The sequence below is a fragment of the Dermochelys coriacea genome, chromosome 27, assembly GCF_009764565.3.
Source record: "Dermochelys coriacea isolate rDerCor1 chromosome 27, rDerCor1.pri.v4, whole genome shotgun sequence".
NCBI classification, from domain to species: Eukaryota; Metazoa; Chordata; order Testudines; family Dermochelyidae; genus Dermochelys; species Dermochelys coriacea.
Window position 1 is genome coordinate 9,455,201 of NC_050094.1, and position 143,413 is coordinate 9,598,613.

At 49.7% G+C, this 143,413-nt stretch overlaps 1 protein-coding gene and 1 non-coding gene across 2 annotated transcripts; both read right to left on the reverse strand.

The window, feature by feature from the left end:
* Positions 1-59,486: 59,486 nt before the first annotated feature.
* On the reverse strand, positions 59,487-96,235 carry NGFR (nerve growth factor receptor). The gene is made up of 6 exons (XM_038386002.2): positions 95,956-96,235; positions 86,935-87,076; positions 73,502-73,861; positions 64,697-64,931; positions 62,813-62,973; positions 59,487-62,417 (listed from the first exon to the last, which is right to left on the reverse strand). The coding sequence occupies exons 1-6, from the start codon at positions 96,010-96,012 to the stop codon at positions 62,116-62,118; spliced, it is 1,257 nt and encodes a 418-aa protein (XP_038241930.1). The 5' UTR covers positions 96,013-96,235; the 3' UTR covers positions 59,487-62,115.
* On the reverse strand, positions 92,369-92,479 carry LOC119849200. The gene has a single exon (XR_005290433.1). It is a non-coding gene; the product is annotated as a U5 spliceosomal RNA (small nuclear RNA).
* Positions 96,236-143,413: the final 47,178 nt, after the last annotated feature.

Consider the following 143,413-nt stretch of genomic DNA (forward strand, 5'->3'; position numbering starts at 1 on the left):
AAGCACACCACTGAACCTTTAGTGTGAGGTAGCAGGATCTGCATGGCAGCAAGCTAGGGCACTGTCAATCAAATCGCTGTTTAGATAAACCCTGTGATAGCAGTTGGGAGAGGCGGAATCCTACCAGGGACCAAGGCAAGACTGTTCTCTCTACTGTGTTTTCAAGGTTTTGGGATCATAGGACATACCAGATCAGACAATGGTCCATCTAATGCATTTGTCTGTCTCCTAGAGCAGACGGTATCACATGCTTCGGAGAGAAATATTAAATCCCTCAACAAGGGCTTTACCCAGTACGATATTTAATATAAGACCCTAAGGTTTGCCCAATTGGTCTATCTAGTCTGGAACCACGCCTCTTGCTGCTATTATTGTTAAATCTTCATGTTTTATTAGCAACCCAAGGCCCCAAATGGGAACAGGGGCCCATTGTGCTGGGTGCTGTGCAAACACCAAAAGAGATAATCTCTTCCCCAAATAGAAAAGGAGTACTTGTGGCACCTTAGAGACTAACAAATTTATTAGAGCATAAGCTTTCGTGAGCTACAGCTCACTTCATCGGATGCATCCAAAGAAGTGAGCTGTAGCTCACGAAAGCTTATGCTCTAATAAATTTGTTAGTCTCTAAGGTGCCACAAGTACTCCTTTTCTTTTTGCGAATACAGACTAACACGGCTGCTACTCTGAAATCTTCCCCAAATGGCTATACTGGTCCCCACACCATTGATCTGTTCCCCTGACTGTAGTCAATACACAATGCTTCAGAGGAGCTGAGACACTCGAACCAAACCATGATGTAACAGTCCAGTTGTGAGGCACCTAGCCGATTTCTGTCCAATCCCTCTTGTGATCGGTGTAGATCCTGAAACCAAAGACTTGATTATCCTCATTTTAGGGTGTGTAACTGCACATGAACTAAGTGATCTCCAGATCCATCTGTTGTCTCTTGTCTTATACTTGGACTGTAAGAGGTCTGGGGCAGGAGCCATCTTTTGGTTCTCTGTTCGTGCAGTACCGAACATAGTGCAGGGGCCTGGTCCATAACGAGGGCTCTTAGTTGCTATGGTAATACAAGTAATAAATAATGATGGAGCTTCCACATTCTTCCCTTGGACAACTGCCTGTTCAGCGGTCTAGCAGACCTCACTGTTTGGGATCTTTGTTCTGATATTCACCCTCGATTTCCCCCTGCTCAGTTTCAGCCGAATGACACCTGGCTGGGTCCTATAAGCTGATCGTGGGTGGGGGGTATCAAAGGCCAGGGCAGGCTAAACCTCCCCTGACCTAGGCCGTGGCCCCGTGCATGTTCCGCCCAGAGGCCCCGCCTTCCCGCCCCCTCTACCCTGAAGTCGGTGGGGGCTCAGCTCCAGCTAGCGGCCTGGGGCAGCCCAGGGCAATGCTGGAGGGGCTGGCCCGGCACTGGGGGGGGCCAGCTGGAGCAGGCAGGCCGGGGCTCCTCCAGCTGTGGGGGAGGGCTCCAGTGGGCAGGGCCTCAGGCAGAAGGGGTGGGGCCCGCAGGCTAGCCTCCCCAACGCGAACGAGGGGGTTCACCTGCTGCCCATGAAGCTGATGATGCAGGGGGATGTTTTGTTTCATGTGATAACTATTTATTTTGGCAGGGGGGTATTGTTGAGTCTTCTCTTATGCTGTTATTTCCCTGCCTCCCGCCATCCCTGAAAAAAGGGGGAAAAAAAGAGAGAAAAGAAAAACTTCAAAACAAAAAAGATCAGAGGACTGTGGGCTGCGGGTGTGGCTTTCCCAAGGAGTGTGGCATGAGTGAAGTCAGGCAAAGGGCTGGTAGTGCCCAGGCCCATGGAAGAAGCGGGTCCAGCCTGCTGCAGGCTAGCATGGCCTTTCCGCACTCAGACCCCAACAGCAGGCTGGGCTGGGTCCAACACGGGGGCAGCTTGGCCCTGGCTGAGCACCAGGCTTGGAGCTCTGTGGACTTTGGGACAGGTTGGTTTTCCGTTCCGGGGATCATGTTGCCCATAGAAAGGGCTGTGTCTTGAACTCGCACCTTGGAGGGAGCAGGATGGATTTTTCCGTCAGCGTTACTGGCATTTTGTGCCAAGGGCTTTGTTGCTGTGGCAGGGGAGAGTGGGGCAGGTGCTTGGTGCATAGCAAAGAACTGGACGCATCCTTGTTTCCCAGGGATTAATTGCTTGGCGTGTGCGTCATTCAGCAGCCTTGCTGGCTGGTGTCCTCATTCGCCGTCCTGTCCTGTTATTTAGGTAACAGTAACGCCTATAAGCCTTAATAAAGATGTGTGGGGTGGCCTTCTACAACACACGAAGCAAGAGGCGCTCCCGCAGGAAGGTGAGAGCTAAAGGGAGGGAGCAGCAACACAGAGAGGGGAAGTGACTTGCCTGAGGTCGCCCTGCAGGTTGGTGCCAGGGCTGGGAACAGCACCCAGGGCTCCTCACTCCCAGTCCCGCTCTAAGCCCTGTGCACTAGCGTATGGTTGAAATTTTCAGAAGCGACTAAGTCACACTTTCTGAAGCGACCTAGCCACTTAGGAGCCTAAATCTCAATGAAAGTCAAATGGCCTTAGACTCCCAAGTGGCTAAATCACTTCTGCAAATAGGACTTAGGCTCCAAAGACCCAGATCATCGGGAATTAGGCACCTAAATAACTTTGATCTGTGCCTAAGTTACTAAGGCACTTCTGATAACTTTTCTTCTGCTTCTTAGGAGGAAGCTCTCTCTCTTCCTCCTGCCTCACCATGAAAGTGGGCTACCTATCTCCCATACATAGGCACCATCTTCATGAGTTGCTGGGGGTGGGGGTGCTGGACCCCTGCTCTGCCCCAGGCCCCACCCCCACTCCAGACCTTCCCCCCAAATCCCCACTCCACCTCTTTCCACCCCCTCTGCCCCGTCCCTCCCAGCACCTCCTGCATGCTGCTGAACAGCTGATCGCCGGCCAGTGGGAGGCACTGGGAGCAGGGGCGGGGGGCTGCCGGTGGGTGCTGAGCACCTGCTATTCTTTTTTCTGTGGGTGCTCTAGCGCCTATCCTTCCATATAAGGAGGGTGCTGCTTGCCAGAATGTTAGCAGCAACTTACGAGGTTTGCATGGTATTTTCCATAAAAGCAAGCCCCTAAGTCATGGCTCCATGTGGGTCACTTCCCATAGTGACCCATGCAGAGCATTTGAGTCAGCTGAGAACTCTATCTCTGAGACCCGGGCAGACCTCCTGTGCCCCCACACAGACAGGCAGAGCACAGCTAGACAAGTTTAGATATGCACATTTTGACAGACACACCTATGCTGAGCCATGCACCATGTATGGTGGCACTTTAGTTTCTTTACTGATCTAAGGTGGTGTCTGAAGTGTAAGTAGCTCACGAGTCGGAGAAAAAACCGCAGTGTAGGAAATGCTGGCTTTTAAGTGCACGGGGCTGTACGTGGCTACTCGGAAAAACGCATAGAAATGTGCATCAGGTGACATGTATCCTCAGGCATAGCCGGAAGAAATATGCATTAAAATGCCGAGTCCCTGTCAAGAGCGTAGATACATACACAGCTAAACTTCACACAGGCCAGGAGTTGCTGAGACGCAGATGTACAACGGTACAGTATTTCACACCTAAAACCCCCTCTAGCCAGTGGTCTCCAATGTGCTTTACAAATGCTAATGAAGCCTTAAAACACCCCTTTTACTCAGTAGCTATTGTCCTCTTGACTTGGGTAAATAGGGAAGGTCAGGCACAGCAAGTTAAGCAACTTGTCCAATGTCACGGGGCAAGTGGCAATGCTGGGAACAGAGCCTGGCTCCCAGACCTTTCTTTTACCCATTAGATGTGCTCCTTCTTTGATATGGGAGCCTGACACGCTCATAGGTATATCCAGTGTGGTGCATGGATGCCCACGTTCTGGCACAAGCAGATACGAGTGCCCCTTTGCACATCTAAGCCATGGAATGCTAGTGGGGTCGATGTGGCGCAGCCCCAGGGAGGTGAGGCAAAGAATCGGAGTCGCTGCTTGTTTGCGTTCCCTGAAGCTGGAGTATTACTGTATGAATAAACAGAGAACGTAGGTGCTGGAAGTAGGGGGACTGCTGCCTCCCCTGGTTTGAAGTGGGTTCCATCATATGCAGGGTTTACAGTTTGGGTTAATAAATCTCAGCAGTCCACCCCCACTATCCAAATTGTTCCAGAACCCTTGTACGAGAACCATGTGCGGAGAGAGCACAAAGGCAAATATTCAGTAAATATTTTCCCCTCGAGCTCCTGAATGCTGGGGAGTTGTGCAATTCTGAACAGCTCCTCCAAAAGGAAACATTTTAATTCCATGCAGTTCATGCAAAGGTTAGCTAGACAAATGTTACTCTTGCCATGAAGCCAGGACCCCACTACACCTTCCCTCCCAAAAACTCCACTCACCGCCCAGGGTTGGGGCTAGTTTATTCCCTCTGACGTTTGGTAAATCTGACTGCATACATCATTCCCCTGACACCTGCACTTCCACCTTCACACTTACTGCTTTGTTGTGTCTTTTGCTGAGAAGTCAGGTCCAGGAAGTGGAACAGCTGGGATGGGTGGGTTGAAAGCACATTTCACCCCCTGATCCTCATCCCAGCTCTGCTGCCTGTGGGTGGATATGGCTTTAAGACAGCTATGTTTGATGAGTGACTCTCACCCAGCCTCTGCCCTCTCTGGTAGGTGTTGCGTGGGCAGTAGAGGCGCTTAGTTTCAGAACTGTTTATTCAAGGGTTTCTGGGGAATCCTTTCCTTTGTTTCCCTTTTTGGCTGACTTGACTTTTAAATCTTCTTGCTGCAAATGAAGGGGACCGGGTGGGGTATGAGAGACTGGGGAAACAAGCCTCGGCTTAATAGGCAAAGACATTTCAGAGTTATAAGCCGCTCGGATTTCCCATGTTTAGCTGCAATTAGCTGCCTCTTGCCTATATGTCATGCAGATTTTTATATTTGTTTGTGTTGTTCTGAAAGTGGAATTCTCATTCTGCCTGGAAACGGGACCAGCCTGGGGCTGCTGAACTTTGCCCCAGTGGTCCGGGCCCGGTAGCAGGTGTGTGTGTGTGTGTGTGTGTGTGTGTGTGTGTGTGTGTGCGCACATTCTTGGCTCTGTGCTGCATGGGTTTTTGTTGACAAAGCCACCAAGCTTTAGGCTCAGTGGGGAATAATCCAGATGGGGTCACTCTTGGAAAACCCCACTGCAGAAAAGCTACGATGGGGGTTTCCTGGATATGCTGAGAGCCAGTCCCACAGCTGATGGGAAGCAGCCCAGGTCCATTGCAACCACTGGAGTAATGCTAATCTACACCAGCTGAGGATCTGGCCCTTTAGTGGATACAACGGTAGGGCAGATGACTTGAGGAAGATTGCTTAAGGGTGTCTTGCCACCACTGACACCTCGTTTTTTGTGAACGGCACCAAAACCTGCTCATGAATCTAGGAAAACGATTTACTTTGACACTTCATAGAATCATAGTACTGGAAGGGACCTCGAGAGGTCATCTAGTCCAGTCCCCTGCACTCATGGCAAGACTAAGTATTATCTAGACCGTCCCTGACAGGGGTTTGTCTAACCTGCTCTTAAAAATCTCCAATGATGGAGATTCCACAACCTCCCTAGGCAATTTATTCCAGTGCTTCACCACCCTGACAGGAATTTTTTCCTAATGTCCAACCTAAACCTCCCTTGCTGAAATTTAAGACCATTGCTTCTTGTCCTGGCCTCAGAGGTTAAGAATAACAAATTTTGTCCCTCTTCCTTGTAACAACCTTTTATGTACATGAAAACTGTTATGTCCCCTCTCAGTCTTGACAAAAGACAATTGTGTTTTTCCATTTTGACTGAAACCGTTTGGTGAAATTGACACATGCTCGTGAACCGTTTTGGTCAATGTGAATTTCCATTGTTTTGTCAAAAAAAAAAAAATCGTTTCGGCCAAAAAATCTTCGTCTAGTTCTGTCTTAGTAGTAGTGAGATGAATCGCAGAAAATAAAAATGGAAACCATCCAACAACACTGTAAACATTGGACCATCCAATCCATTTCCTTGTGAATTCAGGATTGTTCCCCGCAGTTGGTAACTGATTGATTGAAAGGAAAAGCAAGGATAAACTGGAGATGGGGAACAACTACCTAGTAATGAGATCACAGACTGAGGAATAGTCTCCCAAGGGAAGCAACGGAAGCTGCATTTCTTGAGACAAATAGCTGCAGAACATACCATGGTGGTTGGAAGCAATCCTCCATTTACCTGGTAATGGAGAAGTTGTTCAGATAGAAGATGCCTATTTCTGATGTCTGTAATTCAAGGAGCTTCTAGGATTCTAACTTCTATGGGTATACTTGCACTGCAATTGGACACCTGCGACTGGCCTGTGCCAGCTGACTTGGGCTTACTGGACTCGGGCTAAGGGGCTGTTTAATTGCCATGTAGACGTTCAGGATCAGGCTGCAGCTGGAGCTCTGGGATCCTCCCACCTCTCAGGGTCCTACAGCTTGGGCTGCAGCCCCAGCCCAAATGCTACATCACAATTAAACAGCCCCAGCCTAGCAAGCCCAAGTCAGTTGGTATGGGCTAGCTGTGGGTTTTTAATGATGGTGTAGACGTACCCTAGGAAAAGGAGGAGTTGGCTCATTAGCTCAACAGGTGGGGATGCTTAGGAGACCGATGAACAAGTTGGTGACCAGTAGAGGTCTTCAAGGCCGAAAGCCCCCTTAGCTAATTTACCTACTTAATCTAAGGGGATCAGTGATTCACAGCTGTTAACCCTCCCCTAGTCACGTCTGAAAATGCAGACCTACTAGCACATTTGGGGGCCATCAAATTTTGGGTGCACAACCTGAGATTCCTTAAAGGGAGCTGATTTTCAGAAAGTGACCGCCATAGGCTCTTAGATGTGAAAGCCAGACAGGGACCATTATATCGTAGTCATATCATATTATAGTCAGATCTGCATTACACCAGCCAGAGGACCTCAGCCAGTGATCTTTGCATCAAGCCCGTAACTTCCGGTTGAGCTGGAGCACATCTTTTAGAAAGAGACCCAGTCCTGATTTAAAGACATGGAATGATGGAGACTCCACCTTGTTCCAATGGCTACTTGCCCTCCCTGTTAAAAATGTGTGCCTTTATTTCTAACTTGAATTTTTCAAGCTTCAGGTTCCCAGCCAGTGGATCTCATTATGCCTTTTTCTGCTAGATTAAAGAACATCCATTGGGAGAAATTTAAAATGGCTCAAACTGCCTCACCAACAGTCATGTCCCCCTCCTCACAAAAAATCAATAGTTGCTTTTGAAAAAGCAGGCCATAATTTATAAGTAGGCCTCCATCTCTTTGTTTCAGAGTAGCAGCCGTATTAGTCTGTTTTCACAAAAAGAAAAGGAGTACTTGTGGCACCTTAGAGACTAACACATTTATTTGAGCATAAGCTGTAGCTCTCAAAAGCTTATGCTCAAATAAATTTGTTAGTCTCTAAGGTGCCACTAGTACTCCTTATCTCTTTGTTTGTCACTCTTAAGCTCCTGGAATGGGCTCAATGCTGGGTCATGTCAGTTATCACCTTTGACCAGAGACAGGAAAGAACAGTTTGTAAAACTGAGCCACATAGTGGCTTCTGAGGTTTTAGAGAATTAAAACAACAAATTGCCCGTTTCTGTGAAACATATACTTTGCTGGAGCCCCCAGAGGAATCCTAGCTCCCAAACCAAAAATCCGAAAGAGCTGTGGGAGAAAAATCAATCATTTTTTAAAAAATACTAACCTCGATACTTTTCCTTCCGCAAATCCCTTTTTGGCTCAGATTTTAACATTTCCTTTTCCAAGTGACAACGAGATGGAAATAAACAGCTGTCTTTTTTCCCTCTCCACTAAGTGCAGCTCTCAAGGACAGGGCATTGTGCTGGAAACCAAACTCTCCTCTAGTCATTTTAATAGAGAGAAATACTATGCTGGTTGCTTAACTAAAGACCTTTTCCAACACAGCAAATGGGTTTTTTTAACTTAATTGGATTTGCTCTCTATATTTCTACACTTTTATGTTTCTTATTTTGTTTTTATAGGAAACATCTGTCCAAGTGGGAACCTGCCTTTGCTTAAGAGCCCCTCTAAGAAATTCTGCTCCTAGATTATTGGGAGCTCCCAGCAGATCCAGGTTTGTCTTCCATTTTTCTATGCCACAGAGGTAAATTAATCCCCACCAGGTACAGGATTAGAGCAACTGAGGGACTGAAACATTAGTGGGGGATTGGTGTTGAGGCAGCGGGTCTGGGAGCTAAGGGAGTAATTGCTGGGACCAATTGGCATATGATGGAACCTGCATCCTGAATTTCTTCTGGGTACTAGTTCCTAGGATGAAATCCTGGCCCCACTGAAGTTAATAACAAAGCTCCCAATTATTTCAATGGAAGCCAAAATTCACCCTGATGGGTTTCATGTGGTTAAGGACTGGAAGCTGTCTATTGACACTTTTGCTGTAACTAACTAGATAAGCCATTGTCAAACAGCTGAAGAAAGCAGGTGCCCATCATCTTATTGTATCTGCAAATGAGTCTCCAAAGGAATGGTTTAGAAGCTCCTGTTGCTTGAGTCATTTAATTTAGATGGGAGAAAGCACTGGGGAATAGATTGCAGGGGTAAGGAACAATCCAGGAACAGATGGGGAATGGGCTAATAATAATAATAATTAGTTACATACAAGTAATCTACACAATTAGCATCTATAATTAATCTCGACTTGATTAAGTACAGTAGGATCTGAGATTTTCAAAGCCAGGCAGGAGACTGAGCTGCGTAGTTCCCCTTGAATATATGAACTCTCCTAGCTGACTTTGAAAGTCTCAGACTGTCTTTTCCATCTTTCACTTCTGCAAAACCAGCGCTCAAGTATTTTGTACCCATGATGACGATAACATACGTAAACTGGACATCTGCCATTTCCTCCCTCTGAGGATCTTCCAGCCCTTTGCAAACAATAAATTAAGCATCTTGCATGGTTACAAGTGGGGGAAAGCTGAGCCCAGAGAGGTGCAGTAACTTGCTCTAGGGTCATGCAGCAAATCTGTGGCTTGAACGCAGGTCTCCTGATTATGCTTTAACCACAACATGATCCTTTCTCATTCTCCTGGCAGCTCAAGAGTATCCTCTGGTGTTTTTTCAGGATGTGCTGGGCGCTATGCAAACATCAGATAGCCCCTGCCACCAGAGACATTATAGTAGAGGTTAAAGACAAGGAGAGTAACACAAGCAAATGTGTAGGGATGGGCTCACTTGCCCTTTTTAGCAAGGTCCTTATGCTTGTGAAACCACTAATGGCACAGGCTAAGATTTTTAAAAGTGATCAGTTTTGTGACCTCGGGTTTTGGGTGCCTAACTTGAGCCACCTTAAAGGGGACCTCATTTTCAGGCTGCGGGTCCTGAGCGCTTGCTAACAATCGGGTCCCTCGCTGTGCCTCAGCTTTCTCATCTGCAAAATGGGGATAATGAACCTTGCCCAGCTTTGTAACGTGCTCCAAGATCTACTGATGACAAGCACTAGATAAGAGCTAAATATTGTTGTTTGTTTATTTTATTATTTGAAGGCCTGTCAAGTTGGACACTCCCAATCACTAGTCTTGGCTACAGCAGTTTCCTCGCCAATCAAAACCAGCAAATCAGCTTCCTAAGGGGGAGATAGAATTTTGTAGGGTGTTTTATCTGCACATAAAACCAGCTGTGTGCTGCACCATTTCCACCTGGAACTTTGAAAACATCAGAACAAAGCGGTGGCATATCAGCTGTCCCTCCCCTAGCCAGTAGGCAGCCTGTTAAAAGATGATGAATGGCAGGACGCTGCCCACATTTCCATGCAGGAGCTCTAACTGCCTGCTGGGTTTCTGCCTTACTGTTGTACGATGTTACACGAACATTTTAATTTGTATCGTGAAACATGGCTGACAAATGGACAGGTCTGTCTGTGCAAAGAGGATTGGCTACCGATGATTTACAACAAGGCTTATGCACGCCAGCTCAGGGGCGTTTCAACATGACGGCCTAATGGTTATTAATTCGGCTGGAATTTACTGCAATGCCTTTAATCCTGATGGACTCGTTGGGTATTTAATATAAATATTCTAAGTGCTTCTGTGGGATTTTCTCCTAGAACTTGGCATTTAGCTAAAAGGCCCTTGTACGGCAGCTACTGTTTCATGGGAGTCTTCTCTGCATTTTCTCTTGTTGGACAATCGTTGGGCCAGATTCTGTGCTGCGTCTCCAGAGAGACGGAACCCACAGAAGGCACAATCTAGGCAGGGCCAAGGTGGCTTTATGCCACCTTTGCTGCCCAGATACCAGGCTGCTGCAGGGGCCAAAATGGTCCCTGGCATAATTTAGAGCAGCCCCCAACTGCTCCAACTTATGACAGCCTTTTCTGGGAGGCAATACAGCTCAGAATATCCTTAGCATTGAGGACTACGGTTACTGCCCCTCCTGCCCCAGTGTAGCTTCTACTCCTGGACTTGTGAGGATGGCAGTGAAAAGTCAATTACGTCAGCTCTGCTGAGTTCTTCCTGATCACGTAATGCTCTTTGTGGTTCCTGTCCACTGCTGGATCGGTGCATGAGGGTAGAAGTGGGGGTCTGGAATGGGTCTCATTGACTATTAGGGTGCAAGAAGTCCGGGAGGGGTGTCTGAATTTTGAACATAGACCACTCCACCTAAATTAGCTCTGGGGATCTGGGAAATCTGTCCCCTGCTTCGTTTGGCCTAGTTCACAGCTGTGTGTGATTTTACTAAAGGTTTTAATTTCCTCTCCTTTTTGTGCTCTGAAAGCCTTTTTTTTGCCCCCCCCCCCCCCCAAGAGTCACTGAATCTCTCATATTCCGGGTTAGCTCTGACCTTGTCTAATCGATCCCTGATCCAAGCCTTTTCCTCACACAGGTTGATTTGCGTGTGTGTGTGTGTGTGTGTGTGTGTGTGTGTGTGTGTGCGCGCGCGCGCGCGCATGCGTGCGTGCACGCTCCCTGGCAAGGTGAAGCTCAGCCATGTGTTTCTGTTTAGAGGAAGTTGGCCTGACAGTTCCAGCCCTCCTCCTCGGTGGGAAATGCTGGGTTCCAAAGCTCTGGAAATGTGTGAAGGCTGCAATTTGACTCCCTTGGCTTCCACTTCCCGGCAGAAAAAGAACCGCTGGTGCCAAAATTCAACCCTCCCGGGGAGGCTGGAAATATTTAGGACTCCATCCAAGGATCAATAAAATAAAGAACAGGCCAGGATTGTTGGGCTCCTTCAAACAATAAATTCCCAGCCCTGGGGATGCAGCGGCAGTGAGGAAGGCTGGTCCAGAAGGCCAATGTCGCCATGATTCTTGGGACGTCACGGTCGTGCTGGAGAATTCAGACCCCAATTCCTTGGAAAGCCCGTTGCTGCAGAAGGGGAGAGACGCGATGTTCAGTTAATGCCAGGTGAGTATGTGTTCCCTATGGACATCCAAGGGCAGCAGTCCTAGTCCCCAGTTCCTACTGAAAGGGGGTAATTAGGTTAACCCCAGGTGTGGGATAGTTGTGGCTTTCTCAAGTGGCTTTTTTGTTCGCTCATTATTTAGCAGTATTAATGGAATGCCTGGGAGTCCCAGTCATGGGCCAGGCCCCTACTGTTCTAGGTGTTGTACAAAAACAAATAGTGCTTGTCCCAAGGGTTTACAATCGAAGTATAGCTGGAGGCATCATCCCAAGGATGGGATCCTTGCATGGGCTCAGAGAGCGAAACCCCTTCCAAGGAAAGAGAGGACGATGCTGCAAGTAGCGTCTCCTTTCTGTATGGGGAATAATTCCCCTCTCTTTGCCCTCCCGCTGCAACTGTGGTGTTAGTGGATTGAGCTGGGAGTAGGGAGACCTGGGTCCTAGCTCTGCCACGGACTCGCTGTGTGACCTTGGGCAAGTTCCTTAATCTCTCTGTGCCTTCATTGCTCCAGCTGCGTACTGGGGATGCTTGCTCTAGAGTTGGCATCTTGGCTTGGTCCATCTGCCTGGCATTCTAGACTTGCCAGGAGCTGTCAGCATTTGCTGGGAAGTAGCAATCAGAGCTGATGCCCTTTCCTTGGTTCTTCTGATTTGCCATCATTCTGTTGTCTAATGTTATATTCACAGGATGATTAGATAGTGGATTAAAACATTCACACTCTTGCTGGAAGATTGCCATGTAGCACAACTTTATTTCTTAGAATTCAAATGGTAGCACCCAAGAAACCTAAAACAGAGAGAGAGAGAAAACAGGCTGCTCCCTAAGACGGTGAAGGCACAACTCACCCCACCTTGCTTTAAATCCGTTTTTTCCAAACTGAATTAGATGACCCAGTTCACGTGGCTTTTGTCAGAGCCCTGCAAGCAGGACCAGGAAATTCCTCACATGCATTAATCGTGTGTCACTGTTCACCAGTTTCCCAATATGCCACCTTTAGGAATTCATCTCTACCCAAATTGGGGGGTCATGAGGTCTCCGAGTAGCCCCGTGCCTTCAGTCATTCACTGAAGGAATTGGTCTGAGCTGGAATAACCCACGTTGGAATTTGATGGATGAGAGAAACAAATGGATGATGATGATGATACATTGGAAACAAAGGACTCTTTGAAGCTCTTGTGGCTTGCCAATTAATGTCCTGGTCTTCCCCTTTGACAGATAGAGAAGGGTGACCAAGTTATCTTTCTTCTAAGCTAGCAGCTTTATTCTTTTTCTCTGCACAATCTGGAGTTCCTTAGCCAAAAGTGAATCCAGATGCCAGGCAATTTCATCCATTTATCCTGTAGAATCACAGCTCTTTCTCTGTCACCAAACTTGAGCACTGTCCAACAACCCGTCCCCCAACCCCCGGCTGCTCTCTATCATTCCCCTGCATCTGTTTGTCTTCCACCCCCCTCGGTTTACAGGTTGCGTGTGTGTGTGTGTTTGCACCAGCCCCCTTTGAAGTTGCTTGGTTGTGCGTTTGGCCTCCCCTTCCCTTTTCTCTCCACACCCCTTGCCTGCCCCTGGAGTGTGCATTTCTGGCTGAACCCTGCCTCTCCGTCTGCGTTGGCTGAAATGAAGAAAATGGGTCACCATCTGTGACCTCCTTTATGAGCCAAAGTGTTGGAGTTTGGCTCCTGTTACAGCTGGTCTAATGCAATCGCTTCCTCTCTGTCCAACAGAGACACCCTGGGAACGAGGAGGAGAAACAGGCTTTTCCCCAAACCTTTGAGGATATGGAGTCTGAAAGGGTCTGGAGATTATAATCCAGAATTTGCATAATTTGCCATTGTCCTTCCTCCAGCTAGGAGATCTGCGCACAAGGAGAAATTGACGGGAGTGGGAGGTGAGGCCTTTTCAGTGTTTATTTCTGAGGCCTTGTCTGCACTGGTGTTTTAGCTGAGGCTCAGCTGCTGCACTGGAGCAAACCCCTAGCATAGGCCCAGTTTGCACTAGTGAAAATTCTGCGGGACCACTGTAAACTGTCTGCGCTAGGGCTTCGCATTGGTGTGTCTTAAATCTCGCTGTAGGCGAGGCCTCCGGGCATGTCTGCACTGGAGCTGGAAGGTGTCAATTGCAGCTCAGGTAGACCCTACCCCTGCCAGTTGGGATTGGAGCTAGTGCGCTAAAAAATAGCAGCCTAGCCATGGCTAGCGGTCCCAAGTACGGACCTAGGATCTTGGACAGGATTGTCCTGAGGACGACTCACCCCTCCTGCCATTGCAGCCACGTAGCTATTTTTAGCACACTAGCTCCATCCCAGCTAGCATGGGTATGTCTACCTGAGCTGGAACTTAAAAAGAAAAGGAGTACTTGTGGCACCTTAGAGACTAACAAATTTATTAGCATAATTAGCATAAGCTTTCGTGAGCTACAGCTCACTTCAGAACTTGTACCTTCTAGCTCCCGTGTACACATACCTTAAGTGACATGGTCTCAGACACAAACAAGACCTACTTTGATCGAATTACCTCTGGACCCCAGGGCAAAACCCACCTCTGATGATAGAAGCTACGGAGAATGAGGAGGGAGATTAAGAGGAAGCAGAGGAAAGAGACATCCCTGAGAAATCCTTTAAAGGGCCATCTGCCATCAAAACTGTGTTGCTCCTTTGGCTGGCTTTCTGTGTGCACAACTGTTAAACAGTTGCCGAGCCTCTCCCCAGAGGTGGCTGCACATTCTGAAGTTTACAGCCTTGTAAAGGCATTTGGGGGTCCCCTCTGGATGAAAGGCCCACGGTTAAATGCCAGCTCATTATCACTAATGTTGTTGTTGTTAAGTTCAAGTGAAACACTTAAGGCTGAGCGTCCTCTAATGATGGGATAATTAGGGAGGCGGCTCTGTTGCTGTAGGTTTACAAGGCTGTAATGAAGCTCTCACAGGGATGGACTCTTGCTTCAGGTGGGGTGAGGGAATTGGGTTCTTGCCGAGGAAATGGTGAACGGGAGCTGTCTATTATTATTGTTGTTGTTATTATGCTGCCGATGTAACAATTGGCATCATTAATAAGAATCCAGCTTCTTCTCCAACCCACCCCCTTCCCAGCAGCTCAGGAGGTATCACCTTGGTTTCGTGGCCAACCGGGAGATGCGTGGAAGAGAATTCATCTAAGGGCCACTTCCGCTCTCCCTGCTGTGGCTGCTGCCTTTTCAAGTAGTTCAGTGGCTTGCTGAGGCACTGGGAAGAGGGTGGCCTTGGGGCGTAGCAGAGCGGAGGTGGGGCTGGGGCAACCGGGATAGGCTTTGCGGAGGAGGAGTGAGGATGGGAGAGCGGAGGAAAGAGCAAGTGCGGAGCAAGAATCAGGGTTCAGCATAGCCCTTCTGCACCCCCACCAACATTTAAATAAGTGGCCACTGGAGTGGCACATGTCGCTAGAGCATCCGCTGCGTCGAGCCTGCTGTCAAAGCTCCCTGACGCCAGCCAGTCTTCTGCTGACGCAGCGCTGCCAGCCAGTCTGCCGTGGAGCTCTGGAAACCTCTGACTGTCTCTGCTATCCACCAGACGTTCTGATTCCAGGCCACTTTGTTTCCAGCATTTGGTCCTGATGTCAGTGAGAGCTTCAAGCCTCGCTCCCTGCTGGCAGGAAACTCACTGGCACATCCACTCCAGCATGTGCCTGCGGTGCCAAGAATAATATATGTCTGTGCTAAAGGCCTGGGTCTCATCTGAAGACCCCCAAGTCTCATGACAGATAAAGGACTGTGGGAGGAAGGAGGCTTAGAATTACTGTTAAGCCTTAGATGGGAATATGAAAGAAGCATATGTGGGAAAAAGACAGGACTGTCTGTCTCATGGGGCAGGATCCACAGGCAGTGAAAGTTTGAGATATCTATCTGAGGTACTCAAATGGCCCTCATCTGAGCGCCTCACAATCATTAATGCATTTATCTTTGCACAATCTCTATGAGACAGCCCAGTTATCCCCATTTTAGAGATGGGGAAACCTAGGCACAGAGAAGCTAAATGACTTGCCCACGGGCACCCAGGAAGTCTGTGGTAGAGCAGGGAATGGAATCTGGGTTTCCCTAGTTCTAGGCTGGTGCTCCTAATCACTGGATCATCCTTCCCCTCTTTAACCTGCTAAGGGAATGTGCCTTTGGGCCTAACACAAATGGCCATAGATGCATGTTTGTGCCACACTGAAAAGGGAAGCTGTGGGGTAGTATAAAGGAAATTGAATGTGATGTCAAAATACATTGTACAGATTGTATCAATCACGGCTGATTGAAAGAGGGATCAGATGTTTACATGGATAACTAGAAGAGTCGGAGTTAGAACCATTACACTAACAAAAAGATGTAGGGAAAGAGAGAAACCTCAGGGTTTGGATTTTAAAGCCATCTCTAAACCACTCTCTCAATCCTAATCTAAAATTAGGGGGAGGCCTTCATGGGGGGGCAGATTATTCCACATTTGTCTACTGCATGATTCTTACACCTGCCTCTGAGCTGGCATCTGCTGGTGGCCACTGTCAGAGAGAGTGCCTGGATCTCATCCACCCTGGCAACTCCTCTGTACATCTTAAATTCACTAACAACCTCAATTTTAAACAAGATGTCATACATTGCCTCTATTCCCAGAATTGCCTCCAGTTTGCCAGGGTCTAGGGACCCTGGTGCTGAGTGTAGATACCAGCATGTCATGGAGTGCACAAGGCGAATGACTGAGTTTTCCAAAAAAGATTAGCGACTGTGAGTGCTCCAATTTTGAGGGCCCAACTTCAGCCACCTTTAAAGGGGTGAGTGCTCAGGGCCTTCTGAAAACCAGGCCTCTTTAAGATGACCTCAGAGGGGTCCCAACATCATGAGTCAATTTTGACCATGGTTTATGACTCCCTGTCTCAGACAGGGTAATGCATGGGAATGCAGCACGGATTAGTGAGGATATTGCGAGCTGCACTTCCCCTATACCTGGAGAGACCCGAATCCCTTCTTACGGTTCTTTTCCTGCTTATGAAGCAGTGTGATCTCATGGTTGCTGGGTGTCAGCTGTCACTGGCTGTCTTGCAAGATGCCAAAATTCTATCCCCATCCCCAACTTTGATGTCTTGTCTTTATCAGCCTGGCGCTTTCCCCTTGGTTTGCAGCCTCCCACATGGAGGAACGGCTTGCTGTAGCCATGTTACTGGATCAAGGCTGTCAGTTAGCCTGAGCCCTGCTGCTGGTGTGATGACAGTAGTAGGCCTTTCAAAACACGGGTGGTCTCGCTGGAATTGTTGCTGGCTATCAAACAGGGTCCGCTTGTCCGAGCTGGTCTCATTAGAGCTCCCAGCTGGCTTCCTACAAACCACAGATCTGTCCTGAACCCTTTAAAAATCCCTTCAGATGGGAACCGGGGAGGATCTGTGTGAGGGGAGGCTGGGCTCATGCGACAATCTGCCAGGCAATCAACCTGGGAAATCGGAGACATTTCCAACAGGAAATGGAAAAATTCAGGCAGGTGTCAGTTCTGGAAGGAAAATGCAAAATCTTTAATGCTGCACAGTGCTGTCCGGCCAGGATCCATATAATAACGTATGGATGCCTCTTTCCCATACCATCCATCTACTGAAGGAGGCCATTTGGGCTACTGCAAGGGCACCGGACTGGGAACCAGGAGAGCTGGGTGCTATTCCCAGCTCTGCCACTGACCTGCTGCATGACCCTGGGCAAGTCACTTCCCCTCTCTGTGCCTCTGTTTCCCCTCACAACCTTTGTTGTGACTCTTCAAGTTTTATAAGCCCTTCGGGACAGGGCTGGTCTCTCGCTATGTCTTTGCACCATGCCTGGTCCAATGGAGCCCTGACCGCTGCAGAGGTTTGAAGGTGCTATTGTAATACAAATAATACTAAATACTCGCTGCAGTGCCTCCTTTATACAGCACTAGTCTGTTAAGCTCTAGCTACTATTCCACATGCAACCCCCTCGCCCTGCTAGTGTGCATACACTGATGCCCCGTCTTGTGCAGGCACACCCTCTTTTTTGGGGAGGGGAGAAAGGCTTCAGGCATTGAAGATTAGCTTGGGATCCTGCTTCAATTCCTGGCTGTGCCACAGACTTCCTTTTTAACCTTGGTCACGTCATTTAATCTTTCTCTACCTGGGGTCGCCATCTGTAAGCTGGGGATATACTGGCTGTGTCTCATTAGATTGTAAGCTCTTGGGAGGCAGGAACTGTGTGTCTGGGCAATGCCTAGCATAATGAGGCCCTGTAGGTGGAAATAGTGATGTACATAGCATGTGATAGGGCATGCACACCCCACACTGGCCAGGAACAGGGTAATGATCAGCTCTAGCTGCAGTAAGTGTCTGTTTTGGGTGGAGGGGTTAAATTGGGAGGGGGCTGGTGAAGAGCCCAGCTCAGCTGGGAGCTGGCTGGCTGAGAGGGAGAGCAGACCGTCAGCTCCCTTCTTGTGAGAGGAGCTGGGAGCAGGCACTGACTCCAGACTGTGGCCTGCCAGAGCCTCCCGGAGGAAAGACGGGGTATCATGGGGCTGTTGGTTTGATTTGCTCCCAGTGACTTTGTCTGTTGTTGTTGAGTAAGGACGGCAGCAGCCAGATAACCACCAGCTGGCTTTTACACCCAACCAGGAACACAGCAGAGAGTTTTGCTCCTGGACTCGCAACAACCATCACGCAGCCATGTCTGTAAAGGGCCTTGGTATCCATGTACACCCGACACTTGTGCATCTCAGCCCACACACCTGCCGTCCTCCTTCCTCCAGCATCTCCCTCCCACACTGATGCACATGGCCCACTTCCATTTCACCCAGGCTGCATCAGAGCCCTCTACCCCCACATTCAGACTCTGGGATGGAGACTTTATAGGGTCTTGTACACAGCTTTCTCCTTCTGCATGTCGTCCTGGGCTATTTCGCAATGATTTCTTGCTTTCATTTGTTCACTGGCTCCAGTGATTGTGTTTACTAAATGTATTCTAATGTAATCACCTTTCACCCCCCGACTAGACGCCTATTGATCCAGTATAGATCCCAACGAAAGGCTGTTACGAAAACAAAAGCTCCCAGGCTCTGTCAGTGCCGTCAACAGCTTCACTGGAGAGAATGGGATCTGGGAATGGAGACTTCTGGGACGGCAGCTAGCAGCAGAGGGCACTCTTGCCAATCTTTAGTGTTATGTTCATAGCATACACCCAGAGAAGTTGGATAAAAATCTAAAATACTCTTGCTGGAAGCCTGCAATGTAACAGGACTGTCGTTCTTGGAATTCATGATGATAACGCTCAAGAACCCCAAAACAGAGCAAGACAAAGCAGGCTGCTCCCTAATGCTCAACTCAGCCCACCTTACTCTAGGCTGGCTCTCTGCAGACTGACTGCACAGGCAGGATCCAGATCACACAACCCTTAGCGTTCCAGCAAGACCAGGAAATATGATGTCTTGTAATTTTAAGACAGTTATCAGTGTACCACAACTAGCTGCTCAGTTGGAAAGGAATCACAAAGGCTGAAGTATGGGAGATGGAAATGCCTTCTTTTTGCCAGCTTGATCACTGTGGGAGAGCAGCCCCGAGGGCCGAGAGTACAGAGGATGGCCATACTCCTTGGGGTCAATACAAGACGTGCTCAGATGGATTAATAAAATGTCTAATCATCCGAGTAACCAAGGAAAGGTGGTCTTATTCTCAGAGCCTGTGACTCTGGAGATCTGGGCTCAATTCCCAGCTCTGCCACATACTCCCTGTGTCACTCTGGGCAAGTCACTTAATCCCCCCATGCCTCAGTTTCCCCCCATCTGTAATACAAGGGTGATAACACCAAAGGGTGATGGTATCAAAGGAAACATTCAGCAGTGGTTGTGAAGGGCTCAGATGCTGCAGTGACAGGTGTGGTATAAGTATCGAGAGAGAGATATCACTGAAAGAACCATGCTACAGAAGGGTACTGCAGAATGTGTGAAAGTGGACCAAAGGAAAAGACTGTGGGTGGAGTAACTCCTTAGCCAGGTCAGTGAAGAAGCAACTCGGGGGCTGTTGGAAGGCAGGGCCTGCCAGTTCCTAACATATACCGTATGTTACTTGCACCCTCCGGTGTCCAGCTCCACTTGGGTGGGAGGGCTATTTTGGCACCATAAAACACTGCTTTGACAGCTGTTTCCTGCTGGAGCTGCAGTTGGCAAGGGAGAGGGGATCAGTTTTCAATGGGAGACACCTCGCAAATTTTTAGACTGGAGAGCTCCATTGGTCCAGTGGAAGGAGCTTCCGGAAAACACAGCAGGGGTCAGGGGCCAAGTGGAGCTACTGGACAACGGGACAGCACTCAGGATGCTGAAGTGTCTTTTATTGCCTGGAGAGTGGGTCACTGCTCCACGCTGACATGGGCATGTGCAGGGGAGATTTATCAATGGGGTAATTTTTGATTCTCGGGGTCCTGGGAAGACCTAGTATTGCTAATACGCCTCATGCAAGCAAGTGCCCCGGCTGCCTGATCCACCGCCCCTCCTGGTCCCACACATTCACCAACGACACACGCACTGCTGCTCTGGCCCCGGCAATCTGCATACTCCTGACAACACGCATGGCGCTGACCTTTCCAAAGCAACCTGGCAGATCACCTAGGTGGATATGCCGCTGAGCCAGCCTGCCAGATCTGGAATTACTTTGTACTCCTTAAATAGCCATTCAGATGCACAGGTTCGGGTTGGGCCCTGTAGATCAGCATCTAACTAGGCATGCCCGGTTGGCTCATGTAGGGGATGGGAAACACAAGAAGGCTGGCCCCACTCTTGGGAGCAGGGTATGGGTACAGTGGGGCACCAGTCGAAGGGATAAGAAAGGTGGCGACTTTCTCCAGCTAAACTTGTGCGATAGTGGAAGTGAATTGCACAGCCAGGCCCCTCTATGGACAGTGTGGCCTCCCCACGCCCTCCGGCGATTGTGCATTGCAGAGTTGGACTATTTGGATAAAGTGCTGCAATAACGGGCAGGAAGTAGCTGTCAATCGCTTTTTATTTAACATCCACTCTCCTTCTCTCCCCAGCTTCTCTAAAGACTGGCCGTCCCAGAGGCAATGGAGAGAACCAACAGGAGAAAGAAGGCTCCTGGAATATGCTGCACGGCTGCCAAACATCAACGTGTGTGACCATAAAATGCAGCCCCAGGAAGCAGAATGCGATAATCTTGAACCTGAAATTGTGAGCTGGGGAGGTGAGAGGTAAGAGCCGAGATGTACCAGCTGCTTCTCCCCAGGTGTCGTCCTCATGGCACTGGGAAAGGGCACTCTCTTGGGGTGCTAAGAATGAGGTCATGTCCAGGCTCCCGACTGTCTGCGGGGCAAGTAGTGGGGGGATTCTTCCCAGAGGCACTCGTATCCTAATTCCCTCCCCCTTCTCCCTCCCCTGCCCCCCCATGCAAAGCCTCACTCAGCCTCTTGCCTCACAGCTGGGCTGCAGCCCTTGGAGATGGGAGCACATAAAACCCCTTTCCAGAACGAATCTGAGGGGCTTTAATCTCTTGGCTCTTCTGAGCTGCATCAAGCACTTGACACATTTAAACCCTGTGACTCTCAGCCCTGCTCCGGTCTCCTCTCTTTAGCAGTACCGAATGGAACAAAGGGTGGATGTTAAAGGAAGGCCAAATAGGACCACTGAGCAACCTGGCGCTTACAAGGGATGGTGTATGGAGAGCACAGTGATGCTTCAGCAGAGGAAGGAGATTGGAGAAATCTCTCTTTCTCTGGTCTAAGAATCTGTCTCCCTCTGCTGCTGTTTTGAGTGACTTGTTGGTTGAGCCCAGCTGCAGAAGAGCTTGTGATGAGCCATCTCCGCTCTCCCTGGCCCAAAAGATGCTGTCGTAGTGACTTGGTGCCTCTAGAGACTGAGAGGTTCACAGGAGAACTTAACCTTACATGAAAAGCATCAACGCATGTGAAAAAATATGCAGGGCTGCTAAACTGCAGAGTGAACTAACAGCTCCCTGGAGATCCGTGTGAGCTGAACCCTAAAGGGCAGCTGGCCAGGGATTTATCCCCACAACTACTTAAAAATCAAACATTTTCTATTTTTGGGGAGGGGGGGAAAGCTCTTCTGGGTGAAGTTTAATGCTGATGAATGTGAGACGGCTGGTGGGAATCATACCAGGCGGAGATTAGAAAGGGGCCATGTCACGGTTTTGCTTTCTTCTGCTCCCCTCCTGCCGTGCAGCTCAGATGATGCACCTCACTGCTGCCTGGCAGCATTCTAGGCTGTTGTTTCAATCCTTCGCCCTTCGGCAACCTGGTTAATGCCCCTCTGTCCTGACCCGCAGCAACTGCGTTCTGTCTTGGGCTGGGCAGAAGAATGCAGCGATGCCGTCAAAGTGGCAGGGAACGGGGCGGGGGGGGGGGTTTAAGCGGTGGCATTCCTGCTTGGACTAGAACGAGAAGCAGCAAGCGTGGAGAGAAAGGAGAGGCAGTGAGTGATAAATCCAAGAGAGGATCAAAGACCCGGACGAGAGATTTTAGTTGCAGAGGGGAACGAATTGGATTTTAGTGACACGAAAGAAGTGACAGGACTTCACGAGGGACAGACTATGCGGGGAGAAGGCGAGAGCTGGATGTCGACAGTGAGTTGTCAGTGGTGACAGAGAAGGGCACCTTGGGATGAGGAGAAGAGTTTTCAAGTTTGAAGCGAGGGTGGCAGCATGTCTGGCATGCCAGGCTGGCGAGAAAGTGGCAGGTGGGTGATGGAGAGGTTGGTGCTGTAGATAACACTCTGGGAACAAGATCTAAATGGAAAGAGCTGTAGGTAGAGTTGGCAGGAACTGGAGGTGCAAAGGTCTATCAGGAGAAGCGTGAATGGAGGGAAGGGGTTGATCTTAAAGTGAAGGACCTTGGCAGAGTTCGAGCAAGAGCAGAGGGAGCGAATGCTGTGGGTTAGAGGCACAGAGGAAGCAAGAGGCCAGACTGTACATCAACAGGAGAAATTGATTCAGTGTCAGTTTCCACACTATTTCAGCTATTTCCATTCGGTACTGCTAAAGGGACTCGATTCCAGCCTTCCTGACCCTGTACCCCTGCTATCCCTCTCTCCCCACCCCCATCCTTGCAGCCAGCCTCTTTTCTGACCTGCAGTGACCCTGGTCAAGGCAGGTCGAAACATTTTCCATCAACCCTTTTAATTTTTTTTAACGGGAAATTGGATTTTCGACTGAATGGAAAATGGTTGCAGAAAGTGCCTGCTTTACTTGAGAGAAATCCAAATGTTTTTTGTTGGGAAACTGAAAATTAGCATCTGAAGGACACTGAAATGAAATGTTTTACACTGCCAAAAACGGAGAGGGGGAAAAAAAAAAGATTAGTTTCTGAATTCAATATGTCTTATCTGGGGGAAGTTTCCTTCACTAGGGTAGATCAGCTTGGTGTGGGCGTGAAACTTGAAACTCCCAAGCCCCAGCTGGCTTTGCTTTTACCCCAAACTTGGGCTGGAAAGACCTAGCACTGCTCTTTGGCCTTCAGCCTGAAGCCCCTAACTAACCTCTGAAGAGATGACCAGCTGGCACAACCGCCAGGGGGACGCTTGAAGCTGGATCTTGGTGGGGGGGGGCGAGAAGCAGATAGTGACAAACGTTCAGTGAATCCCAGCAGCCTCACGGCAGAGGGGTCTAGAGTAGGGAGGATGTGCGATCATTGCCTTACCTGGTTCTTCAAACCTCGAGGGAAAGGGTGGCCAAGCATCCTGAAACTTGACAGACCCCGGTTCTATCAATTTCTCTCTCACAAGCTTCCTTGGGCAAGTCGCGTAGTCACCCAGTGTCTCAATTCTTATCCCTCTGCCTATCCAGATCCACCCCAGGACAGAGACTCTTTATGGCCTGTGTTTGTACAGCTCAAGCACAATGTCTGGTTCGTGTCTGGGGCCCATAGGTGTGACTACAATACAAATAAATAACAATCAGAGTGGCGATGCTGTGTTTGCATTTGCACCCCATTCTCTGCTATCACCTGCAGTCGCTGTGGGGAGCTGAGATATCCGCGCTCCTCGGGGACCGATTGCATCCCTTGGCTTCCAGCACTGGAGAAAGCCAGGTGTCGCCCCAGTTTAATTTGTTTTAAATTAATTTGCAGAGGAGGGAGCTGGAGGAGGCTGAAAGGTGAAAAGCGCTTTTCCTGGAGCCTTGCCAACTGGGAAATATCCTTTGCAATTTCTTTGTGAAAGCTCTGGTGGCTTCCCGGGGAGGGAGACCCAAGTTCTATTCAATTAGGGGTAATAAAGCCATGTTTTCCTGCCTCCTAATCCCCAGCAAGGTAGGGAATTTACATGAGCAATCAGTTAATCCATCTACCAGCCTCATCGCCAGCCCCTCTGAAGCACAGTTTTGCTTTCTCAAGCCAGCACACAGGAGCAGAAAGGTTCAGGTTAGAAGGACCGGGCTTACATTTAACCACGGGGCAGGCTTTACGGTGAGGCTTGCCCACCAAAGTAGCCTGAGTTGGATTTTCTGCAATGCGATTGTTCAGTCCCTGATCATACATCTGGGGCCTTTCTTCCAGGGAGACCTCTTTCCAAGGTGAAAAGAAGCACCATTCATCAATTCCAAGGCCAGCAGGGATCCCGTGATCATCCAGTCTAATATCCTGCGTAACACAGGCCAGAGAACTTCCTCAGAATAATCCCTATTTGAATTAGTGCAGATCTTTCCAAAAACTGTCCAATCTTGATTTAAAAACTGCTAGTGGTGGAGAATCTGCCACAGCCCTTGGTAAATTGTTCTAGTGGTTAATTACTCACCCTCATTGTTAAAAATTTACACATTATTTCTGAGTTTGTCTAGCTTCAACTTCTAGCTTTTGGATCCTGTTAGATCTTTGCCTGCTCGACTGAACTATTCGTAGGTTATGAACTGGAATCAAGTCACTCCTTAATCTTCTTCTCTTTTTCCCCCCCCAGCTAAATAGAGTGAGTTCCTTGAGTCTTTCACTAATAAGGCACCATCATAGGCAGAAAGCATCAGCTGGGAAAGGTCGGCTCAATCTTGGGTGGACTTAATCCAGGGTTAGAAGTGAATAGTTCTTGGGTTCGAATCCTGGCTCTGCCACAACTTCCTGTGTTCTCCGAGTCATGTTGCTGCTCTGTGCCTCAGTTTCCCTATCTGGAAAAGGGTGATAATGCTGCTTCCCTTCCTTATCTGTTAATGTTTGTACACCGCTTGGGAAATATAGCATGTCCCACAAATGCTAAGGATTATTTTGTAACAGATCCATGACCATCTAGAACATCATAGCTGTCACTATACTGTATGGTGTGAACATCCTGATAGCAAGGTAGATAGTTCCCATATCCTCCTGCTCTATGAAGCACAAGCCCCCTCTACACCTGAACTTACAAGTGACTCTCCATTAGCTATGAGCTGTATAGGGCCTATGACACACCATTGAGCAATTCTGATTCTGATCAGTAGAAGACAGCAGTGACACATGCTAGCCAATTAGTTACAACACAGGTGCCAAGGGGTGTTGACTGTTGTTGAGTTTTCCACACACACATGCCACGCTATGTGAGTGAGGCATGAGATGGGACTGACACGGGAGACAGGTAGGGTCGGGAAGAAGGATGACGCCAGACATTGCCTCTATGCAGGCACTAAAGAAAGCTGTCCATGTGCTCCAAAAGTCAGAGGGTCTGGCAAGACAAACACAGCTGTAGATAAAGGGAAGGGAATGGTATCAACAAAGCAGGGCATTGACTTAGTCTCTGTTGCAAGGATGTTGGTGTAAGCATCTCAGAGTTGAAATAGGCCTGTGATCTTGGAAAGGTCTCCATCCTGACTAGTTCTCTAGTTCATTGGTATCTTCTAGGATAAGACTGTGTTGTGGTCCAAAGGCCTGTCAAGAGAGGCATCTCTCAGCCAGACCATGGTCTGAGAAGAACCAGGGAGCTGTTTGTCTTTGGGAGACTCCTCCCTTGCGGTAGTAGCAGATCAGGCAGTGGGGAATTGTTGGTACCGGTCTCTGCGGTGCAGCCACAGCCCCCCAAACGGGGACTGCATGGGTTTCATGGAGTGGGCTGTGAAGGGAGGCGAGAAACGCCCAGAATCTCAGTGCAGGGATCCCCCCCGTGCTCACTCATGAAACAAGCGTTGCTGTATTTCAAAGGAGCTGTGGGTGGAAGCTTTGCAGGGGTGAAATAGGCTTTGCTGGGCCCCGGAGAAGGAATGAGAATGAGATGGGGAAAAGGGATTTCTCAGCTGCAGGAGCGTTCCCGGGGGGCAGATGATTTCTTGTTTGACAAGCACAGACCAGCGTGTCAGGAACTGAGGGAAAGGCGTTTGATAATGTGAGCTGAGGGCCAGGCGGAGAAGGTCACTGGCCTGATTGGTGAAGCATTGAGGCTTCCCAGCTGCTTCATCCCATGGGCCGTAAACAAGGGAGTCTCTGGGATCCATCCACAGCTGCTTTGATACTGGACTGTAACCTCAGGGCTGGGGTTCAGTAATTCCCATCTGCTTTAGCCCATGGACAGTAGAAAGAAAAGGAGCCTGCTTTCAGTCCCTAGTATCAGACAGATCTGGGTTCAACAGAGCCCTGGGGCAGACATCAGGGGCCCTGGATTGAGCCAGTGCCCGGCTCCTATGGGCAGAATTCTCCTGACTCACCACCCTCTGCAGCATTCCCCCCCCCCCGCTGTCATTGACATGAAGCATCTCATGACTGTCCCTGCTGGTTCCCAGCCCGAGGGCAGAGATCACCATCTGTTCTGTCCTCACCACGGCTCTCTCTTCATTAGGGACTTTGCCACGATCACCTCTCTGCCACGGTTATAGTCTCACTAACCCCAGTCTGGCGCTGATTTCTCTATCTCCTTCACCGCCTCATCTGGCCTGCCACCACCCCCACTGTTGTCATCCTTGCAGCCGTGTGCTGACACATCACAAAGCAGCCTCTTGGTTCGCCTTAAACAAAGGAGTGATTTCCAGGGAGGGGGAGAGAGCTAGCCAGCCTGGATGCTGCTCTGCCACTCCCCTTCTCGGCATTGCTTTGTCTCTAGAGGAGTTAATGAAAGTCAGGTGCAGGCTAGAACATGAATTGCAACAATGCACATGTCTGTTTCCAGGCATCAGGTGTTCTAGTTAATTCATAGGCCACAGAATTGTATAATTAACTCTTCAGCTGCTGAATAAAAAACATAATTCAAAAGTCATCTTGCTCTATCGCATGTCTAATTACCACCCTTACCATTTGCCCTGTGCTGTGTGCAATCATTCACACCCATGCAAAATGGCTGTAACATGCTCCCAGTCCAACCTGGTGGCCTTTTGTGCTGGCGCAAAGACCACACAAGCTGGAGTGTGGTGAACGAGACTCATGGCCTCTCTTTCCTTTTTCATTATTGTCCCTTGCCCACTGTCGCCATCAGCATCAATGTGTCTGTCGCTCTTGCTGTCCTCTGGTGCATGGCGCAAATGCTGCCCGGTGGGGTTGCTGTGTCTGTGGGATCCGCCTTTAATCTGCTACTCAGTGCATCAGCTCTTTCCTCTTTGAAAGAGGCCCAGGCTTCCAGAGGAGGTCAGCACAGAGTAATTATGGGGAGGATGGGGTTTCAGAGGAGGCTGTGATTTAAGAACGACTCTGATCCATTATTATCTCGAGCCATGATAATAAACTCAAGATGGGCACTTTGTCCTTCTAGAAACCTCTCGGTGAAAGGCAGGATGGGCAAATGGGAGGCATGAGATGAAATGAGGAGGTCCCCCGGGAGCCAGGGCTGCAGCGCTCTTCCTGGAGCTGATCTTTCATAATTGGGTTTCTAGATGCTGCCCGCTCAGTGCACTCCTCCTCCAGGCTCCTTGGGCCTAATTTCATAACGTGGCCACTGATGGTAGGAGCAGAAGACAGAGTAACATCATTCCGAGAAACTGTATCGCCTCCCATTTGATCAGTGAGAGAGGCACATAACAATCAGAATTAGGAAGTTGGAGATAAAGTTACCCTCATTTGATCCATGGATGGAAAAGATTTACCTCTGAAAGCAGGAAATTTCATACACTTAAAAGTATATATAATGTGTAAACAGAGTTCAAGCTTTTAAATGCCTTCTGGCCCCTACTGATTCACAAGCAAACAGGTCCAGGCAGAGGGCCGGGGAGGGATTCCTCAGGTTGAATCGATTTTGATGTTGCTTTTCAAGTCCCATTTTGGATTTCTCTGTGTGTGTGTGGGGCTGTGTAAAAAGGCTTGCTGAGAAATTCAAAACCCTGTGAAACTTGCCAAGATTTGGAGATTATGGTGAGCACTAAACTCAGAGCAGATTTGCACAGACGGTTCAGTAAAGTTCACCGGCCTTTGGAGCAGAGTTAGACTCAAAACGGGGGCTGAGTTGCTGCAAATCAGTTTATTTTATGTAGTTTGGGGAAGAGTTGGTCAAAGAGCAGAATGACAAACCTGATCTCTGAAAACGTTCCCAAAGAAAGGAGCTGATTTTGCCTAGGGGTGTGTGTGTGGGGGGGGGTGTCTTTGTCTGTCCGACCAGCCCCTGGGTTTTTGTTAATAGTGAGTGTTGCACAGATGTTTGTTTGATAGAGAATTCATGTAAGAGGTTGGTCATTTGTCATTCTGTTTAAAAAAATAGTAAGTTTGTCAACCAATTGGGGAGCAAAAAAAAAACAACCAAAAAAAATAAAATAAAATAAAATTCAACCACGTGTTATAAACGAAGGATAAAGCCCTAAACTGTTTGGGTCCTTTATATGACCCTGGTATCTGAGCCCTTCACAGTCTTTAATGGGTTTATCCTCACAATCCCCCTGTGAGGTAGGGCAATTATTCCATTGTAATGAGGGGAAACTGAGGCACAGAGAGACTCGATAACTTGCCCAAGATCATGCAAGAAGCCTGTGGTAGAGTAGGGACTTGAACTCTCATCTTTCAAGCCCTAATGCCTGAGATGGGTCAGAACCCAGGTCTCCACAGTCCTAGTTGAGTGTGCTATCCACTAGGCTGCATTGTCTCCACCTCGGTATCATTCCACCCCACCATGATTATTGTTTATTACTTGTAATGCAGTAGTGCCTAAAAGTCCCAGTCATGGCCCAGAACAAAAAGACGGGCCCTGCCCCAAAGAACTTGTGCAGAGAGCACAATTCTTCACTAATTTTTCACTACAATCAGTTGGCTTTTTTGAGCCCTTATTACAGTATGCTCCCATTTAGCCAAAACCCTATTGTGCAAACCCCACCTTATCCGAATCCCTTCCTAGTCCCCCAGCATGAGCTATAGGGAGACTGAAGCCCTCTACAGCACGGATCTCATGCAAGGGCACATGGGAGGGATATCGCAGAGGTTTGGATAAGAGAGCAGAAACCATCAGCCAGGACTGCGCGGAGAAGGGGGACCACAATGAGCCCATGGCTGCGGGGCAGGTCACTGCAGCCCCCTACTCTCATCGCTGGAGTGAATGAGTGGGGCCATGACAAGGGAGCTGCAGAGGGCCCCCTGCATTGCCGGGGGGCTGCCGCTACCTGATCCCGGCAGTTGCGGGGTGCAGGGGGTGGGAGGTCTAGGGAGGCTGTGCTCCTGGTGGACAGAGCAGCCCCTCCCCCCCCCGGGGCAAGACTGCGAGGAGGAGGGAGAGGAAGACTAGCCCCCGGATGTGAAGGAGACCACCCTGCTGCTGAAAGGCTCCGAATAAAATCCGTGTCCCACATGCAATGCAGGTAATCGGGAGTATGCTGGTAATAGTGTAATATGTGTATTGTGATAGACACCCTCCCTCCCCCCACCCACAACCATGATGGCAGCCCTGGTGTGCCAAGGACAATGCCGAGACCCAATGAGAGACCATCCCTACCCCCAGGAGCCAACCAGCTCAATAGGCAGGATGGAGAAAGGCTGGGATAACGGAAGTACCGTTATCCCTGTTTTACACAGGTTGGGAACGGAGCCCCGGAGAGAGAAAGTGACTTTGCCCCAGGCAGATGGTGGGAGAGCCAGGAACTGAACCCAACTCCTAGACAGTGCCTTAGAACAGACTATTAGGGCGAGAGCGAAAGAACCCCTGTGCTGATTTCACACAAAATTGTCTCTTCTTGTGAGAAAAAGCTTGTGTTTGGCAGGCGCTTGCTCTGTGATGATGATGATGATAATAATAATAATAATGCTTGGCTGTACAATGGGTCGGTGCCTTCTCCTGGCCCCTGCTTTGAGCTTAAATCCATGTTATTGCAGCTGAGAAATAACCATTCAAAAAGCAGTTAAGTAGCCTGCTCAGGGAGTGTTTTTCATAGTTCTAGCAAATCAAGGGTTCAGTTTCACTAAACGTGGTAGAAAAACAGGCTATGGCAAGATTCCCGTGAGCATCCGCAGGACCTAGAGCATCCTATATAACCCAGGCGTTTGCCAAGTTGGAGGGGTCAGGCAAGTTCTTCCCGGGCTATTAGGAGTTGAAGATTATGCCATGGGTCATTTGGGAGTTTATTTTCCATAGATCAGCAGTAATATCCTGGATTCAACCCATGGGAACTTGTTCACTCGTACCATAAAATATACAGGGTTCCTCACAGAGGGTACCGGAGAACATTTAATCAAGTGGGCACAAGGAGAGGGGGAGTCCAGAGTTGAGGAAAAAGCAAGAGGAACGGCTCCGAGTGAGGTGAGATGGGATTGCTGTGTCTAATATAGTCATTTCCACAGTGGATACAGCTGAGCTCAAGGTTCCACTGCGCTCACTGCTTGTCATGCAGTAAAACACAGTCCAGAGACTTTGCAGAGCCATGGACTGAGGTCTCTTGCTCCCCATTTCTTTGCCTTAATGCCCCTCACTGGGTGCCACCTTTAGACTGAGCATCAGGGAATAATAATAGCCTCCCACAGTCAGGGGGCAAAGCCCCATCTCTTGGGAGCCTTAAAACCTACATAGGACAAAACACTAAACCAGGGGTTCTCAACCTTTTTCTTTGAGGACCCTTCAATATGCTGTAAAAACTCCATGGCCCACCAGTGCCCCAACAACTGTTTTTCTGCATATAAAAGCCAGGGCCGGCATTAGGGGGTAGCATGCAGGGCAATTGCCTGGGGCTCCACACCATAGGTTGCAGGACTCAGGACCCCAGGCTTCAGCCCTGCACAGCGGGGCTTCGGCTTTCTGACCTGGGCCCCAGTGAATATAACATTGGCCCTGCTTGGTGGACCCCAGGGGGCCCCTGGTTGAAAACAACTGCACTAGGCAATCTTCAGCAGGGAATAATCTTGCATTAGCAGGGTATGCGGGTGAGGGAGATAGAGCAGATGGACCAACTGGTCTTTTCCACGTCTATTGAGATTCTATGAGACTGGCTTAGACCGTGCAGGTACCCAGGTTTCCCTTCCCACCCTTTGTCTGTCTTGTCTAATTAGACTGTAAACTCTCCAGGGCAGGGACTGCCTATCCCTGTGTGCCTAGCACAATGGGGCCCTGAGCGAGCTCTGTTGAGGCTTCTAAGAGCAATTGCAATGAATAACACGCCAGAAAAAACCTGGACACAGGGAGCCATGAAGTCCTCTAGCTGAGTGGGGGGGGGGCCTTCGTTTTTAAAAGGCCCTACTCCAACCCTTCCAGAGGACAGGCTGACATGTACCTGTGACTAATCACTGAGCAGTGCTGTGCATTGTTCCAGGCAAAGGAGCAATGGGAGTGGAGCAGGAAAGAAAGACTGAATGGGGTGCCCTTCTCTTTCTCCCCCTGCTTGAGTGGGAGCTCAGCATTGTAACCCTGGCCCTGATCCCTGGGCCTATTTATGCAACATTAGACCAGGATGGTTTGATTGCTAGGAAGAGCTCACTGCAAGCTGTTGCGACACTTGAAGGGTGGCTGATGGTACTTGTCCTTCACAGCGGGAACTAGCGGAGTCCTGAGGGCCTCAGACCCACATGTTATTGCTGATGTACTTGGCCGAGCTGCAGCTCCGCATCAGAGCGGGACGCAAATCTGAAGCTCTGTGGCAGCAGAGAAATGCAGCTGGGGGTAGTGGGGGAAGCACATGTGCACGAAAAGCTTGTGTGAGCCTTGCCTCTCAGCATCCTGGTGGGGGTTAGAGGATGTCAAGTTCTCTGTGTTGCATAGAGCACTTAGCAGACCTGGGTTCCAGGACTCTGCCACTGAGCTCCTGGGGGCCCTTAGGCTTGTCCCCTAAGGGAACAGGGCTCCGTTGTGGGCAGCGCTGTATGCGAGACCCTTCCCCAAAGAGTTTACAGTCTAGGTTGGGCTGTTATTGAGAGGCAGTGTAGGCTAGCGGGCAGGCCAGTATCCTGACTCGGTGGAGGAAGCTCAAACAAATGGCAGCAGCAAAAGGACGCTCCACCCAAGTCGGCAGCTGGTTTGTATCTTCCAGACTGGGTGGAATGGGATTGGCAGCTACACAGTTGCCCCCTTGGAGGATTCTTCGCATACAGGGAAAGCCACATGTCTCCCCACAGGGAACATGGGCTGGAGACACGTTCCAGATTGCTGTTGTTTAACCCTTTCACCGCAACTGCCCTGCAAGGGGCCGGGAGCCAGAAAAGATACTCACGAACGCGCACACCCCCTCCTGCGCATTCGCTCGCCCGGCAGCCGGTGTTTGAAGGGTTGCAGCCCTGACACTCTGAGGCTCTGATGGGTGGTGGGGATGTCTGTGGCGTCGTGCGCGAGGGGAGAAGGAAAAGGCTGAATTGTCCGAGCGCTTGCCCTGTGATTATGGGGCCGTTTGAGGGACCCAGGCCCTGTTCCCAGCAGGAGCTTCACTGAGTCATTATGTTCTGTTGTCACAAGCCCTATATGCTGGACAGAGGAGTCGCTCTGTGCCAGGGGTCCTTGGCCTTTTTCATACTATGTCCTGATATTCAGCTGCTGGCATCATCAGGGCCCCATCTCAGGACCCGTTGGGCCAGTTCCCAAGAGATGCTGATGGAACCAATGCAGTGGGTTATTGGGCACAATGCGTGGCTGGGCAAGTCCTCTTCAGTGGAAAGTCACAGCTGGGATGGGAACAGCTTGTTCCTCTTTCCCACAAAGACACTGGTAGGATTTCCTGCTAAGGACGTTGTGTGCCAGGGGCAGGACCTAGGAACGAGCACTGAGGCTTCCCTCCAAATGATGGGGCCTAAAACAATTTGCTACCATTTCCCGCTTGGGGAGTTCTCCTTTGGCTTGAATGGCAGGGACCTGTGGCTTGGAACTGAAGGACGCGGGTGCTTGTCCTAACCTTGCACGTATGATTGGTAATGGCAGAGGCTGCCTACGGCAGAGCACCTACACGGGGAATCATGAGCCAGTCTGAGCTGTGCCACCCCACGCAATGGCCCTAAAAGTGCAGGGCTGAGGCCAGGGCAGAAGGTGGAGCTGTGATGTTTTCTGGAGCATCAGTGAAGGCAGCTGACGGAGAAGGGGAGACGGATCTCTCAGGCTTCCCATATGGAACAGGAGACCCTCTGGCTGCAGCTGTCCTGTCCAGCTTGAGGCGAGCTGGGTAATGAAAGGGCCGGGCCCTGTCTACCTGCTCCTTTCTGATCTTATCTCACTACCACAGTCTGCTCTGGGCTCCCCAGTCGCCATCCCCAACTTCGCAGGGAGTGGATCAAAGAGCAGCCAGTGCTGACATGTCCTAGTTACAGAGAACTTGAGCCCCCTGCAGTGAGCTGGGCCCCATTGTCAAAGGAGTAACCTTAGCCAGCGGAGGAGATGGCTGGAGAGAAAAGAGATCCGGGATGGGGATGGCAAGATGGGTGTAATTTTGTAACCTGACCTCCTTTCCTTTCACTCCGGACAAAGCAGGAGAGAGGCTCCGGTGATTACTGCCACTTCATTGTCCAGGTGCAGACAGCCAGCTTCTGTGCTGGGGCCTGTGACCCGATTCCATCACCTTTGGGATACATTGTAACAACACGACTTCCTCTGTCCTCCATGGATCTGAAATGCCCCCGCTCCTGCCTGGTTTGTCTGTTGGAGTCGGCGGGATCAATACCCAGCTGTCATGGTGATAATGCAGCCGGGGGCGAATGAACAACTGATCAGAGATCTGAGCCACTTTCATTGCAAGTCCCTCTTCCGCCCTCTTTGTCGGGACACTCTCCTCCCCATGCCAAGCAAGCTCTTGTCTTCAGCTCCAGGGTCCTTGATCTTCCTTGCCAGTGAAGCAGCCCTCGTTGGGGCAACCCCACACCTCCGCCTCTACTGTAGATATTGTCCACCATGGTTTAAAGAAGATAAGAACATAAGAACGGCCACACTGGGTCAGACCAAAGGTCCATCCAGCCCAGTATCCTGTCTTCTGACAGTGGCCAATGCCAGGTGCCCCAGAGGGAATGAACAAAACAGGTAACCATCAAGTGATCCATCCCCTGTAGACCATTCCCAGCTTATGGCAAACAGAGGCTAGGGACACCATCCGTGCCCATCCTGGCAAATAGATGTTTTTGTGGGTTTTCCCTGCAGCTGTAAGACACCTCAGAATGGCATCTCATAGCATCATCGCCCGTGCTGTCACTGGCTTCTTCTGCCCATCCACCCCAGCAGGCAGTGGACTGGCACAAATCATCTTTAGATACTGCAGTATCTGTGCTTGGATCCTGCAGAGACGAGATTGCTAGGAACTGACCCTGAAATCAGCTGCTGCTGTCCCGTCTCAGAATTCTGTGTCTTTTCCCACGATTCCATGACCCAGTGCCCCGTAGTTCTCCACCATTCCAGTCCTGTGCCCAGCAGCGCCCTCCATCTCCTGCTGCAGCTACCTTTTATAGTCAGTTGAGCTGTTCGGCGTAGCACCTAATCGTGTGCGCCTCTTCTGTGAAGGACAGATTGAAATGCTAAGCCATGATAGTCCATCGAGGGCAGGGGAATGAGGAATTCCTGGGTGGAAGGGCGCCGGCTGAGAGGTCTTGGCAAAAGACCTCCTGTTATCAAGGATTATGGCTTCTAATGCCTTTCTGAGCCACTAAGTTACTGCATCCAGCCTCAGTCAAGTGACTTGACTTCTTACCTGTGTGTCAGTCAAACCCGGATCAAACCAGACTAGAGAGAAGATGGGAGCATGAGTGTTTGTGTGTATTTTGGGTGGGTGGAACATTCCTTCCATCCGAGATGGCACTTTCCCGGGGGACTATGTTTTGCTTATTTGTCTTGTACGAAACTCCTATAATGGATGCTACTTGTCAGCCTGGAGCCAATTCCTTTCTAGTAAATATTTAGGTTTGGAAGCATTTGACTTTTATCAGTAAATGTCAATTTCACAACACACACACAAGCCGATGTAGAATATTTCCATCCATAATAATCAAAATGTCCAGACAGGCAAAGCAGGAGAAATGCTGCTCGAGAACATGTTAGAGTTTGATCTAAGGATATGAACTTTGTATAGTTGGACGTGATGTTGACGCAGCAGAACAAATAGTTGGGTGTGGACTAGAACAGAGACATGGTTTCCCCTTCCCACCCTCCACCCATGGCATGTGCCCCGCTGGACCAAGTGTCAGGGACTAAACCAGCTCAGCTCATGGCATTTTAGTGAACCGCCTGAGCTGCGTTTCTCTTGACAGAAAGACGCGCCGTGCTCTCAGGACGGAAGGACCTGGTGTCTGCTGGAGCACTTGGTGCTGGAGATGGATCCCAGCTGGCCTGGCTAGTGATGTAGCTCTGGGTGAAAAGGGGGGAGGTTTGCTGTGGGAGCTGGGAGGGGGGTAAGGAGTGAGCATCAAGCAATATGTTTGGGGACTATGGGCGGGGTGGGATTAAGGGATCAAGTCTGAGCCGAGAGAAGGAAATTAGAATGAAATCGGCTTCTAGGGTCTGCTGGAAACCGACAGACCCATTGATGGCTTGTGGGGGCAGCGGAGGGCGCAGAAGGCCGAGCGGGGGATGCGGCCCAATGGAGACGGGGAACCGTAGCTCGTCCCCATCTCACTCTCTCGACCTTCCCTGGCAGCAGTGGACCCCACAGGATCCTAAAGGGCCCTTCTCTTGCTGCCCCACGACTTCCTCCTCCTTCCTGCAGATGAAGGGCACGCGCACTTCCTCCTCACGCATCCTGAGCAGGGTGGGAAGTGGCTCCATGTGTTTGTTTCAAGAAGAAAGATGATCGGGCCAGAGCTGTTCTTTTCTTAACCTTCGCCGTCACCGCGTATTCTCAGCGCCGATGGAAGTGGAAGCACATGGGCGGGCGCTAAACCCCTGCCAGCCATCTGGAGTTCCTCAGCCAGGAAGGGGGCTGTCTCTGGCTCTGTTGTTCTTTTGTTCATCCCTCAGGCTGTGGGAAGCAGAGGATGAGCGGGAAGGCAGACCCCCTGCAGAGCTGGGTCATCCCCTCTGCTCTGGGCAGAAGAGGGTGAAGGGCTTCTCTGTAATAATAATACTGTAGCCCCTTCTTCCGACACCAATGTCCTGCCCTGACACCAGTGGTAGCAGGGGCCCGGAGCCTTCTACAGCGGCTTCCCAGCGAAGGAGAAATCAAGTATATTCTAAGTGGAAGCGTTTTCTGTACACACCCTCACCCAGTCCTGGAACAGAGGTGGTCAAACAGCATGCAGGGCCAATCCCTTCTTCCAGGAATCTCAGCTCACCACCAATGCCCACTCCCCAGAGAACCCTTCTTCCTCAAAAACTGACTTTCTGCAGAGACGGAACTAGAGTGCAAACTCTCCTGCTGCTCACCCAGCCCCCTCTCCACACAACCACTTATAACCCAGAACTAACCTTTCTTCTAAGGCTAAAATCTGGCTTGACCACTAAGAAAAAAAAACTCAACAGACCTACGGTATGCCTACACTACAAACCCCTTCTGGCAGAGAGTCTCGGAGCCCAGATCCACTCACTTGGGCTTGAGGCCAGGCTAAAAAATAGCCATGTCGAGGTTCTCGTACGGGCTGGAACCAGACTCTGAACCCTGGTGCGGTGGGAGGTTCTCAGAGCCCCCCGGCAATGTCTAAACTGCTATTTTTAGCCCACTAACGCGAGCCCGAGTCAGCCAAGCCTGGCTCTGAGACTTGCTGCTGCAGTTGTGTATTTGCAGTGTGGATGTACCTGCAGTATAACAGCACCGCCGGCCAACACCTGCCAGGACAAGGCTTCCCATTTTGATAGTAACTTTCAGTCAAAGCATTTTTGCAGACACTGATTCTTAGCTGGTGCCAATCAATATAAGTCCATTGGCTTGCATGGCACTATGCTTTTATACCAGGCCCTCACTTCACACTTCAGCCTCAGGCCCCCCTGCTGTTTGAAGTAGGTAAGCATGATGTATCCCATTTATCACTAAGGGGCAGAACAGTTAAGTGACTTAGCCGAGGCCATGCAGTGAGTCAGTGGCAGGGCCGAGGGTGGAACCCAGGAATCCTGAGCTTCTGCTCCTCATCCACATCAAGGTTCCTTCTGGAATGTGTTACGTGACCCCTAAGCCTTGGGGACAGGGGAGGTTACGAGGCCCCTGGAATGCCAGGGAGGCATTCCGTGCCCCACTCTGGCCCCTATATGCCACTCAGCAGCGTATAGGGGCTATGAATAGCTCACAAAAGAACAGTTTCTCCACTGCAGATACTGCGATGGGCAGCCATAGGTGGCTTTATGCTGCCCCCCATTACGCAAGCCCCCATATAGGGGATATGCTGGGGGGCACAGGCTGCTCCCACCATCTTGGCTTGAGCCACAGTACTGGGGAGGCTACAGTAGCCCAGAATCTTACTGGGAGGGACCCAGAGGATTTCCCTTTGGGCAGCGCCTCCCGGAGGTACAGCCCAGAATCTACCCCAAGATCTTGGGGCTGAGAACTAGCAGGGCCCTGAGGAGTGTATGGCTGGTTCGTTGGGTTTTGGTGAGAGGAGCACTTTGTTGAAGGCTGAGCGGGCCAGGGAATCCCTGGAATTCGTCTGGTTTAGGGGGATTAGGGGAAATTTGGTGAAGGATTGAAGATTTTTCTGGGACTGCCTAGAGACGGAGGGAGAAGAAGAGAGTGGCTGGGTACGGGATGGAGAGCAAGAGGGAGTAGGAGATATGGAAGCGAGGGGCAGCTCAGAGCTGGCCCAGCAGAAGCAGGAGCTTGTTAGCACCCTGGAAGGTTGTTTCAACCTAACCCACCGTGTCCTACAACTTCCCCGCAAACCGCAGAGTGAAGGGGGAGGGAGAACTGGCCACGGGGTAACCACGCTCTGCCACGTGGGGAACCAGCTCCTGGAAAGAGAAGGCGCTCAGAGGCTTTTGAAGGGTTGGGGCTGCGGTTTGAGGCGCAGGGTGTGAGGGGGGTAGGAAGAGCTGTGGCTTGCAGGGAAGCCGCTAATGAAACCCAGACCCCAGTCTCTGTGGGGGGTGGGTGGGGGGGAATGCTCTGGAGGGGAGGCAGCGAGTCGAGACTAAATGAGGGCAATTAAATAAAAACAAACCACCTGTGACTTCCTTGCTCTTCATCTCCGTTTCTCCTCCTCCGCTCTCTTCCTCGCCTCACTGGCTCACTCTTCCCCTTTCTCAGCTCCTCTTTAGGGGCCCGATCCTTCTCCCACTGGCTTCTATGGGAGGTAGAATGAGAATCGGCAGACCTGGGTTCTCTGCCTGACTCTGCCAATGACCTTGGGCAAGTCACGTCCCCCTCTTGTCTACAGAGACAGCGAGCACTTGGGGCGGTGACTGTCTTTATGTGCAGCGCCTAGCACAACGGAGCCGTGACCTCAGTTGGACCCTCTAGGTGTTACCAAATACAAATAGATCAATAACCAAAGATTGAGTTCCCCTTTTCTCTTCGTTTTGTTTTTCCTCTCTCTCGTCTTTCTTTTTCTTGCTTTCTAGCTCCTGCTATTGCTGATTCTTTCTCTTCCCCCTCTCTGTTCTCCTTTTCCTTCCATCATCATCCTTTTTCTGCTTTACCACTCACTGGCTCCTTCTCTCCCCAGCATGGCACATGGGCTCCTTCCTGTCACAGCCAGTCTTTAGGATGGGGTGGAAGAAGTGGGGAGGGATAGCTCAGTGGTTTGATCATTAGCCTGCTAAACCCAGGGTTGTGAGTTCAATCCTTGAGGGATCCATTTAGGGATCTGGGGCAAAAATTGGGGATTGGTCCTGCTTTGAGCAGGGAGTTGAACAAGATGACCTCCTGAGGTCCCTTCCAACCCTGATATTCTATGATTCTGTGATAATAGAGGCACCTTCTGCTTAGAGAGCATCACTCACCCATCCTACCTCTTCCCTTATAGCCTAATTCAAGACCCAGCTATCTGCTGCCCTTAGGTAGCTACATCTCTTCTCTCTCTTTCAATATAAGTGTGTTTGTGGGGGCTGGAGAGCTGATGGGCTTGGGGTGGCAGGAATTGGCAGTAAATGGAGAAACTTGATCACAGACATAATTGAAACCAGAATCCTGACACCTATTCACAGACAGGGAGCAGCTTTTCCTGACCCAATTAGAGGGCTGTTTTTTTGGTTTGTTTTTTAAAGATGTGAAGCAAATCCACATGGCTGGAAATGCATTTCCCAGGAACTTTGGCCTTGGCTCAATTATCAATGTCCCAACCTTTTCACTTGGAGTGTGAAATGAGGATGTTTGAAGGGAAATAGTTTGTTTGGCCTTGCCAAAATGCCTGGTCGCCCCTAGTAATATCTGCCACCCGTGAGCACGGCTCTGTGATCTTCCCCCGCCCCGCCTGGTGCCCATTCAGTGGGGAGGGCATAGCAAATCGTTGCAGGAAGAAGCATCTCTGGATGAGGCTGCAGGTTGAACAGAGAAGCTATTGGTTAAAGTAATAAGATGGGTTTTTGGAGCCAAGGTTCAACTCCCTAATTTGCCACAGGCATCTTGGGTAACCTCTGGCAAATCACTTACACCCCATAATCTGCAACACCAGGCTAATACCTGTCTGCAGTGCTCATACACCCACCCACCCCCATTTGCGTAGTAGCTGAGCGCTTTACCCTCTTCAACAGATTTAGCCTCACAACCCACCGGGGGAGTTTGAAGATGGGGAACTGATGCACAGAGAGGCTAAGTGACCTGGCTAAGGTCACACAGGCCTTGTAGCAAAGCAAGGACTTGAACCCACGTCTCTTATAGCCAGGCAAATACCCGAACCACCAGGCTGACCTTACCTGGCTGGTGCCACGAGGATCAATAGGCAGCAGTGAATTGCTCTGGTGCTTCCAGGCTGCATGAGTGCCTAGCGAGGGGCTTCAGTGCAGGCAATTCATGGGCAAAGGGGGCTCTCCTCATCCCTGATTACTAATAGAAATGTTCTGATGGGTCTGCAGAGCCAAGATGTGAAGCTGGGCTCTGTCCCTCTCTCTGCCCCATGGAGGCCAGGTGCTTGGCGGATCAAAGGGAACGGGGGCTTTGTTCCGCAGAGCGAGTTCCTGCATTTTGATTATATTAAATCTCCTAGCATCCCCGTCTCTGTGAGACAGGGCTTGTCGCCTCCAAGGGCCAGAGCGCTCTGCTTATGAGCCAGCCTTCACCCATGACCAATTCCTAACTTCTTCCACACCCACCTTTTTCATCTGCGAGATGGTGACTTCCCCATGGCCACGCAGGGCACGTCTTCACAGCAAGTAGAAGTCAGGACAGCGAGTCTCAGAGCCTGGAGCTACAGACGGGGACTCAAACTACCGAGACAAAAATAGCCGTGTAGACATTCAGAAGCATTCCCCCGCCCCAGCCCACCTAGGCTTCAAAGCCCGAGTTCTAGCCCCAACCCAAACATCTACACAGTTATTCCCCTGAGCCAAGTCTATAGACATGGCCTCTGAGACTTGCTATCCCAGGCTGCTGCTGGCTGTGTCCTGCTTCCCAATTCCCGGCTTTAAATACTCCTCTGGGGCCAGGCAGGCCCTTGCTCATGATGTGCCAAAGAAAAGGGATATTCAGAGGTGCTAAGCACCTGACTTCAGCTGCAGCTGTAGATGGTCAGCATGCTTGAAAACTCAGGATCTGTCTCAGCAGCAATGGCCAGCTATACAGAAGTCGCCGACAAGTCCGATCAGCTATGGCACAGCTAAATCCATTTCTAAGAATAGACCCTCGTGCGGGGTAAGTGTTGCTTAATGCCGCTTGCTAATGGCAACTCATCTACGTGACCCTGCCCTTTATCAACTCGGCACCGATGCTCCAACTCCACTGTTCTGCAACGTGCTCCGTGTGATCGCCGCGGAGGGAGGGGGTACCGAGCGCTTCCCACTGAGCCGGCTGTCTGCCCCCTATACAAGCCTCAATGGTGGAGCTGGTGGGGCGGGGGTGGGGGGAAATATTTCATCCACAACTTTTTTCCAGTGGAAAATGCTGGGACAGGGACACTGAAACGTTGTCAGGTTTGCTGAATTGTTCAGACCAAAGCCGAGAATGTTGAAATGGTTGAGCTTTTGTTTTGAAATGTCTTTATGCTTGAAAGGTTTAGATGGCAAGGAAATGGTTTTGTTCAGCCTATGATCCCCCCCCCCCCCCGCAACTTTTTCAACTTGCTGAAAAGGTTCAAAAAATATTTTGGGGTCAACCTGAAACTAATTTTTTATTCATTTTTTTTCTGAATTGGCCCCCGCTCCCCATGACCCCAAAAAATCAGTTATTTCCACATCTCTACTTACAAGTAACCTGAAACTGACTGATGGGCAGAGGTGCGCATTTGGCATAAGTTTTGCCCTCTCTGCTCCAGGCCATGGGGCCCTCTGCTTCTAATGTTACATACGCTGCTCTCTCTCTTTCCCGGTGTGGGGGCACCAGTGGGATTTTTTTGTTGCTGCGGAGATCTGCCGTGCAGACCAGAGAAGTTTGGTTCTCTGGGGCAGGGAAATGTCTTTTTGAGGTGTCTGTATTGCCCCTAGCATGGGACAGCCCTGATCCTTGACTGGGCTGCCCAAGTGTTCAAACAGGAGCAGTAATGTGAAGGACAGCTCAACTAGACAGGATATATAAGAATGTAATTTGCCCTTCTGCACAGGGGGGGTTCATTTCACCCACAGGCTTTGCATGACCCTGCTCCACGCCAGAGCTCAATCTCATGCCATGTCATCCATCAAGTTCACCTTGCCTTTCATTTTTCTTTCAGCCCCGGCTGCAGCCTGGGGACAACTTGTCAGGGAGGTAAGCCGACATCTGGAGGGGCTCATTAGCCACCTTCCCCACAGTGGGGGGGGGGTGGGGGGGGTGGGAGAGGTAGGCTGATGCGCAGCCTCAGAGCTCTGTCCTCTCCTTACCATATGGGATGAGGGATTGAACCCAAGAAGACACTTGCAATGTCCCACATAAGTGTAGGTTCATGCTACCGCAGCCTACAGAAGTGGGCCCGTCCCCTGCAGTAACGCCACTGCAGTGGCATCCAAATGGCTGCAGCAAAGGAGAAAGGCTTGTGGCAAAGGGGCTGGCATGGTCCGGGTTCAGTGTCTGGATCCACCCCGGACCTCTTGTGTACCCAAAGCGTCTCTGCTTCTTTCCTTTTGCTTCAGGATCCAGTTGGAAGCTGCCCTCATTGGGTTTCTAAACTAGTCCCTCACCTTTCTCTGTCCCACCGCTTTGACTGTGTCTTCCTATTTACCCCATATGGTGGCGCAAGAACTTCCACCTATGCTACTCCTGGAAGCAGCTTTTCCGTATCTCTCTCCCTCTCTTCCCAAATCCCATTGGAAACCTCCCTTTCCCCCCCTTTACCTACAAATTTTCATCTCCCTCAGCTTTTGGCTTGTGATGCATCTCTGGAATTGCGTGTTCTAGCGACCACGCTTGTTTTACTCACCTTGCCGTCTGCCTCCCCTCTGAGTGGTGGTTGTAGCTACCTGCCCTGGTGTGTCTTGTGACGGACTAAATTTGTAAGCTCTTTGGGACAGGGGTTGTCTTTTCATTAGCTGTGTGTGTTCAGTGCCTGACACCTGGAGGCTCTGAGCCCTGGCTGGGTCCCGTAGACCTCAAGACAAGAAGAGTAACCATTTGTATGGATGATGCTCTGTGCTCAAAGAGCAGTATTGTCTGTCACATGCTTAGGCTTCCATTCATCTTTTATTAGCCCTCTCTCAATGTGTTAGGGCTGCCAATTTTGGTTGGACGTATTCCTGGAGGTTTCATTGCATGACATTGTGACGGTGCCCTCCATAAGGCTTTATGGAAATATACTTATGAATGTATATATGACATAACTAGAATGTGTTTTATGCTACATATGCCATGTAATATATCTCTGTAAAGGTTATGATCTCCTGAATCTATTAATCCTATTTGTATGCATGTGTCATTTTTGTATTCAAAATTATGAATATTGGCTGCATACTTGCTTGATTCTGAGTAGGTTTTAGTGAAGCAGTTGGTCAGCTTCCTGAGAAAAGACTATTCTCAGTAAGTGCCCAATCAAGAAGCCCTTAAACCAACAATGAACTTGGAGACACCAGTCCACATCTGGGCTTTCCCAGGAATGTGGCTTGGCTGGTAAGGAACTCAGTCATGCATGGACATGTGACTTGCCCAGGTGACTCCAAAACTCCATTTTGTAGCTGGACTTTGCATAGGAAAGAGAACAAGAGAAAGTCCACCCACAAGAGAGAGTCTATTTAAACCCCTGGTAGATCCCTTCATTTTGTCTTCAGCTGGCTAAAGAGAGAGCCTCTCCACCCCCAAAGATACCTGAAAGAAACTGGAATAAAGGACAGTAACTACAAGGGGTGTGAGTGATTACTGGACCCAGATGAGAAGGAGCCTTGTCTGTAAAAGAAAGCTTACTGGAACTGGTGAGGTTTTGATCTTTATTCAGTTTTATTACCATACTAGACATAGACTTGCGTGTTTTATTTTATTTTGCTTGGTAATTCACTTTGTTCTGTCTGTTACTACTTGGAACCACTTAAATCCTACTTTCTGTATTTAATAAAATCACTTTTTACCTATTAATTAACCCAAAGTATGTATTAATACCTGCGGGGGGGGGGGGGGGAAACAGCTGTGCATATCTCTCTATCAGTGTAATAGAGGACGAACAATATATGAGTTTACCCTGTATAAGCTTTATACAGGGTAAAACAGATTTATTTAGGGTTTGGACCCCACTGGGAGTTGGGATCTGAGTGTCAAGGACAGGAACGCTTCTGTAAGCTGCTTTCAGTTAAGCCTACAGCTGTTAGGGGACATAGTTCAGGCTTGGGTCTGGGTTTGCAGCAAGTTAGCAGGTCTGGCTCAAACCAGGCTGGATGCTGGAGTCCTAAACTGCCAGGGCAGGAAAGCAGGGGCAGAAGTAGTCTTGACACATCAGGTGGCAACTCCCAGAGGGTTTCTGTGATCCAACCCATCACAGATATAATCTTTAATTCAAGATTAATCATTAATTCCTGGAGACTCCAGGACAATCCTGGAGGGTTGGCAACCCCAAAATCTGTCCTAAGTATAAAACGGTTTTCTTTAACTGGAGACTGATTTAAAAGGCGCCCACCTTCCACTTGCAGGCACCAGCCAGGACTTGTATGTTTCTAATCAGGTATGTTTAGCTCTCATGCCCCAGGCTCAATGACACCAAACAAGCTCCAAATGGTTGACTGCTCTTTTCAAGTCTTTCCCAACTTCCTCCTCCAACAGCAATTAACTAGCTTGATCAAGATGCAGCATCAGGTGATGAGAGGTGTTTCCCTTTCCCATCAGAATCATGTCAGTGCAGGGCCAGGCAGGACACGCTACAGTCAGAGGTGTCAACTGCCCGGCTGGGAAGGGGGTGTCTGGAATGTGCTGGGGTTTGGAAAAAACATCTCACCAGCGGCACTCAAACTGGCCTGGCGAGAATGCAGTTGGATTTGCAGCTGATGGGTATATCTGTCCTGTAATCACAGGGGGTGATTGCAGCTCAAATAGACTTCCCTAAGCCGGCTTTCATCTAGCTAGTTTGGGTCAGTGAAGCTGCAGCAACATGGGCTGTCCAGAACCTTGGGTAATTACTTTGTTAGCAAGCCCACGCTGAATCCAGTTCAGCTGCAACATCACTGCTTTGGGTCCCGAGCTAGCTAGAGTAATGCTAGCTCAGGTATGTCTACTCAAGCTGCTATCTTCTCCTGTGACTGCAGTATAGACGTATCCCAAGAGAAGGGTGCATGCTTTCTTTTTATGGGTGTTTCCATCTCTCTATCTGTCATTTGTTTCTCTTCTCTGTATTTTCCCGCATAATCCCACCACCCTACTGAGAGAATGACCCCAAAATACATACACATTCACTGACTGTCACGTGTCCTTTGCCAGCTCACGCAAACATAAGAACAGCCAGACTGGGTCAAACCAAGGGTCCACCTAGCCCGGTATTCTGTCTTCAAGCAATGGCCAGAGCCAGATGTTTCAGGGGAAATGAATAGAACAGAGCAGTTTTTTAGTGATCCCTGTCATAGAATCATAGAATATTAGGGTTGGAAAAGACCTCAGGAGGTCATCTATTCCAACCCCTGCTCAAAGCAGGACCAACACCAACTAAATCATCCCAGTCAGGGCTTTGTCAAGCCGGGCCTTAAAAACCTCTAAGGATGGAGATTCCACCACCTCCCTAGGGAACCCATTCCAGTGCTTCACCACCCCCCTGGTGAAACAGTGTTTCCTAATATCCAACCTAGACCTCCCCCACTGCAACTTGAGACCATTGCTCCTTTTTCTGTCATCTATCACCACTGAGAGCATCTTAGCTCCATCCTCTTTGGAATTCCCCTTCAAGTAGTTGAAGGCTACTATCAAATCCCCCCTCACTCTTCTCTTCTGCAGACTAAATAATCCCAGTTCCCTCAGCCTCTACTCGTAAGTCATATGCCCCAGCCCCCTAATCATTTTCGTTGCCCTCCACTGGACTCTCTCCAATTTGTCCACATCCCTTCTGTAGTGGGAGGATCAAAACTGGATGCAATACTCCAGGTGTGGCCTCACCAGTGCTGAATAGAGGGGAATAATCACATCCCTCAATCTGCTGGCAGTGCTTCTACTAATACAGCCCAATATGCTGTTGGTCTTCTTGGCAACAAGGGCACACTGCGGTCTCATATCCAGCTTCTCATCCACTGTAATCTCCAGGTCCTTTTCTGCAGAACTGCAGAAGGGGGGCAGGGATTTTCCAAGGGCCGGTCAGCAGCTGGCTCCCTAGGTTCTTGAAAAGCCCAGCTTGGGCATGTGTTAGGTTAGCGTGCGTATGCAGGTTTATGTGTTTGTCTTTGCGTGAGTTGATAACTATTTTAGAGGCTCTAGTTTTTGACCTTGTATTTTTGTTTTGGGGTTTTTCCAGGACCGCATTGAAAAGGCTCTGCAGAGCCTGCATTGATTCTGCTGGACAAAAAGGCAGGATTTAAAGCGATTCGAAATGGACCAAAGGCCTTCCAGCTGCTCGAGAAAAACAAATGTGTGTGGGAGATGCACTTTTGTGTTTCCATGAGCTTCAAGGCAGATTGCATCTCTGGGGAAAGGGAGCTGTTCCATTCCTGCTGGGGAGTGGGAACTCAATCCTAGCTAACTACTCCACTTCTCTGTTGTTGTTTTTTTTTGGATTCAGCCCCCAGTTGTGTTTATGTATAGGGTGACTGGGTGTATACAGCTAAGTATTTTGAAAGCTGTATTTCAATTTGAATTTGGCTTACCTGTTGGGTGTAAAATCTGAGCTTCACACAGTCCCACCAGATCAGGTGACACTCCACCTGTGAAACACTCCATCCAAAGACATGAGACCAAGATCATCACTGGTGTGTGTCCATTGGCTTTTGGGGGATGAATTTATCTTTGTTTTGCTGACCCTCCAGTGTTAAACTGGCCCAATGTCTTTTGCTTTTTAAAAAAAAAAAAAGAAGAAAAGAAAAGAAAAAAAGTCACTTTCAGAAAATTGTTACATCCCCAATGGCCAAATCTTGGAATCTTCATGCAAACAAAACTCCCATTGGTATCCGCTGGGATTCACCTGCATAGAGACTGCAAGAACCAGCTCGAAGGCTGTATTTGCTGTAGATGAAGTTCATCCTAGCACAGCGGATCTCTTTCAAGGCTCTCCATTAATGTTAGATTTTTCCCCTGACAGCCCCAGCCTCAGAGTTATGTTGCGGTTAGCCTGTGGTAGTTGCCTTTTCTTGGGTGTTAAATACCTCAGTCGTCCCATGTTTTTCCATTCCATGGTAGGGCTACCACAACCCATGCTTGCATCAAACCATAATAATATTAGGCATTTGTACAAGCTAGGTAGACCTGGGGATCTGGAAGCACCCTGCCAACATTAATTAATTAGGCCTAAGGTTTTACAGACATTAATAAATTAAACCTGAAGCTACCCCTGTGTGGTAGTGGCAGAACAGGATACAGACAAGTATGTAGGAAGAATAGCTCTATTTTGCAGGTGGGGAAACTGAGTCACAAAGCAATGCCCAAGGTTACCCAGTGACTCATATTTAGCTCTATGCTCCAGGGGTGACGTTTCCAAAAGTTCCAAGGGACCTAGTTGTTCCGGTCCCCATCAGCTCTCAAAATGCCCAACAGCTCCGGCTGTGACACTGACGGTCAGATTTGCACAAGAGCGCTGAACTCTTCTGAAGATCCAGCCTGAGTCTAGCATTATATGGGATACTTGCCAATCCTTGAAGCTGCCACGCGAATTGAAAAAAACCTGCCTTACAGTGAGAGACTCAAGGAGCTCAATCTGTTTATCTAAATTAAGAGATGATTAAGAGGTGACTTGATCACAATCTATAAGGGCCAGATGATCAAAGATATTTAGGCTCCCATTGATTTAAATAGAAGTTAGGGGCCTAAATACCTTGGAGGATCAGGGTCTAAGAGCCTACATGTTAAGCAGGAGGTCAGACCAGATGATCACAATTTCTGGCCTTAGAAACTATGAATCTATGGAATTGAAGATCTTTTGAAAACCTGGCCCTGTGCTCTTTCAAAATAGATGGTGGGGACCTGGAAGTGTCCCTCTGGAAAGGAGCAATATCCTGCTTTAGCAGAGGTTCATGGCAGGGCTGATGATTGGCTGCATGTTAGCCTTTCTGAACAATACTGTACTTTAATTTTGCTGGGACTAAAACTCCCCCGGCTGCCCTGGCCTGGCTTTGAAGGGGTAGAACTGAACTGGACTTTTCTGTCTCCCACCTGCTGTCAGGGATTCTCCCCTCCGTTCTGGTTGGAAGGAAACCACTTTCTCCCGACCTCCATAAATAATCCCTTCCTTTCCCCAAACCAAAAGAAAGGAAATCATTAAAGTTCTGAGGCGGGGAGCTGCTGCCAGGACTGTCCCTGAATTGCTCAGCCCAGAGGTATTTCACAGAGCGACGGGGTCTGTTCAGACTCCTGCACCTTCCATCAAGTCTATTGCCCTGAGACAACCATTTTCACTGCTGTTCCCTAGCGCGTTACCCTTAATTAAAGCCCCACTTAAAGACTGTCTGGGTGATTCGGTTTCCAGCGAGGGCAGCATCCATTACTTCGACCTGGGGCTGAGATGCCATTAAACCCCATCCAGATCAGTACATTTGAGAGCCAGCAGCAAATTCAGGTGGGCCAGCACTGTTTCCTTATTTTCAAACAGTGTAGGGTAGAGAAATTGGAGCTTGTGGCTATGTTAGCTTGGCCGTGGGACACCATGAGGTTGGCTGAGTTAGGGTCAGGATGGGTTTAAGGCATTGAGCGGGGATTTAGGAGTTTTGGGTTCCATTCTTGGCTCCCTCCAGGACTTTGAGTAAGTCCTTTCCCTGCTCTGTGCCTCGGTTTTTTATCTGTGAAACGGGGATAATAACACCAGCTTCCCAGCAATCTGATGATGCTCAATTAAGCGATGGGGACGATGAATTTTGAGATTTTGGAAGGAAAAAGTTCTCCCCTGTGGGTTAGTGCAGCACAGATAAGCTCATGTAGCTGACATACCAGTCGTGGGCTATTGTGTGGTGGTGTTTGGTTTGGTTTTTTAACCGTCTTTCTCACCAGCCCGGGGAAGGAGAAACCGAGCTGAAGCCGGGAAACTGTTCACAACTGCTTTGCTCTTGTTTTCGTTCACAGCAGCTGAGTCATGCTCTGCATTTTACCTACTCCGCTGGGCATTTGGCATGAACAGCTCGGAGGCCTTGGCATTTATGGGGCTGCCAGACAGCCATCTGCTCTGACGAAGGGGCTGAGCGGCTCTCGGAAACGCAACCTGCCCGGAGGCAGGGAAGATAGGGGGCAAAGAGATTGTTTAGATCCTTTTAATTTAATCTCCCCGTGGTTCATTTCACGTTTCAGGCTGGGTGTCAGGGCAGAGCATCGGGGAGATGAGTGGGAGATGTTCCCAGATATGGTCACACTAGTGCTCAGAGAGGACAGCTGGGGCCAGGCCGAGCATTCACCTGGGCACTCAGTGCAACAGAACAGTCCTGCAAGCCGCCACCTTGGGGTAACGGGAGCTGATGTAGGTGTTTCCCTTGATCTAGCCAGATGAGACCAGCATGGGGAGGGGATGGGGATTATTATACTGGATACAGCCGTGCTGGAGGCTCAGATAGGGGCAGTGGGAGAGATTTAACATTCCCAGATGCTCATTGTGAGGGGTAGGAGTGGACAGGCAGGGAAGATTGGTAGGACAGAGCAATGTGGCGTGTAAATGGACACAGTTGGATCAGAGCAGAGATAATGGCAACCACAGAAGCGATGCGTAGCCCTTTGCCGTGCAGTCGCATTCAAGCTCAGGCTGTGCCGGGTAACCCTCTTGGCTCTCAAGCTACCCAGAGGTGGCCTGGGTCTGTACTGGGATGAGAGACCTCTATACAGTCACCCAGGTTGATCTTTAAAATGCCAGGTCAGAGCATTCCCGGCTGCTGGGAGCAGTACCGAAGGGGCCATGCAGAATGAAACTGCCCTTGACAGTCAGAGAGATGAGATTTCACCCTGGGGCAGAGCTCAGACGTGTTTGCCCGTGTCCTAGGATATTAGGACTGTAAGCTCAGTGGGGCAAGGACTCTCTTAGTATGTGTATGGCTACACTTCCAGCCCAGCTTTATTCTAGCTTGCTCGGGTACTGGAACAGGGAAGGTGCGACGGGACAGGCTCCTGCGCCCGCCAGCTGTCCAAGTATTTACCCAGAGTTCCAGGGGCTTGTACAACCCACTATGGAGCTGCAGTTTCCCAGCTCCCGGACCTAGATTAAAGCCAGCTGAGGTCTGTGTACATGAGCTGCAGTCACACCTTCTGACTGCAGGGTAGCCATACCTGTGTGTGTGTTCAACACCTAGCCCAGTGGGGCTCTGATTTCCGCTGAAGCTTCTGGTTGCTACTATAGCCCATGTAACAATAATTCAGTTCTTGGCATGTGCCTATTCTGATGGTTCTGCTCTGAAAATCCCTTGGGGCATCTCGGCCCTTTCTTGCCTACCCCCTTCAATCCAGTTCTTTAGATTAGAACAAGTGGCCCCATTGGACTGGAAGCAAAGATGGATGTAAAAGAGTTTAAGGGGGAGTGGAGGAGGAAATATGCCTCTCTCTATGCTGCTCTTTCACCACATCAATCCTGCCGTCCTCCACGCAGCCCCTATGTTTATAAGACACTGAGCCGGCCTTTGGGGATGGAGTTTGACTTGAATTTGGCACGCTGCCACCACCGCTGACTTTGCGAGCGACCTGCTTTGCATTATTTGGGAATGTGCATTCTCCCCCACATATGGCAGACAGATTGTGCCCGGGGGCATGGTGGGGAGGCCAGGCTGCTCTGCTTCTGCCTCTGACCCCCGTGCCCCATTTTCCTCTGGCAAAACCAGGTAATAGCCTCATTGGGGAGAGGAAAGCTGGGGCTCTTTTGCCTTTGATTACAAATCGCTACCTACCATCACCTGGGTGCCGGGAGCTGAGCTAGGCCATGTGCATGCTGGAGACCAGGGGTGAATCGCGGCTGGTGCCACTGCTTTCTGGAGCAGCTCAGAGTTGCTGTATATTCCATCTGAGTGTGCACGTGAGTCAGTGCTAACGTGCCGAGAGGGACTGACGCAGACGCTTCAGCCAGCTCCAGGAACAGAGGGAGCCAGCCGCAGGACCGAAAGCATGGGGGTGCTGTGCTTTGCAAAACTCTGTCCCTAAGCCGTGTTGCCAACTCATGCGATTTGCTCGCAAGCCTCGCCATAGAAAGTTCTATTCGTAAAACCCCAGCTCCTGGAGTCCTGCTATTTTTGAGAGAATCTCTGCTTTCGTTTAAAAAGAAAAATGACATTTCTAGCCCTCCTGGAGGAGGAAACTTTGGAAATGGGACCCAAGCGCACCTTAAAGGCACAGGAACCAGAAGACAAAAAGAACCTATAATGTCATTTTTAAAAAAAAATCTCATGAGTTTTAAGTGGATCTCATATTTTCAGGCCTGACACGATTTTTGAACATTTGGGGCTTAATGGTTTCACAGAACCAAAGTGAGAGGGACTTGCCCAGAACAGGGTCCCACTTTATCCATCCCCTGCCCTCATTTCTAGGTGGCTAGATAAGTGCTTAGGTAAGTGCAACCTATCTGAGCACCCTCCAAATTAATAATGGAGTTTATTTAATTCTCCCAGCATCCTTATGAGGTAGAGAAGCATTATGCCCAGAGCAGATTAAGTGACTTGTCCAAGGTCACACAGGGGGTTGGTGGCTGAGTTGGGAATTAGACCCAGATCTCTTGACTTCCTGCCCAGTGCATCTTCAGCCAGACTCTCTCTCCTCAGAGAGGAGTCATCTATGGTCCTGGCTTGGGCCCACCTCTGTCACTACCACCAGCTGGGCTGTGCATGTGGGAAGAACGTTCTGTGATCTTTGCTTCTGGGATGGGTGAGGGGACTGGGCAAATAGGGAGGGTGCAGATGGGAACTGGGAAATGCAGGGTGGCAGGTGTCTAGAGAGAACGGTACCATGAGCTGAATTAAAGGACATGACAGAGGACACAGCAACGGAAGAGGTGACATCCTGACCCTGTTAAGTCAAATGGAAGTTCTAACAGTGATGGCATGGGGGCTTGGATTTCACCTGGTATATGTGCTGGTGGTGGGAAGAATGGACTAAGGATTACTGGCTCAGGCAGATTGGTAGAGAAGGATCTGGGGCTAGGATCTGGTGAATGGAGAATGCCTTGAGAGGGGTGAGTAGGGGAGAGCATGGATGGAAGAGGCAGACGGTAGGAGGAATCTTCTGTTGATTGGGGGTGAGACTCAGGATGCAGAGCTTGGGGAGGGGCCGTGGTGGCAGATGATCTGATGTAGGGTCGCAGCAGGGAATGGGACACGATTAAGGGGATCTGAGAAATCAGATCTCAGTTGTAGCCTGGAAGTCTGGGACAGGGAATGGAACAGGGCGGTCTCGAGAGCAGAGGGAGGAGAGGGCACCATTGGGGGGGGGATTTTGTTTGAGGCACAGAGTGGGGGGCTGATGGGTTTAGGAGCTGACAGGGTGCAGCGAATAACGGAGCGTCAATAAAGGGTCGGGGGTGTGGCTCGGTCGGGGTCGTGCGCTTCAATCCACCATGCCTCTAGCCCTCCTCTTTGCCCTCCCCACCCGCCTGAATGAATTCCATCAGTCGCCTGACGTGAGGCTCACTGGAGCTCATTACTGCACATGTGAGATTGAGCCAGGGGCCAATTTCTCGCTCCTCGGGGAGCTGTGAACAGCAGAAAGGAAGTTGTCCGAGTCCCTCTCACCACAGCAATGTGAACCTCAGGCTCCTTTCCAGACCTTACTGTTAATATTTTTCCTCCTGCAATAATCATAAATCGGTTTGTTTCCTGGGGGAGGTGGGGGCTTATTACATAGCCATTCCCACACATCAAGACCACCTTCCTGAGTCTCCTCCTAGGCCCCCAAGTCTCCCAAACAGGGTTCTGCATCCAGGGAAGAGAAGCAGGAGGCAAGGATGCCATGACCCCCACTTGGAACCTTGCAGGTGGTATTGTCACCCTGAAACTTGGGACAAAGGCAATCCAGCTCATGGCCCGGCCCAACCCAACCCACCCACCCCTGGCCTCTCAAAGACTCCCACCCCCTTCCTAGGGGATTAAGGGGAAGCAGGTTAAAATAATGAATCAACCACAGTTATTCACCATTTTGTTATTTGCCATTCCAGGAGGAAGGTGCAAGCAGAGGGGAGTGACACATCTATAATCCTGAGCTTCACCACAACACCCACCAAGGAGAGGGAACTGGGGCAGCTGAAAATAAAATCAGCTGCATTCAAGACTCCTGTTACAACCCTGGGAGCAGGGCTGCGTACATGTTTCTGTGAGTGGAACCCCCACCCCCACCCCCAAACCTGTGTGCATAAATCCACACCCCAGCCCCGCAAACACACGCGCAATCCTACCGCCACGTGGCTATAAACACACTCTGCACCAAGCACTGCCTTTATTTGAAGGGCATATTGTCTGCCGTGGGGCCTGTGGCTTTTACCAAAGCCCTTTTAGGCATGGTAGTTGCTGAGCATTGGGAATCTGGCCCTTATTTAGGTGTCTAAATGGGAGCAGAAAGCCACTGAAAATCTGGCCCTGGGTTCTTTGGAAAACTGGACCATAACAAATACTAAACTTTACCCTTTCTGTCTTTATCAGGTTAGTTCTGGGCTCATTGACCTCAATGGGGTCCTTGCTGGTCAAAGCACCAGGCAAATCTAAAAGATGCCCCAAAATAATAATTTGGGTTGTGTCTATGTACGCTCCTTTTTCTTAGCTAAAGACCAGCTGGAAGGTGTTTTGGGGGCAGGAAAAATGTTTCCTTCGTTCGTTCGTTCTTCTTTTTTCAAGCATTAGAAATCCAGGTCTCGTCTGCATTGGAAGATGCTTTGGGGACCAGCTAACTAGTGAAACTGTGAGCGCACACAAGACTGAACCCTGAGGGCAGTATCTTTGGTCAGATGCTGATACTGGTATGATCTCTGTAGCCCTCCTGTCCAATGAACAATTGGGAGAAAAGAAGTCTTTGTTAAAGTGTCCTCAACCCTGCTGCTTTAATTGAGGTGTGAGTTCCCACAGTACACATCTGACACTCCCAGGACTGCCTTTCTCCAAATCAATGAAGACCAGACTTCATTCTTCTGATATTTCTAAGGTTAAAAATCAAGCAGGGGGAAAAAACTAAAACAAACAAACCCCCCACCTTTAAAAAAACTCTTAAGTCCCTTTTTCTTTCATAAACATGGGGGGGGGAAGAGCACGATTCCCACTATTTAAAAATCATTTGAAGGCCACCTTTCACTAATTAATCCCAATAGCACGATCATCATCCTCACTGCGGAAACTGAGGCACAGACTGCTAAGGCAACGTGACTGGCGCCTCAGCGTAACTCAGTGGTGGAACCACAATTACAATCCAGGTTTCAGAGCAGCAGCCGTGTCAGTCTGTATCTGCAAAAAGAACAGGAGGACTTGTGGCACCTTAGAGACTAACAAATTGATTTGAGCCTAAACTTTCGTGGGCTACATCCTGGTGTTCCCAATCCTCATCTTGAGACACCGTCCAAACAATACAACCACAAAGTCCAGCAAGCACATATACACAGTCCCAAATTCCTGTGCGACACACACATGAGGACACAAGCCTACACAGACACACAAATACACACACACACACAGTATGAAACACCAACGTACTCACACATGCACGCTAACAAACACAACTACGTGATCACATGCCAATGAAGGCAAAAGCAATCCCACACAAAATACATCCACGACACACCAGCGCTGTATGCTGTTTATTCAGGTTGAACAATACACCCGGATACTTGCCCACCCAAGCACATGTCCATTCACGGACATACAGACGCAACCTTTTGATCCTGGGCCATGTCAGCCATCCACCCAAACTCCCATTGCGAGCCACTGACACCAAGCACAGCAAAAGGACAAACTGGGTTGTTGAATTACAGGAATATTTATTCATTGTAAGAATTTCTAATAAATTGGCATTGCTCCTATTACAGAGAAACCCGAAGGGCTGGGATAATAGCAGGTATTAACAAGAGGAACGTGCTGTCTTTGTGCAACAAAACATTATAAAAAGCAACAAAAATCTCCAAGATCATTAACTTTGGCTTATTTTTTCCTTGTTATTTTTGTCTCAGAACAGGAAGGTGAGGTGTCCCTAAGTCCTTCTTTGCTTACTGAACGCTTCTCGCGTCAGCATGGAATTTGGTGATGCACCAAGGGGCTTCTCCTACATGGTCATTAGGACCCGAGCACTTAGCAATATTGCTCTGGTGATAAGAAAGAGATTTCTGAACTCAGTAGCTCCTGCTCTGCACACTGAATTGCACCCGGTTAAATGAAAGCACGACTTTAAACCAATTTAGTTTAAGTTGGGCAAAAACTAAATGTGGCCGCTCATCAATTTGTTTAAATCTAATGTGTAAAGGTTTAATTTTTACCAGTAAATTTAACAACACAAGTAAAACTGGAAGCCAGGTTTAAGCTGAGCTGAGGGCTATAGCCACGAAAACAGCACAGCTTTGAAACGGATTTTAATTAAACCAGTGCCACTTCTGTGTGTAAACAGGCCATAAACCCAGAGTCGTCCCAATGTCAGTGGATTTGCACATTAAGACGAACTCCATTGGACTGCACTGGGATTTATGCCAGGGCGGCTGGGCTCAGAGTCTGGAACAAATTCTTCAAACTGGTAGATTTTGCATGCACAGTTGCCAGCTAAGGCCATCAGCATTTGATGCCTCATGGAAATGGTTCTTCCTTTGAATGGGTCTTTCTGCCTGGTCTACAGAGAGATTGGCATGAACGCAGACTCTTCAGGGCTTAAAAATTCATCCTCCACTGAGCCTCCTTCTCCTCCTGACACTTCCCTCCCCTGCTTCTGGCCCCTGACACTTTCACTGTGTCCCACTGGGAGGGGGAAAGCAGAGGACTACAGTTTGCTGGGTGAGATGGAGGCTGTTATTCAAGCAGGAGCCACTATGGCTACCACTGCTGAATCCCTCCCTGCCAAAGTGCCCATCCTCCCATGCCCATTGGAGCCATCACACTGCATGAGCCTTCCCCCTCACACAGATGCCATCTCCCCCACTTCCTGATGCCACAATGCTCCCTGAGCCTTTCTGGATCCCAGGGAGGCATCCCTTACACCTCACATACCTCTGTCCACATATCTATTCAGGGGACACCATCATAGGGCCTAATCACATCAGCCACACTATCAGAGGCTCGTTCACCTGCGCATCTACCAATGTGATATATGCCGTCATGTGCCAGCAATGCCCCTCTGCCATGTACATTGGCCAAACTGGACAGTCTCTACGTAAAAGAATAAATGGACACAAATCAGACGTCAAGAATTATAACATTCAAAAACCAGTCGGAGAATACTTCAATCTCTCCGGTCACTCGATTACAGACCTGAGGGTGGCTATCCTTCAACAAAAAAACTTCAAAAACAGACTCCAACGAGAGACTGCTGAATTGGAATTAATTTGCAAACTGGATACAATTAACTTAGGCTTGAATAGAGACTGGGAATGGATGAGTCATTACACAAAGTAAAACTATTTCCCCATGTTATTTCTCCCCCCCACCCCACCCCCCACTGTTCCTCAGATGTTCTTGTTAACTGCTGGAAATAGCCTACCTTGCTTGTCATCATGAAAGGTTTTCCTCCTTCCTCCCCCCCCCCCCCCCCCCCCGCTGCTGGTGATGGCTCATCTTAAGTGATCACTCTCCTTACAGTAAGAAAAGGAGTACTTGTGGCACCTTAGAGACTAACAAATTTATTAGAGCATAAGCTTTCGTGAGCTACAGCTCACTTCATCGGAAAGCTTATGCTCTAATAAATTTGTTAGTTTCTAAGGTGCCACAAGTACTCCTTTTCTTTTTGCGAATACAGACTAACAAGGCTGCTACTCTGAAACCTCTCCTTACAGTGTGTATGATAAAACCCATTGTTTCATGTTCTCTGTGTGTGTATATAAATCTCCCCACTGTATTTTCCACCAAATGCATCCGATGAAGTGAGCTGTAGCTCACGAAAGCTTATGCTCAAATAAATTTGTTAGTCTCTAAGGTGCCACAAGTCCTCCTTTTCTTTTTACACCTCACAGTCTCTCTTCCCCTCCTCCATTAGAGATTCCCCACCGACACCTCTTTGGCCAGGCTCTCTAGCTTCCCCATCCTTTCCTGCTCTCTTTGCAGAGCCGGCCCGATCTTTCCTTGTTCCCACACTGTGCCCTAAATAACCCCTGAGTCCTCCCTTGTTCCCACTGGAGGCAGGCCGCCCCTGCGCAGATGACCCTCGCTGACTTGCTTGGCAGACCATTTATTTTTTTTGTCCTTTCTTGCTGCAAGGGCTGGGCTTTTGCAGGTGGGGGGTGGGGATGTAAATGTGAGCCTTGCTTTAAATTAACCCTTTCACCCTGAATGGAAGGAACACAATATTTCTCCTACATGACTCCTAAGGATTTACGGGTGTGTGGGGGTGTGAATTATTTGGAGATCTGTGATTAACGAGGATGCTTTTGTTCTGTTCTCTGCTTTTAGGATTCAAATGCAAATAATATGATCAAATACTGCTTTGTGGTGCTGAGTGACTTCTTTTTTAAGAAACTGGAAGACCATTAACTCATAGAGTCCTCCTTAGACATCAGAATATATACATCACTTCTCAGAGAGAAATAGCAGAGGGTCTGTGTGGTTGAAGGGGAAGCAGGATGGAGAAGTGCTAACCTGCAGCACAAGAGAGCTGGGTTTATTTCCCCTGTTCTTCCAGAAACTTTCTATTTTGACACAAGTCATTTATTCTCCCTGGATCTCACTTTCCCCATCTGTAAAGTGGGAATAATAGCACTTCCCTACCTTAAAGAGTGGGAGGTGATCAGATAAGAACATAAGAACGGCCCTACTGGGTCAGACCAAGGGTCCATCTAGCCCAGTATCCTGTCTTCCGACAGTGGCCAGTGCCAGGTGCCCCAGATGGAATGAACAGAACAGGGAATCATCAAGTGATCCATCCCCTGTCACTCATTCCCCGCTTCTGGCAAACAGAGGCTAGGGACACCATTCCTGCACAGATACCACAGTGATGGGAACAATATAAGTACCTCAGACTTCTTCCACTGACTTTCAGTGTGTACTTTGCAAATCCCAGCCAAAACCCCAATCTAATCCTGTTCTCATGCAAGTTTCCTGTGCGATTCAAAAATGGAGAGAATCCAAAATATTGGAGCTGGTTGAAAATCTTCAGCTAAAGTTTCATTCCAGTGTTTTGCAGGAAATTTTAAAACAAAACCTGAGAATTTTTATTTCATTCCAATTCAAATACAAATGTTCCTTATGATGCTAATAGAAATTTTCAATTTGTTTCAGTTTTCAACAATGGAAACAAAAATGGCCATCTCAAATGAAGCTAAATGAATATTTTTGTTCTGAAATTTCCCTTGAAAATGAAAATAAAATTTCACTGAAAAACTAAATTTTCCTGTGATAACTTTCATTTTTGAGGAAAACCTAATTTTCTGGAGGGAACCAATAGTTCAAAAAATTTAAACCAGCTCTACAACATAGCTGTGAGTCTGCATTTGCTTTTCAGAGTTCTCTGCAAGGCATTTTTGTCTGAAACACAACACAGGTATATTATAACTATGATCACCTTCCGCATATATAAGGCAACTCAAAAATTAAAGCTGTTACTTCATGTACAATATCTAAGCATCACGGGTTCTGTGAAGAATACCTGATTTCTTATATGATGCTTCAGTGCCTGCATACAAAAAATGAGTAGTAAGGTCACTATTAACATATTTTTAAAAAATTCCTTGCCTGCATTACTAATAACACCATATAGATTGTTAAAGATAAAATCTGTCTGACTCAAATGTACCTTTTTTATTGTTTCTAGTCTTTCGTTGCTTGTTTATATTTCTCCCAATTTGACCTAGATTGGTAAGTTTCAGTTTTTGCTTCTCATGCATTAGCCTAATGCTGCTGGCTAAGAGTTTTGCAAATGGCTTGTTATCTGGGGACACCTTAAAGAGGCCTGATTTTCAGAAAGGGCCGAGCACCCACCCTCTGAAAATCAGCCCCTTTTCAAGGTGTCCTCACTTGGGTACCTGAAGTCACTAGTCACGTCTGAAAACCTTAGCCATTGTGTTTACATTTTCAGCACCAAAGCAGGAAGGTTTTGATCTAATCCCTCCTGTTTCCATTGTCTTTTTTTTTTTTTTTTTTGCTTACACTATTTGGGACATTTCTACTCATATTAAGTTTTCTAAAACTTAAAAAAATATACATCTAAACGGACAACATTTTTCGGAAACGGGGGGTCTAAATGATCTGCTCCTAAGTCCATATTTTGGCACCTGGTTAAGTGGCCTGATTTTCAGAGGTGCTCATTTCTCACTGACCTCATAGGGAGCTGCTGAGTGCTCACCCCTAAATCAGGCCATTTAATTACATGCCTACATATGGTCATCATGGGTGTCTGGTTTTCCAAAGCATCTTAAGTGACATAGAAGCTCAAGCCCCACTGAAAGCTGACAGGACATGTACTCCTAAATCAATCAAAGGTATGATGGTAGCTGGGCATTTTTGTAAATCCTGTTCGAGAAGCCCAATTCTTAACAACTCCCCCACCCCCATCTTTTAAAGCACAATGGGTGAAATTTTCCAAAGCACTTAAAGGAGTTAAGTGCTCAACTTCCATTGACTTTCAATGGGATTTGGGTGCCATCTAATAACCATGGGCACCTTTGAAAATTTCAACTTGTCCCTTTAAAAAGGCCTGAAGTTTCATCCTGGATCTAATCTCTCCGCTTTCATCAGTTTCGCATGGCCTTTCAACACTGCCATCATCATCATCATAAAAAAAAAAGTGCGCATATGTCAATTTCCCTCTGTCACCTCTTTAGTCTGTAAGGCCAGAATCAAGGTTATTATAACAAATACAAGGCTGGTAACATAAAATTCAACCTGCAACACAGAGCCATGAGCAAACGGATCTTTGCCACAGCACTATCTGTCAGGAAGACGCTGAGAGGCCAGTCAGTTCATTGGTGCTGAATGGCACCGGTTATAACACTTATCATAGCTTTGTGGAAGAACGGGTAACAGCTAGACCCCATGCTAAGGCAGCATTGAACAGAAGCCTTGATGAGAAAGCCAAGGTGTCCTGCTCTTCAGCACTGTTATCCACTTCACACTTAGAAACATTTAGCAGTGAATAAAACAAGACAATATTATTTACAATTCTTAGTTGTCTCATTTGGGTTTTTTTCCCCCCCTTCTTCCTCATTTAATAACAAGGTTTCTGGCGGAGCTGGGAGGCAAACAGCAGGTCCTTCACTTACATAGCTCAGTCTCTTAGATTTCCCTTTTCAGGGACAAGTTCGGCCATTTGGAGCCCTCCAGAATTGGAGCAGAGATGAACAGGGCCCATAGACTTCATCTCATCTGTGAACTCATGACCATCACCAAAACTCAGCTACTGCAGGCACTGTATGTGACCTCCTTCCTCCCTCAGCACTCCCACTGCTTTCCAAGGCAATGCTGTCTGAGCAAGGAGTCTGGAGTCAGGCCATTAATGAATTAGCAGCTCTACAGATATACGTCACGGACTTGCTGGCTTGAGGTCTGGAGGAAGAGGCCAGACCAGAGGCAGAAAAGGAGGAAGGGTGAGGGGCTCCTCTTCCCACCCTGGTTCTGCTACAATTCTTCACTAGCTACCAGTCCAATGAGATTTGATCCTGTGTTGTGAGGGCAGAAGCAGGGTATATTCTAGAACTGGAGACATTTGGGGCCGGATTGTTACTTGCATTGAATAGTAGAGTGGGTGAGGAATTTTCCAAAGAAACTTTTTTGTCCATTGGAAAATGCTGATTTTTTTTAAATGGAAACTTTTTTTTTTTTTTTTTTTTTTTTGCAGGAAAGGGTCAGTTTTGACAAAAGTTTTCTACCCCCAGTTTTTTTGGGGGGGAGGGTGTCAAAATTGTCAATGTTTTATTTTGACATTTTCAACATGAAAAATCATAGTTTTCCAGTTCAAAGTAGCTTTTTGCTTAAAAAATTAAGCTAATTCTAGTACCCCCCCATTAAAAAAATAACCTTAAAATGGTCACAATTAAAACAAAATGCTTCAAAATTATTGAAACAAAATTTTTCGACCTGAACTGAATTTCTTTTGCCAGATTTTTTGATATGCCCCCAACACCATCTTTCACCCAAACCCATTTTCACCCATCTTTCCCCTGCCCCCAACACCATCTTTCACCCAAACCCATTTCCGAGCCTGGGAAAAACTCCATTGAACACACTCCCCCATGCCATGTTCCTTTAGAAAGGTTGCTGCAGCTGCCTCTGTACCACCCGGGTCTTCCCTGGAAGCCTCAAAATACCCAAAGGAGCCTGTTCTTGGGATGTTTCCAGCTTTGCAGAGACCGAGAGGTTCAGATAATACAGTGAAGACAGCTGAGCTTCTGGGCACTCTTCCAAATCACTCTCCGACCCTTTCGAGCCTTATCCGTACCAGCTCAGATGCCGTGGTAATGATCACGGTCTATGAGCCCATATAGAATAGAATCAACTCCACCCCTAACGTCGCCCATACCCGCTTTCCCCTTGCTCGTCGGCCGCTAATGCAGCAGCGTGATTACATTATAGCCCACAGTGGGTGGATCACTGGTCCGAGGAAGGGCACAGAGCTTTTCTCCTAGTGTCTCACCAGTGCAATACGTGATGGGTCTGGGATGACAGCTTGAGTCAGTGGCCTAGCAGCTGGCCCAGATCTCCATGGCAGCACCGGGATTGCAGCGTGACGGATGGCAATTGTTTTCTGCTTTCCCAGGCACCATTAGACGTTTGCTATTCTCCACTGGAATTTGGTGGCTCTAACAAGGGTGACGTCTGCCCTGGAGAGATCAGTACCTGGGAAGGTGCTGGCTATTGACCGCTGAGGACCCAAGGCGGGCAAACGACATTATTCCGTAGGTGACTAGATTGTTTCTTAACATGTCAGGCAGCCTGGCTGCTAATGACCAAGGCAAAATCTTCCAAGCCTGAGGAATGTGCGTGTCATGGAGGCATGTCTCCAACATGCACATTGTATGTTTCATGATTCACAGTGTAGATTTTGCCTGTTGGAAACAAAGTCCTCCCGCCCCCTCACTACTCCCAAAGACAGTGCTGAGGTACAAATGTGTGTTTCTAAAGAGGGAGCCCTTTTTTCCCCCATGACGCATCCTTGGGTAGCTCCTTCTAATGATATCCCTCTGCTCTCCACCCTCCCTTCCAATTCCCTGTTAATAACATCTTCACTCAAACATTAGCCCTGAAATCCACCCAGTTCTCTCTGAATTCAGCTGGGTCCATCCTTCCTGACTTGGCAGATGCAATTAAAAAGGGGAATAACTGGTGATCTGGGGCAAACAGGAAGGGGTGGATATTGTGGGGGGTGGGGCAGAGGAAGATCCTCAGAGGGAGAGTGGAAGAGGGGAACGAAGCAGACAGAGAAAGAAAGAGGAGAGACCTGAGAGAGAGCAAACGCGGTCATTGTTGCAGCTACTGAATACGTGTTGTTCGGGTTGGGGGTGGGCACAAGAGATTGCTCTGCTCACACAGGATGCGCCGAAGCCATCAAGCACTCCTAGGTCCCAGCAAGACTGAAGGAGGCCACAGCTCCCGTTTGCCTTGGCTATATCCCTTCTGCTTTCACATCAGCTAGTCTGCTGGGGAAAGGGGGATAGAAAAAAGGGGACAATACTGAAAATAAGAGGTCAGTGCATACGGGATTGTTCGTAAATAGCAGGGGGCCCGGGCTGGAACCCCATTTCCTTCACATCTTCTCGCCGGCTGGTATCTCTGTGGGGTCGCAGAGGGGCTGGTTGGGGAGCACCTCTCCCACCCCGCCCTTCACACCGGCGACGTGGCAGTTGACTCGCTGTACAAACTCTCCACAATGTCTCCCCGCTGGATTCGGCGCAGGGCGGAATACAGGGTGTCCATGGTGGCGCTGTCCTTGCTGGACCAGTCGGAGAGCAGGGCCCGGACAGGGCACTCCTCCTGCGTGAAGGAATCTATATGATCCTCCTTGTAGCCCAGCTCCCCCGCTAGATGACGCCAGGTGTCCTCGGGGGAGCTGTTCAGCAGCTTCTCCACCTCCTCTTGCTTGTTAGGAGGCAGGCTGGTGAAGAGGTTCCCGTCTCCTTTCAGAGCTGTGCAAGGAAGAGAAGGAACAGAGCAGGGTCACTACAGCCTTTGGGAGATGAAGCTGAACCAGAAGGGGGTCAGAAAGCTCAGAAGAGCCCCAAGATTGGGGGGTGGGCAGCTTCCCAAGACAAACCGGGGGATGCCTATGGCCTGTACCCTCCTGTGTATTATTTCCCCAGTCTGGGCTTGCAGCATCACCCCACTGTTCCAGTCCTGGGCCCCCTCTGTCCCAACCTGCAATCCCTATCCAGCCACTCCTACCCCAATCCTGACCCGCAGCTCCCCTTCCCCACAATTCCATGTCTGACCCTCCCAGCTCCACCAGTGCGCCCCAGTCCTGAACTGCAGACTTCTCCCAGCCCTGGTCCCACCCTTGCCCAGCTTGGTGGATAAACCTTACCCTGCACCTGTGCAGTCTGTGTCGGTGGCTGTTGGTCGTGAAGGCTCTGGCTGTCCACGGAAATCCCACTGTCGCTGTGAAGCTTCTCTCCTTCTGGAGAGGGGGTCTGGTTCACAGGGCGGTTGTTGGCACCCTGTTTGTTCTGTTTGCAGCTGTTCCACCTGCAGAAAGGACCAGCGGAGAGGAATGAAACAGCCAATCCAGCCACATCCGCCAGCCTCTTACCTGGCTCTTATTGTAAGTCAGCCAGAGTCACAGAGCCTCATTCTCCCTGTCCTGCCCCTCTGTGCCCTGTCTGCCTTGGCACTGTGGGTATAAATGTTGATACGAGGGCAAAGCAGCAGAGAGCCAGACCCACTGTCCTTAGAGATCCAGGCTCCAGCATCCTGATACTAGATACAGCATTTAGCATTAGCAAATATAAATCCTGTCAAAATCAAGAGACGTGAGTGTTCTGCTCTGGTACAAAGTAGAGAATGTTTTCATGGCATGGAATGGAGTGCTTTGTTCAAAAGGAGATAAGGGGCACACCCTGTCACCAGGACAAACAGGTAAAAAAGCTGATGGGTGAATTTTAGTCTTGGGTGTCATATTGAATGCTTTTAACTTGTAAATGGGTCTACTATAAAAATAGCTAGTTTGGGGGGCATAATCTTAGAAGCAAACCCACTCTGTAAGGTGCACATGCTGCGAGAAGCAGCTCCCCAGAGGGAGCGGTACATAAACATCCTTTTTGTATTGTATGACTTTGTCTTGAGACAATAAACTTGGCTGAGGTTGGTCATAAGGTTGTCCTGCCTTGAGTGCAGGGGACTGGACTAGGAGACCTCTTGAGGTCCCTTCCAGGCCTATGGTTCCATGATTTGAGCGCTTGAATGTTTTTAATGATGGACCACGAGTGTAGGGCTAATCACATGGCTGCATGCGAATCAATAATACATCTGTGATTGTCTGGGCTCATAGAAATGCACGTCAAACCGGGTGTCCACGCATGTAAATGCATGTGTTTATACATTTTGGTGTGCATGTGGAAATGCCTGTGAAACAGCATGTGGGCACATGTGTATGTGTGAATCACTGCACTGAGCGATATGTAAAGGCACATGGGATTTTGTGCACACATGCAACTGAATGTGAATGTAGTGGCTTGGTACACACAAGTAGTTGGGTGAGAATATGCACATATGAACCGTGTGGGGTGCATGTGTGAACATGCTTGTGGGTGTGTACATGGGAATGTCTTGGGGGGGGTGCACCTCTGCTGGCATCACTGATTAGTCAATGGGAGTTTTCTTAGCAGAGAATTCAGCCTCCTCCCTAGGAATAACAGTGATTAGGGATTATTTCCAGCATGTGGGTATGTGAAGAAATCGTAGCCCTCTGTGCAAACACTGAACCAGCTGTGACCTGCATAGGCACCAGGTGCAACTCCCAGCACAAAGGGGGTGAGAGGGTGCAAGACACTGAAAGTGATGCAGTTGCAGAATGTGTTGGAGTTACAAGCACCCCCCAAGGGAAATGAGCGAGCTAAAGAAAGAACAAGATAGGTGAGAGAGATCATATAGGGCCCAATTCTTCATTGCTCTGCACTGCAGGGCATGTGAGTGCCCAACTCCCCTTGGCCTTCCATAGGAGACGAGTGCCCAACTCCCAAATGTGCTCGTTCGGTGCTGTCATTTATACCAGTGCGAAGTGTAAATCTGTGTAAACCTCCAAATCTGACCCATTATCACCAAAGGTCCCAAGACGATCAGGTGCTGCTAGAGAAAGCTGCCCGATGCGGCAATAACGGTCCTGGGTCTCAGTCTGAGGCTGGTAGCCTCCCCCACTCCTGGAGCCCTCCCTCCATTCCTAGAATCCATCAGGACATTGGCCCCTGCCTACCTTTTGAAAGCAATGTAGGCCACTAGCCCCACCACCACGGCTGCCAGGATGGAGCAGTAGACAGGGATGAGGTTATCGGCAGTGCCGCGGCTCACAACTGGCTGGGAGCTACCCAGGACGGTGGTGACTGTATCCGCTAGGGTGCTGGCGATGCCTTCAGTGTCATATGGGTCTTTGGTGAAAGGCACGGGGCTGTCAGACCACAGCAGGGTTGGGGTCCAGCGTGGGTGAAGATCTGCCAAGGGGAATAAAAATGAGTTAGCAATTCACCCCGCCTCCCTTTCGCCTCGCTAGCGCTCAGTAATGGCTGTTAATAGTCTAGGCACTGTAGGGAAGGGGGAGGCGAGACATAACACCTCTAGAGGTGCCGGGCAGTGAGACTTGCCACCCTGCGGGAGGCTGTAGCCAGCACACACCCAATGAAGCTCTGCTGGCACCCAGGGGGGAGGAGCCAAGATGAGGCCCCCCCTTCCTCACACAGACACACCCCCTCTGGCATCCTTAACAGCGTTAGCCATCTGCCACATGGATAGGTGAGTGCTATGAAAACAGCTATTGCACAATCCCCACTGTTGACTCTCTCTAGTGCGGCTCAAAGTGAAAGTAGCCTTTTATCTCAGAGGTAACTAAACCTGCCCAAAGACTGTCGGGACTTCCTGGCAGAGGTGGGCTCACACGGGAAGCCCACAGCCTATCCCCCCCCTGAATTCTGCAGCCTGAACCCATCTCTAACCACTGTCTGCCAATCCTAAACATGGCACGCCCTCGGTGGTGCTTTGGTTATCATGTGCTGCACATTGTGGCTCCCATTCCTCCTTCTCATTAGTCCGTCTCTAGCTCCAGCAGGCCAGCGTCACATATCCCTGCAGGTGGCAGCCTTTGTATGCTGGCATGAAATTCCAGAGAGAGCTGAATCTTTTCCATACCCTTTCTCCACCCTGGGACAGCTGACCCTGCCTGGAGCCAGCTCAGAACCATCTTTGACCTTTGCTCTTTACCAGTTTTTGTTTATTGGAGGCTTTTTTCCTGACGGTCAAGGACTGTGGGGGTTTGACCTATCGCTCTCTAAAGGGCATGAAATCTGGAGCGCCAACCAAATCGAAAAGGGCAAAGGGTTTCAGAAACACAGCGCTACTGCCAAATACAAAGGGCGGCATGGAAACTGGGAGTGGCTGATAGCAGGAAGCCCTGCAGTGCGGGGAGTGAATCTGGACTGGGAAGATCAATATGCAACACACTCCTTTGTAGCACCATTGTCTAGGAACATCGCATGGAAATCAGCCACATGGTTATTAGGCTATCCAGTGCCTGGTACACTCAGCAGCAAAGCAGATGCATCCCACCTGCATGTACTAGGACCATATGCTCAAGGTTTAGCTGATCGCCATATTTGGGGTCGGGAAGGAATTTTCCTCCAGGGCAGATTGGAAGAGGCCCTGGAGGTTTTTCGCCTTCCTCTGTAGCATGTGGCACAGGTCACGTGCAGGAGGATTCTCTGCACCTTGACGTCTTTAAACCACGATTTGAGGATTTCAATAGCTCAGACATAGGTGAGGTTTTTCACAGGAGTGGGTGGGTGAGATTCTGTGGCCTGCATTGTGCAGGAGGTCAGACTAGATGATCATAATGGTCCCTTCTGACCTTAGTATCTATGAATCTATGACCAGACAGCAACAATAAGAGCTTTTGGGACTACAGACCATGTAGATGAAGCTAGGCAAGGGGGGAAGCACATCAGGGAAGAGATCAAAAGCAGGGCAGGCAGCTGTGATGATCATTTGAGCACGGTTTGCAGTAACCTGGTCGCCTCCCTCCTAGGTAAGGGAAGACTGAATGCAGTGAAGAAGCAAGCACTCAGAATGTCTAAACAGAACATATGGAGCAATGCAGATTCTTAGCAAGAACGTGGACCAGTCTATGTAGCACTGTTTGGCCAATGGCCATTGCAGTATAGCATGTACACAGGAAGCTGTTCACTCATCACTGAAATGCAGCCTTCTCTGGGGTGGCGATGAGGCAGGTTTTTAGTGGTCTGGAAAGTGTTCAGCTCCAACCTCAATCATACCTAAAATTAACCGTGGTTCAGGCTTAGAACTAGGGGGGTCATCCAATGACAGGAATAGGCAGATGACTTAAAACAAACAAAAGGAAGTCTTTCTTCACACAACGCAGAGGCAACCTGTGGAACTCCCTGTCAGAGGATGTTATGAAGGCCAAGACTATAACAGGGTTCAAAAAAGAACTAGATAAACTCATGGAGGATAGGTCCATCAATGGCTATTCGCCAGGATGGGCAGAAATAGTATCCCTAGCCTCTGTTTGCCAGAAGCTGGAAATGGGCAATGGGATGGATCACTTGATGGTTACCTGGTCTGTTCATTCCCTCTGGGGCACCTGGCACTGGCCACTGTTGGAAGACAGGACACTGGGTTAGATGAACCTTTGGTCTGACCCAGTATGGCCATTCTTATGTTCTTCTTATTATTTGTATTTCAGTTGCCTTGAAGCGCGAGCCCCCCATTGCGGGGCAGTGCACAGACACTTAATAAGAGACAGTCTCTGCCCCAAGGAGCTTACAATCTAAAGAGACACGCCAAAGGAGAAAGAAGAAGTGGCTTGCCAAAGGTCACCCAGCAGGTAAGTGGCAGAGCTGGGAATAGAAATCGGATCTGCCAATTTTCCTCACATTACCTCTCAGAATGAATTCTTTTTACAAATCATCTATGGCAAAAATGGATTTTGTTCCTGCCCTTCAGTCCCTTCCTCAGAGCTGGCTACATACAGCAATACTGGCCTACAATTTATGGACGAGAGGAACCAAGAATATCCATTGCCAGGGGAACCCAGAGAAGGAATTTAGGGTATCAGATTATCCTCATCCAAACATATTTCTCTTGAATAAGTAATAACTAAGGTGGGACAGACCACCTAAAGCCACAATTATTTCAATATCAAAGAGAACGGTCCAAGAAGTTGAAACTAGAAATAAGGGGATGGTTTAAAAAAAAGTAATATGATGCAGGATAAATATCAAGAGAAACACCCTCAACAGTGGGATCTATGTGACTGGGTGATAGTCTTCCAATGGACGCTCCATCCCTGGAGATATAGACATCTAGGCAGGATGACTCACTAGAAGACACTGTCGGGAGCAATCCTGCAATGGCAGGAGATTAAACTGTTTTGCCACTGGAGTTTTTCCAGAACACTGGTTAACATCCCATCTCCTATTCCTGGCAGATGTGCCCACGGCACGTGTGATTATCGCGAACAGCCAGGTTTTCTCCTGCGTGATCTCTCACCATAGTGCTGGCCTGGCCCAACCTGCTTTGCTGATGAAATCTGACTAGATCGGAGCCTGAGGTGAGAGATGTTCTTTCTGCTGTTCCTCCTCTCAGCCCTACTTTCCGCCTGGAGCCCGGCTGTGTGGCAGCAGCAGTAACTGACCCTCAAGGGCTGTTCGGTGGATCAGCTCCACCCAGGCAACGGAAGCCCAGCGTTGCCGGGGTGCTGCACTGTACATGTACCTCTCCTTATCCTGCACAGGAAGGATGGGCTTATGGATAGTGGTCCAAGACTCAAGAGAGGGGTTCAGTTCCTACCCCGTCTCAGACTGTCCTTTGTGAACTTGAGCCACTCTCTCTGTGCCTCAGTTCCCCGTCTGTACGATGGGGATAATACCATTTCTTCCTTGTTTATTTAGGCTGTAGGCCTCAAAGCTGTTATGTGCTTAACTCCCCACTGAAATCCATGGGAGTTAGGTGCCTAAATACCTTTGCAGATCAGACCCTTAGCTCATGGGGGCAAGGAGTCTCTTACTTTGGGTCTGTACAGGGCCTAGCATAATGGGGCCCCAACCTCAATTAGGGCTCACTGTCACACTGATTTTAATACACACGAATATTGTGCTATCCAGCCTGCAGACACAGCTATCGCGTGGCAAACACACGTCTGCCTTGAGACCTGTGTACAAGAATGCCACCTGTCTCAGCAACATGCATGGAGTCAGGAATGGAGCTAGGGTCGTCCCTTAATTTCATAGAATAGAATAGAATAGAATAGAATACCATGGTTGGAAGGGACTTCAGGAGGTCATCTAGTCCAACCCACTGCTCAAAGTAGGACCAATCCCCAATTTTTGCCCCAGATCCCTAAATGGCCCCCTCAAGGATTGTTAACATTGAGTTGTTCCTGTTTCCCCTGGATCCCCTCCCTCCAGCTCAATGGCACGAGTCACTCCATGAGCAGCCTGCACGCTCACTAAGAGTCAGTGAGCAGCCGCGTTCCCAGTTTGTTCTCTTCCCGTCTGTGCCCAGACGCTCCTATCCTCCATGCATGCCCCATTGCTCTGTCAGCCTGCTGGGACACACCCTGTCCTTTCAGCTCTGGAGGGGAGGAAACCATTTGCCTATTGGCTGGTTCCCTGTGTTCAGCCAAGAACTGCACCTAGGCGTGACTGGTGAAGAAAATGTGTCTCATCTTGTACCTGTGAAGCAGGGAGGGTCCTATCCCTTTGTTGCTAGGGCAAAGGCAGAAAAAGTCATGGGGAGGTTATGAAAGGTGGCAGGGGAGGAGAGCAGGACGGGCGAAGGCAAGGCCTGCGGGCCTGTGATTTTATAGTGTCTAGCAAGAAACCGTCTCCGACGCTTACAGCATCCCATTGCCAGGAGAGCATGACAGCTGAGCTGACACTTCGGCTTCTGTTTTAACTCTCCCTGGTGCCACCTACCCTCCCAAATCTGCTGCTTTCTCCGTTGCCGGATGACCTGGTTTTTCCTGCTGCCCGCTACGTGAGTAAGGAGCGATCCGCCCTCTAGCTCTAGCACCAACATTTGGAACGGTCCCCGCTGCGGCCTGGGGTTCTAGCGCCAGCGGTTGGAACGGTCCCCGCTGCGGCCTGGGGTTCTAGCGCCAGCGGTTGGAACGGTCCCCGCTGCGGCCTGGGGTTCTAAGGCCGACATTTGGAATGTTCCATGATGCCGCCCGTGGCTCTAGACCTTTGGTATCTTTCATTCTAGGCTGCTCATGCGCTCTAATTCAGGACAGACCTCAGCAGTCCCCTTCTGGTAATTGCTCGAGTTCCTGCTCTGCCATGCCCAGCTCAGAGCGCGCCCGCGCCACACTGCCCTCCAATAGCCGTGTCAGAAACACACTGCAGATGAACCCTTGCTCCAGGCGCATTGCCTGTCCAGAACCTTTGGAAGAAACCCTGCCCGTCTGAATGCGCACACGGGCCCCTCTGCCATCCCCTCCAGAACCACGGCCCAAGCAGGGCCATGGAGCCTGTCGAGGCATCGACCCTTGCTATAGGAACAGTCTAACTAGAGTGCCACACGGGGCCTGGCACAAGAGCAAACCCAGATCCAGAGGTAGTTTCTCAGGCTGGCGATTGCTCCTGGCTCAGAAGAACTGCTTGTAGCAACTACACCTCCCTCAGCTGGGCTGGGACAGACTTCTCCTGTGCCATCCCGGGCATCCCATGCCTGTTCAGAGCAAGCCCTCTTTCCTGGTGGGCTCTGATCCCGCCCCTCGCGCCCCCAAGCATAAAATCCTGCTAACAAAGCCCACCCTTTGTGCCTTGGCTTCTGGCTCCATTTATTCAACCCTGTGAAGGGATCAGCCAGAAAGGACTGCCAGAACTCACCCTGCCTTGCAGCGGTGAATCAGAGACGCCCATGGCACAATGGTCTCTTCTCTACTTCTGTGCTCCGGGCAGGGCGCGTAACTACGTCTCCAACCAAAGGAGGAAACTGGTGCCCTCCCCCACCCCTGCCGCCAGCCAATTGTGCCATTCATCCTGCTAATGAGCTTTCTAAATAAAGGGCTGCCCCTTTTGGGAAATCCCCCGGGGACCAGGGCCTCGCCATGAAGTGTCATCAGCATGGCTGGGGCAGCAGAGGACTCAGCCTTGGGGAACAGGGGGTTACTGCCAGATGATCCTCTAACAAAGGAGTCCCTTCCCTATACAGGTGATATTTTGTGTAAACTATTACAGTGCTAATCTGCATGTAATTTGGGTTGGCTGGCACTCTGGGGGATTGAACCGGGAACCTCCAGAGCTAAAAAAACAAACACAAAACCCCATAAGCTGCTGTAGTGTAAGCCCAAATGCCTTAGTTAGGGCTGTACCAGACTCACCTCTTCTGGGACCTGGGACTGGTAGCCCATACCCACCAGTGGGTTACATCGGATCATAAACTTCCCAGGCCCGAGCCTACCCCTTCTCTGCCCAGAGTGCCTAGGTGGAAGTGAGGAGCTTAAATACCTTTGAGGGGGCTAAGACAAAATCCAAAGCTGACATTACAGCTGATCCCCAGCTGGCCCCAAGGGCTTGTTCTTTACCCCAGAGCTGATCCCGGATCCTACTGACATGACACTCCAGGACCTGAACTCAACACGGGCATTAGAAGAAGCAGCGATGGAACGGAAGGACTGTTGCCAGCAGACCAGAGCTTGCCATTCCCTGCAGGGCCGTGTGGATTTGCTCTGTCTCACCCACCCTGGCCTGTTTCCCCATCCTGAGATTTGATCCCAGGGGAGAATTGAACCATTGTCCCACACTCCCGATTTCCTTACTTCCCTCTTCTTAACACAAAATGCAGCCCGCCCCTCCACCCCTCCTGTGGGGTGGCACAGTGGAGCCTCAGGAAGCAGAGAGCCCTCGTGAAACTCAGTCACTTATCCCACGTGCCAACAGGCCCGGTTCTGCCAGGCATGGAGCCTCATTGGAGCCAGCAGGCCCTGAACTAGATGGGGCTGCTGTAGGATTTTAGGGAGAGGTTGTCCCTGAGCCTTGTGCAAGGCAGGGGGGGTAAAGAGAGCAGGAATCAGGGGACTTCCCCCACCCCTACATCCGCATGCACAGGCAAGGGACAATCACAGTCCCTGCACTGGGTGAAATTGCACCCCCTGTGCATGAGGCTGAAGCCGCACTGAAGTCCCGCATGATACCTAGGTCTGGTGCTGGCTCTGTACATGGGGGTGGGATTTCAGCCTCTGTGCAGCCCATAGGGCACATATTGCTCTGAAAATAGGCAGGATTATCATGCACCGGGCCCAGGCCCCAAGCTCCCCTGTGCCATAGGAAACTCAGAGAAGTTCTGGGTCCACTCCACACCCCAAAATGAAGCACACTAGCTCCTCCTGGGGCAGTGTAACCCCATGCCTGGCAGTGACTAAATGCCTCAATTAATTCCCATTAGGGGCCCGCCGGCTGCCAAATTCCATTTTACAGAAGGCCAGGACTGCCAGGCTCCAACTGCCACAAACAAAGCGTCTGAAGCTACTAAACGTTGCCTCTTTGCTCCAGGTTCCTGTACCTACCAGGCAGGCCGATTATTTTTAAACACGGCCAGCAGAGACCTCTGGGCATATCCCTCCCCACATGAGCCGGGCTTCACCTTGGAGCCAAGAGGCTGCCATTGCCAGGAAGTCATAGACCCCTTGGAAACACACCAGACCAACCACCAGTGCAGGGCAGATGTTTGCCAGCCACGTGGGAGCTTGAAGCAGCAGACACAAAGCCACATAATTAGAACATGTGCTGGATTTTCTGGAATCTGCCCACTGAGTGTCAAACCCCTGAAATGCCCAGGGCTGCATTCGAGACAGTATTGCATTCTCGATTTTCCTGCTAGCCTTGGGGCCGCTGCTTTATTACCCTGATGTGTATGGTACCACTGTCTAGAGCCAACACTCTGACCCCAGGCGTTCCAGTGGCCACCCCGCCTAGGATCCGCGTTGCTTTCTCTACTGTGTGTAGCAGCTTTAATCATCATGTTCAGCATTGAATTAAGCTGATGGATGATCAGTATCAGCCCCAGGGATACAGCGGAGACAGATAGTGCTTTGCATTTATAGTACCATTCACTGGAGGATCCCAAAGCACCATAACCAGCTGGATGCAGCACCATTATCCCCTTTATCCACAAGGGGAAACCGAGGCACAAAGACGCTACAGGAGTTGGCAAGGCTCACACCCCCCTGATCTAATCCCTGGGCCTCCCAGGTGAACAAAGATTGACAGCCAAAGAATTTCCATATGAAAAAGCTTCCGTCCACCCATTCCCCTGCCTCTGATGCGGGAAGCAGCTGGGGTGGGCTCGGTGGTGGAGCATGCGGGGGGCGGAGCTCTCTCTGACTTGGAGGGACAGCCGCCAAGGCCGTGCAGTGGGGGCAGAGTCAGAGAACATTGTGGCTGGTTCCATTGCTCGTCTGGGAGCTGTTTCTATAGTGGCATGGCGACCTTGCTGGGGAAGCCAGATCTGTCTGGAGGGACAAGTGGAACCATATGAAACAATCAAACCCTGCACGTCCTGCTTTACCATTACATCCCGGAAAGGTGGGGAGCAGAGATGGTCCCAGTTTGCTGGGAGGCTACATTGTCTAGGGGCTGGGACTGGGAGTAAGGACTCCTGGGTTCTTTGCTCAGCTGTTTGAGCGGTGTCATAATCAAAGCAGGGGACTGGGAACCAGGACTCCTGGGTCCTCTAATTTTGACACTGGCTCCTTGTGTGACCATCAACATATCACTTCACCCTCCTTGTGCCTCAGTTTCCCCTTCAGTAAAGTGAGGTTAATGCTCCTGACCTACCCTTGATAAAATGCTTTGAGAGGTAGGAATGGAAGGTGTGTTGGGTGACTTATTCCTTTGATCTGAAAGTCACTAAGGGACAAATCGTGAACCCAAGGAAGTTAAGGGCCAAACTCCCATTGCCCTTTAATGGGGCTGGATTTGGCCCTAAAGTGTTAATCTGAATGACCATGATCCACGCTCCACAGCACAGGGACGCAGGGGTCCATTACCTCTGCACTCGGCATCGGATATCGGGGTGCACTCCTTGATCATGACCTCGTTCTCCTCACAGATGGTGCAGGGCAGGCAGGGGTCCATGTGGTTGGCTTCGTCGGAGAAGGTCCCATCGGGGCACTCCTCGCAGACAGTGTTCTGAGTGTCCCCGCACGGGAACATCAGGCCGTAGCCCACCTCGCAGATCTCGCATTCCTTGCACTGCCCACTCCCCTCATCCTGGTAGTAGCCGTAGGCGCATTTGCAGACAGCGTCGTCCGACTCCACGCAGGGAGCCGACATGCTCTGCAGGCCCACGCACTCTGTGCATGGCTTGCATGCCTCCGTGGCGCTGACGGTGTCCGAGTAGGTCACACCTGCAATGGAGCAGAGAGAAAGTGTGAGCGAGAGATCAGTGTGTGGATAACCCTCCCGGGGAGCAAGTGCTACAGGCCTGTGCTGATCCGCAGAGGATATGAGTCTGTTACTGCCCCAACTAGTTTCAGAGTAGCAGCCGTTTTAGTCTGTATTCACAAAAAAGAAAAGGAGGACTTATGGCACCTTAGAGACTAACAAATTTATTTGAGCATAAGCTTTCGTGAGCTACAGCTCACTTCATGCATCCGATGAAGTGAGCTGTAGCTCACGAAAGCTTATGCTCAAATAAATTTGTTAGTCTCTAAGGTGCCACAAGTCCTCCTTTTCTTTTTTGCCCCGACTAGGTAGCCTTGGCTTTTTAGCTCAAGCTGCAGCAGCTCTGGACGCTCCTGGCTCCATCTTTGCCACGGCTGTGTTCCCCTGCTCCTGCAACGGATGATACCGTTGCTCCTACACAGACCTATAGACGATATCGTGTCGCCCCTAAAGGGAGCTACAGGTGGCAATGCAAACTGGCCAAAGGCAGGAGCTGTGGCAGGACAAACACTCGGGGCTCTGTTGTGTCCTAGCACAGGCAACTTCTTTAGCTGTACGTGGCTGTTACCCAACTAGAACAAGAGGCGATTCAAGAGCCCTCTGCAGCTGCAGGACCAAGCTTATAAAAACCCAGGAAATTAAGGGTTTTGTTATTAGGAAGCGTGTTTAGTACTGGTGAAAGGTGCCAGATTGACAACCCTGGAGATCCACGTCCCCTCTCCCCAGATCATGGCCCTGCACTGTCCTGCCTCTCCCTGGGAGCTCAGGCCCCGAGCCTCAAAAGTGTGGAGGCTCCTAACTCTCCATGGCTTATCCAGTCCCTAGCCTGCTCATCGGTGCTAAGGGGATGATAGCGCTCCTTGTCCAGAGGGTGCTGTATTGAGACCAGTGGCTCATTTCACAAGCCATTCCCTCTGGCTGGATTTGAATCAGCAGCCTAGTGGGGAAAAGCTCGGGATTCCGATAGCAAACCCCCAAACTCACCCAGCCCCATAAGGAAGGGAAAGCTCAGGAAAGGAAAAGGCACTAACTACAGCAGCCTAAACCGACCCGGGTTCCCTTCACCCTAACAACGGGGTGCTGGAAGCTGCTGTTAACCCTGTAATCAAAGCAGAACAATTTTCCGCCCAAACAGAGGGGCAGCCCCAGGCTTCACTAACTCAAGCCCTCTGAACTCCTTCCCCGTTGGGAGACCCCAGACTGATAGCCACAAGATAATCTCTGGCATAACTGCCGTGTAATTAGCATGTGTTGCTAATGGGAGGGCGTGGAAGAGTGTTTCGCTGCACACACTCATTCAGGTCTGCCTCCCTGAGGGTCATGCGGAGAAAGGAAGTGGTGTCACTATTTCACGAGGAGGGTGGTGAAGCCCTGGAAGGGGTTCCCTAGGGAGGTGGTGGAATCTCCATCCTTAGAGGTTTTTAAGGCCCTGGACAAAGTTTGGCTGGGATGATTTAGCTGGTGTTGGTCCTGCTTTGAGCAGGGGGTTGGACTATATGACCTCCTGAGGTCTCTTCCAACCCTAATCTTCTATGATTCTATGCCAGGGCGTGAGTGGAAGAAGCTATTGGTGGGAGGGGCAGGGGGTCAGGAGGAAATTTTTCCTAGGGGCAGGTTGTCCCATAACACCCTGCTGCAGGGGTTTCTTGCACCTCCCTCTGGCCACGGTCAGAGACAGGGCCCTGGGCTAGAGGGATCTCTGCTCTGATTCAGTCTGGCAGTGTCCGTGTTCCAGCTGCCAGTCCATGGCTTGCTACTCCAGAAGGGTCCACTCACCCCCTTCGCAGCTGCTTAGCCCACCCCAACGACCCCACAACAAGCACCCCCCAGCTGCCCACTCTCTCCTGCTATTGCACCACAACATAGAATCATTGGACTGGAAGGGACATCGAGAGGTCAGCTAGTCCCATCCCCTGCACTCGTGGCTGGACTAAGTATTATCTAGACCATTCCTGACAGGGGTTTGTCTAACCTGCTCTTAAAAATCTCCAATGATGGAGATTCCACAACCTCCCTAGGCAATTTAGTCCAGTGCTTCACCACCTTGACAGGAATTTTTTCCTAATGTCCAACCTAAACCTCCCTTGCTGCAATTTAAGCCCATTGCTTCTTGTCCTATCCTCAGAGGTTAACGAGAACAATTTTTCTCTCTCCTCCTTATAGCAACCTTTTATGGACGTGAAAACTTATCATGTCCCCTCTCAGTCTTCACTTCTCCAGACTAAACAAACCGAATTTTTTCAATCTTTCCTCACAGGTCTTGTTTTCTAGCTCTTTAATAATTTTTGTTGCTCTTCTCTGGTCTTTCTCCAATTTGTCTGCATCTTTCCTGACACGTGGTGCCCAGAACTGAACACAAAAGTCCTGCTTACAACACTCCTGCTAATACATCCCAGAATGAGGTCTGCTTGTTTTTGCAACAACGTTACACTGTTGACTGATATTTAGCTTGCGATCCACTATGACCCCCAGATCCCTTTCCGCAGTACTCCTTCCTAGGCAGTCATTTCCCAGTTTGTATGTGTGCAATTGATTGTTCCTTCCTAAATGGAGTACCTCTAATCCTGCTCCCCGCCCAATGCTCACACCCCATCCTGTGAGCCAACCTGCCTCCACAGCTGCTAATCCCTCCCCAGCTATGGAGTCCACCTCTCATTACTTTGCAGACCCTGTTGTTAGAGGCTGCCTGCTCTGGGCTTGGATCCATCCAGAGCCTCAGGGGCAGGGGAGCAGCTGGCATTAAGGACGTCGATGTAGGGGGTGACTGCTGTCGCATGGTGCTGACAGGCTGCTGTGTTCCACCCCAGGACCGCCCACCCGCCTTCTGGTAAGGGATCCCTCTGAACACAGCCTGTCAAGTGCTTTGTGATCCCAAAGGTGCTCTAGGCATTCTCCTTATTCTTTATATTAGTATCTGAGGGCCCCAACTGAGATTGGGGGTCCCGTTGTGCTAGGCCCCGAACGGACACTGAGTGAGAAAAACAGACCCTGCCCCTCAAAGCTATTTAGGTGCCAAACTCCCATTATCAATCAATGGGAGTTAGCCCCCTAAACAGCTTTGAGGATCTTGGCCTGAGTGATTTGGCCAAGGTCATACGAGGCATCTACATCTAGCGGAGATGGGACTCGAACCCGGAATTATTATTATTTTACAAAGTTGTATTACTGTCGTGCCAGAGCCCACTGTGGTGGGCTCTGTGCAAACACAGAACAGAATGACAGTCCCTGCACCAAAGCGTTTACAATTTAAATCTCGAATCCAAGCAAGATCTCCTGAATCCCAGCCTGGTGCCTTATCAACAAAGCCAACCTTCCTCTCCTAACACTCTTGAGGCTTTTTCCACCTTGCCCTGTCGGGGCTGATTTTGAGGGGCATTGCCTCCCCTCCATTCCCCCACCAAACAGCCATTTTCCCCAAAGAGAGGCCACACGCTCCATTTGGGTTAGCTGCATCTGTTTCCCATCAATGACTGATGGAGAACAGGAGAGAATCAAGATGCAGGAGCCCAATATAAACACGAGCGTATGATGCTAATTGCTGACTCTCGCCCGAGCCTTGCTTCCTTGGTCTCCGGTTTCAGTGGCACCCTGCAGAACTGATTCCTCAGTGTAAATCAATATCCCCCACATGTATCTCATGCTGTCTTCCCTCTCCCCTCCCCAGCACCCCCAAGACTCCTGGGCTCAGAGACTTTAAGGCCCGAAGGGACCGTCATGATCATCTAGTTTGGCCCCTGGCACATTGCAGGCTGCAGAACCTCATCCACCCACTCCCGTAATAAACCTCTGGCTGAGTTACTGAACTCAAAATCACAAGAGAAAGGCTTCGCTGGAGGTGCAGCAGGCTGGAGGCCAGGGGCTACTTTAAAGGGCTACAGTGCTATGCTATGCTGGGGTAGGGCTGGCCTGGCCTGGCCCACAGATCCTGCTGGGCAGAGGAGCTGGGCGATGGGCTGCTCTGAGCTGACCCTCGCAGGGCATAGGCTGCCTGCTCCCCTCCAAGTCCCATGCTATCCCTGCCCCTAGCCTGACCCAACAGAGGGGGCCCTGTGGGTTGGGGAGAGAAGAGCCTTGGGGGCCCCCATCCTGCCCCCATGGTGACCTAACGTCCGAAGTTATTTTTAACTGGGGAAAGAGGCATTCCTGTAGGGCCTGCAGTCACTGTCTCTTCATCTACGTCCTTTGAATTCATTTCCTCCGCTCTGACCTGCCAGGGCCTCCAACCTCCTTCCTCCCTCCGGGCCTTTGAATCTCCCCCCCCCCACCCCTTCAGGGGAGAAAGGTGTCAGAGAGATTAACCCTAATCCTCGGCTCAGCCTCCCCCTCATTTTGAAAGCGATCCATCCCTGTATTAATCTTTAATTACCTGGGTGATCTCCCGAGGACGTTCGTGGGAGACGGCAATTATCCCGCTGAACGACAGGACGCAAAGTGCTCTGCTTGGATTGAATGCTGCCATCATGGCCGCCTTGCTTCTGGAGTCTTGGTTAAACCTGCCCTTTGCTAGCTGCCTGTCTTGCGCTGGCACTTAGGGTCCCCGGCGCTATAGCCTCTGAGCACCTCATGACCTTTAATTCATTTTCCCTCCCACAAACTGGGAGTCAGAGCAGTGGTGTTATCTCCAGTGGACAGATGGGGAACTGAGGCACAGAGAAACTAAGGCCTGGATCTGCAAATGGTTTTAGGCGCCTAACTCCCAGTGCCATGGGAGTTGGGCGCCTAATTCCCAGTGCCATGGGAGTTGGGCATCTAAATACCTTTGAGGATCTGAGCTTAAGTGACTTGCCCAATGCCAGACAGGGAGTCTGTGGCAGAGCCAGAATCTGACTCCAGCTTCATTCGAAATAAGCAGTTGGGAGCGGGGGCTGTGGTCTTTGAGCCTTTCTTACCAGCGCAGAGCACGGGCATTCAAGTAAGGAGACTTGGGGGTCATGATGGGTTCACAGGAGGAGACAGGAGGTGGCTAGATCATGGGCTGAGAACTGGGAGGCTATGAATGAAGGGAGAAGAGGAACAAGCCGGATCTCTGTGGGATGACACATCCCGCCCACACCGCTATGAAGCTAGAACAGAAATTATTAGCTGGATGTAGGAATTCCTGCATGAGGTTCTCTGGCTTGTGTTGGGGAGGAGGCCAGACTGACTCCCTTCTGGCCTGAACCTCTATGAATAAAGGCAAAGAATGGGGCTGAGGAAGAAGGAGATGTATCTGTTGCGATTTGTACGCACTATCATCTAGCTAAGGTGGCCCCATTGCCATGTTATCTAGAACCTCACCATCTCTAATGTACCGAGCCACACAACACCGCTGATGCATGGTACAGATGGAGAACTGAGCTAAGTGACAGGCCCAAAGTTCTGGGCTTGAACCCAGGTCTCCCTAGTCCTGTGTCCTAACCACTTGGCCACCCTTCCTCTCGAGAAGGCAGCAGCCCATCCAATGCTCTTGACAATCTAAACCCAGGGTTGTGAGCTCAATCCTTGAGGGGGCCATTTAGGGATCTGGGGCAAAAATTGGGGATTGGTCCTGCTTTGAGCAGGGGGTTGGACTAGATGACCTCCTGAGGTCCCTTCCAACCCTGATATTCTATGATTCTATGATCTTTTAAAAAATAAACAAACAGACCCGTCAGTTTAGGGGGAGGGATAGCTCAGTGGTTTGAGCATTAACCTGCTAAACCAAGGGTTGTGAGTTCAATCTTTGAGTGGGCCATTTAATTCTCTGCGGGGGAGGGATTGCTCAGTGGTTTGAGCATTGGTCTGCTAAACCCAGGGTTGTGAGTTAAATGCTTGAGGGGGCCATTTAGAGATCTGGGGAAAAAACTGGGGATTGGTCTTGCTTTGAGCAGGGGCTTGGACTAGATGACCTCCTGAGGTCCCTTCCAACTCTGATATTCTATGATTCCCACTGAGCAAATCAAACAATCCCACGACAACATAAGCACCATATCACACATGTTCCCCAGAGTCCCACCCATGACTACCCAGCCCTACCAACTGCTCATCTCCTCACCAGGCCCCTGAAAGCCGACCCATTCAGGCTGGCAGGAAGTGAACTCCAAAGGTCCGGACTTCTCATGGAGGGCACCTTGTCAACCACCCTCACTCAGGGTGGGTTAAAGGCGGCTGACAAATCTAATGCTTTCAGTCCTTCCTGTTCATCCATTGCTGGGAGATCATCCCCAAGAGTTGTCTCTCTCAATAACCAGACTGGCAAGGAGATCTCACGCCAACCTTTTTCCATAAGCTCAACCAAACGTGGAAGACTAGATACAGGGCAGGAGCTGGCAAGATAGTCAGTGCCAAGCAATGAGTTCTGGTTAGCCGAGGCCTCCCTGACAGGACTGTACGGCCCTGAAGGAGAGGTGGTTAGTTCACGGGCTTGTGGCATTACACTGTATTGGCAGGGAGTGGTAGACATGTTTTCCTTGGTAGGATGTGCAGTGCCTTGTGGGAGAAGACAGTGGTAGCCACAGACTCCCCGTTGACCCATGTAGGCGTGACTCGTAAGTGACATGAGTCCTAGCCCAGTGACTTTATCACAGGCTGATCTTTCCTCGCACGGACGTGCCATTGGACAGAATTTAACAGCCATAACAGGCCCCTCCTCTTCCCCAGGGTCTGCATCATGTCAATAAACATAACACGGTGACATTCCGTAGTGTCCACTAGGCCTTGGTGTTTGGGCCCAGTACCAATGGGAGTTAGGCACCTTTGAGGCTCCTCGGCTATAGTGAATAGCTCGGAGCTGTCCCGGCCATCTGCCAGGAGGTCCAGGAAAGGGTTGGGCAGCCAGTCGAGCCCCAGCAGCTCCATCTCCATGCAGCTGGAGGGCTTTTCTTTTGGCAGGAAAGCGCAATGGTTCAGAGGCATGGAAAGCAGCTGTGGTTAGCTATTTTAGGCAGTGTCCTCAATAATTCAGCAGCATCAGTTCTCGGTGTCGAAGGATCACAGGGAGGATGATGCTAGCGATGAAAGGCAGAGGGGTCCCCATGTGGCCCAAAGCAGCTGATCGCTATTAGCTTGGCTATTAAGGGAAAACATTGGTGCCTGTGAACAGGGTGTTCCTGGCGGCGACCTCGATCTGTCCTCCCACTGTGCTGGGAGCGCCAAGGCGGGTCAGAGCATCCAGAAAGGTGAGCGTGCCAGGGGGATATTGCCAATCTCTTCCCCTCCTTGGCTCAGCCTCTTCTGCCAAGCTTTCCATGCACCACCCTGCTGGCACAGGCCAGGTATTGCCACCATCCTCTCCTGCTGTACCGTGTGCTGTCGTGGTGGTGGGGGAGGAGGGGGAAGATCACTGCCCCTGCTAATCCTTGAAAGATGCTTCCATCCTCTGCTCTATGGCTGAGGGCACCCCCAAACACATACTCTGGCACCCCAGGGCTTTCCCATTCGCCAACTCCCATCCTCTCTGGCTCGGGTCAGTCCCAGCCTGCTCAGGGTGCACTGAACAGCAGATCATTTGCATCCCTCTGACCCCTTAGCCCCGCAAGGAGTGGGTGTGGGTGTGCGGGGGGGGGGGGGGCATTCCTCTTCACCTCCTAAATCTGTTAATTTGAGTTTTCCATCCCAGAAGCAGCTCTCTCGTCTCTGCCCACCTCTGCTTTCTTGGCTTCTCCTGCGGCCGCCAATTTCATGATTGTAGCTGAGCACAGCACGGAGATCAGACTTCCAAAATCTACTTTATTCAGGCCCTGACCCCCTTGACCCCCCTCCACCCCTACCCGATCACCAGCTTGGCACAAAGATTCTTTCCTGGGTATCTGCTGGTGAATCTTGCCCACATGCTCAGGGTTCAGCTGATCGCCATATTTGGGGTCGGGAAGGAATTTTCCTCCAGGGCAGATTGGAAGAAGCCTGGGAGTTTTTCACCTTCCTCTGTAGCGTGGGGCACAGGTCACTTGAGGGAGGATTCTCTGCATCTTGAAGTCTTTAAACCATGATTTGAGGACTTGAATAGCTCAGACATAGGTGAGGTTTTTCGTAGGAGTGGGTGGGTGAGATTCTGTGGCCTGCATTGTGCAGGAGGTCAGACCAGATGATCAGAATGGTCCCTTCTGACCTTAATATCTATGAATCTGTGCTCTCTCTCCCTCTCACCCATCCCACTCCTTCCCCCCCCCCCCCACCTCCCTTGCCTTTCTGAATAAACCAAGGCATTGCAGTTCCCGGTCAGACGCCGGAGTGCACAGCTCCCATTAACCTGGGTTAATTCCTTACATTATTCTGAATTATTGATGGATGCCATTAGACCGGGGAGTTAGACCGGAAAAGCATATCGGCTGAGTGGGCACATTTTCAGTGGCAGCCGGGTAGGCGAGCTGAACGATTACAGCTGAGAATCAAGCAGGCCCCCATGTCATGATGGATGCTGAGGAGATGAATAAATAAATCATGAGACAGCGGTCGGGAGAGGCTGTCGGTGGCGGGGCGGGGGAATGCAGCCGCTTGGCCTAATGCAGGACTCAGGGGTTGAACTTCAGCATGAAAGGAGACCTGGTTTCTCCTCCCCAAGCAGCCAGCAATGCTTCCTTCTTCACCTCCACAGGCTGAGTTTTGCCCTGATGGTCTTTTGTGCCTTGCTGTTGTCGAATCGGTTGCAATAAATGAGGCCGGCCAGTCGGGAGCAAATCAAAGGAAAGGCTTTTCAGGCCGTACAGGGCAAATTGGAGGAATCCGCAAGCGTGGGCAGTCACCCAGGCCAAATGGTGGGGCTGGATTATTAGAGGGCTCCATCATTTAATGACCAGCGACTGCATGATTATTCTGGATGCTGTAATCAAGAGGCGGCAGATGCCAGGGCTGTAAGCCAATTCCCTGCTGAGGCCCAGAGGGAACGTCTCGCCCACCCCACACCATGGACAGCCTTTCACAACTGGCTAGGCTGCAGTAGAACCGTTTTCTCGCCCCCCCTCTGAAGCACCAAGTAATAGCAGCTGCCAGGGGCAGGAGACTGGATTTGATGGGTCGATGGTCTGAACCAGTGCTTGGCGGTAGGTTAGTGGATCTGAAACGCCCATGCTACGATCCACTAAGGTGAATCCTGTGGATTCTGCAGCCATCTGACGCTCCTATGAAAGCCCAAGGGATTCTCACACGTGGAGCAGCACCGGCGTCAGACCGGATCGCTCCACACTGCCGATATTTCACAAAGAAAAGCGGGAAGGGAGCAGGGCTCAGAATCTGGCACAGGAGAGGCGAGGGGCTTGATTTTTCAGGACCGGCCACCAGCCTTACACTGGCATAGCCCCTGGGCTCCTTATTTACAGAGGTGCAAGCAAGACCAGAATCAAGGCTGTGGGCTCCTTCCAATCAGACATGGACCAAGGCTGTTACCGCAGCTCAGCCAATCCATCGCCCAAGGGATCACAATAGGGGATTGGTCCCTACTGGATCTTTTCAAGTGTTTTCTCATTTTAAATGCCCCCAAATGTCCCCAAGCACTGGAGAGGCTGTCCCATGGCTTGATGGAGCTCACGGCAGCAAGTTCTGTCTTCCAGCTTCCCTTTGCTCCTAGCTACCCTCATTGGGTCACACTCATTCTTCTCCTTTCACCAGCAGCGCCTCTTGGGCACATCTACTCCCCTGATGAGCTTGAGCCCCTCCCTCCTTGAGGCAGGCAGAGTGACCAGCTCACCCATCTGCCACCCCTGACTGTGAAACGACCTGTATTTTATTCTGCGTTTTTTAAAAAGTGACCTCCAAGTTTTAGCTTTTCTCATCATAGTTTTTTCCTTATTGTTTCCATTAAAGTAACCCCGTTGTGTTAGGTGCTGGACAAACACATAGTAAGAGACAATCTGCACCCCGAAGATTTTACAGTCTAAACAGGCAAGTCAAACAAAGGGCAGGGAAACTGAGGCACAGAGAGGTAACATGACTTGCCTAAGGGCATCCATCAGGTCAGTAGCAGAGTTCCTATTTTCCAGCCTGTTGCCCTATTATCTAGATCAGCAGTTCTCAGCCAGAGGTCTGGGGCTTCCTTGGGCGGGGGGGGCCGCGAGCAGGTTTCAGGGGATCCATGAAGCAGAGGCAGTGTTAGACTTGCTGGAGCCCAGGGTAGAAAGCTGAAGCCCCACCTCAAGGGGCTGAAGCCCGGGTCCCTGAGCCCTGCCACCTAGGGCTGAAGCTGAAACCTGAGCAACTTAGCTTCGTGGGGGCCCCTGTGGCATGGGGCGCCAGGCAATTGCTCTGCTTGCTACCCCCTAACGCCAGCGCTGGCTTTTATATGCAGAAAACCGGCTGTGGCAGCATTGGTGGGCCGTGGAGTTTTTATAGCATGCTGGGGGGGGCCTCAGAAAGAAAGAGGGTGAGAACCCCTGATCTAGATCATGCAGTCCCTCTACCCCCAGCCACTCCTGCCTCTGGTTTACTTTGTGACACTGGGGTAGGGGAGAGGGGACACCTCAAGACCCTGTTGATGAGCGACTGGTTGCGTAGCTCAGCTCCCCAGTGTGACAAAGCAGAGAGCAAACCCAGTCCTAGCTGCAGAATGGAAATACACACGCCAGCTATACAAAGACATATCAAGGTCAGCTGGGCACATAAAACAGAAACACATGTATTTATACACACAGCCACCCACGTGCAGATTAACGGACAGATGCAGCCACCTCCGGTCGCTCTAGTGCTGCACCCGAGTTCCAATCCTGCTCTCTTAATAGCGCCCCCCCCCGCACACATTCCCTGAGAGAATCAGAGGATGAGACCTGGAATGGCTCCATCCCGCAGGGGAGAATGCGTCCCAGCCGGAAGGATGCAGGGGAGGGGGTTGCAGAAAAATGTCAAGTCCCCACTCTGAGATTGCGAGACTGGAAACGACTTAAAAGCCCAGAGTGGAGAACGAACATGTGTCAGTGAGGATTAATACCGTCATCTGTGAAAGAGTCTGGGAGCCTGGCATCCAGCAGACCGCACGCACAAAGCTGCCGCTGCATGGCAAAGCCAACAGCACGCCCGCCACAAATACAGCTATGGTCCATAGAGACAGCATGCAAACATTTGCACACGGAGCCACCCCCAGGAGTGGTTAACCTGTAGCTCCATAGCACAGACTTGAGCTAAGGGAGCAATATCACTAACCAGCAGCAGTAGGCTGTTATCCTCAGAGGAAAAAGCCTTGGGGGGGGGCACCACACACACTTGTGCAAGTACAGAGCCAGAGTCATGGTACATCCATCTGCCCGCACAAACAAGTGTGATCCAAGGACATGTTCACTCCCATTCACATCCACTCAACATTTACTGCATGCGCACTCCCTCCATTCCCCGGGTGGGAATTATTTTATCTTCTTCCAAATCCACATTTCCTTCTGGAATGAAGAGCTGGCATGTCTCCCTGGGACCTGATTCACGCAGCATTTGCTCTGCGTGATTGTTAAGACGCATCAGCATGGAATCCCTGCTCAGGGAGTTACACGGTGAGAGACCTAGAGAGAGTTACCAGCATATTCTCGGGGCACGGTTTGCTCCCTGGTAGAAGCTGCTTTGCAGGGTGCTAACACGCGTCTCCTCCAAGGTCAGACAGCGGGGCTGGTATTCAATATCCAGAGTCCTTAGTGCCATTCACTCCGAGGGTAAGTGGCATTCATTGATTTTGCAGGAAGGTTGATATTTTTAGCCTGTGCGGGATGACAGGCCATGGAGCATTTTCCTCTAACAAGCCAGATCACCTGCCCAGAGCCCCCTCCCAATTGGCACCCTCTCCTGCACCAGTCCCCTCTCTTCCAAAAATTGTTTTCAGGAGACACCCTCCCCAAGGATCTCTCCTCCACAGGGGAAGCCTTGTCCTCAGGGAGGTCTTCCCCCCCTGCAGCATTTTCAATTTTGCTCTGGGTCAAACTAAGAAATGTGCAACAAACCATCACACAGCCCTTCACCACAGTGTTTTGGCTTGTGCAGATTTCACTGCAAACAATTGGAACCAGCAGCATTTATTTTCCTGCCATAGTAAATATTTGCAGGGCAAGCTGCCCTGGTGGTGGAGGATGGGGGGACTGGTGTTTTTATTTTCTCTGCAAAGCACCATACACAGCCATAGCACTACAGAAATAATCGTTCAATCATTTCATCACTTCATGTACACCAAGATCACTAGCACATGTACTCTATGAAGAATCTGACGGCGACAAAATGCCTTCGTCCATCCATGATCAAACAGTCAGTTTCTTTGTCCTACAGGGGCTACTTTGTTCTCATCCCCTGCTAAATGGTCAGTCTAATTCCACTTTCTTATTATACTGTAAAAGACCCGGGTTGGAGGCTCATTGGAAAACATCCCATTGGGCAGACCGTACAGCTAAGTAAGACAGAGATAATTTCCCAAATGTCTGAGAGAACCAAGCAACTGCCATCAGCCGGTGCAAGCCCTGGGGAAGGGGCTGAGTGGGTGTGGAGAGGAATAGAGACCCCAAGGAAGCAGGGAATGAAACAAACGGCCAGTAGAAGAAAACGCAAAGGGCTGGTATCTCAGAGGAGGGCTCAGGGGGAGAAAGCCCATAAACCCCTTTGCCATTTGGATGTGCAAGTTAGTGGGTACATGCAGATGGGGAGCTGGCTGATCACACTGTAAGGCCACACCGGCCTTCTTCAGTTGAGAGGCTTTGGTGACAGTGGTTATCGTGTTTGTGGAGGGTATGGTCTATTTGTTATATCCCACCTGCTGTGAGGGGGGGGAATGGGTTTAAATGATATAAAGGGAGACCAGATACCATAGTAATGGGTGCATTAGAAATTGCAGGTGAGAGCAATTAGCTAGTCTGGAGCAAGCAGATACCTGAGTGAGGACTGTACCAAACGGGACGACAGAGTAAAGGGAATACCCACTTTTTCCTAGGTTCACCCTGTATTGTAGTCATGAGAAGACAATACGCACCAGTGATCCAAAGGGCTTTTCCACCCAGCCATCTCACCCCTCTACTGGAACACAACACTCCCTCCCCCCCCAGCTTTACCCCAGTTCAGTAGGCAGCAGGCGGTTTTCCCCCACCTCCAAAGCTTGTTGCAAGGGTGAAATAGAGGACAAGCTACTTACTGTCCAGGCATGGCTCACAGACCGTCTGATTCACCCCACAGGGTTGCGCTACCCCTTCGCCCAGGTTGCAGGCTTTGCAGCACTCCCCGCTGGTGGTGTACCTCTTGGTGAGACATTTCTCCTTTGCAGCCCATGCTGGCCCCTGCCACAGGAGGGAAACAGAATGATCGGGTCAGTCTCCTTGCCATGCAGGTGGGGTGGGTGAGGAAATAAGTAACTAAATAAATTCAGTCCCACCAGCAGGAGGGACGTCCAGCGTGATCAAAACGCCCCAGCCTAAAATGCACTTGATTGGAAACATCTGGGCTTAAGATGAGCTCACCTGCCGACTATTATTAACATCAAAGACTTGGGAGAAGAAAGGGATTAAAGAGTGTCATTCTCCTCCTCCCCCCGCTGCCCCAAATTCCCATTCCCCAATAAAGCCCCCAAAAGCATTAGAGTGAGATCAGCTAGGAGAGCAACCAAGTGCCTGGATTCTGCCCTCCGCCAGCACAGCACATCATGGGGGGGGGCTGGGTTCTTCTGGGTGCTTATTGGACTCCTTATTCGCACTCCTATAGAGCCTTTCATCAAAGGATCTCAAAGCACTCTGCAATTGTCAACCACCTAACCCTCCAACCATCCCTGTGACGTCTAACGGATGCAGGGGAATAAATAAAGGCTCAGAGACTTGCCCAAGGTCGCTGCAGCCACCCAGTGGGAGAGCTAGAAAGCGAACTGAGTTTTAAACCCTACCATCCCAAACCCTCACCTTGTTAGGGTGACCAGACAGCAAGTGTGAAAAATCAGGACAGGGACTGGGGAGTAATAGGCATCTATCTAAGACAAAGCCCCAAATATCGGGACTGTCCCTATAAAATCGGAACATCTGGTCACCCTACGCCTTGTGCACCGTGGTTTACTTGAGCTCCAGGACCTGAATTCTGAGGACTGATAATGGAAGCGCATGCTTTGAAGTGGTTGGTAATTATGGTGCCGAGGGATTCAGCTATACCACTGTCTAATGGAAGCAACAGTATTTGCTTTCTAAATAAATCCTGCCCTGGCGTATGGAAGCAATAACACGCCACAAGTTGAGTGGTTAGGACAGAGCTACACATGCATCATATGGGTTTGGTAAACAGCAGATGAGTGAGGCCAATCTTCCTGAGAAGTGGGAGGGCTGGGTGCTTTAACTTCACCCTCCCTAGCAACGCGGCGTCTGCTTCCCTAGAAGAGACAGTTAGCGGCCGAGTGTCGGCAAAGGTTACGTTTTGCAAAGGCTATTATTTTTCCCTGCTGCAATGCTTGTCGGTAGAAGGAGCCAACTGGTTTGTACAAGCTGTGGTAACGAAAAGAAGAAGGGGAGAATTGGATGGCTCAGGGCATGGTAATGAGATTCACAACCTTCCACCAAGGGGAGTTGGGCACCTAAATACTTTTGAGGCTCTGGGCCCCAGTGCAAATCTAGCCCAGGCAGGGACCAAAAAGTGCTACTATCTGGCATTCTGTATGAAATGAGCTTGGCAGCATCACGCCACTTTCCATTCTGCATGTCACAAACCAACTGCCACTGGTGCTAACTGCCAACCGTGTCTACGGTCTCAACAGAAAGGCCCAGGAATACATGGGACAGAGAGACTGAAATACCTCTCTCCTTGTCCTGAGCAGTGGTCCTGCAGGGCTGTCGATAAACACAGCTATACTTGAACAATCCTCTTGGCTAGTACTGATGGGAAACATTTCCTGTGGTGGGGTATTTTCGTGAAGTGACCACTCAGTTCAACAAAAATAAATCTGCTCACAGCACTGCAGGCTGGGAACTTGCTACTTTATTGAATTGCATCACAACAGAGTGGAGAGGGGAAGCTTCCATTGACTAAAACAGGAAGTAAGAGCAAGGTGGAACATGGCTCCAACTCATAATACTCTGAATTAATCCCTTGATAACCATCTCCTACTTCGACCACATCACTAATGAAGAGGTCCGTAACATCATCACTCAACGCGCTGGGTCATATGAAGACCTCCTGACAACCATGAAGAAGCACAAGCTGAAGTGGTACGGCCATGTAACAAGATCATCTGGCCTATCCAAGGTCATCCTCCAAAGGACAGTACAGGCGAAGAGAAGAATAAGTAGACAGAAGAAGAGATGGATTGACAACATAAAAGAGTGGACAGGAATGGACTTCACAGAGACTCAAGCACGGACACACAGAGTTAAGGGGTGGAGACAATGGGTTGATTGCTTACCACTGATGGTGCCCCAATGACCAATGCGGTGATGCGAGCGAGGATGATGAGAGGCATAAATCATCAATCTCTATGCAATTTAAGATTCACTTTTTTTTAAAATAATTGTGTTTCTAGCTTTTAGGTTTCTGAAGAAAACCTCCCAAATGGGAATGTATGCAGCACTGTCTTCCTGAGTCTGCAGACAGATAGCTCGCCTGCTGCTTACCGCTTCTTGAAATAGCAGCAGAGTGAAGCCTAGAAGCCTGGTCAGTTTCATAGCCTCTGGGAGCAAGAATCATGTCAGTTTTAGTCTGCTGCTCTGGGCAGTAGCACAAGAAAGCATCGGAGTTATTCATAAAGAAAAAGTCACTTTGCAGAGATCTGACCTCTCCAGCAGCAGCAAGTAGAGTGTGGGAAGAATAGTTAAGAGGAATTGGAAGAGAGAAAAAGTTCTTCCTTCCTTCCAGCAAACATAGGGAGTTCACCTTTATCTGCCACCAATAGCCAGAAGCAGCTACCCAAGATGGAGCAGAGTCTAGGGTGAGCATCACTGGAAGGAATCCCAGTCCCACCCCCGTTTAAAGAAACTGGGAGAGGAGCTTCTGGATTCTCACCACCACACTCTCTCTTGACTTCCATAGTTGGGGGGCAGGGATAGCTCTGTGGTTTCAGCATTGGTCTGCTAAACCCAGGGTTATGAGCTCAATCCTTGAGGGGGACATTTAGGGATCTGGGGCAAAAACTGGGGATTGGTCCTGCTTTGAGCAGGGGGTTGGACTAGATGACCTCCTGAGGTCCCTTCCAACCCTGATATTCTATGATAGTATCAGCCTCTAACTAGTAGGTTAACTCTTGTGCCAGATAGGTGTCTGGTACAGTTATCAAGCCCATCGGGACTCGAAAGCAGCATCTCCCCACTGCACCTTTCATGAGGCAATACAATTCATGCCAGAAATGAAAATACAGCATTGAAAAAAAATCTCTCAAAACAAACCCTGCCAGGAAAAAAAAAAAACAAAGCAGGAAAGACGCTTTCCTGGCAATTTCTCTTGCCCACCCGCCCCTCCCCACACAAGGGAGACGAGCTGAGCGAAGGAACCCAGTGCCTTCGCAAGCCAGCTCAGGTCCCTGCACAGCGGGCACCTTCTTCGACCAATTAGCTGCCTCCTTTCCCAGTGTCCACTTGATAAACTCTGTGCTCTGTCTATTACAGATGCTGGTGTTAGACAAGGGCGTGCCAATTACAGGCATTTGAATGACAAAGGGCTCCAATTACCCAGCGCTTGAGAGCATGTGGGCACTGGCGCTGCATTTGGCAGCACAGTTAACTAGCAAGGGCCTGGGATGACTCTCTCTGGGCATGACTGTAATAAAAGACCCACGGCACCAAGCCTTGGAGGCTGGATCAAGTGACTCCGGCTCATGGGGCTCAAAACAGCAGTGTAGACATTCTCGCTTGGGCTGGACCCTGGTTCTGAAACCCCGTGAAGGGGGTGGCTCAGAGTCTGCCCTCCAGCCCGATCCTGAATGTCTACATGGCTATTTCTAGCCCCGCAAGCTTGAGTCAATTGACCCAGCCTCTGATACTCGGTGCCGCGGTGTTTTTCTTTGCAGGGTACACATACCCTCTTGTAAACGTTGCATCACATGAGTGACCCCAAAAGCTGGGGCTTCATGCTCAAGCCGGCACATCCAGGCTAAGAAGGGTCCCTGGTAAGTAAAGTAATAACTGCAAGCTCCTCACAGGCTCTTGTATCATTATTTTAGGGCCGTGGTTCTCAACCTTTTGGGGCTCAGGACCCATTTGTAAATGCTTATGGTCTGTCATGACCCAGTAAATAGTCTGGGAGTGGAGGCCCTGGGGTGGATTCGGTCGGATCCTGCCTCCTGCGAGGTTGGGTCCTGCCCAGCACTCACCCCACAGTGGCAGCTCCTATGCTGTGGGACTGGCTGGGCTTGGCTCTCCACTCCAGGCATTGCAACCTGACTGGACCAAATTGGTATGAGTGGAGTTGTGACCTGGCTCATGGGGTTGCAGCGCCACTCACTCAAATTTAGCCTACCCGAACTCCCGTCAGCATGACGGCTCAATCAACCTGAGCCGCGCTGGGACCCCAGAGGCTGCAATGCCTGGAGCAGGGAGGTGAGCCCAGCCAGCTCCACAGCACAGGAGCTGCCACGGGACCCTTTGAAACATTCTGGCAACCCAATGTCAGGTGCCGACCCACGGGGTTGAGAAACCCTGGTCTAAGGCCTCTCTGCTGGGTGAGGTTGGGACTGGAGAAGCTGTGGGGGTTACATCATTCGACGGTGCCCCCTGCTGGAAGAAGATAAGAATTAAATTAGGGTTGGCCAAAAGAAAATAATTCCATTTGGTGAAAAATATGGAGGTTTCAGAATGCGTTTACATTCTGCCTCGGAATGAAACCGAAACCTTTCAAAACTGTCCACAAAATATGAGAGAGAGAGAGAGAGAGAGAGAGAAAAGCCCAGGGCCCTGTGACTCGGGCAGTGAAACATCCAGACTCAAAGCTTTCTTCTGCCTGATTCCAGCAGCTTTAGAAGCAGTCTCCCTCTACCTGATTTAGAGCAGGCATTTGAACCCGAGTCATCCCCCGCAGCCCAGCTGAGTGCCCTAACCACTGGGCTATCACATAGTGAGGGGCTTGCTCTCGTTTTGCTCAGAAATTCCATCCTGACCCAAGGAATCTTCCTGGTGAAAGTTTAATTAAAACCGGCAAATTTATGCCAAAAGGCTACAACGAGAGGTGGAAGTGTCATCAAAAAATTCCCAAATGACTCCAGATGAAATTGCTTTAAGAGCCATCACACCCAGCTCACCTCTAGGGTGACCAGATAGAAAGTGTGAAAAATTGGGACAGGAGGTGGTGGGTAATAGGCGCCTATATAAGAAAAAGCCCCAAATATCAGGACTGTCGCTATACAATGGGGACATCTGGTCACCCTACTGACCTCCTGCATCACCCCAAGGTGACCCCTGCTAAGAGGGGCAAGGACTGCAGTAAGTGGGTCAACATTCAGTGACTTGTCCTGCATCCTTTCCGACAGTGACTCCTCTTGCCAGAGGCTGGGGCTGGAGTAACAAACCAGCTGCTCACATTTCTTACTATGAATAGCTCTGGGAACGAACGGGAGCAAAGCAGCTGTGCTTTTGGCCCCAGTCTGCTCAGGCTGGCTGGGACTGAATGAAGTGGGTTACCAAGAAGCCTCAAAAAATTGGGTAGAAACTCATACATGTTCCTCTCCACAGAAATCTTTAGTAAAAGGCGAAAGATTTATATGATCTGAAGAGAAACCATAATATAGCCAGGCTCTTACCCCAGCCTCTGCCAGGGTTCCTAGAAGCTAGAAGTGAAATATACAGGCTTTCCTGCCGCCAGTACTCCCTGCAGTGCCCCCTGCTGGGAGAGAGCAGCTGTGAGATATGGCTAATCCCTCGCAATCTGATTGCCAGGGAGGGCCACTGACTGACAGCCCGCACTCTGCATCCCCTGTTGTAATTCTTGCCAGGAAAGGTCAGAAGAAATAAGCAATGCCCCCCCTGCTCCTTGGCAATCCCTCCCCTCAATGCTACTAAATGATGTGGAAAATATAACTTCCATTCCCTGGTTCCAGAATCCACCCTCCCCGCCAGCCTGCGTTTCCCTTTCTGCTCTGGTCCCGAGCACTGAAAACTCCCATAAAGATTAACACACTTATAGGAAGGCACATGGTCTTCATTAGTCCAGTGAAATGTGCATGTTATTAACACAACTCCTGTTGACAAAGCCACAGGTATTAACCCCATAAAGCATTATGACAGCTGGAACAAGAAGGGGAGAGTGACACCTCCATAAGCTTTTAATTGCTTTTTAAGTTGCGCTGGTGTGTGTGTGGGGGGTGTGTGTGTGTTTTGTTTTATTTTTTTAAGGAAGAGGATGATTGATCATAAACCCTGGAATATATGTAGGACATGGTAGCAAGGCACATTACCAGTAAATCTCTGGCATGAAAAAGATTTCATCCTGAACTGAAACCTGAATCCTGAACAGGAGACCTGGGGCAAACTTCGAGCTGGAGATGGGTTCAAAATCCTGAAGCCATACTGCCCCACAGCCTTGTCACATTCCATGGCTACTAGCCTCACTGGCCACAACCAGCAGAACCAAAATGCCAGCTCAGAACAACCCCCATACTTTGGGGACATCTGAATTCTGGGTCATTCGCAAGTCACAGCACCACATGGGCAGTTTCTCTCTGCATCCTGCCACTTGAGAACTGCACTGACCAAACTGAAGACCCTTCCCCTTCCCTTCCTATTCCTCCCAAGGAGTTTATCTGCTACTTGGGGTTGGTAATGGGACACTGAGCCTTCCGGCTCTAAGCAAGCGGTTCCAATCCAGTGCAGCTCGGTGATGACTGAAAGTTATTGCCATCTGTTCAGTGGCCTGTGTGAAGTGGGCTGATGGGTGTCTCTTTACCTTCTAGGGGCAGATGTGCTCATTGCAGTCCACAACTGCCTACCCCCCGAACACACACCCCTCGGCTGGCTGTCTCAGCAGAGAATCAAGGGTACAAATGAACACCCCTTTGAGCCCTAGCGGTGATCCCTCCGGGTCACAGCTGAGCATGGAGAGCACTGGGGGTGCCTGACCTGTTTCTGCTCTGTAGATCAAGTTGTGTGCTAAGGAGGTGCAAAATGGCTTTAAATAAATGAGGTTGGTTCAAGCCCTGAAGTATGAGGTTTAAAATCCCCTCCAAAATGTGCCCAGCAGTAACTCTCATAACTCTGGATAGTCCTGATATCCACAGAAACATCCACTCCTGCCCAGGCTGTGGATCTGAGCGGGGCTAGCAATTCCTCTGTTCCTAGGGATCTATAATATACCTCTGCCTAGGGGCCTTTTCTTCTGCTCAGTCACTGCCTTTGGCTTGTGAATATTTCACTGGCCTTTCGCACTCTCCCCCATGCAACGCTTTTAATGGTTGCCCCCTATCGTATTTGAATGGCCGGTGCCCCCACAAGAACCCAGGGAGGGCGGGGGAAGGGTGCTTTAGCAATTAATGCACAATTGCTCTATGATCCTGTACTCCTGCTCAGGTGGGAGCCCTGATCTCATGCCCCCAGGGGGCCCCAGACTAGAGGAGAAACCCCTAGCCCCCTGCTAGCCCCTTCTGCTATGTGTGAAGGTCACAGGGGTCCAGGCACTTGGGCTGCCACCCAGACTAAGGGTGGGGTTAGTTGAACTGAGCCAGCTGTGGAAAGGTGCCTGCTGGCTGATACCTTCCCTGGGCTGGGGCTTCCCCTCTCTTGGCTGGGGATGGGTGTCTGGAGCACCCCGAGCAGGGACACTGGAAGCTGCCATGCCGCTCAACCTGATGCCTGTGGGTGCGGGAGAGATTTTGCCCCTGGGAATGGGATAGCAGCAGGGGAGGGGGAGAGAGGTGGGGGAGTATCTGGAAAGTGGCACAGAAGGGTGAGTGGGGAGGAGGGGTCGGGAAAGGGAGGGGAAGCGGCTGCGGGGGTGGGTGGATGGCTTGGGGAAAGGGGTGGGTGGATGGAGAGGTTGGAGGGAAGAGAAGGGAAGGGGTGGGTGCATCACAGGGGCCAGTCTGGCCGCAGGATCCCCAGCCCAGCCGCCTGCATTAGTTTAAAGCCTCTCAGCATCCCTTTGTGGGCGCTCAGCTCCTTGGCTGGATGGAGCCCCCCGGGCTGGGCTCAGCCCCAGGGAAGGGGACGGAGCATGTTCCAGGCAAAGTGCCCGGCCCAGAGGGGAGAAGGTCACAGCCCAGCCCTGCTCTCTGTGCCCCCCACACACACTTTGCCCAGCTGCCCACCGCTCTGCACCCCCTGACCGCCTGGCCATCCTCCACCCCCGCACCCCTCGGCTAACCACCCCCCGTGCCCGGGTACCCCTCTCCGAACCCTCTTCCCCCCGGGCTAACCCCCTTCCCTCCGTCCCCCTGTACCCTTCCCCCCAGCTAACCCCTCCCCCAGTCCCCTTGTATCTGGGTACCCCCACCCCGCTGCTCCCCTGTGCCAGGGTACCCCCCGCACCTCTCTCCCCGCTAAGCACTCCCCCGTCCCCCTGTGCCTGGGGACCCCCGCACCCCTCCCCCTCTAACCACTCCCCCGTCCGCCTGTGCCCGGGGACCCCCCGCACCCCTCCCCCGCTAACCACTCCCCCGTCCCCCTGTGCCCGGGGACCCCCCGCACCCCTCCCCCGCTAACCACTCCCCCGTCCCCCTGTGCCCGGGGACCCCCCACACCGCTCCCCCCGCTAACCACTCCCCCGTCCCCCTGTGCCCGGGGACCCCCCGCACCCCTCCCCCGCTAACCACTCCCCCGTCCCCCTGTGCCCGGGGACCCCCCGCACCCCTCCCCCGCTAACCACTCCCCCGTCCCCCTGTGCCCGGGGACCCCCGCACCCCTCCCCCGCTAACCACTCCCCCGTCCCCCTGTGCCTGGGGACCCCCGCACCCCTCCCCCGCTAACCACTCCCCCGTCCCCCTGTGCCTGGGGACCCCCGCACCCCTTCTGCCCCGCCGTCCCCTCTGACCCGCTACACCCCTTGTCTCCATCCCTAGATCCGGCTGCCGTCCCGTCCCCCTGCGCCCGGACACCCGTCCCCCGTCCCGCCACACTGCCCCCCGCTCCCGCCCCAGCCCTGTGCCCGCCTACCCCCTTCCCCACCCGCCCTGCTGCCTCCTCCTCTGGGGCTCTCCCAGCGCACGGTGCCCCCGGGACCCGCACCCCTTCCCCGGGCCCGGGGCGCAGCCAGAGCCCGCAGCTTCACTCACCCCTGGGACCAGCAGCAGCAGCAGCAGCAGCAGCGGGGGCAGCAGCTTCTTCCCCATGGTCTTTCCCGGGCGTGTGCGAGCGACGAGGCAGAGCGAGCGGCGCTTCCCCGCCCCGGCCCCGGCCCCGGCCCCTGCAGCCTCTCACCTCCCCGGCGGGCTCAGGTCGGAAGAGGGAGGCAGCCCGGCTGGCTGCGGGACAGCACCTGCCTCTGAGCCCGAAGCTCAGCCCTGTTTCATTAAAACGACCGATGCTGCTCTCCCACTGGCTGGGTGGCTTTTCAAAAACCCAAGTCACTACAGCAGCCCCTCCTCCCTGTGCGCCCCCCCCCCCGCTTCCCCTCCACCCCCAGGAATATTACAACACACACATACACACACACACACACACACGCTGGCATCTGCCCGCTCAGCCAGAGACTCTTCGGAAAGGAACCTGCCAGACAATTAGCTGGGAAATGCACAAAACTGCAAAGAACCAGCAGGCAGCTTCCAGCTCCCTTCCCCAGCTGCCATTCATGGCCCTGGAAAAGCTGAATGAGACACAGTTTAATGGACTGGGTTTCCAGGAGAAGGGCTGCACACAGGGCCGTTGAACTGGTTGGGCTCCTTCTGTATTACCCACCCTATGCCATACACCCCCCTCCCCCAAATCCATCCACCCCTCCGTCTCATCCACAGCCCAGCATCCAGCCCCCCGCCCATCTATCTGTCCGCCTTTGCTCCTGTCTGTTTTATTCTTTATTTGTAGTACAGCAGCACCGAGAAGCCTCCATCGGGGGCTTGGTGCCCTGGGCTGAGGCAGCCTGAGAAAGCCCAAAGAGGAGGATGACCTCTAAATTCCCCCTTTCACCTGCCCATCCCACTGGTCCTCTTTTAAGTCAGAGCTTGCTGGTATGGAGAGGGCTGCCCAGATGGGAAGGAAGACTGGAGACTGCCCTTGTGCAGCCAGGGTCCCAAAGACGTCAGAGTCCCTTCTTTAAGAATGGTCCACAATGTTTTGGCCAGACCCTCCGTTACAGTGGAGACGTGTCCAGTACAGTTTGGCGGGGAGAGGAGCAAGGAAGTGTCTCTTGCCCCCTCCTGAAACTAGGCCAGCTGTGTGCAGCCCGGGTGTGCGGCATAATTCAGAGCAGCTTGAAGGCTGCTCTAAACGAGTCCAGCTGCTGATGGTCCCCGGGGGCTGATACATCAACCAGGGACTGCCAGTCAGTCACATTCCTTTTCCCTCCAATCCCTGTCCCTACATTGGCAGCAGGAAGGGGTGTGTGAAGGAGGAACTACCCAGGCCCTAACTTCCAGAGAATTGCCCTATATTGGGGCAAGCAGTTCCCCATATACTGGCCAGGGATGCTGGCATTAGGGTCGCTGGGCCCATGCTGCAGGGGAGAATTGGAAGAATCCTGTTTTACCAGGGCGCTACCATAGAGTGTGGAGAGATTATGGTAGTGTATTTTATAAATTAAACACTAACTACACTGTTTGGGGCCATTACTGGAGAACACTGTAGTGCTGTTGTTATTATTAAGGTAAAATTCCCCTTGTCCCTCACTGCAAGCGAGGAAGGGTGGTCTTGGGGCTACCACACTGCTCTGGGGCTCAGGAGATCTGGGCTCATTTCCGAGGGTCTGCTGCAGGCTCCTCGTGAAACCTTGAGCAAGTCACTTAAAAAAAAAATCACTCCCTGCCTCAGTTTCCCCATTTGTAATGCAGGAGCAATAGAACACTCCCTTTGTTTGAATTGCCAGCTGTTTGGAGCAGAGGCTGTCTGCTGCTATGGGTTTTTACAGCACCAAGCACAAAGGTGCCTTGACCTCAGTTGGGGTCAGTAGGTGCTACTATAATACACATAATAAGAAAGAAAAAGGTGAGTTGATTCCTTGATTGGCAGCAAGTTCCCTCCTCTGTGCACAGACCTGGTTTCTGCAGCCTCCTGCTGGCTGGGCGCTCTTCTCTTGGGCCTCGGAGTTTGAGTTTATCAGAAGAAAACCCTGTCTTACTTCCTCCCCTGCCTTGACCCTGCGGCCACTGACTAGCTAACTGTGCCCTTGTGAGAGGAGGCGGTTGGAAATCCTGCTTCTCCTCCATCTCAGCAGCAATCTTCTGCCTCTGAGCGGGGAGCTGGCATCCAGCACGACTCAGCGGAGCGTGACACCGGCTGAATGCTCTCTGTGGGGCTCATCACACCACTACTGGCCTTCATTGTGACTTTGGAAACGCATGTCAGCTTGAAGAAAAGGAGTACTTGTGGCACCTTAGAGACTAACAAATTTATTTGAGCATAAGCTTTCGTGAGCTACTAAATTTGTTAGTCTCTAAGGTACCACAAGTACTCCTTTTCTTTTTGCGAATACAGACTAACATGGCTGCTACTCTGAAACCTGTCAGCTTGAGAGTTACCCAGCTCACACTGGGTGTTCCTGCCCCTCCCAAAATGTCCCCTAACCCCAGGGGACAAGGAGCTCTCGAAGTCAGATGGCTCCAGCAGCAGCTGGCAGGGCAAGGCATGGGGGAACGTGAGCCTGATCCCCAAAGTCAAGTGGAGAATTAGGATGAAACTCAAGGGAGGGGAGGGTGTTGCAGGAGGGGGGAGGAGAGGGGGACGTTGTGAATTCCTTTCTGCACCCCCAACCTATGTACCCGATCCTCCCCAGTCCTTATTGGGAGACAATGGGATTTTGGCCTAGGGAAGCAGAGTTAAGGATCTGGCCCCACTCTGGAGTTCGCTGGAAATGGGTGAATGAAAAACCAAACCAAAGGAGGAGATTGGCCTTAATTAAGATACCGTCCTGCTCTCCAGCCAGGATCCACAACCTGGCAGCATCCAAGAAGGCCAAACCCTCCCACCCCTAGGTGAGTTCTGTGGGATTTTTGCCTGAGTGAGAAATTAAACCCGGCTGGTGCAGGAGTTTCCCCTGTTCCCTCCAGTCTCCAGTCCATTGCCCCACTTTAGTTTTTAATCGCTCCAGGAGGCTGTTTCACCACCCCCCGGCATCAGCATTCAGACACCCCAGTCCCAAGAGACATCCCCCCACTTGTGCGTTATTGTCCTTCGCCGGTTTCCTCCCCATTGCCCATCCCGCGGTGCCTTGTTAAACCCACCCTCGTGCATTCTGCCCCCTTCCGGCATTTGCAAGCAGAGACCAGGGTCTTGCAGAGCAGTTGCTCAGCCAAAATATTTCAATTCTTCTGATCTTGCCTCGCAAATCAAGCCCTGCAGCTCCCCGATGGTTTTGTTGACGCTCTCCTTTGAACTGCCTCCAGCTGAATCTATCTTCCTGGCAATGAAGCACCCACCGCTGAAGGCAGTAGCACGACTGCGCGTGTGTTTTTCAGATGATGACTGTAGCACTGGTTTATAGCCCTTGTTACTACACTTTGCTTAGCTGCGAGATGCGGCGTGACGGGCTTCACCTTGCTAAGAGCAGCTGGGCATTCGCCCATAAGTTAAATACCCCTCCTTAACCAGCTTGTAATGAAGAGGTGGTACCTCCCTGCAGACAGCTCTGGGCTGCCTTCCTGCCATTGCTAGCCTTCCTGCTGCTGTGGAGTAGGGACTATGCCATATTGATCGGTTTCCTCTCACAAACACGAGCTATCGACCTGCCAAAGCGAATGGGGTCAAACAGCACGAGTGGGGCGGCTGTATTCTTCTGGGCAGCTCAGTCTGCTCTGATGAGCAGCTACAAAGGATCTTTAGGAAAGTCCCTCTTTCAGAGCCTTTCGCTCAAGTCCAATAAAATTAAACAAAGGATATGGTTTGTTCTTCGGGTTTCAGAGTAGCAGCCGTGTTAGTCTGTATTGTTCTTCATCAGCCAGACGTAGCATCACATGTGCATCCCATCCCAGGGCAGGATCTGAAGTTTGGTTTGCTGGCTCCGCTCAGTTGTCTGTCCGGGGTGAAGCTTGGGAGCAGGGTCCTCAGTTATACTTGGCAGAGCTGGTATTTGGGACAAGAGCCCAGTGCCCACTCAAGGATCAAACTCTTGAAGCTGGAAGCAGAGGTGATAAACCAAGCTTTTCTTTTTGCTAATGCTGAGAAGATTGCAATGGGGAGATCTGCCTGGTTGTAGGGCAGAGCAGTGTGGCTACAATGGGGGAGATCCAGAACAAGGAGATGATTAATCTTGTGCTTCCCGATCCAGGCAAACCCACCCTCTCTCTAGTAATACACAAGTCCCTTGCTGATCCCTGGGAATGCCTTCCAAACTCCGGGGAGTTTACAAATCGACTCCAGGTGTCATGGATCCTGAAACAATCCCCACATCCTCAAAGGCCCCCATTCAGAGGTGATGTGCAAGGTGGGGCTGGAGGCATCTACACTGGTGTAACTTCCACGCGCCAGGGCTAGACATGAGCAGCACCTCAGGGAAAGAAACGAACAGGAAAAAGCTAATTCAGTTTTGGGATGCATCAGGAGTGGTATTTCCAGTAGGGATAAGGAGGTTTTAGTTCCATTATACAAGGCACTAGTGAGACCTCACCTGGAATACTGTGTGCAGGTCTGGTCTCCCATGTTTAAAAAGGATGAATTCAAACTGGAGCAGGTACAGAGAAGAGCTATTAGGATGATCCGAGGAACGGAAAACTTGTCTTATGAAAGGAGACTTAAGAAGCTTGGCTTGTTTAGCCTAACTAAAAGAAGGTTGAGGGGAGATATGATTGCTCTCTATAAATATATCAGAGGGATAAATACCGGAGAGGGAGAGGAATTATTTAAGCTCAGCACCAATGTGGACACAAGAACAAATGTGTATAAACTGGCCACCAGGAAGTTTAGACTTGAAATCAGACGAAGGTTTCTAACCATCAGAGGAGTGAAGTTTTGGAATAGCCTTCCAAGGGAAGCAGTGGGGGCAAAAGACCTATCTGGCTTTAAGATTCTACTCGATAAGTTTATGGAGGAGATGGTATGATGGGATAATGTGATTTTGGTAATTAATTGATCTTTAAATATTCAGGGTAAATAGGCCTAATCCCCTGAGATGGGATATTAGATGGATGGGATCTGAGTTACCCAGGAAAGAATTTTCTGTAGTATCTGGCTGGTGAATCTTGCCCATATGCTTAGGGTTTAGGTGATCGCCATATTTGGGGTCAAGAAGGAATTTTCCTCCAGGGCAGATTGGAAGAGGCCCTTGAGGTTTTTTGCCTTCCTCTGTAGCATGGGGACAAGTCACTTGAGGGAGGATTCTCTGCTCCTTGAAGTCTTTAAACCACGATTCGAGGACTTCAATAGCTCAAACATAGGTGAGGTTTTTCGTAGGAGTGGGTAGGTGAGATTCTGTGGCCTGCGCTGTGCAGGAGGTCGGACTAGATGATCAGAATGGTCCCTTCTGACCTTAGTATCTATGAATCTATGAAATTATCTTTCCTTCTCTTAACTCCTACCACCTCCCAGCCCCACAGTGTGTAAGTTACAGGGAACTTCCACTTCCCCAGCTGTAACTGACGCATCCCTTCTGAATCTGACCTTCAAATCTGAGGGACCCAGACATAGGCACTGGAGAAGCCACTGTACAGGAGCTCTGGGTCTGGACTGCATTACAATGGAAATCATAGGGAAACCCCTCCACCTCAAGGGTTCTGGAACTCAACCCCTTGGGCCTGATTCAGATCTCACGCCCATGCAAATCAGGAGTCAAGGGAATTACATTGGAGTGAGAGAGTGGAGAACTGGGCCTCTTGTCTCCATTACCCGTGGGTTAACAGCTTCCGCTCCAGGGTTCTGGGCTCGAATAACCCTCCTTTCAGGCATTGGCTGCCCCGGCTCACAGGCTGTGGGGTTGATCTGCAGAATGCGACAGAAAGCAGGAGCCCCGTGCAGTTAGATCTGTGATCTCCCCTCCCCAAGCCCCCATACTCTCTACCCTCCAGGGATACTCAATCCTCAAAAGCCCAATGCATTTTCCTAGGCCCACATACTGCTCTCTGCCCAGCCCTGAGCGAACAGCCTGACACTGATGGAGCAATTGGCCCACGGGGAGGAATATAATGGTGGTGTAAAGCAGAGTCAGGCAGACAGAGACACCTGGTCAGATGGGCTGTATCTGCAGTTGGGCTGGGACACAGCTACAGTAAGTCAAATCTTCTTCATGGCTTTGATCTTTAAGAGATTGACCTCCTAGGGTTAACACCCAGGTCCTGGCTGACTTCCTGGGGTCCTGCAGGAGCCCAAGGGACTCCATGCCAAGGGGGAAGGTTTAAGATCCAGCATATCTGGTCTCCAAGGAGATGAGGCCTCTAAAAAAGAGGGAGGGTTTCTAGTCACTGGAGTGAGCCCTGCCCTGCCCCACCTCCCTGCCACCACAACCACCCTCCTCCTGTGCCCTGAACCCCCAGCATGACCTGGCTTCACTGCCTGTTCCTGACCCTCTCTTGGGCTGGGGCAGTCAGGAATAGGGCAGGGAGGAACCAGTATGGAGACTGCTTTGGGGGCAGGGAAGCTGATAGACAAGAGAGATGTGACTCTCCCCAGGTCTGAGGTGCATTTTCAAAGGCCACAACTAAAATGCTCCAGCCATCTGCTCAAGCCCCATCTCTCAGAGGTTTGGTAGTGTCCCCCCATTCTGGATCCCTCCAGCCCCATGCTAGCTGGAGAGAGGGGGCTGGAGAGGGAGGGACTCTGGAACACGTTCCATGCCCTTGGTCTGAAATAGCTGCCAAGCCGATGGCTCTCCAGGCATGCTGCAAAAAACCATCTGCTAGGGTTTTAGTGGGACATTGCTAAGGAGTTGAGGGCAAAAGGGGCTTTGCTATTGCTTTGATTTATTGATTGGCTGAGCTCATTAGTCCCTGCCTATGATTTTTTTTTATGCTACTGGATAGTCACCCTTATGGGACTGCAGGTCTAAGTGATTGTTAACCCCCCAGAACTTTATATATGTGCGTTTACTTCTAAACAATTAGCTCTAGGGACACTGCAGAACAAAAACCCAAGCAGGAGGTGCTGAACACTGATCCACAGTTTTATGGGAGGTGTTTGTTGCTGGTCGCATAGAAATTAGACAGGGGTTCAAGCGGCAAAATTCAGGCCCAGATTTGTAACACCCTGAGCCTCAGGAGGGAGTTTGGCTCAGGGGAGCTGAGTTGGGTCCGTTCACAGCAGTATTGGGACATTCCTGTATCATGCAAGAATAAAACACTTCCTAGTTACAGACTGCACTAATCTGAACAGCTCAGCTGTGTGGCTAGCGAGCCAGCTGGGCTGTGTTTGTGTATTTATCAGGAGGGGAAGCCCTTCCTTCATCTTGCATGAGCCATGTGTCATTCCTAGCCAGCTTTCCTAGGGGAGACGCACACAGAGAGAGACTCTGTCTGCTTCAAAGAAGGAGTGTCAGGGGCTGAGCTCAGCCACGCTGTGGCAATCCAGCTGCAGGGCCCCACTGTGCTGCAATAGGAAGACTTGTATGTGGGGGCTCATCACATTTTGAATTCATCAGCTACTGAGTCAGCACTTATCCATCAGGGAGGGGGTAAGAGGGCAGGGTTCAGAGAGAGAATGAAACAGCAGTAAGAAAGGGGAGGAGAAAGAAGACAGAAGAACGGATGATTAGAGAGATGCACATCAGGGAATCGTGGCTAAATTTGTGTGCATACAAGACAGCCAGATGCTGGGTTTTATCCTGTTGGCAGTTCCACTCATAAATCTAGAGTGATCCCATTGCTTTCAGTGTAATTCAGAGCAAAATTTGGGCTCCAGCAACAACAACTCTTCACTGTGGTACAGAATATTAGGGTAAACTAATTCGGAATAAGGGTCTCTTATTCTGGAAAAAAAACATCCTTAGAGGGAGTTAGGGTGTGTCCATAAATTACATAACTTTTTTGGTGATTTTCGAGACCAATCCACCCCCTTGTAACACTGAAACAGACACCCAGAATTACGGCCCCATCCACCCCCTAAAGCGTTACATAATTTATGGGCAGCCCTTTATTCTGGAATAGCTATTCAGGAATACTCCCTGTGTAGACAAACCCACAGACACCTACCTCATAGGTGTATTCTAAGGGTGAATTAGTTAATGCCTATGCAGGGCTTTGTACATACAAAGTGCTCTCTTAAGCATTTCTCAAGGATGGAGCCTAAGTGCATGGTGAGCCTGGAGAGAGTTTTCATCAGAGTGTTCTTTCTCTCTGAATTTAGCTTTTATCCAAGACAGCTCTGCTCCCAGACACCAACAAGGGGTAAAATGCTGACCTGCTTTCCTCCCACCATGCATGAGTGGCCTGTGAACTCAGAGGCCCCCCCCAGAAATAGATAGCGTTAAACACTGTGTGAATTCCTGCCTTCAAACTTTTTATTGATTTTACGCAAAAGCAATAGGTAATTACAGGCCCCACAAAGACAGTAACACATTACAGTCAGTTATAAATAATGATGAATAAATAATATATAAACACACATGGAAAAAAACAACACTACTACCCAGAGTATGCACAGCCGGGGCTGAAATGAAATCAAGTTGCTTGGCATCAGGTTCACTTCCCTCTTCATTGAGATTGTACATGTGAAATGGAGAGTGAGACCATTTATAGACAGAAGAATTCAGCTCCCATTTAGACACTCTGGATCTCCAAAAGCACCTAAGGCCCAGATCCTATAAAGGCATTCACATGTCTAGCCCTCCTCCACTATTGAAACCAATGGGAGTTAGCTACCTAAAAGCCTTTGAGGATCTGGGCCTATCTGACTTCAGCAGACAGATCAATGGAATTTGTACTTCTAAGTCATGGAAAACTCTGAAAAAATAATTAGGCCCAAGGTGTCTCAAATGGGCCCCCAGTCATTGAGGTACCCCCAATTAGTCATTATCTTTGGACTCATTGGTTTAGCCCAAGTGGTAACAAGCTGATCTTTGGTGTTAAAGGTCCTAGAGTCAAGCCTCCGCCTTGTGGGGCTGTGAGGCTAACAAGAGAAAAGAAATTAAAGCATTTGCCTCTGGCCTGCATTAGGCCCGAGGTCAATCTCATTCCTTCTGACTTTGCAAGTATGAATCTTTGAAGGACGGAGTGAGAGTTTGTACAGTGCCTGGCACACTGAGGTTCTGGTGCAAGATTGGTGTCCCTGGGTACTGACTAAATACAAAGAATAACTATGAATCTATGAAATTCTGCTCCCAGAGACAGTACAATGGTATCAACAGGCAACTCCATTACAATGCTTGATTTTCAAATTATATTGTAAAAAACAGGATTTCCGATTTGTTTATTTAAACTGAATACATTTGGAAAAACAAATTTTAAACTGTTCTAATTTTTTAAAAAATGACAGAAACCCAGTTTTATTGTGACTTACTGGAGTTGAAAGAAATTTAATTTTTGATGCTTTTAGATGAATTTTCATGGAAATTTCAGAAATGCATACTAAATGATGATGGTCTGCTACTTTGTTTTGGTATCTGTCTTCACCCAGTCATTTCTTTAAATATATCAGTAACTGAGACAAGAGCTAGTTGGAAATCCAGTTTTTATCCCCATGAAAATTTGTTGTTCAAAATTTGGTTTCCCAGAGGAAGTTTCAAACTCACTCAAGAAACAATTTTGATTCAAATCAACTTAGTTTAAAACTCTTGTTTTGCTTTCGCCTATTTAAACCAAAAAGAAATAACATGAAGTAAATTACAAGTGAAAACTTTCAGTTTTGAAATTTCATGTGGGAAAGATAGAGAGACAAAGGGGTGAGGTAATATCTTTTATTGGACCAGTTTAAACTTGTCTCTTTCACCAACCGAAGCCGGTCCAATACAAAGATATTACCTCACCCACCTTGTCTCTCTCATATCCTGGGAACAGTGCATACAACATGTGGGGGTGGAGAATCATTTTTCCCCACAAAAACTTTGGTTTTAACAAATCCATATTTTCCAGAAGGAAAACATTCCACGTGAAGTGTTTCATCTAGCTCTAATAAAGATCATACAGATGTCAAAAAAATTGCAGGTTTTAGAAATACTGGTTTTCTATAAACTATCAAAAAAAAATCAGAATATGGCACCAGAACTATTCATGGATATGTGTTTTATGATGTGACAATTTGCAAAAAAAACAAAAAAACAAAACCTCCGTTTTGTTTTCTTCTTTTATAAATCAAATCCTAAAATCTGCAGCATTCCAATTTATGCAGCACAAGTATTTGCATTCTGAAGTCACAACCTGTGAAGGTTTTTTGCCTGATGTTTTAGACAAATCTATTTTGTTCTTGTCTCTCTTGCCAACAGAAGTTTTCCAATAAAAGATATTACCTCACCCACCTTGTCTCTGGGACTGACATGGCTAAAACTACACTGCATACTGTAGGTACAGAACAGTCTTGAATTGCTCAAGGAATTTAAAATGACATATAATGCCCTGATAAGTTACACATGTTGACGTCAAAGAGACTTAAGCATGTGCTTAAAGTTAAGCAAATTCTGGGCTTGGCTGGGGACTGTCTGGCTTCTTATAAAGAGCTGGTCTAATTTACGCTGCCTCCAATGGGTCCCAATGGAGCTGTCCAGCAACACAGAATAGCCAGAGTTTAGAGTGCTCTGGACACACCCCTTCCCACCTCCAACATGCCTCTTCCTGCCCTTGGTTCCACGCTGCATTTGCAAAGGGGAGGGTTTTGTGGAGAGATTATGCTCTCCCGCTGCATCAGGGATCAGCCTGGATTCCAGCACCTAGACACTGCTGGATTTGCCTAAAGAAGGTTGAGGCAGACAGGAATCCTCTCCCACCCCTACAAATGGTCTCTGCAGATCAAGATTGAGATGCAGAGGTGGCACCACGTGCTGAATCTTGGGATGTCTTGCTGGCTTCTCTGGGGATAAATGTAGGACTTCAGTTATGCTAGTACCGATCATGCGATGAACATCAATTTGTACCCATAACTTTGGGGAGGTAAATGGGGTCTAACATTCCCCTAACTAACAAAACTCTGATTTCTATCAATGTCAGAGTGTCCAGTTTAGGTTCTCATTAGACAGCCCTATCATTTCTCCTAATGCTTCCCCCTTTTCACTTGTTAATCTCTTCAGTTCAGGGCTTCCCATCTTACCTTTGTTTCCTATAAATTGTCCTTTCATGAAGATTCATTGCTAAAGCATAGCCGGGGGGAGGGGCAGTCATTTAGTGCATGAAATGACACTTCAGTTCCTTATAAGGAGAAAGAACAGGATCTGCTAGGACCACAGACCACAATGTCCAAGAAAGATGATCCGCGAATGGGCTAGAACAATGGGAAAATAGAGAGACATAAAAATAGTACATGAGTTTTCCCCCGAGCAACAAGAGTTTACAAAATCAAAAACATACTAAATTCAGGGGACGTTCCTCATGGTGTGTATAATTAGGGGCATAAATATGTCTGCTGCAGCAGCTTGGAGACTGCATTATCAATATTTTTCTATTTAAGGTATAGATTGATTCCACATGCCAAGGACATGGCAGGCTTTCTTCTCACTGGCCCAGGTTTTGGGAACCGATTGATTCAGTTATCTTGTTGATAGACCAGGAATTCTGCAAGTGGAAGGAAATGAACTTCAGGTCCTTTGTTGCCTAGATATGAAGGAAAAAGGCAGGCGCTGGACATGGAGTCAGGACTCCTGGGTTCTGCTCCTGGCTTTGCTCGTGACTTTGGGCAAGTCACAGCTACATTTTCAATAGTGACCTCTGATTTTGGTGGCCTCAGTTTCTCACCTGATGGGAGAGGTCTTAAGGGCTGATTTTCAGATGTGCCAAGCACATCTCAAACTGGAAGCAGAGGGAGGCAGCAACTCTGCAAACCAGACCTAAAGGGTTTCAAACTGTGCCCACAAATCAGTGGCCACTTTTGACATTTTGGCTGCTAGCTCCTCTGTGTCATGGTTTCCCCATCTGTAAAGTGGGGATAATACTAGCCTTGCTTGCAGATCTCTTGGGAGTCTTAATGAACGTTTGCAAAGTGCTTAGAGAGCCCGTGATGAAAGGCAGAGTAGAATTAATTATTCTGGAGTTACTTGCTCTAAATCATGATTGTCCCTTCAGTTTGGGGGATCAAGATGTTGCTTGCTCTGTTCCCTACTATGCTGTTCTCTTTTGTCTCTGAAGTAGAATCTCTGGTGGAATCTCCTTCCTTAGAAGTTTAAGATCAGGCTTGACAAAGCCCTGACTGGGATGATTTAGTTGGGGATTGGTCCTGCTTTGAGCAGGGGGTTGGACTAGATGACCTCCCGAGGTCCCTTCCAACCCTGATATTCTATGATTCTAAGTATTTTCAGGCAGGATGGAGAGGGGGTTTCCATCTGGCAGAGGGACCAGTGCTGGTCTCTACCATCCAATAAGAGCACAAGAACGGCCATACTGGGTCAGACCAATGGTCCATCTAGCCCAGTATCCTGTCTTCTGACAGTAGCCAGTGCCAGATGCCCCAGAGGCAGTGAACAGAAGAGGCAATCATCAAGTGATCCATCCCGTCATCCATCTTCTAGCAGTCCGAGGCTAGGGACACCCAGAGCATGGGATTGCATCTCTGGCCATCTAGGCTAATAGCCATTGATGGACCTATCTTCTGTGAACTTATCTCATTCTTATTTTAAGCCCGTTAGAGTTTTGGCCTTCACAACATCCCGACAAGGAGTTCCACAGGTTGATTTGTGTGCAACATGAAGAAGTACTTCCTTTTGTTTGTTTTAAACCTGCTGCCTCTTATTGGTGACCCCTAGTTCTTGGGTTACGTTTAATCGGAAAGGCTTGTCTTCACAGGGGATAGGTGCACCAGTAAAGCTATATCAGTGTAACCCTCCTCATGTGTCAAATGGGGTTTGCACCATTGTGACCTAACCAGTTTCAAACTACCTCAGCTTCAAATTGCCTTTTACTCTGTCTAGTGGCCAGAGCCACAGAGGCTTGCTCCAGGTCATCTGTAATATTTCTAAGGCACCGATCGCCATGGTAGCTAAGCACCCAAGAATGACTCAGTCCTCCTGGTTCCCAGTCCTTTGCTCTAACCACTAGACAGCACAGTCTCAACAGCTCTCTGGGATTTTGCTCCAAGTGAACAGAAGTGTGCATATTTGTGCTTTCAGCCTCCCATTTCTGGACTGTACCCTTTACCAGGCTTGTTTTCACTGCCAAGGTAATTCAAGTGTTGCCTCTCCTAACTGCAGTCCTGTCCACAAACAGAAACTCTTCCCCTGAAAGTGGGGGTGCTTTTAGCTCGATTTGGCTGGCCCGTAAGGGGGTATAGGCTAAAACTCAAATGAGCACAACCGTCAGCTGCTAACATGATCATTTGATAGCATGGATGCTGGTTAGCTTTACTCGAGCGCTGCTAGTCCTCCAATACCTTCCCACAATTCCCCCCCTATGCACCCAGAAAGGACAGACAAGGTCTCCCACAATTCACTGGGAAAGAAGTCCTAGAGCAATCAGCTTGCTGCAGCACAAAGGACCATGGGATGTGCTCCCAGAAGTCTTAGCACCGCATAAGAGTGAGCGCAGCTCAAGCGTTCTCTCGCAGTGGGGCCGCTCTGGCTCAAGCTAGGCTAACTTGAGGGGGAGCAACCCGAGTGCTAACGACTCAGGTGAACTCGTCACCGAAGACAGACCCTTTCTAGCCATCTGTTCTTCCCCTCCCCGTTGGGCTGCTCCTGGCGTGGCTTTGCCTGGGGTCTGCTCTGTGCATTTGCTCGCCCCGGTCCTCTGTGCTAAGCCAAAGGCCCCGTGGTGGCTCTAAGAAGCAGGAAACTGGATTGTGACTCCATCTGCTGTGCTGTGTCCAGCCCCCACGGACCTGTTGACTCTCGCATTTCTCAGGAGGCAGGCGACACCTTTCCCTTCCCAACGCAACTCAGGAGCTCCTGAGCCCAACCTTAGCTCTGCTTGGGCCAAACCCTGCCAGGTGCCAAGTACCATCCAGCACCTCTCATTCCCACCAGCAGCCCTCTGCAGACAAGCTGCCTTTAAAGCCCTGAGCTTCTCCTTCTAATCCCTTTTCTGGGCTTTGCACCCTTTTATCAGGTGGAGTGTTTTGCTTTAACGACCCCAATCAGCCCCCTTAGACGCCCTGCATGGAGTCTTTTCCTCGTTAAAGACCAGATCTCAACTGACACCTGGGGAAATAACCTTACACATGATCCTTGAGCTTGATTACATCTTTGGCAGGGAGCAGGGGGTCCAGCTTGGTCCTCCTTGGACTTTCCCCGGCAGCTGGTTTCACTTGACTGGTATTTCCCTCCATCTGCTCTGAAAACTGTTCCTCCTTGCACCATCCCACATCCTTACCGCTCTCTAGACAGACATTTCACTCTGCTCAGGACTGATTCTCCATCTGCTACCAAGAGGATGGGAGCGGGGGGAGAAGAGTAGCTAGTAGCAGGCGGGCCCTCTCCTGCATTCTCTTCAGTGGCTGTCAGGAAATGGCTTAGATTCCAGTTTGGAATGAGATTCCCATCCTCCCGCTCTGAAATAGTTTACTACAAAATTCATTAAATCACAGGTCACCATTTTTCCATGGACAGCTGTATATTGCAGAGCACTTGCCTCCCGCTGCTTGGACATAGCCAGAAACGCTGCAACGCAGCAGCCTCCAGACAGCAAGATTCATGAATAGGACTGACTCTGCATCCATTACTCATTCTCGCTGTTGGGTCACTGGCCCCACGGTTCCCTCTCTTTAAATCAGGTTTATTTCCCCGTCTGCTCCCCCTTCATTGCCTCCTCTAAGCATTTCTGACATGGGCACCATGACATTCGGGGCAAGCAAAGTGGGATTGTCTGTTTCGGAGAAGCAGCCAGGTCAGGACACCATATGTGCGAGAGGGAGAAACGGGGCATGGGAGTGACGCCGAGTTCTGATCCACATCCAATTTGCGGGGGGGTGGGGGAGGGGTGTCAAGGGTAGCAGGTGAACTTCCCCTTTGTGGAGACTAGCCCCCAGTCCTGCCCTTTCCACCCAAGGCCCTCCCCGGCAGCCTGAGCCCCCCCCACAGCCAGAGGAACCCCATCTGGCCTGAGCACCCACCTGACCCCTGGGCTGCCAGCCGGCCTGAGCAGCCACTGGCCACTTCTGCCCCCCAGCTAGAGCAGAGCCCCCACCAGCTTCAGGGGAGAGGGGGAGCGAGAGTGGGGCCTTGGGGTAGAGCATAGGCAGGGCCAAGGTCTGGCTTAGGGAAGGCATAGCCTATCTTACGATACCCACCGTCCATGGGGGATTTCAGGCCCATCCCAAAGAACAGCCACTTCCTCAAGTACGCGGAAAACAGGGGCCATAGACTCACATTTTTAACCTGCCATCCTTGTATGGATCAGCCACCCGGCTCAATCCTGAGCTGCTTTCATTCACACTTATGCCCTCCCTGATTCGGCTCCAACTGAAGCCAGGGTCTAAACCTCCACTGACTTCAACGGAAGCAGGGCCAGGCCCCCAGCTAGAGAAACACCCTTCCGCAAACACTGTGAGAGAGACCTTCTTTCCGCTTTTAGGGGTGGGATTCTCACAAGTGCTCAGAGCTGGCTGACATCTGCCCCCTGGCATCAATGGGACTTGTATTGCTGACATTGACTGGCGCAGAACTTAGGCCAGTGCTGCAGGCTTTTGATTTACTGGATTTGGCCCAAGCAGAGTTACGGTTGGGCTTAGATTATAAAGTCTTCAAGGCAGGAACCATGCTCGTGCTCGATGTTTGTACAGCACCTGGCACAATGGGGCCCTGGTCCATGAGTGGGGTGGCTAGGAGCGACCATAATACACCTAAGAGCAACACAGATGTACAGCACCTAATGCCTACTCACCTTGTTACAGGGTCTTTGATGGGCAGATGCTGCTTCTCACAGGATCCAATGCAGTGGTGCTTTAGCCCCCCTGGCTATGAAATGCTTGAATTAGCCAGGGCATTACGGTTCAAAAGGAAAGGAATGCTATGAACTCCAAAACAGTTCTATGGAGTATCTGAGGAGTCTTTGGCAAGACCCCTACTCAGGGCTGGTCTTCAAGCAGCCAATCCTGTGGGTGGTCTCCCTGGGACTGGCCATCCCATGAGTCAGAGGCTCATCCAGGCAGTAAGTGGGCTCTGACTCTTAGCTGAAACCTGGCTTCCCTCACCAAAAGAGAAGCAGACTGGGCTGGGCCTTCTCCTTTTAACTACCCACTCCACACCTGACATCTGATGCAGGTGTAGCAGAGCTGGGCCAGGTGGGGCCATAGGCCTTCATTAACCCCTTTCCTTGCCAGGGTGGGGCATGTATGCCCCAGCACACCCACCCACATATATATATTTGCAGTTATTGCCAATGTTATTGTTCTTGGTTTTCCACCCCGTTTGGCCTATGTATTACTCAGTCCCTTCATACAATGCATGGGAAAGTTGCTTTACAGATGACATTGAGATGGATTCGGCACAGGTGCTCCGAGTTTGATGCTCCTTCGCCTCAGACCTTGTGGCCGTGCTTGTGTCTTTGCAAATAGCTACCACTCTGACTTTGCATAAATATAAATGACATGTAACACAATGGGCAAGGTAGCACTATAGAAGGCCATGTGACCAATAAGGTGAGTGCACTGGGTTCTAGAAGACCAGAGTTCTAGTCCAAGCTCTGCTTGTGAGTGTGGCTGTTTTTCTTTGGGGAAGGGCCTGTCTTTCATTATGTCTACATACCACGCCCACACAATGAGGCCCTGATCTCAGCCAGCATTTCTAGGTCCTACTATAATGAACTAATTCATAAGAGTAACAAGGCAGCAGAGAATCAAGCCATTTCGATGCAGATTTCATAGGAGCCTAAAATCAGGGTCTTTAGATCTGAATTCCTTGCTGCCTGGATCTGAATTCCAGCCCCACTGTGGTCCATGTGGCTTTAACCACTAGCTTCAGTGGAACTGGGAGGCCAATCTGGATCCAGCTTTGGATTTCAACCCCCCTTGAAGAACAGAGGTGTCTGGATCCAGGATTTTCGTTTGGGCCCGACTCAAAAATCAAGAAATACTTCCCCAGTGAGATGTAAAAGCGTCCTGGCCATGAAAGAAATTGTTGGCTGGCTCCCCCGCCACTTTCCCCATGCATATCTTTTCCCCTCCCTCCCGCTGCTGCCTTGTTAATGTCTTGTGTCAGGAAGTTTAAAAAGTGTCCTGCACCGTAGCACATGTGACGTTGCAATTTTCTCCTCGCAATTAAGTTTTGTAATAAAGTTTATCATATTACTTCCTTATTAGAAGCTTAAAACATTTCTGATGACAGACCAGAGCCAGAGCCAAGGGATTTAATATCCCATCTGATGGCTGAGTGCTTTTCAGCAGAAGGCAACCATCTTCAAATGAGCTCATCCTCTAAATATTTAATTATCTCCCTAGGTTTGAACCAAAAAAGATGGTGCCTTTGAGCTTAAAGCCATCATTTCCAGCCCTGGGAGACAACAATCAGAGAGGAGACGGTCGTTTAGAAGTGCGCTCTCCTTCTCTTCCTCTTGCTGTGTCATTGGACTTGGCTCATTGCTACGGGGCGACCCTGGAATGAGACTAACGCGGGGAGAGGTTCCCTTGACAATGGGGGAGCTGCTTAGAAAGGCTCCTGCTCCCTGGCCAGCTCTTGTATCTGCAGCAAGACACTTCCTACGGAGGCAGGATATTGTCACATTGGGATGCAGATGGTTCTCAACCATTTTCTGTTACAACCAAAGAGATTTTTGACATCCACCCTTCCCATTTAGCTACAAAGAAAGGGAAGATGATTGCACCTGTTCCGCCCTGGCAGGTTAACAACCCTTGGATTATGGGCATCCAATGGCCAAACCATCTCAGGTAAACCAGTGCTCATGGGCATGGCCTGCTCTCTACTTCCGGGTGAAAAGGCCACTTTAACGAGGGTGGTTCCTGTGTAGGTCTCCCCCACACAATGCCCATTCAGCTGCTATCAGCCCACAGAGAACAGAGGTGTGGGCTGGGAAAGGGATCTTCCTTTATTCCCGCGGAAAGACAAGAGAACAGCTCACAGCTCAATAAATGAAACGAATTCCCTGTCTCCCTGTGCCCTGACTGTGATCCCCCCAGGCTCCTCTCCCTCCCAGCCCTTCCCTGCACTCCCTTTGCTTTCTTCTCTCCCTGCTTTCCCCATGGTCCCTGGCTCTGCCTGTGTGACCCTGCCTTCCTCATGCTCCACACCCCCGGCCTGCGACTTCCTGGCCAGCTCCCCATCCCGAGAGCCAATTTGTTCGCAGGCTTTTGTCCCAAGTCCCAGAGCTCCTGCCTGAGAGCTGTCAGATTCGCTTGTTTCCCCGGACACTTCACCAGCAGCCCTAAGTCAAATCTCTCATGAGAGAAACCCCGCAACTGACCCAGATGTCCCTGCCTGGGGGTCCTACCCCTGCTCCTGAGAGCCGCCCTCCAACATCGACTCAGTTTCCCTTAACCAGGCCAGTTCTTCCCCTTGTCCCCAGGGCCTCTGCACGAGCATTCCTGTAAGTCAGCAGGGGGTTTGGGCTGTCCTCCCCAACAATGGTCCTCACCTATTCTCCTTCCCCAGCGCTCTCTGTACCAGCTCCCTGCCGCAGTTCCTGTTTCTCCCTGGGTCTCTCCTTTTGTTCCTCGGGCACCTCTTGCCCACCCCTGTCCTAACTGACTTCCCTTGCAGGGGCACCAGAATGGGAGGATGGGGGGGGGGCGGTGGCCAGGAGGCCATAGCCCTTCCTTTTTATTGGCCATAAAGGCGGTGATGGGGGAGGGGCAGAGAGGAGTGAGAGGGGGTGTGGTCTTGGGGGGAAGAGGCTGTGTGGGGGCAGGGCCTCAGGGGGAAGGGGCAGTGGGGAGGGGGCGCGAGGCCACGGTTTGGGTGCCTGTGGTCCCCCCCACTTTTAGGGTGCTTCCGCCACTCTTGTTCCCTTGTGCTCCCCAACAATTCCCCATGTTCTCCTGTGTTTCCTTGTGTTCCCCTATTTCCCTGCATGTCCCATGCATTCCTCTTCTCCAGGCTGCCCTGTGCCACCCTGCAGGCCCGCTGCTCCTCTGCGCCTTAAACAGTCATCTAATCTAAGGCTAGAACGGACCACTAGATCATCTAGCCCGACCTCCTGCATATTGCAGGCCATCAACCCCACCCAGCACCGCACACCAGCCCCAACAACTGAAATGAGACCAAAGTCTGACAGCTCACAAGAGACGAGACGGTTATGTGCCTAGGGTTGCCAAGTGTCTGGTTTTCGACTGGAATGCCCGGTCAAAAAGGGACCCTGGCAGCTCCGGTCAGCACTGCTGATCAGGCCACTAAAAGTCTGGTCAGCAGTGCAGCGGGGCTAAGGCAGGTTCCCTGCCTGCCCTGGCTCTGCACAGCTCCCTAAAGCGGCTGACATGTCCGGCTCCTAGGTGTGGGGACATCCACGGGGGCTCTGTGCGCTGTTCCAGCCAATTGGGGGCCCCAGAAAAATGGGTGCTCCCAGCACCCTGACCAGCTCCGCCCACCCAGTGCTCCTGCTAGGGAGCGGGGGAAGCACTCACACCCCGACTCCGCCAGGAGTGCTGGGGCAGAGCGAGCCCTGCACCCTGACCCCATTTCCTGCACAGGAGGATGGGGGGACTGCAGGTGAAAGGGATGGGGAGGGGCCCCCAATTGCTTTGGCCCAGGGGCCAGGTCAACATTATTGAAACCCTTTGGGTGCATGGGAGGGGAGGTGTTTCCAAAACAAAATTCCACCCTCAATCAACATATTTTTTTCTAAACATTTTCATTTTGGTTAAAACAACCTTTTCCAGTGAAAACCTGGCGCAACGAAAATTTTCCAACCAGCTCTAGCTGGAATTTTCAAATGAGCCCAAGGGAATTAGGCACCCAACTTCCCCTGAATTCTTTTAGGTTTCTTTGAAAATCCCAGCCACCGTGTATGACTATCTACATAGGCCAGAGGATGCCTGTATATGTGGCTGTGTGTTTGCGTGTGTTCATCCATCTTCTTGCAACTGGTTATGGCCGCATATGTGGCCATGTGAATGCTAGTGCAAACATGCATTGCGTGTGACTGTGCGCCTCTGTGCATGTGACACGGTGAGTGTGTTCACTTTGGGTCTTCCAACCCTCAAATCTGCTGATGGTTAACTTGCCATCAGTATCAATCTTTGGTGGGGCACTGGGGCTGGCCCCAAACTCCCCCCTTTAATCAGCCCATTTGCAGGCTGTCTGCCTTTATTTCCTTTTCCCCTCTCTGGTACTCCTTCCCTTCCTTTCATCAGAGGGTACCATTCTTTGTGGAGCTGTCTGTCTGCATTTCCCTTCCCTGCCTCCTCCCTCTTCCATTCTCTCCTTCCCACTCGCCCCATTTGTCAAATCCACTCCCCTCTGACTGGCTCGGTGTGGCTGTCTCTAAGCTTTAATCAAGGCAAGGGGTTTCCTATCAAGCCATTGAGGCCCTCTGTCCTGGCCCTGCTACATCAATTTAACACCAGCCAGCAGAGCCCTGCTATGCCAGGGGAAGATTTGGTTACCGGAGCCCCGGAACTCCAGATCTGGCAGCATCAATGAATTCAGCTCCCAAAAGATATGAAGAGGGATACATAAGAAAGCAAGCAAAGCAAGATAGCAAACAAGGCCTGTTTGTCACTCAGAGGTACTGTCCCCATGGCAATTGCTTTCTACCACAACGTCTTCCCTTTGTCTCCTTTTCCATGCATCAGCGGCACAGAAGGCTGGGTCTCCCAACAGGTTCAGGCCAAAGAGAGGGCCTCATGAGTGTAAAGAGAGAAGCCGGGTAGGCTGGGTGGGGGAGATGCCATTTCACACCAGCAATCACTGGGACTGAAAGAAGAGCCCACAATCTCTTTATCTCTAGAGAACCTTACAGAAGTTATGTTGGCCTGGGTCGGAGATGGGGCGTTGGGGACGGAGGTACCCTGTAGGGTTATTTCTCCACCCAGAACTCGGTAGCATTTTCTTCTAAAGATCCCATGAACTTCTGAGGGAGGTTTTGGACCCAGTGTCGTTCTCAGGGCCAAATCCAGAAGTCTTCACTGAGTGTTTACTCCTCCCACTGAGTTTTGTGTTAATAAAGACTTCAGGGTTTGGCTTTCCCGTACGATGGTTTAAGTCTGGTGTAGCTATTGATTTCAGTGGAGTACTCTGGATTTACCCTGGTGTGACTGTGAGGACAATTTGTCCCTTTGTTTTCAACATTCTCTTTTTGTGGCAACAGCATTTCAGGCATGCTGAGACCTCCTTTTAGGGGGAGATGTAACGGCAAGTGACTGCAGCTAGTGAATGTGTAGCAGGGACCACAGGCACTGGGACTCTCCTTGTTCTACCTGAAAAAAAAGCAAAGCTGGCCTTCACCTCCTGAACCATCCAAGCATGGGTGTCTCCTGCCCTGACTAGTCTTGCCTTTGGGGAACACATAGTCATAGATTCCAAGACCAGAAAGGCTCAATGTGATCATCTACTCTGACTGCCTGAATAACATAAGCCATAGAACTTCCCCAAAAAAATTCCAGTTAGAAAAGCAGCTAAGCTTAATTTAAAAATTGTCAGTGATGGAGAATGTGCCACCACCCTTAGTAAATTGTTCCAGTGGTTAATTACCCTCACAGTTAAAAATCGATAAATTATTTCCAGTCTAAATGTGTCTATCTTCAACTTCCAGTCATTAGATCATGCAATACCTTTCTCTGCTAGATTGAAGAGCCCATTATTAAATAGTTATTCCTCAGGTAGGTTCTTACAGACTGTAATCAAATCACCCCCTAGCCTTCTCTTTGTTAAGCTAAATAGACTGAACTCCCTGAGTCTACCAGAAGAGCTGGTAGAAAAGCTTTTGCCGAAAGAGTTTTTTGGAAGATGCTGTTTTGACAAAAAATAATTTTTTTTTTGTCAAATTGTATCAATTTGGACAAAAATTTGTTTTAAAAAATTGGGAAAAAAGGTTTCAACATTTTCAGAATGAAAAGTTTCAATTTTTCATTCCAAATTGACTTTTCATTTCAAAATTTACTTTATTGTACATTTTAAAACTTTGAACAATTAAAAAGGGTAAAATGTTTTGATTCACCATGAATGAAAAAGCTTTTTTTTAAAATTTTGTAGCATAGAAATAAAATCAGAATTTTGGTTTTTCATCCTAAGTCAGGACAAAAGAAAAAAAATCCAATATATTGACATTTTTTGCTGAATGGAAAAAAAATCCATTTTCTCACCTGCTCTACTCACCATTCAGAGGCATCAGAGCCTGGATTCTCCTGGGTCTGAAAGACCCAGACCTTGGCAATTCCACTAGGCTGCTACCCACCCTATAAGATCAGACCATCACTGGGATAAATCAGTGTAGTTCCACTGATTGCAATGGCGTCATGCCAGTTTATATCATGTGAAGATCCAGCGCAGTAGGGTGATTTTTAATTAAGTTCCCACTCTGCAGTGTTTGGACTTTCTCTCCTTTGTGTGATGTTATTCCACAAACATTAGACCTTTTATAACTTTGTTTCTCCAGCATCTTCATTCTTTGGACCACTCTGTAGGGACAAACTGCTTCAGTGGACCCACCTCATTTTTCCAACCCCCAAATCCTCCAAAGCTGGGTTCTCATTCTGTAGTCTACCCTGATGGGCTCTACAGGTGGGCCATGAACTGTACCTGGAGAACAGCTACTCAAGACAATTCCTAGCGTAATGGCCATGGTATGACAATTCTATTGTCATTTTCTCTTTGCACTGGGAACTGATTTGCCCGAGATATAAAGAGAGCAATGTTGAGAAGGGTAGCTTCAGACTAGTCTTCATGTGAATAGTACAAACACACAAAGAAGATACCTTGATGCTGGTAAAAATTTCATTTTTTTGCTGGTGTTACATTTATGATGACAAATCCCTGTGGATTAATTCAGAGCCTAAAACTCTCTCCTGATCCCACCAGAGCTTTCTCCGCATTATCAGGATACTATTCCTGCTTTAGATTTCCAGAAAACCCACAAGATCCTCATTCCACCCAGTAAAAGAGCTGTAGGTTGGAGCCTCAGAGACGTGGCGGGTCCTTCTCAGAGCTTGGTTAGATGCATTATCTCGCAGCCATGTGGTTCTGGTAAATGCATTTCCATCCATCTCCCTGAAGTGGAGAAGACATTCTGATTAACACTCAGGAATGAAGTGTTCATCAAGGTCAAGAGAATAAGAGCTCTAATGGGGAAGGGGGCTCCTGGGTTCCTTTTAGATTCATTAATATTCCCATGCAGGGAAATAAATTTTCAGGAAGAATTAGTGGTTCCTATGGAGAAGGCAAAGAAACTGCAGCTGGTTGCCTGGTGAGGTTAAGCACTTACAAACAAAAGCACCTGCTCTCCAGTGCTCATTTCTTTTCCTAGGCCTGGCAGAGAACCTATGTATGTGAATGCAACATGCCCGTGTCATGATGCCTTGCAAGGTCAAAAGTGGACTTGGCTGTGAGTCTTTACACGGGTCTCTTGATTCAGGAAGGTATTGGAGCATGTTCTTAATTTTAAGCATGTGAAGTCTGTGAAGTAACAGCTGTGTACCAGGAGTAACAGTATTGAAATCTGGAGTTACATAGGAAAAATAGGAGTATTTGTATTGAAATGTATTGTGATGTAGGTAGGGTTGCCAACTTTCTATTTGCAGAAAACCGAACACTCTTGCCCCGCCCCTTTTCTGAGGCCACACCTCTACTCACTCCATCCCCCTCCCTCCGTCGCTCGCTCTCCTCCGCCCTCACTCATTTTCACCGGGCTGGGGCAGGGGGTTGGAGTGTGTGGGGGGGTGGCGGTGAGGGCTCCAGCTGCAGGTACAGGTTCTGGGGTGGGGCCGGAGATGAGGGGTTTGGGGTGCAGGAGAGGGCTTCAGGCTGGGGCAGGAGTTTGGGGTGTGGGAGGGGGCTCCAGGCTGAGGCAGGGGATTGGGGTATGGGAGGGGGTGTGGGCTCTGGGCTGGGGCCAGAAATGAGGGGTTCAGGGTGTGGGAGAGGGGTCCAGGATGGAGCAGGGGGTTGGGGTTTGTGGGGGTAGAGGTGAGGGTTCCAGCTGCGGGTTCAGGCTCTGGGATGGGGACTGCGGACTCTGGGGTGGGGCCAGAAATGAGGGGTTCAGGGGGCAGGAGGAGGATCTGGGCTGGGGAAGGGGTTGCAGTGAAGTGGGGATGAAGGCTCTGGCTCGGGGTACGGCTCTGGGGTGGGGCCAGGGTTTGGGATGCAAAAGGGGGCTCCGGGCTGGGGCAGGGGGTTAAGGTGCAGGAGGGGATGTGGGATATGTTCTCCAGGTAGTGCTTACCTCAGGCAGCTCCCAGGAAGCTGCCGACATCTCCCTTCAGCTCCTAACCTGAGGCGTGACCACGTGGCTCTGCGCGCTGCCCGTGTCTGCAGGAACCACCCAGCCAGCTCCCATTGGCCACGGTTCCTGGCCAATGGGAGCAGCTGAGCTGGTGCTGGGGGCGGGGACAGCGTGCAGAACCCCCGTGTTCATCCCTCTACCTAGGAGCCAGAGGGAGATACTGGCAGCTTCCTGGGAGTCGCGTGGAGCCGGGTAGGGAGCCTGCCTGCACCGCCGACCAGTCTTTTAATGGACCAGTCAGCAGTGCTGACCGGAGCCGCCAGGGTCCCTTTTCAACCGGCCTTTCCAGTCGGAAACCGGACACTTGGTCACTTTGATCTTTGGATACCAGTCAATCCCCAGAGTCTGAAGGTGAATGAGCCTCTGTGTGATGGCACTTGGAGAAGGATATGGATCCCTGAGACAGCTCCCAGCCTTTTTGCTTTGCAGGCTGCTGCCCTGCTCAGCAGATGAGCTCCTGATGCCTCCTACTAGGGAGCTTCTCGCACCTCCTGAGTATTTTCCCAGCAATTGTGACTAACTCCTAATGGGGCTAATTTTCCAGTCTGCTGAGACAATGTACACTAATAGCTGCCTTCATTCCTCATGCAAATCAGGCATACACTGGCTCCCAGAACAAAGGGAAAAGCACCTTTATTGAACAAGTGAATGGCAAAGCTTAGCAAGCACATCTGAGCACCTGCGGGCTGGGGACTCTGACCCTAAAAGCTGTGGAGTGGATGCACACTCGTCACCGCCCAATTTAAAGTGGAACATGCTGGGCTTGCTGCTGGCCAGTAATAATCCTTAGCAACCTTATGGGTACCACTCTCTCTAGCTTACTTTGGTTACAGTGCAAGCTCTTTGGAGCAGGGACCAGCTTTTTGTTGTGTGTTTGTGCACTGCCTGGCACAATGAGGGCCCAGTCCATGCCTGGGGCTCCTGGGTACTGCCACAATACAAGTAATAACAAAGGAAGGTAGCTATCATTACCCCACCACCACCACCGTTACCATTTTACAAATGGGGAAACTGAGGCATGGAGCCAGGCAATGACTCGCCTGAGGTCAGTGACCGAGTCAGGAATAGAACCCAGGTCTGCTGTTGCCCCACTCCTGGGTTCTATTCCCTGTACCCTGCTGTCCCCATATTAGGCAACTAAAAGACGGATCAGAAGGTGGACTGGAAAGTGAGTGATGCCCACGGGCAGCTGTGAATCACAAGAGATCTTATTCACCCTATCATTTTTTAAAGTGCATTTAGTGCTGGGAAAAGGTGACTGACAGCCCTGAAGACTGAATCCTCTGTGTTCCCACAGGACAAATATGGGATCGGCAGTGGCGGGATGTGCTTCTTCATGCCACACTCCCCCTCCATTGTACCGCAACCCTGAACTGGCATGGGAGTAGAGAAGTATCTCTGAGGCCCGTTCACCTAGTGGCTCCTCTACCATCAAGGGGACCAGCTAGCAGCGAGGCGGGGGGGGTGGGTTTCAGGCATGCGGAACCTATCCACTAGTATCTGATCCAGAAGCCATCAGTTCACCAGGGTTGAAATATCCAGTTTTCTTGGGACCATAAGGTTCAAGGTGGTTTGCAAACTTCCCTTCCATGTCTGCCAATGCACTTCAGTTTAACCCTAACAATCCACCCCGGGGGCCAAATATGGGGTTTGACTTCTGATCCACCTCTGCAGTTGAGAATCTTTCCCCCACTCCACCACCAGATGAAGTTGCAAGATCTCTTTAATAAACTTTCCATAAGTGTACCATGTAAACCTGGGAGCTTCACAGTAATTCCCTATTAGCTTTGTATTTAATTTGGGATTTATGTACCAATATAAAAGAGAACAGCAATGGCAGGGAATGGGGCAAGGCACCTAGGAAATGATAGGCCAATAAACTGCTTTTCAGCTCTGGGAAATTGGTTGAGAGCTTTATAAAGGTCAGTTTAATGAAGATCAATTGGATAAAAATAAACTGATGGGGATGAGCCAGCAATGGTTCTGCCGGGTGAATCCTGCCTTTTAACCCTTCTGGAATTCTCAAACAAATAAAGTAAACAAATGAGGAAATGGGTGAATGTAAATTACTCAGGACGCCAGAGAGTTTTTAGCAGGATCCCTCACGTGACACTGTTACAGAAATGTAACAACCACAGAGTGAGTGGTAGTTCAAGTGTTGGGGAAAGCATGGAGTAAAGAAGTGATAAAAGTGAGCGATCGGGATGGGAATAAGGTCCCATTAAAGCTGCAATAACATGATGATCGGGTAAAGTGCTTGGCTACGGTGATGAAGGCATTATAAGAACCCGAAGAGAATAGAATAGGTCTATCCCCAGGACTATCAGTATAGACAGGAAGAAACCACGTTTGAACAGTGCTCCTGGATTCTGTTTCAGTGTTGGACTTCTGGAGTGACGAGTTCAAGGACACGGTCAGATCCCATATGCACCTATATTGCTTTCCGGTATTGCAGCCAGGTGCTCAACCTCAAAATCATTCATCGTGCTTGATGAGACCTTAATTACTATTACATGGAATGAGAGAGATTCTGTAGTGGGGCTGCCTCGGGCATCAGTGTTGGAAGTTCTCCTCTATCCTCTCTGAAGGCATATGTTTTCAGATGACACCAAGCAGCTGTTAAGAGTGACAGAGGAAGAATGATGGAGTCACCGAAGGCTTTGAAAGAATTCAGGCAAAGTGAGTGACTGGCCAACCAAGTTAGGCAAAATGTAAGTGCCAAATATGAGAACTCATTTGGGTTTCCCATGTATGCTGTGGTATGCTACATTAGCCAGCATATCCTTGGGAGAGAATCTAGGGAAGATGCTTACAAGTTCAGAATTTGCTCAATGTGCAATGGCTGCCAAAGGCAAACAGGAACAGGTTGCATTACAATGGGATATAAATTAGAAAATATTATAGTATCAGTACAGTATAGCTACTGTATTCAGTTCTGGACACATTGAAACAGCTATTGCACCCCATCCTGGTCACCTTGAAACAGCCATTTCATCCTATTCACGTCACCCTTAATGAGAACATTACTGAACTAAAAAGAAGTTCAGAGAGAGGCAACTAAATTGGTCAGTGGTTTGGCAGGAGGCCTGATTAGAGAGAGCGTTGATTTGTTTTGCAATTAGCAATGTTCTGAGATTTTGAGATTTCAGTAAAAATTCTTCATTAGCTGTGCAGGGAGTTTAGAGATTCTTTAAGGATTCTCAATGGGCAGCATGCTGAGTGCTGTGATGCTTTATGGGGGGCTCTCCTTCCTCCCTTGATGTTGGTGCTGAAGGCTTTAACTCTTTACGGTGTGAATGCTACAGCCCACTGTGCTGTAGGATCTCAGTGAGGAGTTGCACTGTCACACCCTCCTCCTTCAGAGATTGGTTATAGCAGCAGGGGCAGGATACATGGAATATAAGGCCAAGCCTTCAGACTCTGCTGGGACCCCTGAGACATGATGAAAGCAAACAAACCGTTATCCATTACTGCCTACAATAGTATGTAACCAATCTGCAACTGCTAGCAGCAAATATCTCCCACGGGCGGTGGTGGGGCACTAGATGGGGAGGGCTCTGAGTTACTACAGAGAATTCTTTCCCAGGTGTCTGGCTAGTGGGTCTTGCCCACATGCCCAGGGTTCAACTGATTGCCATATTTGGGGTAGGGAAGGAATTTTTCCCCAGGTCAAACTGGCAGAGACCCTGGGTTTTTTTCCCCTTCCTCTGCAGCACGGGGCACTTGCAGGTTTAAACTAGTGCAAATGGTGGATTGTCTGTCACGTGAAGTCTTTAAATCAAGATTTGAAGACTTCAGTAATTCAGCCAGAGGTAATGGGCCTATTACAGGAGTGGGTGAGGTGAGGTTCTGTGGCCTGCCATGTGCAGGAGGCCAGACTAGATTATCATGATGGTCCCTTCTCACCTTACAGTCTATGAGTCTATGCTGCGCAAACCCTGCCCTGTGCTCGTTCAGGCCTGCATAAACATCACAACATAAACAAACACGTCGACACATCCATATGCACTCACGAGCCTGCTTTGCCCCCTCCCACAAACACAATGCATGCACACACAAATGAATAATCTCATAAACAAGCAGCCCAATTCCATCCTCGAGCAATCCCTTGCTGCAGCACCACTTAAGTCACTGGCCAAATTTGGCCCAAGGATTTTACACACATAGTTAAGAACCTAAGAATACAAGAATGACCCTACTGGGTCAGACCAAAGGTCCATCTAGCCCAGTATCCTGTCTTCCGACAGTGGCCAGTGCCAGGCGCCCTAGAGGGAATGAACAGAACAGGTAACCATCAAGTGATCCATCCCTGTCGCTCATTCCCAGCTTCTGGCAAAGTTGTCTTCCTATGCACATGTAGTACATATTCATGAATGAATATTCATATGTGCACACGGGATGCATGCATAGACAAGCATGTAGGGCGTGGCACTATGTCAACCATCCGTAACAAAGGTCAAGGAAATTTGGGAGACCCACAGCTGAAATCGACTGAGGTCTGGAGATAACAAAACAGAGGGGGGCTCAGAGAGAGGTTCCCCCAAGACCAGCAAGTTTGATCATGAGGGTTTCGTGAAGCACTCCAGTTTTTGTGAAGCGACTGGCTAAAGTTAGTAAGATTCAAAGAGGGATTGGATGTTTGTATGGATAAGAAGAATATCCATGATTAATGCTAACTGCAAGAGTTCTGAAAGGGAGATCGTGTTTCAGGGCTTAAGTCAATCTCTAACTAGTAGGGGTTAGGATGAGACCTATGTGGGGGTTTCCCACATATCATCCCATATCTGCTTACCACAGGGTTCTTGCACCTTCCTCTAGTCTAAATCATCTGGTGCTGGCCAATGACCCAAACAGGATCTTGGGTTAGATGGACCAATTCATGCATTGCTTTGTTCCTGATTTGCCAGTTTGGTTCTAGTCTCATGACAAGTTTGGGTCTGTATGACTAGCTCCTGGCTAAGTTGGACATAAGAGGGGATATGTAAAACGGTGCAAAACAGAGCTGCCCGCAAGATTTGCTGAAAATACCATGGATCTAGTGTCCTGGGGTTTGCAAGACTCAAATAGGTGAAATCCTGATGTTTATACTCTAATGCAAAATGCCCCATGATTTCATAAGGACTGCATAGGCACTTCCTTGGATTTGGCCCAGTGTCCAAACAAACACAAATATGGCAGGTGTGAACAAAACGGGACACTGGTGTCCCCTGTGTATGCACACAAACCAGCATGGGATTGAAGCAGATGTGCACAAGTGTGTATAAACAAATCTGCACAGACACCATGGCCCCGATCCTCCAAGACATGTAGGTGCCTAATGCCCATTGGCATAATGAAATCAATGGGAGTTAGGCACCTAAATATCTTGGAGGATGGGAGAAGTCAGCCCACAAGCTTATGAGTCAAGGGTAGGGATGCAATCATTTGCTAGTGACACAATTTATCCTGGTAAAGGCAAAAAGAAAAGGAGTACTTGTGGCACCTTAGAGACTAACAAATTTATTTGAGCACAAGCTTTCTTGAGCTACAGCTCACTTCATCAGATGCATTAGATGAAGTGAGCTGTAGCTCACGAAAGCTTATGCTCAAATAAATTTGTTAGTCTCTAAGGTGCCACAAGTACTCCTTTTCTTTTTATCCTGGTGAAGGGTCTGTTAGATGCTGAGCATCTTCAACTTCACTGCTACTAATGGGGGTTTGGGCTGCTCAGCACCCCACAGGAACAGACCCTAGGGGCCTGCTAAGTTTTATAAGTGGACAGTTCTGCTTTTAAGCATCAGGGTTTCTTACCACAGGCCCTGATTCTGCAAACCGATTGGGCACATGTTGAAGTTAAACAGGAACGGAAGAAACTCCCTTCGGCCAGGACACTACAGGAAAAGGGGTGGGGGAAAGAGGTGGTGTTAGTGGGGGCAGGGGAGGGAAACGGGCAAGAAAGTGGGGTGAGAAGATTGAAACCCTGAAACATTTTGACCCAAGCAACAACTGTCTGTTAAAAAAAAAAAGTTTTGGTCAAAAAAACATTTTTCCTGGGAGCTGAGCAATTTTGGAAAATCTAGCTATTGGTATCCTACTGGGAGCTTCTATAGGGAAAGGGTATTGTCGAAATCCAGCTTGAATTGAGGGTGCCAAGCCCTTGGAAGTCCACCCCTAAACTCTTAGAAAATCTTGCGCCATGTCTCCCAGGCGTTCTCATTATCCGTGGGTCCCCATCTCAAAGGCACCCATTTCTAACATCCTCGTTCAACCCTTCCTGTTGCCTTCAAGGCCACAGTCAACAGCAGCAGGGAAAACTTTCGCCAAGGCTTCCCCCCACTCCTGCAGCTGGGTTGAAACCTGAGCTGTGGCCCCTGTCAGTGACTGATTGATTCCGGGTCGAATGTCCCTTTTGAAAGTCTTCTGGTTTTAAAACCATTAAGGCTCCCTGGCTAATCAACCTGGGGATTTGCTGAAGTGGCTTGAGGTCCCATTTTCTCTGGAACCCATTTCCACGGCATGAATCACCCAGTGGAATGAACTCAATTAGTTCAGACAGTAGGCAGAAGATAAATCAGGGTCCCATTAGGAAACACGGAGGCTAATTGATGGCGCTGGCTGTCTCCCTTCTCTCCCCCACATGGAATTCACTTCAGAGCCGGAGCAGGAATCAGGAGCTGTCTCCCCTTTATTGCTCCCTTTTCAGAGAGACACATCACCATGCCATCAGCCTGGTTGCCAGCCTCGACTTTTAACAAATGAATTGGAGCTGCCAGCATTTTGCACGGACAGATAATGGGGTAGCAGGGATGGAAAAATACCGGGGAGACTGGAGTGTTTTTATATTTGAAGATTAGCGAGGAAAAAATTGTGAGCATTCCAAGAAAGCCAGATCTTCCCTTCCTTTAAACAAGACATATCCCTCCCAGCAACCCACTCTGCTCTCTCCACCTTGAAATGTCTCATGCAATCCCACAACAGCACCTCCTACGGGCACCAGATACTTCTGCTTTCCACACGCACACTGTCATACATGGTCTCCACAGGGCTTTCAATGCACCTCGTTCTGTTGACAGTGACTCCTGCTGGTAGCGGGGAGGAACCGACCGCGCCTTTCACACACATCCCTATGGGCTCCTCACTAGCCCTCAGTCTGGTGAGAACTCAATAAGGAAGATCTGCCTCAGATCACAATAAGAACATAAGAATGGCCCTACTGGGTGAGACCAAAGGTCCATCTAGCCTAGTATCCTGTGTGCCAACAGTGGCCAATGCCAGGTGCCCCAGAGGGAATAAACAGAACAGGGAATCATCAAGTGATCCATCCCCTGTCGCCCATTCCCAGCTTACGGCAAACAGAGACTAGGGACACCATTCCTGCCCATCCTGGCTAATAGCCATTGATGGACCTATCCTCCATGAATTTATCTAGTTCTTTTTTGAACCCTGTTATGGTCTTGGCCTACACAACATCCTCTGGCAAGGAGTTCCACAGGGTGACTGTACATTGTGTGAAGAAATACTTCCACAATAAGGGACCAGTCTTGCAATCCCAGTATTGCCAACCCCAAATGTTCCAAAATCATGTCACCAAAAATCATGAGATCAGCTTTAAAATCATGAGACTATGTACAAACAATAGATTTGGTGTTCTTTTTATTTGCCTTCTGCTTTTTGAGCCTTTTGGGTGCCCTAGGGTCACATTTTGAAGCTTTCTCCACAGCCACGTGGGCTAGAAACTTAATTTTTCTTTAAGAATGAAGGCTTTGAAATAATCACATATCCACTTGACTCCAGCAGCTGGGGCTTTAAGGAAAACAATAATTATCATGAGACTCACAATAATTCGTAATGTTGCACTCCTTGTGAACCCCAGAACTCCCATTCCATTAAAGTTTTGGGTGTGTGAAAATAATGTTTTCAGTGTGAAACTCACCTCTGTGAAGAAGGCCAGCATAACACTTGGGTACCACTTAACTCCTTGGGCCCGAATTCTCTAAAGAGCTCAGAATGTTGGATGCATCTTTAGATGCTGAGTGTTTTTGAAAATCTGGCCCTTGTTTGGGTGTCTAAGTGGGAGCTGAAGTCTTTTGAAAATGCAGGGCCGGTTCAGGGTGCTGAGCCCTTAAAAACTTGTACCTCAGCTCTTTCGAAAATTTGACTAGCGCTGGAAAATAACGTTGACGTTCATTTTTGTCTTGAATTGGGATAAAGAGTCAAAACAAGTTTTGCAAACCGGAACGTTCCAAAATGTTTCAATTCAAAAATGTCGAAACAAACCATTTGAACATTTTCGATCGAAAAAGTTTGATCGGTTTTTAATGGAAACAAAATGCCAACTGCAACCAAAATGTTTCATTTTCAATGGCCATGTCAGCTGAAAATGACATTGGAAGTTGAAATTTGGTTGAAATGCAGTGCTTTGGTTCAAAATGCACCTTTGGAAAATGCCATTGGCACTGATATTCTCCCACAGTTAGTTTATAGGAAACCATAATTTTTCATCAGAAGAAATATCAGCCGGCTCTATGCAAGATTTAAGCATGACATTTGTGGTGCATCAAGCCCTATAAACCTTAATTACATCGGCTACTGCTGATGAAACCCACTACTGAGTGTGTGTTAGGCTCCCACTTTGTGGCCAGTCTACAGAGGATATGCTTCTGTTATAGCACCAGCTAAATAGGCTTCTTTCTTTAGCTCAGGTGGTAGCAGTTCATTATATTAGGTCTGGAGGTTCCCCAGATCAGTCACTGGTATTTGGCCAAAATGGTGGCAGTTACTCTGTTCCTCTGCACAGGGGTTAATTTTATCCGGGGACCTTCTTCAGAAAAGACATCTAATAGAAGTAATCTAAAAGGGTGTCTCTTTTGTTTGCAGTTTGTATAATAAAAAATACTTTTTTAAACATGAAGTCTCAAGAAAAATCTAATTACAGAGACATTTTGCCCTTTCCCTGGTATTGACTCAGGAATAGCCTCACATTATGGGTTGGAAGCTCCTCAGGAAACTGACTGCAGGTGTAGCTGGGGAATAATTTCTCCAATATGAGACACGGAAGGAAATATTCTTCGTGCTGAGGCTGCCAGGAAAGTTTCTGGGCTGGAATTCTCCCAAGAGCAGCCTCTATTGCCAGAACTTCAGCAGTTCCTGTGGTATATATAATGACGTGACTGAGACAACTCTATTTCTTTGTACGGTGCCCTTCCATCTCTGGGGACTATGCTGGCTGCAAGAGATCAGCAGCCATTTTGTGTCTGGTTCAGTGCAGACAGTTAGAGATGTGGAACAAACACTGTGCTCTCTTTTGGAGACTTTACTTTTGTTCTTTCTTGTTTCATTGCTCTCCTTGTCTAAATTAAGTCTGTCGGGCTGAAAAGTATCTGTTAGCTGCATGGACTGGGAAACAGAAGACTTCCTGCTTCTGATCCAGCAAGGAAACGGCCTTTCCCATGATGTTATTTCACTTCTTTATCCTGTTATAACCGGCAGGTGAAAAATGATGCACAAAAATTGAACTTTATTTGAACTTCAGAGGTTCAGAACAGATTTGGAAGATCTGTGCTGAGGGGGTGAGGGGACACACTGACTTACCGACTCCCATGTGTGGTATGTGGTCTCTTGGGTCACAAACACCCAGGTTAATTCTTCTGTATGGAAAACTTAACCTTAGCTAAATGACTGCTACACATTCCCGATTTTCATAAATCTCCTGAGCTTTCCTTTCCTTTGGCTGATTTCGTTGAACCATCCAGGCCTTGGAAGGATTTTAATGATCATCCCTTCGGGGGCCCCACTGGTCAATATTTAACATTAGACACATGGTGGGGAAAGTGTCAGTGGCAGCTGCTGGGGTCTCAGCTCACTGTGCCATATTTCCTGGTTGTCAGAGCACGCGGAGAAGACTTTATAGGGAGAGACGGGGTAGTAATAATGCATCGGAAGGAGGGAAAGAGGGAGGGAATAACTGCCTCCAGAACAGAGGAGCGTTTATTCATGGAAGGAACAAAGGGGAGAGTAGGGGAAGGAGATGTAAGGGGGAAGAGGAGGAAGAAACCCTTCCCCCACCTCTGCTGACAGCCCCATCGTCATTTCTTATTGCGATAGCACGAAGAGCTCCAGTCACGGACCAGGACCCTGCGGTGCAAGGTGCTGCACAAATATAGAATGAAGAGATGTTTCCTGCCCCCCAAGTGTCCCCTCTTCCCTTCTACTCTCTATCCTCTCGCCCCACTACCACCTCCTCTCCCATCCCTTTCTACCCCAATCTCCTCTCTTACCCCCCCCCCCCCAGATCTTTAAATGTGTCTATGACTTTAAAACGCTCCCTGGATGGAGTTTGAGTTGCATTTTGTGGGGGCAGGGGAGGCTAACAGAAGGGGTATTCATTCTGTGCCCTATCCCCAACCCTAGGGTGCTAAGTGTTAGATGCAGTAGTGCTCCGAACTCTTCCTGGCAAGCGTGGTAAGCTCACGAAAGCTTATGCTCAAATAAATTTGTTAGTCTCTAAGGTGCCACAAGTACTCCTTTTCTTTTTTGGCAAGCATGAGTGTCCCATCATCGCTAGAGAACAATTCCATCTCCACGGCCCGTTCATCATCTCTCTGATGAGGTGCCAGACCAAATGACCAGTTGTGGGGCTATTTTTTGTGACATGGACCCCAGCCCAGGCTGAGAACCACCAACTCCCAAGTGCTTGTGTGTGTTTGCTCAGTCCCGGTGGAAAAGGGCCCCGGCCACTGACAAAGGGAGGATGATACTCTGTAGCCTCAGGAAGAAATCTGGATTCTGATCTCAGCCTCTCTCCCCATCAGCACAGCCTTTGAGCACCTCACAGTCATTAACGTATTTCCTCTCACCACACCCTTGTGAGGCAGAGCCACGCTATCATCCCCCGGCACAAATGAGGCACAGAGAGGCTAAGGGACTTGCCTAAGGTCACACAGAAGTTCTGTGGCAGAGCAGGGAAGTAAACCCAGGCCCCCAGAGCGCCATGCTAGTGTGCAAACCATTGGACTATGGGTCCCCTCTAGTCTCCTTCTCTGATCCTGGCAAGCACTTACCTGTCCCTGCACCATGTGAAAAAAAGAGTGACCTCGTCAGGGCAGCAAAGCTCAGTTTGTTAATGTCTCCAAGCAAGTTGCTCATATGCTACAGAGGTGATCACCACACAAGAACCTAGACTCATACCCAGAAGACCTTCTACAAGCATCTCCTTCAGATGATTGATTGAAGTGACCTGGGCTCGGAGCAGCTAGTTAGACCAATGGGTACAGGAGGTGTGGGTCACTGCCCATAAGCCATTGCCATGTTGGGTGAGTCTGTAAAGCTGGCAGGAGCAACACCTGGAGCTACAATACAAAACAGGTGGTTAAGCCAGGCTGACGGGGAATAAATGTTTCAGGCGGCAGGAGGAGAAGGTACAAGCATTAATCTCGCTGATTCTGCTGCCATAGCACCTCCCTGGGCCTGATTCTCCCTGGCCCTGAACCAGGGGGATTATTTACACCAGTGCAAAATGCTACCCAAGCAGAATGGGATCAGTTTACCCCCACTTTGCAATGCCTCAAATGACTAGGCAAGGTGCAGGGCAACTGAGAATCAGCCCCTCAGTGCTGATGCCCAGGGGAAGCGAGAAGACTGCATTCATACAGCCCTCAGCCATAACAGCAAATGCACTGATCTTGCTGCGTTTCTGTTCAATGAAAGGTGCTCAGTACATATCTCTCTCTGTCTGGGTGGCTTGCAGAGCCAAAGAACTTAAAGCACTTTGCAAAGAACGCTACATATTATTTTCCACCCCACAGAGAAAGTGAGGCACAGATAGATGAAGTGACATTCCCAAGGCCACAAAGAGAGCTCAGTGGCAGAGTTGGGACTAGCCTTTGGGAATCCTGATTCCCTGTCCCCTGTTCTGAGCACCAAATCTTCCTGCCCAGAGGAAGTGAGTGTGCAAACACAGAGCAAGCAAGAGTTGAATGTACCAGGAGAGACTGGGGGTAGGAATACCAATTTGGACATGTAGAGAGAGATACACTGGCCGTCTCTCTTGGAATCGATAGTGAGATGTCTCTTCTTCTCGGGGCACTAGGAAGCTCAGAGAAAATGGCAAGGGAGGGAGAAGGAAAAATCTTTCTCTTTATATATATATATATTCTATCTTAGGGGTTCTCTGCCTTGGGGCCATGACTCCTGAGGTGGTGCAAATAGGTGTCAAGGGGTCATAACCCATATTGCTAAATGAAGCGGAGTCCTGGAATGGAAAAGGCCGAGAACCCGTTTTCTACCCTGGATTAATTTGATGCAGGAGTTGGCAACAGCACTGCTATTTATTATTAATATCGCCTCGCAGCCTCGGTGTTCCCACACAGTCAGAGACAGTTCCTGCCGCAAAGAGCTTGCAGTCTACCCAGCCCAGACAGATAAAGGGCTGGGAAAGAGAAACCGAGGCAAAGTAACTCCCCTGAGGTCACGCAGCAGGTCAGCTGCAGGGCTGAGAAGAGACTACAACTTCCTATTCCAGTGCTCTGGCCGATAGATGACTCCCCCAGCCTCAAGCTGGGCACCAAATATTTGAGGGCAGTATGGATGTGCTGCTGTCCTAGAGCCTGGGGAGCAGGGAGGGGAAGGCTATGCTAACATTTGAGGAGCCCCGCTGGGATAAATCCCACCGCAACAGCCTCATCACTCCCCCCGGCCCATCAGCAGCTGCAGCCAGGAGATGCCAGGGTGGGTTAACACACCGGGAGTGACCTCTGTGCAGCTCAGGCATGAAGCACATTCCCCTGCCAGGCCAGCAGCCGACGGCCAGGTGCACCCTTTGAGACGTGGATGCCTCTTGGCCGCAGCACCTTCTGGGTGGTTTTCTTCCTCGGCTAGTGCCTCTCCTGCCGAGTGAGCACTGAGTGGGTGCTCCAAGGGGGAGCTGAGCTCCCCTTTCCTCACCTCCAGCTCCTGCTGTTTACAGATGTGAGGGGGTTGGGCTTGTTTGGGAAACATCCCGGGCACATGATTTCCTTTTTCTCGCGCTCTCGAGCTGCGCCGGCTTAAGCAAGCACGAAGGGCTGGGTCCACTGAGATTTCTGTGGGGGAGGGGGGAGTCTCTCCCTGTTGCCCCCCACCCCATGAACTGTAACCACTCAACAGCTCCCTGAACCATTCAAATTCCAAACAAAGACGAGGAACGCTCCCCAGGCGCTCTCTCCATTTGCCACGCAACGCTGAACTGTACCTGTCCACTGCAAAAAGCAGATGCACGCGTGCCCCTGCCGAGCTGGGAATAGCTTCAAAGACACAAGTCTCTGACACTTGAGCTAGAGCAAAACTCCCTCAGCAGGTATTATAGTAGGTGCCTTATCCTTTGTTTGTGCACCAGCCACTAGAGGGCAACATGATTTCTTTCCCCCCGCTCTCTCTCCATTAAAGCTTGCAGGGGTTTAGCTATGCATGAAGGATGGGTTTGTGGTCTTCTTAGCGTATGCGCATCATGCCTCAAGTGACACATGACCAGGATTCATCTCCGAATTTGGTCCGCTGGTTGGCTCATGGTGGTTAAAGCTGTGAACAAGCGTTTAGTCAAATTGGACTCCACTCCTTCTAACTAACTCTTTTGGTAAATTGCTTTACCTTGCTCTGCCTCAGTTCCCCATCTGTAAAATGGCCTCCCACACAGGCCTGCTGCGAGGATAAATTCATTTATGGCTGGGAGGTGCCCAGATACAATGGTGCTGGGACCCATAGTTGCAGCCACATGGATTATCAGTGGGCCCAGTTGTTCCCTGAGGGATAACTCCTACTGAAGTCAAGTTTGCATTGTCATGGGGGGGAGACTGAAATACATCTCAGACCCCAGCCCCCAGCTTGCCTTTTCACTGACATTTTTAAAGAAATCTATCACACATTTCCATCCACATGAGGATAAATCCCATTATCCCTCCCAACCCAACTCCCTGGCCTGCATCTTGGAATGGAGTGCTTCTCTTCTCTATGGTATTGTCTGTGTAGAAAGAATCTGGCCAGATGGCACAACGGCTGAGTCATCCCCCTCCAGGTAAATATTATATAAGACCTGAAAAAAAAAAAAGTTTGTTCCTTCTCTAAATGCTCCTTTGCGTTCAGTCCAAGGTTTTCTGGATCTTCTGAAATTTTAAGATCCTTCTTTATGTTCCTATGAAATGCTGCCAATGGTATCACCTAATCTATACAATCAAAACATACCTTTGTGTTGCTTAATCTCCCCCAACCTGCTTAAGAGGCCTCCCTGCGTTTGGAAAATGTATCTCCAGTGCTGATTACAAAACCTCTCAGTGTCTGTCCTCTTCCCTGAGGCATGGGAGCAAGCTATTCCTCTGATGTTCCCACGTCTGTATTATTGTGGGCCTGATTCCCAGGGCTTGTGGCCACATATAAATGGCACCAGTTTAACTTAAAAAAAAAAATCAGTTTATAAACCTGTTTAGCTAACTGGTGCAAATCCCTGTGTGGACGCTCCTCTATTGGTTTAAAACCGGTCACATTAGCTTCGATTCTATTTAGATTCTTATACTGCTCTCAGCAGTGTATTATGATTTGTATTAACAGTATTTGTGTTGCCTAGTCATGTCTGAGCACCTTGCAATTGTGCATAAAAGGGACGTGACTAGCATTTATCACATACGGGTCATTCGCTCTCTCACCCTCTCCCTTGGAGGAGAATTGTATGGGCAGTACTTCCCCATCTCTCTCCTGGCCTCTTGCCAGAGTTCCCCAGGAGAGGGTTCCCTGAGCTTCCTCTTTGACCTTGCCAGTCTCCCTACTGTCATGAAAGGGACTAAAAAGAAAAGGAGTACTTGTGGCACCTTAGAGACTAACAAATTTATTAGAGTATAAGCTTTCGTGAGCTACAGCTCACTTCATCGGATGCATCCGATGAAGTGAGCTGTAGCTCACGAAAGCTTATGCTCTAATAAATTTGTTAGTCTCTAAGGTGCCACAAGTACTCCTTTTCTTTTTGCGAATACAGACTAACACGGCTGCTACTATGAAACATGAAAGGGACTGTAATTTTCCTTCTCTCCCTGCAGCTGGGCTCCCTCTCACCCAGCCCTTTCCTCAGCTAGGACTCGTCTTTAATGGGGCCTGGCTCACCCTCAAGATACAACCAGCTGCCCTAACAGAGCTCTCCAGCTTCCCTTCTCCTTTTCAGCACCAGTGCGAGGGATACACCCTGTGACAGGAGGCAAGGGATTGTCCAGGCTGCTCTGTGTTTCCACTGGCGAAGGCCAGCTGGAGAAGTGCATCAGCCACATGGAGTGGAAGGTGGAGAGGTTTATGAGGGTGCGTAAATCCTAGGGGAGTTCACTCCAGTCTTGGACCAGCCCTGAGAAGGCTCCATCTCCTGCTCAGACCCGCTTTCTCCTAATGGTAGAAAGTTGCCTTAGGCCTGAAGAGTGGAGTGGTTGGCGCTGCTCTTCAGACCAGCATTCAGCGTTGCGTGTGGCTGGTCTCAACTCAAATGAAACGTAGTTGAGGTCAGTTTAGTTTGCGTGCGTAACGTTAAACACTCGAATGCTAAGCCCAGATAATAAAACTACGTGCAGGTTTAATTCCATTTCAGACTGGCCACACACAAAGTTATGTACAGTGTTGGTGTAGCTGTGTTGGTCCCAGATACGAGGGAGACCGGGTACGTGAGGTAATATAATTTTTCAAAGCAACTTCTTTCGGTGAAAGCAACAAGGGAGTTCTCCCGTCGAACTAGCACTGTCTACAAAGGGGGTTAGGCTGGTTTAAGTGCATTGCTCAGGGTGTGGATTTTTCATACCTTCTGAGCGACATTGTTACACTTCCTCCCATAGACCAGGCCTCAGGGTGTCACAGCAGGTGGAACAGATTAGCAAGCACAAGGAGTTAACACATGTTGTAGGAAACCGTTGCAAACGAAGTGGGCAATTAACACCTCAGCTGTCAGAGGACAAAGGAGAGCAAGTGGGTTACAAAAAGAAAAGGAGTACTTGTGGCACCTTAGAGACTAACAAATTTATTAGAGCATAAGCTTTCGTGAGCTACAGCTCGCTTCATCAGATGCATTTGGTGGAAAATACAGTCTGATGAAGTGAGCTGTAGCTCACGAAAGCTTATGCTCTAATAAATTTGTTAGTCTCTAAGGTGCCACAAGTACTCCTTTTCTTTTTGCGAATACAGACTAACATGGCTGCTACTCTGAAACAAGTGGGTTACAGATTGTTTAAATGAGACAAAACCAGTCTTGCTATGGAGCCCATGATTTCTGGTGTCTAGCAGCGGCCAGGTCTACACTACAAATTTACAATCCACTCCCCTGAGCAACGTAGTTAGACCAACCTAACCCTCCAGTGTAGACAGGGTTATGTCGATGGGAGGGCTTCTCTCGTCCACATAGCTACAGCAGCTGCGCCATTGCAGAATTTTGAAGGTAGGTCTGGCCAAATCTATGAATTTAAGGGCCCAGGCTTATCTTATGAAGGATTTGTGCAGATTTCCTTTGAGGACGAGGATGGAGAGTTCCCCACCAGCCCCCATTAGAATCTACCCTATTAATAAAGCCTTGAAAGTCCATGGCCCCTATTTCTGTGGACAACTCCTGCTCTACCAAATCAGCCTTTTACCACTGAGCAGCTGCCCAGCTGGCCCTTGCTGCTTTCGAGGTCGCAAGAAAAGCCCATAAACCCAAGCATGCCTGGACCCAGGGGAACAGTCCGAGGAGACTCAATAAAACAGAAAACCTTGGGAAAAAAGACACATTCAAAAGAGTCCAAATACAAACATGCTCCGAAACAAGAGAAGGCAGATATGCAACCAGAGCACCGGGGAAAGGCCTCTCTGTCATGGCCAATTAGAATTTTTTCCCCAGATAGAGTTTCAGAGTTGTGTGTGTTTCAGGAAAATCTGCTTCTAAGGGCGAGTTTCCCAAAGATATTAAGGGCTGGGAGGAATCTGGTGGAAAAAACAGCAGCTTTTGTCCCCACCTCTCTGGAATGTGTCTCCCGGCCCAGTTACCGTTCAAGGGTAGGGAGATTCTGTAAAATCTCTAGAAAGAGAAGGGCGCCTACCCTTCCCTGGCCCGATAGCAGACTAAAGACTTACACAGAGCTCCTTCTCCCCCGCTAACCCAAAACCTCTCAGGGACTGAATCTGGGCCCAAGAGGGTGTAAATCAGCAGAGCTTCATTCACATCAATGAGCCAGAGCCTCAGCTGGTCAGCACGAGCATTCCTTTGACATCCGTGGAGCCTGGCCCATTTGCTCCAGCTGAGGATCTGACCCTCTGTTCAAGAGGAGAGCCCGACTCTTGACCTCGGATGTGTCCCTGCCACAAGGAGCGATGTGGGACGGCGGAAGGGAAGGAATTGCTGTCCCCTATTAATTTTATACCGAGTCTGTGCTGAGCTCTGGATTTTTGCTATGCCCAGGGGCCCCCTTCAAAGGCTGAAAGAAACTAGAATTGACATAGGGATTGGGAGGGGAAGGTGGAGCTGAGGGGGGCAAGGGCTGGGTTCAAATCTGGATCTGAGTGAAAACAGAAACAAAAGCAGCAAAAGAGAGTCTGTCTCTAGCTACCTCCATAAATTTGGGGGGGAGGGATAGCTCAGTGGTTTGAGCATTGACCTGCTAAACCAGGGTTATGAGTTCAATCCTTGAGCGGGGCCATTTAGGGATCTGGGGCAAAAATTGGGGATTGGTCCTGCTTCGAGCAGGGGGTTGGACTCGATGACCTCCTGAGGTCCCTTCCAATCCTGATATTCTATGATAAACCCCCACGTGCATTCACAGGGCTGTATAAAGGAATAAAAACCACTGACACTCAGGTCTGCAGAGGAAAGCAGGCTCCATCGTGGAATTTCCCATGAAGCCAGGCTTGGGAGACTGTGGCTTACATCAGAGTAGCAGCAAACAAGATCAGGGCGCTCTTGTGTTAGGTGCTGCACATAGAATCGTAGGCATGGAAGGGACCTCAAGAGGTCTTCTAATCCAGAAGTTCTCAGTGAGCAGGTTTTGGGGGGGGTCCACCAATTAGGGCCAGCACTAGACTCACTGGGGCCCTCAGCAGAAAGCCAAAGTCCCGCCACCCGGGGCTGAAGCTGAAGCCTGAGCAATGTGGCTTCATGGGGGCTCCTGTGGCGAGGGGCCCCAGGAAATTGCCCTGTGTACTACCCCCTAACACTGACCCTGGCTTTTACATACAGAAAACCAGTTACCGTGGCACAGCTGGGCCATGGAGTTTTTATAGCATAGAAAGAAAAAGGTTGAGAACCCCTGTTCTAATCTAATCCCCTGCACTCAAGGCAGGACTAAGTATTATCTAGACCATCCCTGAAAGGGGTTTGTCGAACCTGCTCTTAAAAATCCGCAATGATGGAGATTCTACAACCTCTCTGGGCAATATTCACATGGTGAGAGACATCCCCGCCCTGAAGACTTTACAGTCTAAATAGACAAAGGGTGGGAGAGGAAGCAAAGACAAAGTGACTTGGCCATGGTTGCATGGCAGACCCGAGGACAGAACCCAGGTCTCCTGATTTCCCAGGACTATAGAGGCTCTGCCCTGCCTCCATAGCAACTCCAAAGCTTGCAAGAGTGGGTTGGCAATGGAGGGTAGGGTAGGGTCAGGCTGGAGGCCAGGGTAATTGTAACAGGGGTACAATTTAGGGGCAGCTCCAGGAGCCCTACTGTATCCTCATTGGGACCAAACAGCCTCCTCTCCCTCCCTGAACCGGCACGCGAATCTGCCCCAGTAATGGCCTGCAAACTCGCCAACCTTGGTACCCCACCTACGTGCCTGCTCTGCCCCCACAGGGTAATCAGAAGGTTAGTGATATTTCACCCATTCATCAAAATAGATACTTGCCCCCGGTGCATGGGCGAGTGGCATTTTGCAAGGCTGCAATCATAACATTTATTAGCTGCAATAAAATCTCCATTCAAAGGCCCAAGGGAGCAAACATGCTACAGCCCAGACTTCCAGAGACGTTGTGGGGGGGGAAGGGAATAAAATCCGCATGGGGGAATGCTTTGTCATGCAAATTGTTTTGGGAGGTGGGGGGCGGGAGCAAGATCCTACCAGGGCAAAAATTCCCTCCAGTTTTCGGCTTTTATTATTTACTTAACTGCTTTCATTTAAACCATTTTGCTGTCTACATAAAGATGCCAGCACAGACACTAGAGAGTCACCACCCACCCCAAAATCTCTCCCCTCCCACTCCCCCCCCCCCGCCCCTTTTACAGCCTTTCATGCTGCAGCACAACCCAGCCATTGTGTGTGAAGTTGACGCGGGCCCAGCGGTATCTGGGATCCTTTATGTGCCAAAGACCAGCTGCTGCCGAGGCATCAAGACAACTCAAGTGTGGAAGAGCTCAAGCTCTGTCTTGTCCTGCTTAAAAGCCCATCCATGCAGGAAACATCCCGGACATTCAAACAACGGCTGGAGGGGGTCACTTCCAGGCCCCCACCAGCATCCTGCTGGAAGTGAGAAGGTCAACGCTGCAGGGGGTCCTGCAGGAATGACACAGCAGGGCAAGTGGGAAGCTGCTGCTCATAGCCTGAGCAGTTTAAAAAGCAAAGGAAAGAGGATCTTTCTTCCCGTCCTCTCTCTCTCTCTCTGCCACGGCCTCTGAGAGCATGTTGTCAATTAGGCACACTGAACTGTCCATTGTGGCTCTGCCCTGTAGCGTCAGCCGAGCATAATAACCCACTCACAATCCATGTGCCCTCCACTGCCGGGGCACTAGGGAACCACCTGGGTGAGAGAGATCAACAGCTAGTGAAATGCCCAGTCATGTCTCTTCAAGCTTGTACAGGTAGGGACATAAGAACATAAGAATGGCCATACTGGGTGAGACCAAAGGTCCATCAAGCCCAGTATCCTGTCCTCTGACTGTGGCCAATGCCAGGTGCCCCAGAGGGAATGAACAGAGAGGTTATCATCAAGTGATCCATACCCTGTCACCCATTCTCAGCTTCTGGCAAACAGAGGCTAGGGACACCATCCCTGCCCATCCTGGCTAATAGCCATTGATGGACCTATCTTCCATGAATCTATCTACCATCAGCCAAGGCACCTCTGCTGATTTCAAGTCACCAGTAGAGAGGGATGATGCTTTGCCTTCAATGGGCCACCATGCTAAAGATGGGTGAAAGGAAGTGTATCTCCAAACAATAATCAAACAAAGGTGAGACACTGCTCCGAACCTTAGGCAGATTCGGCAGACTAGAAATCTGAGAACAGGATTTCTCCATTGATTTAAAGCACTTCCTGCTTTCTGTCTCACCAGAAACACTTTTCCCTCTCAAAGTGTTTTTATAAACATTAATAAATTAGGTCTCGCAGCCCCTCCAGCTCCCGGTTTCATGCTCCAACCTCTATGCAACATCACAAGAACAGCCTTGACTGTTTTCAGAGTAGCAGCCGTGTTAGTCTGTATTCGCAAAAAGAAAAGAAGTACTTGTGGCACCTTACAGACTAACAAATTTATTTGAGAATAAGCTTTCGTGAGCTACAGCTCACTTCATTGGATGCATTGACTGTGGAATTCAAACTGAGGACTGAAAGTGAAAAGGCCAATGGGAAAACAATATGCTTGAAAAAATTGAACCACATTTTTCTTATCCTTCCAAGAGTTTGTTTAGAGTTTGGGGTGCAGGTTCCTTTGGTGGGGAGAGTTATCCATACGTTTGCTTTTTCTTAAGTAAATCTATCATTACTAATTCAGTGGTGCCTGAGGCCCTGATCTAGATTGAAGCCTGATTGTGCTAGGCATTGTACAGAGACATAGCAAAACAATCCGTGACCCCAAGAGCTTTCAATCTCAATAGACTAGACAGGCAAAGTCTGAGAGAGAGGAAGTACAATGATCTCCATTTTATAGATGGGAAAACTGAGGCCCAGCTGCTAAGGCTCAGAATTTCATGAGCGCTTAGCATGTTGGGAGTTGAGCAGTGTTGAAAATCTGGCCATAAAACGCACAGTGGCCCTGACCATTGTGAAAAGCTGACCTGTAATGAGGTGCCTAAGGGTATGTCTACACTGGAATAAAAGACCCACAGCACAGCTGCAGCAGGCCTGGGTCAGCTGACTCCAGCTTGCAGGGCTCGGGCTAGGAGGCTAAAAATTGCTGTGTAGACATTCAGGCTCAGACTGGAGCCCTCCCAAAGCTCAGGTTCCAGCCTGAGCCCAAATGTTGACACAGCAATTTGACAGCCCCACAGCCCGAGTCAGCAGACCTGGGCCAGCCACAGGTGTTTAACTGCTGTGTAGATGCACCCTAAATGAGAGCTGAATTCTTTTGAAAACTGTGGGTAACAAAGACCTGCAGGGAGGGATAGCTCAGTGGTTTGAGCATTGGCCTGCTAAACCCAGGGTTGTGAGCTCAATCCTTATTGAGGGGGCCATTTAGGGATCTAGGGCAAAAATTGCGGATTGGCCCTGCTTTGAGCAGGGGCTTGGACTAGATGACCTCCTGAGGTCCCTTCCAACCCTGATAGTCTATGACCTTAAAAACCTGCCCCTACTGCCGGCCTCTTCACAGAGGTGCTTAGCACTCCCCCAGTTCAGCCAAGGCCCTGGGAATGGTTGGTGTTCCCCCCTCTTCAAGAAAATCAGACTCAGGATTTGAACCCAGGCTTCCCAGCTCAGTCCAGTGCCTTAACCAACCTTTGTATACAGAGCCTATAGAATGGGAAATCTCTGTAGTGATGCAGAAGAGCTTTTGTTTCAGTCATACACTCCTGCCTGCCAGTTCCTCCCCACGCGCTGCTGTTTTTATTAATAATCCAGTAGGATCCCTACCTCACTCAACTAAGAGAGATGTGGAGACACATTCCACAGGCATGCTCCAACCTGGGGTAACACAAAAGGGCAGAAGTGTGTTAATGAACATCAGCCACCGCATCTCGGCTCGTGGTAGCAGAGACGAAAGGTTACAGCTTGCGTTGGGTCACTGGAGGCACATAAAGAGAAATGAGCATGAAAACAGAAAAAGGTGGCCAAGTCTTGATGGGACGGACACAATGTTCATAGCGTGGAAAAGGAAAGAGATCCATTCCACCTCCTGCTAACACTGCCCCGGTGATAAATAGCTCCATGCTGCAGGACATCAACCCCCCTGCACTGCAATTGATCGAACCCTGAGTATGGGACAAACCATCGCCTAGGCTATCCAGATGCTGCTGTGGTGTTTCCCGTGTACTGCATGATAGATTCTGAGGCCTGAAGGGAACCATTGCGAACATGTCATCTGGCCTGCTGTGTTACTCAAGCCAGAGAACTTCCCCAGAATAATTCCTAAAGCAGATCTCTTAGAGAGACATCCAACCCTGATTTAAGAATTGCTAGTGATGGAGAATCCACCACGATCCTTGGTAAATTGTTCCAGTGGTTAATTACCCTGCCTGTTAAAAATGTACGTCTTATTTCCAGTCTGAATTTGTCTAAGTTTAACTTCCGGCCATTGGATCATGTTCTACCTTTCTCTGCTAGATTGATGAGACGATTATTAAATATTTGTTTCACATGTAACTACTTAATGACTAGTCAAGTCACCCCTTAACCATCTCCTTGTTAAGCTAAACAGATTGGGCTTCTTGAGTCAATCACAGTCAGGAAGGTTTTCAGATCCTTTAATCTTTCTTGTGGCTCTTCTCTGACCCCTTTCCAGTTTTCCAACATCCTTCCTGAATTGTTGACACCAAAACTGGACACAGGATTCCAGCAGCAGTCACACTAGTGACAAGCAGAGGTAAAATTACCTCTCTGCTTCTACTCAAACCTCCCCCCCACCCCCGGTTATTCACCCGAGGATCGCATTAGCTCTTTTGGCCACAGCATTTCACTGGGAACTCATGTTAAGTTGATTTAATTAACCACCGTGACCTCAAAACATGGTGCAAATTTGTGCTGATTTCATCAAATTGCTTTGGTCACGGGGGAAAAAAATCAGAATGTTCCATTTTGATATTTGTTAAATGAAACACTTCCAGGTCTAAATTCAAAACAGCTTTTCATTCTTAAAAATACTTAAACGTTATAAATGTTCACTGTTGAAATGTTTCATTTTGGGTCAAATGAAACATTTGCTTTGAGCCCAAACTAATTTGTCTTCAACTTTCTGATATGCTGAACTTAACCAAAAAATTTATTTTTGGGTTGACCTGAAACAATTTTTTATAATCCATTATTTCACTAGTTCTAGTTCTGAATAAAGGCAGATCC

What these genes read in the sequence shown, in the direction of transcription:
- NGFR (XM_038386002.2), bottom strand. Translation starts at nt 96,012, where the DNA reads ATGGGGAAGAAGCTGCTGCCCCCGCTGCTGCTGCTGCTGCTGCTGCTG. An exon ending in CTGTGAGCCATGCCTGGACA is followed by an intron (nt 73,862 to 86,934) that starts GTAAGTAGCTTG and finishes GCTCCATTGCAG; the next exon opens with GTGTGACCTACTCGGACACC. An exon ending in ATCCGATGCCGAGTGCAGAG is followed by an intron (nt 64,932 to 73,501) that starts GTAATGGACCCC and finishes TCCCCTTGGCAG; the next exon opens with ATCTTCACCCACGCTGGACC.